This window comes from Triplophysa rosa, linkage group LG9 (genome assembly GCF_024868665.1).
Source record: "Triplophysa rosa linkage group LG9, Trosa_1v2, whole genome shotgun sequence".
Classification (NCBI taxonomy): Eukaryota; Metazoa; Chordata; class Actinopteri; order Cypriniformes; family Nemacheilidae; genus Triplophysa; species Triplophysa rosa.
In genome coordinates, this window is record NC_079898.1 from 11,380,539 (window position 1) to 11,524,717 (window position 144,179).

General features: G+C 40.0%; 7 protein-coding genes across 12 annotated transcripts in view; 2 read left to right on the top strand and 5 right to left on the bottom strand.

Moving 5' to 3' along the window:
• The window catches only part of LOC130559283 (attractin-like), a 16,480-nt gene extending 14,767 nt beyond the window's left edge, over positions 1-1,713 (bottom strand). Inside the window, exon 1 of the mRNA XM_057342255.1 lies at positions 1,240-1,713. Coding sequence (XP_057198238.1) covers positions 1,240-1,502 — 263 coding nt within the window. The 5' untranslated portion in view covers positions 1,503-1,713. The remainder of the gene's footprint in view (positions 1-1,239) is intronic.
• A 2,735-nt stretch (positions 1,714-4,448) lies between these two features.
• On the top strand, positions 4,449-7,266 carry LOC130558937 (uncharacterized). Its single transcript, XM_057341679.1, has 3 exons — positions 4,449-5,156; positions 5,333-5,499; positions 6,191-7,266. The coding sequence occupies exons 1-3, from the start codon at positions 4,449-4,451 to the stop codon at positions 7,086-7,088; spliced, it is 1,773 nt and encodes a 590-aa protein (XP_057197662.1). The 3' UTR covers positions 7,089-7,266.
• An 18,186-nt stretch (positions 7,267-25,452) lies between these two features.
• Positions 25,453-54,854, bottom strand: eif2ak3 (eukaryotic translation initiation factor 2-alpha kinase 3). 2 transcript variants are annotated; one of them, XM_057341674.1, is made up of 17 exons: positions 53,551-54,854; positions 40,037-40,166; positions 33,034-33,228; positions 32,514-32,644; positions 31,934-32,228; positions 31,674-31,839; positions 31,027-31,167; positions 30,822-30,944; positions 30,445-30,665; positions 30,173-30,285; positions 29,643-29,765; positions 29,367-29,516; positions 28,595-29,279; positions 28,333-28,506; positions 27,981-28,082; positions 27,799-27,861; positions 25,453-27,403 (listed from the first exon to the last, which is right to left on the bottom strand). In XM_057341674.1, exons 1-17 carry the CDS (start codon positions 53,844-53,846, stop codon positions 27,218-27,220), a joined length of 3,294 nt encoding a protein of 1,097 aa, XP_057197657.1. In that variant the 5' UTR covers positions 53,847-54,854; the 3' UTR covers positions 25,453-27,217. The 2 variants fall into 2 exon arrangements, with proteins under 2 accessions (XP_057197657.1, XP_057197656.1); XM_057341673.1 differs by having other exon boundaries at positions 30,439-30,665; positions 53,551-54,853.
• Positions 54,855-55,219: 365 nt separating this feature from the next.
• Positions 55,220-60,518, bottom strand: rpia (ribose 5-phosphate isomerase A (ribose 5-phosphate epimerase)). Of its 2 annotated transcripts, none has more exons than XM_057341681.1 (9): positions 60,186-60,518; positions 58,972-59,032; positions 58,819-58,874; positions 58,672-58,731; positions 58,419-58,483; positions 58,129-58,197; positions 57,834-57,975; positions 57,420-57,519; positions 55,220-56,159 (listed from the first exon to the last, which is right to left on the bottom strand). In XM_057341681.1, exons 1-9 carry the CDS (start codon positions 60,372-60,374, stop codon positions 56,065-56,067), a joined length of 837 nt encoding a protein of 278 aa, XP_057197664.1. In that variant the 5' UTR covers positions 60,375-60,518; the 3' UTR covers positions 55,220-56,064. The 2 variants fall into 2 exon arrangements, with proteins under 2 accessions (XP_057197664.1, XP_057197663.1); XM_057341680.1 differs by having other exon boundaries at positions 55,220-56,285.
• Positions 60,519-62,546: 2,028 nt separating this feature from the next.
• Positions 62,547-110,835, bottom strand: slc4a11 (solute carrier family 4 member 11). 4 transcript variants are annotated; one of them, XM_057341774.1, is made up of 22 exons: positions 110,647-110,835; positions 96,666-96,716; positions 94,058-94,180; positions 90,307-90,350; positions 88,131-88,359; positions 85,903-85,935; positions 83,400-83,481; positions 79,938-80,061; positions 77,008-77,217; positions 74,416-74,475; positions 73,988-74,072; positions 73,693-73,818; positions 73,494-73,607; positions 72,723-72,855; positions 72,546-72,619; positions 68,587-68,812; positions 68,351-68,457; positions 66,227-66,392; positions 65,149-65,322; positions 64,844-65,039; positions 64,396-64,565; positions 62,547-63,639 (listed from the first exon to the last, which is right to left on the bottom strand). In XM_057341774.1, exons 1-22 carry the CDS (start codon positions 110,684-110,686, stop codon positions 63,573-63,575), a joined length of 2,634 nt encoding a protein of 877 aa, XP_057197757.1. In that variant the 5' UTR covers positions 110,687-110,835; the 3' UTR covers positions 62,547-63,572. The 4 variants fall into 4 exon arrangements, with proteins under 4 accessions (XP_057197757.1, XP_057197758.1, XP_057197759.1 ...); XM_057341775.1 differs by lacking the exon at positions 85,903-85,935; XM_057341776.1 differs by lacking the exon at positions 74,416-74,475 and having other exon boundaries at positions 110,647-110,834.
• A 9,259-nt stretch (positions 110,836-120,094) lies between these two features.
• On the top strand, positions 120,095-126,592 carry ky (kyphoscoliosis peptidase). Its single transcript, XM_057341323.1, has 7 exons — positions 120,095-120,270; positions 120,466-121,031; positions 121,106-121,220; positions 121,436-121,553; positions 121,632-121,823; positions 122,855-123,045; positions 123,917-126,592. The coding sequence occupies exons 1-7, from the start codon at positions 120,249-120,251 to the stop codon at positions 125,245-125,247; spliced, it is 2,535 nt and encodes an 844-aa protein (XP_057197306.1). The 5' UTR covers positions 120,095-120,248; the 3' UTR covers positions 125,248-126,592.
• Positions 126,593-127,604: 1,012 nt separating this feature from the next.
• Positions 127,605-144,179, bottom strand: part of dnaaf9 (dynein axonemal assembly factor 9) — a 19,400-nt gene continuing 2,825 nt past the window's right edge. Inside the window, exons 2-37 of the mRNA XM_057341864.1 lie at positions 143,424-143,503; positions 143,168-143,293; positions 142,553-142,677; positions 142,365-142,461; positions 142,174-142,280; positions 141,979-142,056; positions 141,777-141,878; positions 141,034-141,089; positions 140,816-140,951; positions 139,397-139,478; positions 139,275-139,311; positions 139,103-139,187; positions 138,863-138,939; positions 138,748-138,792; positions 138,568-138,613; positions 138,360-138,468; positions 138,205-138,275; positions 138,000-138,050; positions 137,817-137,907; positions 137,635-137,738; positions 136,984-137,130; positions 136,794-136,879; positions 136,553-136,654; positions 135,497-135,617; positions 135,273-135,361; positions 134,883-135,020; positions 134,638-134,763; positions 134,411-134,448; positions 134,076-134,211; positions 133,914-134,000; positions 133,722-133,828; positions 133,191-133,265; positions 131,891-132,066; positions 131,723-131,788; positions 131,550-131,643; positions 127,605-130,864 (exon numbers count right to left, since the gene is read on the bottom strand). Coding sequence (XP_057197847.1) covers positions 130,758-130,864; positions 131,550-131,643; positions 131,723-131,788; positions 131,891-132,066; positions 133,191-133,265; positions 133,722-133,828; positions 133,914-134,000; positions 134,076-134,211; positions 134,411-134,448; positions 134,638-134,763; positions 134,883-135,020; positions 135,273-135,361; positions 135,497-135,617; positions 136,553-136,654; positions 136,794-136,879; positions 136,984-137,130; positions 137,635-137,738; positions 137,817-137,907; positions 138,000-138,050; positions 138,205-138,275; positions 138,360-138,468; positions 138,568-138,613; positions 138,748-138,792; positions 138,863-138,939; positions 139,103-139,187; positions 139,275-139,311; positions 139,397-139,478; positions 140,816-140,951; positions 141,034-141,089; positions 141,777-141,878; positions 141,979-142,056; positions 142,174-142,280; positions 142,365-142,461; positions 142,553-142,677; positions 143,168-143,293; positions 143,424-143,503 — 3,400 coding nt within the window. The 3' untranslated portion in view covers positions 127,605-130,757. The remainder of the gene's footprint in view (positions 130,865-131,549; positions 131,644-131,722; positions 131,789-131,890; positions 132,067-133,190; positions 133,266-133,721; positions 133,829-133,913; positions 134,001-134,075; positions 134,212-134,410; positions 134,449-134,637; positions 134,764-134,882; positions 135,021-135,272; positions 135,362-135,496; positions 135,618-136,552; positions 136,655-136,793; positions 136,880-136,983; positions 137,131-137,634; positions 137,739-137,816; positions 137,908-137,999; positions 138,051-138,204; positions 138,276-138,359; positions 138,469-138,567; positions 138,614-138,747; positions 138,793-138,862; positions 138,940-139,102; positions 139,188-139,274; positions 139,312-139,396; positions 139,479-140,815; positions 140,952-141,033; positions 141,090-141,776; positions 141,879-141,978; positions 142,057-142,173; positions 142,281-142,364; positions 142,462-142,552; positions 142,678-143,167; positions 143,294-143,423; positions 143,504-144,179) is intronic.

Below are 144,179 nucleotides of genomic sequence, written 5' to 3' on the forward strand. Positions count from 1 at the left end.
TACACGATTCTGACCGTATCACAATATTTGGAACAAAATCTTTCAAAAATTCAAAGATTTATTTCTAAAACATTAACAACTTTGATTAGCATTTGTTATTTTGCTAAAGAACTGACAACATTCAACCTTCTATATGTAAATTAATAAAACTTCAATAGATCTGACACTGAAAAATAAAACTGAAATTTAACGCACGACCAGTAAAAGAGTCAAAATTATAAATGATGTTGCAGGTCACATGTTGGCAACTCAACCAATAGAATTATACAGACGTCAAAACAATCGCCATACCACTACTATAAATACAGTATCTTAAAAAAATAAACATCTTAAAAACACAATTATGCGATACATTGATATAACTTTTACACCCCAATAATAAACACTTCTTGCTTTTAATGTTTATAGTGATAACTGGGTAAACACTGAGTGAAATAACTTGTTTCATTTTAACAATTTTAAGAACTTATATTCTAATGACATGTGCATATAAGATGTCTTCATTCAAAAAAAGAGCAAATTGCGAATTCAGACTACAATTACACCAGACTTTATAAAGGGTTATAAGGAAAAAAGGAACATTCCGGTAGTAAGATTAAATGACCTGCAAGCTCTTATATTCCACTTAATTCATGATACCAGACTGAGATGCTGGTCTGTGAATGACTACATGCATCTCATGATATGGTTGAATTAAAACTGCCTCCAGTCTGTCTGTATTAGATTCATGATTGACACCACATGACCATTTGGAGCCTGATTCACCCCAAATGAGCCAATGGCTCCAATGCAAACAGTGTCTCTGGCAGACTTTGCCCATGAGTGACTTTTCAGTACTGTTGACCCGTTTGCCAGTCATATTCCACATTTCCAATCTCAACATGTTGCTTTTATACTGTATGACAACAATAAGGTTGACTTTAAGCCACTTTATAACACTCTTTGTAATGATATGTAAAAAGCAAAGACTACCAAGGCTAACAATACAAACTGACAACAAGAGGGCTCAACAAGTCATTCTTCTAGAATATACAACGCAGCTTGCACACGTTCACGATTATTTGACAAACAACTTAAAATTCTGTTAAATTGTGGCACAGATAACCTCTCTTCAAGATGTCTGTGATAGGAGAAGACTGGGAAATGTTACACTGCCCTGAATGAACTTCCCGCATCACACACACACACTAATATCAATGTCACGACCATCAGCTGCTATAGGCGCCGTCTCTGTCTCACCTGAAGCGGCCGCCGCAGTGCTGGCACTGGTCCCCGACCCATCCCGGCTCACATACACACACGCCACTGGCTGTGTTGCACTGCCCGTTCATACACGGTTTATCGCACTCTTTCGCTTCCGTGGCCGCGGGCACACGCACCAGTCCGCTGAAAGCTACGATGAAGAGAAGAGATCGGAGCACGATCCCGTGAAGGCCTACGCGAGGCAGGCCGAGCGTCAGACACCGGCCCCGGCCGAGGGCCATCCGTACCTCCGCGGCCATCCGCGCAAAAATGGCTGACAGTCGGTGCGAAATCCGCTGCTAGTCCGGGCGACCGGAGGACGGGGAGGAAGAAGGGCAGTGTCTGCGATGCAGTCGGCAGCCCGTGGTTTCTTTGGAAACTGATTTTTTTATCTTTTCAGCCCGTTCACATCATACCGATGCTTATCGCTGCGGTACTGAGACGCATATTGACACCCGGAAGTGACGAGATTTTAGAGAGCTGCGGAAGTGCGCAGCGATTGATGAGCAGCGCGAGAATTAAATCGGTTGATTTTGACTTAAAAATCACGGCTCAAGATTAATACAAAATATATATAGGAATATATTTCTATTTACAGTATAAATGACACATACTAAACAACGTTTTCTATAGGACAGATACATGATTGATACATGACATGATTGTCATAACAATAAAATGTATTTTTCTTTAGCTTTTTAATAGCCATATTATTAAATTGTATTATTGTTTGTATCTCGTTTCACCAGCCATTCTGGTTACAGAATTTACTCCTGCAGGGAGTTCAACTGTAGCTCAACAGCGATTCCTGGTGCCATTTTATCATATTCAACCATCCAACGTGTTTTGTAAGATATGACGAATGTTACACAACTGGGTGGTTGACGTATAACTTTTCTCAATTTAACATTAAGAGCTTATTTTCGCCTATATGTATGCATTGCATACGGTCACTTTTATTTTGAATTCGAAACAAGTGAAATATTTTAAAGATGCTTTCATATTTTCAGTATTTAATACTAATATTTCAATGAAAATTATTTTATCAGTCACACACTCTCATGTCATTCCAAACCTGTATGACTTTCTATCTTCTGCAGAAGATAAAAGAAGATATTTTGAAGAAAGTTGATTGGGGACCCATTGACTTACATTGTATGAACACAAAACCAGACATTTCTCAAATTATCCACTTTTGTGTTCCATAATGAATGTGTTCAAAACATAAATAGAATATTACTTCTAACAATTTAAGAAATAACACGTAAGTCACCAACAATCAACGTGCACAATGCAATACATTATATTTGTGATGACCACAGGAACAATACTAAACTTACCTATCTCGAATGGACACACGCTATTTTTAACATATACCAGGTATGTGCTTTGTGGTCTTTTGCTCAATCTGTTCTAAACTTCGTCGTTGCTCACGTGCGTCTGTCTCGTGTACAACCACTTTCACTGCTTCCACCCATGTCCACTAGATGGTGCCATGTATCTGTCAGCATCATTCATCAGCATTGATCATCATTTGCTCACACTCGGCTCCCCAGATCAAGTTCAAGTTCAAAGCCTTTACTGTCGTATGCACAGCTGCATGCAATTAAAAGATGGTCTGGACTACAATGTTTCTGGTATTTTTATTGAATATGATTATTATGCAAAGGATCATGACATACTTTTTTATTTTTTAATATGTTCTTTGGGGTTCACTTAAAAAATTAAAATAATCATGTAATTGGAAAACATGGGCTTTCAGCATCATCACTGAACTTCTGCAGTGCAAAACAAAATGCGTCACTAAAAAACCTTTAATGAAATCACATTATTCCATATAACAGTCACAATATACAGTGTTTATAGACAGATGTCTGCAGAAGATCCTACACATATGCAGAGAACTCTGTTGACCAGTTCAAGTCTTTTTGTGTTTCAGCAGTTGTTATAGAGGATTAGTTTTACTTCTCTGTGTTTGTACTGAAAATAAAATCTAGTTCCTAAAACTGTTTCTGACCTTTCTCAGCCCACAGAAGTTTTTGAAGATAGAAGATTGTACCATATAATACATGAGACCTCCTCCTCTTTAATAGGCCTATCTTTAATCATTAGTATAAAACTCCTATATTATTTTATGTCTAATCTGCAATTATCACAACATGTGTACTTTGTGTTGTGTACTATTTCTCACCTTAGTAGTCATGGACACTCATCGAATTTGCATTCACTCTACTTAAGATCTGTTCTTCATTGTCGGGTCTTGAGTCCGTTGAATTAGTGTTTTATTGGTTATCTGAATTTCTGTTTGCCTTGTGGATTTTTAAAAGACTTTACCGTCTTCAACATTGTCGTGCATGTTTGATACTACACAATTCTGTGACAGAAATAGCAAACGATGACAAAATTTGAATAAGATGGTCAAACAAAACACAAAGTTACTTATGATATTTAGTGTTTATTCAAATAAGTATTGTTTGTAAACAACATTATAATTTATATTTTGGTGAAGTTTTGTCTCTTCAACTCTTCAACTGAGTTATAAGTTGAACTTTGATAGTTGAGTATATTTAAAAGTAAGCCATGTTATGAAGCTGCAGGCATCTGAAGACAGATTTCTTTACTAAAGTAGCAGTGCATAAAAAAATGCATATATAAATAACACTCATGATATAACAACAACAACAACAACAAAAACCTGTCAACCTGAAAAAATTTATAAACATCATATGCAAATTTTCCATGCCACGCACAGACGTGGTCTTGGTCCAAGTACTTAAACCTTCCTTATGTCTAGTCTGCTGACACTTTCAGATTTAGGATCAACTTGCCTGTAAGATTTCAGCTGCTTTTTTATATCTGATTCTAATTTGATTTTACATTTTCATCAGCTTTTTATTGTACTAAGTTTCTCAAAGTTCTTTTCTAATCTTTATTTTTAACTGTTTTCCCTTTTCAAGTTTAAATTGTTACTGATTTTGCAAACTATTTTTGTCTCAACATAGTTTTGAAAATCTTGCTTAATAAGTGCTTTTTAAATTGAACTCTTGTTTTGTTTCACTGGTTATACCAGAGGTTTTTAAACTCCCAGGGGGAGGTGCTAGGGTGTCCCTCTCAAAGGATCATCATATTTGTGGTTCCTTGGCATTATAAAATTCGAAAACCCCTGAAGATCTGTGTTTTCTCTTTTCACATTTCCAGCTGTAATCATGGAGGATGCAGATAAGTTGTGCGAGTCGCTTTTGTTGTGGTTGGAAAAGCGAAAGGAGTGTGCTGATAAGCTGTCGGCTCTGGCGCAAGAATTGGAAGATCTGCACAAGAGCAGCAACATCTCTCAAGTTGTCGGAACGGCCACATCTGTGCTCTCAATATTTGCGGCAGCGCTCGCCACTGTCTTCACAGGAGGTCTGGCTGCCCCTCTACAGGCCGCCGCTGCAGCGGGCAGTGTAGTCAGCATCACATCCACATTGGTAGAGGCGGGCGTCTCCAGCAGTACCATGAATACAGCTACTGCTTTAATCACAGAAGATCAGAAGATTGGGAAGAACATTCAGGAGCTACTGCGAGGTTTGAGGGAGAGGTGTGGAGGGAAGCAGCTTGGGGCTCACGCCTCTGGAGGTTCCACCTCTGATACTGTGGAATGTGAGGTGGCCACTCTACTTATGGGGGCTCTGGCTGGACGAAATAAGATTCCGGTTCCTCTGGACATGCTCAGAAGCTTCAACAGGGCCACGTTCTTTCATCAGGAAGGTGGATTGAATTCTGCTGATGCCCATGGCTTAATTTCCAAAGCTGTTGGCCTTGTTGTCAATCTAGGCAAGAGCGGAATGATTGAGGTTTCAAAAGTATCAGCCAAAGAAATGGTGAAGGACATGGGATCCATTGGCATGAGAACTGCTGTTAAAACAGGATCAAGGGTATTACCTTTTTTCTTTTTGAGAGAGTGGAAATTATAATTGTGACACTGAAGTTAGTGACTGTTCAAGAGAACAGCTTTAAATATGGCAACACATCACATGCATGTTAACATTTATAATGTCGATTTTGTGTCTAATGTACAATATTGTGTGTTCTGTGTTTTTTAGCTTTCTAGCTGCTGGGCATGATTGGTTTAGATGTGCCTCTGTATGACTTGATTGTGAGGTGTGAAGAAATGGTGAAGGGCAATCAGGTCACGGAAGCCAGCCAGTTCCTACGGGATTCAGCAAGGGAAATACTGGAAGCCGGGAGCAAGCTGAAGGACCAGCTGAATGCAATGCAGTATGATGTTTTATTTTGTAATTACACACCTGTCTGACCAAAGTTTAATGGCAAGTGGTCTGGGCAAATGTGATGACATTTTAACAATATGAAAATATATATGTATATTATATAGGCAACAGCTGCAGACAAACTAAGAGACCACTTCAAAGACCATTTTCAGTTTTTCTAAATGTACTATTTATAGGTATGTGTTTAGGTAAAATGATATATTTTATAATTGTTTCATTCTGTGAACATCTAACAATATTTCTACCAAATTTCAAAACAAAAATATTGTTTCTATTTGCATTTATTCACAGAAAATGAAAACTGTCAAAATAACAGAAACTGTCTTTTTTCAGACCTCAAATACTGGAAAGAAAACTAGTTCAGATTCACTTTTTAGTAATACAGCAGTAATATTTGTGGATGTATTTAGGAAAGGTTTTTTTTAATTATGTGATATCCTTGATTTTTATTACAGTTTTCATGAGTCTTTTCATGCTGTCAGTCTTTAACATTACTGTTGGATGACTTTATGTCACTCCTGATGTTTGATTTTGTTGAAATTCAACAAACACTAGATTGGAATGGCTACAATACATCTAGAAATGATGATTCAATGACAATTTTGACTGGTCTCAATTTTTCTCCGCAGCTGTATATATAGTTTGTATGTATTCTCACAATCCAAAATGTCTCATTTCAGTGAGATCATCCAAAAATTGCTGCGAGTGAAGAAGCTTGTAAAGGATTTGGGGGGATATTCCCTCACTATGACTGAGGCTGACCAAAACATCATGAATTACATCATAGCAACATGCCCTGACAGCACGGTGGTCTCTTGGCTTCTGCAGCCCAATCGTCAGACTGAATTTCTGAACCTCATTCGTTTTTTTGACGAGAAGTTGATTGGCCTTCTTGAAGATTTGCGGAAGCCTCAAGGAAGTCACGTAGACATTGTGTTTGTGGCTCATGGCGAAATCACTGACCAATTTATGCCAGCAAGTTGCCTGGTTCCCCCACCTATCATCACTGAAACCATTCTGTACTCTCCGTGGAACTGCAAAATTGACGGCTACGCTGCATATTCAATTGCTCAAGGGAACATTGGATTGAGGAATAGAGTTTTTCATAATAATAATAATATAGTTCAATTTGAGCCAAACCCTTTGCCCGATTGCTGGAATCGCATGCGAGAATCACGTCTCGGCATCCCAATGATCCTTCTGAGCCCTGTGGGTCCTGAAGACGGAGCGTGGAGAGAGTTTCAGGCGCTACAAGAAGGACACATTGAAATAGATGGCCGTGTTATTATTCCATATATTGTCCCACAAGCTTCTGTAACTGCGTATGGGAAGATTCCTTTGTATGTGTTTATATTCGCGTCATGGTTTACACTCATGGTGGCCAACGGAACAAGAGCCACTGTTCACCTGGCTGCTTGTTTGGAACGTGCGGGAAGCACGCCAAGGCCACAGGAGTGGCGGGCACAATACGCCTGGACAAATGATGGAACCTTAATGACCGTAAACGTAGATACGGTGAATGTGAACCCTGTGTTATTCAGAGCCTTTAGATCCATGTTTGACAGAAATATTAGATGAATGACTGTCATGAAGTCAACAACAGCTGGATCGTTCCTGTTATGCAACCTGTAGCAAACTAAAAATTAATTTAGCATTTTTCTTTATATGTTTAGGCTAGATGATATGCTCCTTAACTTTATTTGAACTTGGGAAGCATCTATAGTTAATCACTGAGATTTATTTTGGTTTCTTTACTTTTTTGGCACATCTTACTGTAGCCTATATCTTTTAAAATAATCACTTTTGTCAGATCAGTGCATCATTGATTTTACTAATTTACTAATTGATTACTAATAATTTAATCTAGCAGCTTTTTATTTTGCTGTACCCATTCAAAATATCTTCTTATTCATCAAAGAATCAAGTCTGAAATAAATATATCCAGAAACCTGATTCAATTTCCAATTTAAGGACTTTATGGACTGTACTGTACCTTAAAAAAAACTTTGGTCTATCATTATTCTTATTTGAGCTGGGCCATATTAAAGTGATAGTTCACCCCCCAAAAAAAATCTGTCATAATTTACTCACCTTCTTGTCATTTCAAACCTGTCCAACACAAGAGAAGATGTTTTAAAGACTGTTGGTAACATAACAACAGCGTAACCCATTCGCTTGCATTCGTTTTTTTCACAATAGAAGTGAATGGGTACCGCTGTTGTTCACTTACCAACATTCTTCTTTTGTGTTCTGAAGAAAGAAAGTCAACGATGACATGAATTTTCATTTTATTGTGAGCCCAATAAAGCTATGAAGGCCAAAAAACAAACGACACATCACACACTTGTAGGTGCTTCACAGTGCCATAGAAGAACCTTTTTTGTCTAAATGGTTCCATAAAGAACCCCCAACATCTGAAGAACCTTTCTCAGGTTTTTGATTCACAAAAGGTTCTTTGTGGCGAAAAAAGGTTCTTCAGATCATCAAAAGGCAAGAAAGGGATGGTTCTTTAAAGAAGCTTTGATTGAATGGTAGGCTACTTGTATGGCATCGCTGTGAAGAATCTTTTAAGAACCTTTATTTTTAAGAGTGTAGGAGCCTTTATGTTAACTTATAAGTTCAACTTTGAACCTTTTTGATTATTAGAAGTTCATATTTGAACTTTAAAGTTCTTTTTTAACTCTAAAGGTTCAATCTCTTCTAAGAGTAGAGAACGGGAATATTATATAATTTCCCAGAAACAACAATATATCTTCTTTGCACATCTAACATTGATGAAATGAAGCCGTAAACTGAATCGTTTTATGTATCACTATAGCAGCTCCCTTTGTCCCACAGTTAATTTAAGAGTGATAAACTTACAGCATACAATGTATAAAGTGATAAACTCACCCATGAGTCTAACATGATCAGGTATACAAGAGTGTTTCCTGAAACAGGAACACATTTTTCTACTTCTGAAGGCACATTGGCCAACACAGCAGATTTGACTTAATTTTTATTGTGGCTATTTGCCCAATAAAGTCATTAAAAAGATCATAAAAGACTCACTTTAGACACTTTAGTTCCAGTTTCAAGCTTGTGAACACCACATGTGACCTTTTGTCCAGCATTTTTCTTAGAACCCCATGATTTACTGAAATTTTCAATGTGAAACTCACATACTCAATATAAGTACATTTGAGTTTTGTTCCTTTGTTCCTGCACAAGACACGCATGCAAGATATAAATCTACTATAATTTCTGTATTTACTAAATTTGAACTACTTCAATTTTTAAACATATTATTATTATTAAAAATTCTTCATCTGAGATATTTAGCAATTAGACAGATTAGATCTATCTGACTGTAAAGTCTGTATAACCTTTTAAAAATGGTAATGGTAATTTAATTTTAGTTTAGAAAAAAGCTTTGTCAAGCAAACATCAAAGTTTGTCTTGACAAAATGTATCTAGTTTATGTACATTTTTAGTCCTTCAATCAAAACTGTAGTTTCTAAACAATTGTTTGTTTGCTGATTGTATTTGCATCTGACTAAAACTTACTGACCTTAACTGGGACACCTCAGACACCAAAAGTGTTTTGACAGATTTTTGTCATATACTGCACAGACCTAAAAGTCATTTGCAACAGTTTTGATATGCAATCATGTGCACCCCTTATGGCATCGAGTAAACCAAATAAAAGACACAGGAGTACTGCTCAGTTAATTCTCAGCTTTATTAAGAGAGCCCATCTCATATAGGGGGTCACACACAGTGCACTTTGTTAAAACTATTACACAATAGAATACAGAGTACACACACAATAAAACAATGACATACATTGAATAAAAAACTATTTTAAGATCACTTTCGACTCAAGCAGCACTGCAGGCTGCCAACATGTGACCTGCAACAACATATAAAATGTTCTAAAGTTTTGCTTTTTAATCTTGTGCTTTTACTGTTTGGTTTGACAGATTTATTCAGCTTTTATTAATTCACATACAGAAGGTTAAATTGAACCATGTATCTTGTTAGTTCTTTAACAAAACAAATGTTATCAAAAATTGTTAATGTTTTTGACTTGCTTGAATTGTAGTTTCATTTTTCACATTAGTTTTTGCTTAACCTTTTAAATCTATCCATTTAGTCTGTAAAGTTAGGACTAGGAATAAAGTCCCACAGTTAATTTAAGAGTGATAAATTTACAGTACAATGTTTAAACCCACCCATGTGTCTAACATGATCAGGTATTCAAGAGTGTTTCCTATATACCTAAAACCTCTTTTCACTTTGAGCACTTGTTTCATAATTACACCCAATTATTTTAGTTGTTCTAAAATAACTCTGGCATTCTATAATTTTCCACCTAATAAATGAATTATGTGTACAAATGAAACAGGAACACATTTTTCCACTTCACCAGAAAAAAGGCACATTGGCCAACAGCAGATTTGACTTCATTTTTATTGTGGCTAATTGCGCAATAAAGTCATTAAAAAGATGATAAAAGACTCACTAGACACTTTAGTTCCAGTTTCAAGCTTGTGAACACCACATGTGACCTTTTGTCCAGCATTTTTCTTAGAACCCCATGATTTACTGAAATTTTCAATGTGAAACGCACATACTCAATATAAGTACATTTGAGTTTTGTTCCTGCACAAGACACGCATGCAAGATATAAATCTACTATAATTTCTGTATTTACTAAATTTGAACTACTTTCGCTATGTTGTCAATTTTTCAACATATTGTTATTATTTAAATTTCATCTGAGATATTTAGCAATTAGACAGATTAGATCTATCTGACTGTAAAGTCTGTATAACCTTTTAAAAATGTCAGTTTATAACTATTTTAGTTTAGACAAGGTTTGTCAAGCAAACATCAAAGTTTGTCTTGACAAAATGTATCTAGTTTATCTACTGTACATTTTTAGTCCTTTAATCAAAACTGTCGTGATTCTGCCTCATCTTGTCATGTCTTTCTTGATCTTGTGGCAGAATCTCATGGCAGGATCCCTTGTTATGTGTGGAGAGAGTCATTTTGACCCTGTCGGCCTTTGATACTCTCTCCGGTCCTTGTCTGTGTTCCCGCCCTTTTGTATGTCTCGTTACTGGTTGTTTATTAGTTCATGCCCCACACCTGTTCCCCTTTGATTGTCCCTTTATTTAATGCCCCTGTGTTCTCTGTCTTGTGTCGGTTCATTGTGCTGTGTCGTGTTGCTTGGGGTGAGTTCATGTCTTGTCAGTGTAGTGTAGTGTAGTGTAGTCTAGTCTTTTGTAGTTATATGGTAAATGTTATTTTTTAGTCCTGTCTAGTTTAGTTAGTCCATGTTACTGTTTATATCTTGGTTATTTTACCCCATCACGGGTTTTTGTTTTGTTCATGTTTTATTATTATTAAAGTCTTGTTAACCCCTTACCTCCTGTCTGCACTTGGGTCCTCTGTTCTTGTATCTCACACCGAATCATGACAGAATGAACCGACCAGAATAGGACCCAGCAGACAGAGGGATCGCAGCAGGAGGGGTCGATACTGCCGGACTCCCCTCCAGGGAAGAAGCCGCCGGACTCCCTTCCAGGGTTGAGGCCGCCGGGCTCAAGTCCAGAGTCGGGACCGCTGGACTCCCTTCCAGGGTCGAGACTGCCGGTGTCCTGTTCCCACTACAGATCCCTGCCGGCATCCCAGCTGGTACCCAGGCCTGTTGAAGTCGACACCTTGTCTTGTTTGTTGTTTCTGTCCTCGTTTGCTGCCCAGCCGTCAGAGAGCGCTGCCCAGCCGTCAGAGAGCGCTGCCCAGCCACCAGAGAGCGCTGCCCAGCCTCCGACTGCCCCCCCCCACCTGTCATGTCGACATCCAGGCCTGCCCAGCCGGTGATAGCCGGCCTCCCAGTCGGCCATCCAGCCGGCACCATGTCCAGTCCAGCCGGCCTTCCAGCCGGCGTCTCGTACTGTCCAGCCAGCCTTCTAGCCGGCACCACGTATTGTCCAGCCGGCCTTCTAGACGGCACCAAGTACTGTCTAGCCGGCCATCCAGCCAGCGCTATGTACTGTCCAGCCGACCATCCAGCCGGCGCCATGTGTTGTCCAGCTGTCCATCCAGCCAGCGCCATGTGTCGTCCAGCCAGCCTTCCAGCCGGCATCACGTACTGTCCAGCCGGCCTTCCAGCCGGCGTCACGTACTGTCCAGCCGGCCTTCCAGCCGGCGTCTCGTACTGTCCAGCCAGCCTTCTAGCCGGCACCACGTACTGTCTAGCCGGCCATCCAGCCAGCGCTATGTACTGTCCAGCCGGCCATCCAGCCAGCGCCATGTGTTGTCCAGCCGGCATTCTAGCCGGCACCATGTACTGTCCAGCCGGCCATCCAGCCGGCACCATGTACTGTCCAGCCGGCCATCTAGCCGGCGCCATGTACTGTCCAGCCGGCCATCCAGCCGGCACCATGTACTGTCCAGCCGACCATCTAGCCGGCACCATGTACTGTCCAGCCGGCCATCCAGCCGGCGCTATGTACTGTCCAGCCGGCCATCCAGCCGGCGCCATGTGTTGTCCAGCCGGCATTCCAGCCGGCGCCATGTTAGTGTTTGGATTTTTTTCATGTATGATGTTTTTGTCATGTCTTGTATTGTTATGGTTTTTGTCATAGTCTGTCCTGTCTTGTTTGTGCCTTTTGGAGCATCAGGATATCGCTCTTTAAGGCGGGGGTTCTGTCGTGATCACGGCAGGATCCCTTGTTATGTGTGGAGAGAGTCATTTTGACCCTGTCGGCCATTTTGAACATGTGACCTGCGACAACATATAAAAATGTTTTAGGAGCGGTTTCCCGCACAGGGCTTAAGCCTAGTCCCAGAATGTTAGAGGTGTCTTGATCGACAACAATTTACACTGACATATCTTAAAATATATCAGTGTGATTGTTGTCTTAAGATGCACACCAGTGAGCTTTTTTTGTAAAGTATGATTTTAAAAACGATTTAATATCCTAATTTAACAAAGGCCTAGTCCTGGTTTAAAATAATCCCTGTCCGGAAAACCGCCCCTTAATGTTTTGTTTATTAATCTTGTGGTTTTACTGTTTGATAGATCTATTCAACTTTTATTAATTCACATACAGAAGGTTCAATTGAACCATGTATCTTGTTAGTTCTTTAACAAAACAAATGTTATTGATTTTTTTATGTTTTTGACTTGAACCTTTTAAATCTATCCATTTAGTCTGTAAAATTAGGACTAGAAAAAAGATATAATCCATCTTGATTGGTAACTTTAAGATACTGATGGTTTGATATTATGTGGATATACTATAATCATAATGGATTGCTAGGTAAAGGTAAGATGCTTCAGCACTGATCTCTCTTTTCCATGCACAGTACATGCAGCTCTTTTTTATCTTCCACACGATTGCCACCACCAGAATCAAGGACAGGATACAGACAGACAGAACAGGAATTGGAAAGGAAGAGATCAATTAGTTTTTTGGACGTTCTCAAACTAGAAAAATACTCAACAAGCCATGCCAGAGTCATATCTCCAGAACACAAGGCTGCTTATGTTTAATAGATTAGAGGTAGCTCCACATCCACGGTGTGCTAAAGATCAGGAGAACTCTACTGTATGTGATAAGTGTGTCGCCTGTCAGGTCACCTGCTCTATGTCACTGTGATAAGGTACTATGCATGAAGAAAAACCTCACTGCAGAATTGCACTGCCGACCTTTCTTTTGACATCAAACAGCTGCACTTTAATGCAGTCCTAGCAAAACATTGTAACTACAATTACAATGTTATTATTGTGTCATTACATGATAATGATTCATAATGATGATCACCTGATTATCATCTCATTAAGTCAAAGCAATCTGAAAAACAAAGAGAAACAGCTGTGTTAAAGAAGTACTTCATGTTTAATTTTTAATTGTTAGCTGGATATTTTTCAAGGGGCCTAAGGAAACCAAGATCCTTAAACCATTCATTCTGCACCCAATCATGATGTCTGCCATGTGCAAAATGCATTTACGTACAGTATGTGTACACAAACCAACACTAGACCCAACAGCCTGTTGATCCCAGACACACCTGCACTGTCACTGGCCACGTGAAGTCGTTGACATACACATGGAAAATTATGTTGGGGTTGCTGTGGAAATCAAATTTCTCTTTGGAGATACTATCCTTGAACTCATTTATGTTGCTGAGGGAGATAATAGGGGTCTCCTCACCAGCTTCAGTCCCAGCTGCCCGGAGAGAATGAAACAAGAGAAAGAGTGTGTAGAACACATGAACATTATGTTTAAAGGAAGTTCTCCCAAAAAGGGTCCCCATTGACTTTCCATAGTAGGAATAAAAAGTACTATGGTCAAGTCAATGAGGATTTTTACTGCTCACATTACCCTCAACCGTCAGGACAATGCGAGCCGGCCTCCACTGGCGGTTCAAGACTATATTCACCCCTTCCCCTACACCATGCCAAGCTCCTGGTCAGCGGCTCCGCCGTCAACATTTAATGTGAGGCTGCCTCCGTTAGCGCCACAGGCCCCGGCTTCCCTTCCCTCCCCCAAGGCTACGGCCTATCCTACCTCCCGCAAGCCTCCGCCCTGGATGCCGCCGCTAACGTGAGGCTGCCTCCGTTAGCCGCTCCAGCGGCCACCATTTCCTCCCTCCTCTCTCTGCCACAGGCCCACCCCAGTTTTTCATTGGCTTCAGCAGCTTCCATGCCGGTGACCATCAACGCCCCGGTTCTGGAACCACCCCCTGTCTCCACCAACATCAGGACGCAGATCTTGGCAGGTGCGGACATAGATTTATTTCACCTTTTATCACCCCCGTCAGCAGATCATCAGATTTCTTACGGCGATTTTTCATTGACCTTCAAGAACTCGTCCCATAGTCACTCTTGCACTTTGTCTTTCCCAGAATTCACCGTGGCATTTTCCTGTTTCACAGATGTTGTTTGCACGGTGTTCCCTCACAGGAGGCGTGAGCTTGGCGACTATCTCACCATAGTCGCGGAGCTCGCGCTTTCCTACGGGGGCACATTTTTATACTTACCACAAGCTTTTTTCACCAAATGCGCAATAAGGGTGGCTCAGTGGAACCAGTGCCCCTACTGGGGGGCACTGGACACTGAGCTTCACAAGAGGGTGTTTTTGGGCTGTCAAAATATATCTTGCGTGGTGTGCCGCTCAGTGGCACACAGCACCACAGCCTGTCCCCTTGTCACTCCCGCCATTCCCTCTTGCAAGACCTCGCCTTCCCCCGTCTCCACCACTCACGTTCCGCGCCTGCCAAATCGCCAAGTCCACTCAGCCCAGCCTGATGCCATCAACACCCCAGCACACAAAGTTTGCAGAAGCTTCAACGCAGACTGGTGCAGAAGGCCATGCTGCCGGTACCTACATGTCTGCATCTATTGCGGCAGCACCAACGCCCGCATAGTGTGCCCATTCAGCAAATCTGTCAATAAAAAATCTCACAAGTATTTCTCGACTCCTGTCAATTTTTTACATCTAGCTTCTGAATGATCTCTCCACCGTGATCATGCCTTTACAGAATACCTTTTGACCGGTTTTTCGACAGGCTTCAATCCCGGCATCGAGAGCCCACTTTCCCACAGCCTCATCTGCCCCAATCTCCAGTCTGCGCTCGCCGAGCCCGAAACCGTCGATCTTCTCATCAAAAAAGAGATCGACGATAAATTTCTGACCGGCCCCTTTTCCGCCCCACCATTTTCCACGTCAGCCCCATCGCCGTCGCCACGCCTTACTTTACAGCATGGAGGAATTTCAAAGCATTTCACCGTGTATACAACCTCCCCTTCGCGGAGTTCTCTCTCCTCTCCATCACTTCATTAATCTCTTTCCTCAACACCACCAAAAATCTCCAAGCCAGTTCAATTAAAGGATACCTGAGCGGCATCCAGAGAGCACAACCCACCCACCCAGACGCCAGACAACCCACCATAGAAGTTCTGACAAAATGCATTACCACCCTCCACCCCTCCATCATACCATGCACACTCGATGCCATGTTCATCCTGGCTTTCTTTGGATTTCTCAGAGGCTCGGAAATCACCACCACATCCAACTTCGATCCCTCAGTTCACCCTACCATTTCGGATCTATCAGTGCTCGATTCGGAAACCATCTCATTTTTTATCAAGTGAAGAAAGACTGATCAGGCCAGGAGAGGCCATTTCATCTATATCATCAATCTCCAATCCCCAATCCAGCCTTATCAAACCCTCGTAGCCTACCTCCGCTTCAGACGATCACAAGTTAAATCTCCATCCGAACCCCTCTTCGCAGATGATTTAAATCACCCCGCTACACGTTTCTGGTTCCAAAAACATCTAAAATCCATTTTGCTCCATACCGGAATCCCAGCAGATCACTTCTCCAGTCATTCTTTCCGTGGCGTGGCAACCACGGCTGCCCAAAAGGGCCTATCACAGCCCCAGATCCAAGCACTCGGCGATGGTCATCTAAGGCTTTCAAAAGTTACATCCGGCCAGACCGCGCCCTCATCAGAGAAGCACCCTCGAATCATTTAGCATCAACCATCTACCAAACTTTTCCATCAAGCCACCAGCAGTAATGCCGCACCGTTCAACCCCACAGGAGCCCGGCTCTCATCTCGTACACAGCTAACCGGACCCCACCTCTCCAGACGCCAGTTTCACCGAAGTGACCGTCCCCACAAGGGCCCGTGCTTCCAACCCATGCTCTGCCACAGCAGACACTACTTCTACAGAAGCCAGTATCACCGCAGCGACTGCCCCCGCAGGGGCCCGTGCTTCCAACTCATGCTCTGCCGCAGCAGACACCAATTCTACATAAGCCAGTATCACCGCAGCGACCGCCCCCGCAGGGGCCCATGCTTCCAACTTGTGCTCTGCCGCAGCAGACACCAATTCTACAGAAGCCAGTATCACTGCAGCGACCGCCCCCGCAGGGGCCCATGCTTCCAACTTGTGCTCTGCCACAGCAGACACCAATTCTACAGAAGCCAGTATCGCCGCAGGGGCCCGTGCTTCCAAACCGTGCACTGCCGCAGCAGACACCAATTCTATAGATGCCAGTATCGCCGTAAAAGAGAATGTTCGAAAAAATAATAGATGTTACCTTTGGCAAGGTCCATCTGGTACAATTATTTTATTTTATAAAAGGGATTTTTAGGTCATTTGACTCATCTCATACTATAACTAACACCTCTAAGCAACAGTTATGATTAGAGGATAAAGAAAAGAGGATGCTTACGGCATGTTTCCAATCATCATTTGTCATTTTAAATATTGCAATAAATATTGTACTGTGGACTTTATACCGAGGTATTATCGTACTGTGAGATTTTGCTATTGTTAAACTACTTTTTAAACATAAATATATAGCTTGCTCTGCCTCGGAGGTCCTCCAGGATGCGCGTCCACGACTTCTGTATTACGCAATCATGTTGGAAAGGTTGACGGCTTGTATGACATGTGGGTGAGTGAATTATCATGAATTTTAAATTTAAAGTGAACTAATCCTTTCAAGACAGTAAACAACTTATTAGGTTTTATAACAAAGCCATTGTTCACACAAGACGTCTTTGAATCTCAAAGATGAATCACTTGTAATTTGGATGTCAAAGGGGAATCGGTTATTGCTCTTGGTAAGCCATTACCAGGAAGGGCGATGCATTCTTGATTTCTGGCTTCCCACTGGCAGTTCTGAACCGTGGCACAACTTTTACAGCTGGTCCTCTTACTGCATACGGAAGAGGGGTTGTCCTTTGGACATGCGTCATACTCCAATATCGCCCCCTGCAGGGCAGAAGACAGATTAGACATGTCAAAGCCAAGCACCAAAATAGATCCTCTCAAAGATACAGATGTTCTTCCATACACGGCTCTCTCTATTAAACAGTCGTGATATATTTACCCTTGAACCAGTGCAGTTACTATGGATGGACACACAGAGCGCACTGCACCACTGACAGCTGTTTGTGTTCGCTGTACAACTGTAGCAGTCTGAATATTGTTCACACTTTTCACCATCTGCATCTTTAAAACACACATACGTAGATATAAGTAAATGCATCTGACAGATCTTTCATATTAACAAGTCTAAAACTCACTAAATTCAGAAAGGATAATGGAGACGTCCTTACTGTCCCCTTCACTTACACACTCTTGGAGTGCAGTTGCTCCTCAAGCTCTCCGTGTCAAAGGCCTCTTCCTCCCAGGACAGACAGATGGAGGTATCAGAGTTCCACGTGCACTTCACGCCGGGCACGGCCGTCACACAGTCCAGCTGCTCAGAGAACACAGCACAGCTCACAGGTGTGAACTTCAGCACATCACTGAGCATCAGACTGTTGAAGCCTCCATACACGTACATCACCCTGAAACAAACACACAGACGGGAAGAGAGAGAGAGATTAACCTCACTGAGGGAATGAGAAGTGGGAAAAGAGTTCAAGGTTAAAGGCACAATTTGAAACTTTTGCCACTAGATGTTGTAAAACAATACCAGTAGCTTGATGCTGTGAAAGGAGCATGGAATGATGAGAGTTGATGTCTTTACCTCCACTGCCGATGGAAATTAATTTAATGGGACTCACAAATATGTTCACTGATACACCCGTACCCGTCATCATAAACAGCTGAGTGGCCGAAACGATTGACATCATGGTGAAGATCTGGATTGGGCAGCACAGTCTATTCATCACACGCTTGAAAACACAGAGAGAAAGACACACATTGAATATTAAATTTGTAACGGCTGTCAAAGAATAATGTTGCTTTTAGAACAGTTTAAAAGTTGATGTCTGGAAAAAACAAACCTCAGTCAAAGATGCAACAAGTAGGATTTGCATGATGGAAGAAGACTGTGCCAGTAAAGCAACTGCCATTGAAATGAATAGCAATACTAATTTCTGCAGATATTGTAAACTTCTTGCTCTCCTCCAAGATAGCGTTCATCACAATACACCATAACACCTTCAAGAGGTTACTATGAGTTTGTGTAAGGGTTTTGTGTGTTTTTGTCATGTCTTTTATTTTGAAGTTGTTTTTGAAGTTCTGTTTCTTGGTCATTGTAGTCTCTTGTGTTTCCCTACCCTGATTGTTCCTTGTTTGTAATTAATCTTGTTTGTATAAGTAGCCCTCATGTTACCATTGTCCTTTGTCTAGCTTTGTTGTTTTTCATGTAACCGCTGTTTGTAAGCTTATGGTTTGTTTAGTTCATGTTTTTGATGGAGAACCATGAGGAGAAATGACTGTGTAACAAATCACTCTGCCCTCTGCTGGCAAACCTTCAGACCAGTAAACTCAGCGTCTGCCGTGGGCCAATTTAACTAAGTTAAGCTCGTGAAAACTGAGCAATTACCCTCAGGGCAGAGACAGACCTCTACTTAATAACAAATTACCACACGAGCAGCTCACCCTTACACGAAAAGAGGCACAGAAATTGTATATACACAGAGGTATAAGTGAACTCGATCACATCAGATGTGTGTGAAACTTCCTGTGTATTATCTGAAGAGACACTACAAACTCCTGAAAGATGCTCTAACTGTCCACCCACTCATGATATTCTCACTCTGTAGTGTGTGCACTGCTGTGTTGTAGTGTTTCTAGTGTATGAACTCTGTTACACCAGAATTTCCCTCATTATCTAAATGCAAAGCAAGACAACAGCATCACACAGACATGTCTCCCATCCCCGGAGACTACAAAACTAAAATGTGTCAGTCATAAAATAATGACTTCAAATCACGCATCTTTCTGCAATAGCCCCCCTGCTGAGTGGATTTCAGTCTCTAATGACTTGCTGCTACATGCACTGAAATCTAATTACGCTTTCGGTGTGACAGTCACTTCTGCTGTTTAATATATCACGTTTGCAACGGTTTTTCTGAATTGGAGAAAACTTACTTACTCCTGTAAAGCTGCTTTGGAACAATGCACATTGTGAAAAGCGCTATATAAATAAAATTGAATTGAATTGAATTAAGGTAATAATAATAATACACTTTATTTATAGCGCACTTTATATTTACAGAAACTAACGTAACCCTGGTTCTCTGATAACAAGAAGTGTGAGCTAGCGTTGAGATCGTATAACGAACGTGTCGAGGCAGCCCTCGCATTCTGAATTGTTTGAATAACCTTCGGAGGTAATCCAGACGCATTCAGATTCAGCCTCTCACGGGCCAGGCCCAGAGAGCCAGTCTCTGAGGGGAGGAGTGGAGTATCTCCCCCCGTGCTTGAGAGAGGCCAATAACGGTGCGATTAAAATCATTACGTGACTCCATTCCCGAACCCTCCGCAGTGTTGGCTCAATAAGGCTAAGCGGAGGGAACGCGTAAAGTAACACATTTGGCCACTCGTGGGCTAGAGCATCCACACCCAACGGTGCATCGCCGCCCACCAGAGAGAAGAACAGGGGATATTGCGCGTTTTCTGTCCTGATCAATACATAATGATTCCTGAGAAAATGCACAAAATGTCTTAGAGCTAGAAACACCGTCAGAAGCTCTAGAAAATTGATGTGCTTCTCTCTCAGAGCAGGAGACCAAACTCCTCTCACTGTTCTGCCTTTGAACATCGCCCCCCAGCCTGTGAGAGATGCGTCCGTCATCACTACTTTTCTCGACATGACCATACCCAGATGACATCCTATGAAAAGATGGGGCTCTCCAGTAATGAAGAGAGCGCTCATGCATTCTAGTGAGACGCGCACTCTACGGCTGGGATGGCTCCCGGGGCGAATGCCCTGTGACGCTGTTCAGTTTTGAAATTCTCTCATTCGCAACAACCCTTGGGGAAGCACTGCTACTGTTGATCCCATTAAACTTAGCATACGGAGACACATTTTGAGAGACACCGCTTTCCCTCATTGAAAGAGGGAAAGACACTTGTGAAAAGTTTTGATGCACTCCTCTGATGGAAACGCAAGAAACATCACATGCGTAGGAAAAATATCTATGTGAAAATATGCGATCCACTGAGGTGAACCTGTAGTGACAGCATTTTGAATTTGTATTTTCTGAGGTGCTTGTTGAGGACCCACAAATCTAGTATGGGGCGGAGACCTCCACTTTTGGGGATCACAAAATTACAGGAATAAAAGACGACTCTCTTCTGTTGGAATCACTTGTATCACTCCTTTTGTCATTAAGAAAGATATGTCCTCCTCTAAAACTCGAGCTGAATCTCCCTGGGCCACTGACATTACCACTCCATTGCACACAGGGGGCTTTACAGTGAATTGAAGTCTGTAACCTCAGTCTATAGTGATTAAAACCTAAGGATGAACAGCGCATGCGCGCCAGTTCTCCATCTGAGCAACGGGCGGGCCTTTCCTGACTTCGCTCACTAGCGGTGTTGGAGAACCCTCTAGTGGCGAAGGAGGGAGATGCAGCCCCACTGCAGGGGCGATCTTTATTTGTGATTCTCTTTCGTGATTTTTTTTCTTTTGTCACACTCTGCGCCCTTGGCCTGGATGTACCAGATTAAACATTATTTTTGATGTGCTGCTTGTGAAATGTTGTCTTTCCACCCTCAGAACAAACCTCGTAGGTGAAGACAACTCTCTGGGCGACATATGGAGAACTTTTATCATATTCTCGCAAACACTGAATTCTGAACTGTCCACATGAACACATTTCACACTTATGTTCCTTCTCCTTTTCCCACCGGGAGGGAGAGAGGAATCGTTTAGAATGGATGGGACAGTGCTGTCCACAAACCCTTCCTGGTGCCAAACTGATGTCTCAGGTCGACGTGGCCGCATTAGATTGTTAAGTCTTTCCAAACCGAGCTTAGGCACCGGGGGTGAGTTCCCTGGCTGCTGAGGTGGTGGGGCAGGACGGGAAGGCTGATAGTCCGCATGTCCCCCTCTCCCCGAGGGTCTGAAGTTTGGACAGCTCGATTGGTAAGTCCGAGCCATCAGCTTTCTAGGAAGGCAGGCCTCGAATGCCTCTCCCTCTATTTTCCACAGATCACATTGCTGGCAAATCGCGGCCACGGTCGCGCCGAACATCACCTTTGGATCAATGGGGGCATCCAAAAACTCCAACTTCTCCTTGTCAGAGAGTCCAGACAAACTTAGCCAGAGAAATCTCTCCCCTGCGACTGCCAAGCCCATGCTTCGTTCGCAACTTTGAACGGCTCCGCGGGACATGCGCAGGTTTAAATTGGCGATCACACATATCTCCTCCCAGAGCACCGGGTTTGGAGATCCGGAGTCCAGCTGACGACCCATCTCCTCGAGTAACTCTGCTTGGTATGCCTTGAGGAGGGACGTCGTGTTCAGAGTGTGGACGGCTAAGGCTGAAGATTTGCATATCTTTTGAAAAATAGAGGCTGTAAAGCGCTCTGTTTTCTCTGGCAGCGAGGTAACCGCTGAAGAGAAAGCTGCCTTGCGGCTCGGGTGAAAGTAGTTCGCCACCGATGTTTCCACCGGGGGAGAATCCGCCATTCCTAAATCCTCCATACCCTGAACGTCCAGCCTCGAGAAGCCCTTGACAGGAACTCGATGGGAAAAAGGTCTGTGCCAGAACCTCTTCATTTCAACCACACAAGCTGGGAAGGCTAGAATAAACTGCCTCGCTGGTGGGAGATGTGACGGAAGTCTTTTCCCGTTGTATAAATCCCTTTCAGCCCCCTTTCCAGCCGGCTGGGTTGGCCACTCAATGGACAATCTCGCCGCAGCCCTCGTACATACTTCGATAAGATCTGGGTCTAATTGAACAGGGTAGGGTGAGCTCTCATCCTGTGTGCTCTGCGGACAGGACTGAATCGGGGGAAGAATGGCGTCTTCATCATCGTCGTCCTAATCTTTGAGGACTTCATCGTCTTCCTCTCCCGCCAGTGTATCGAACAGCAGGGGAAGGACGGGTGAAACACTCTCCATCATGTCCCCCCATGAGCTAGTAGTCTGCGGACATTCCATCTGCTCTTCTCTGGGTTGAGCAGAGGCATGGGTCCTATTTCCCTGCGACCGCCACTTGCAGTCTCCTTTCTCAGGTTTTAGTCGAGAACCCAGCGCAGTGCGGACAGCCCTCGGGGTTGGATATGGCTGCCTGAGCATGGTTAGTGCCCAAACAGGAGATGCAAAGTTGTGAGAATCCAGGTGCAGGGTTGTGTAGGATGTTTATCCCAGGAGCTCTCCGGCTCTTTCGCCGAAGCCATGATGAATCTTGCACTCTCTTCGTACGATAAGCCTACACAACGTGATAACTCGACGGAGCTGTGCCAAGTAGCAAGTTTTCTCGTATTTCGGTGCGTGGTGAGCGCTCCAAAAACTTGAGAAAACGTCGGAAACTTAGAGCAGAAAACTCGCCTTAACGCGTCAGTCATCTTCTTCTAAGGAGAGAAGTCCCTCAACAAACGAAGAATTATATTGCATTCGGGACATTACCTTGCGGCTCCGTCTGTGAAAGGTTGAGCAGTAAATCGAGAAATCTGCTTAGGACAGCTTCCGAAAATCTTCCACGGGGAACAGAGCGAGAATGACGTAACGGCAGGCAGCGCCGGCTTATATGCAGGGAGGCAGGACTCCCTCATCGCTGCTGCGATTGGTCTGCCATGACTGGCAGACGTGGTGTCATTGGTGCTTCCGCAATCGGTCACGCCAGAGGTGTTCCCATAGTGAGATACCGAACGAGTGTTAGAAAGAGAACAATTTGTTACAATACACATTCATCTCAGTAGGAGTTGCTTGGTTGGTGCATGACCTTCCCCAGCAGTACTCAACCTGCTTGCTGCCATCTCTGCTCATGAGCACACATTGATTCTAAAACCTAATACAACAACTAGCTACACAAAATATGTATGAATATATGCTGCTTGGATATTTAGGTGAAAGGGATGTTGGGTATTTACCCAGGTTATATGCTATGAAGTCAGATGTGAAGCACTTGGCTCCATGGCTTATTGACGTGTCGTTGTGTGTGTTTCCACCAGCATGTTTTCTGCAGAGATCACTGCTGTGTGGAGGTACCGGAAAAACCCGCAGTCCTTCTGAATCGACCTAAACATACATCAGTGACATCATCAGCACGAGAGACATGAAATGATGCAGATATTCAACGCACCACATTCTTTTGTCCACGTCATATCGGTACAGGCCACTGGCCAGCCCATATTTATTAGCACTGAAAGATTTGTAGCCTCCGTCCTCTATTCAAGTGCACTTTTAATTTATTTTACATTTAACACACTTAGCAAGATATCACACATTTTTCTTCAATATCTGGCAGGCCTAAAGTTAAATATCCCTTATGGTTTTTTAATATCAATTTTCATCCCCTGCAGTCCTGCCCCTAAACTCACAACCTACCTTGCCATCCTGGATTGCACTGGCAGCGTTTGGTGCTGTTTTGACACTGTCCTCGCAGCGGGTAGCCACAGTTTGACGGGCAGTAGGGCACATCACACGCCTCCCCCTTCCATCCGTCCTCACACACACACTGAACCGTCTCGCTGGAGTTCCCCACACGACACTCACCACGATCAGAGCAGTTATTGGGACATGTGTTCAACCTGCACAGGACACATCTATACTGTGTATTCATCAAACACCCACTTTATCTCTTCAGTTAATATTTTAATTTCACCCTTTAATATTTGCTTCCACAATAAAAGCACTACTGTACAGTGGAGGGAGGAGTTGGCTAGACGTGAGAACGCTAGAACGCTACGGGGGGGATTGTTCCGGGTTCGGCCTAATGCCGGATCCGGAGGCCTCCTCTCGGACAGCACGCCAAATATGTATTTGTTTTCACATCTAATTAAATGTGAGTGCGAACTCGTGAAAACAATAAACATCGTATGCATTTATGTAAACAAAGTTCGTGTTTTTGTCATAGCGTTTTCTTGTCGTATTACACGAAAATTGCACATTATGTATTATAATAATGTTCCTGTTCTGTTTTAACAAGTATTCTGGTTACATCTTTGTGTCGTGGAGCCACAACTTCTGATTCTGAATTGACGGTACAGTATTTGGTTCATTTACTCTTGTATTCTAACTGTAGCTCAACAGCGAACCCCTGTGGAGGTTTGTGATATTTAACCATTAAACGTGTTTTGCAAGATTATGATAAACGTTACAACTGTTGATACATTTAAATGGGTAGTTTGTTAACATTTAATTTTAGGTTATGTTTCTTAGGAAAACATGTATGCATACATTTTTAATCACTTTTGCCTTCACTATTAAATGGATAGTTCACCCAAAAATAAAAATTCTGTCACCAATTCAGCTTCGAGTTGTTCCAAATCTGTATAAATGTCTTAGCGTTGATGAACACAGAGACATATATTTGGAAGACTACTTGTAACCAAACAGTTCTTGGACCCCATTGACTACAATACAATAATTTGTTCTGTTGAACACAAAAGAAGATATTTTAAAGAATGTAGGACAGCAAACAGTTCTGGGGCACTTTTGACTACCATTGTCATTTTTCCTACTATGGTAGTACTAGTCAATGGGGTCCAAGAACTGTTTGGTTACAAGCATTCGTCCAAAAATCTTTCTGTGTTCAACCAAAGAGTATGAATAATTCATGACAGTATTTTCATTTTTGGCTGAACTACCCCTTTAAAGACCTGCAGTGACGTATTTAAAGTAAACTATTTCATGTAGTAGCCCAAATAATGAGGCCATAAATAGACAACTGTTCAAAACTCCATTACCTAGAAAGACATTAAAGCCAAAATGGTACACTTCCATTCGTTTTGTTTGAGTTAAGAAGTACATTTATAGTGACACACTGAATAGTTTTTGCTGGTGAGTATTCAGACTCAGTATTCAGAAGTGAACAATACTTAAATTTTCCAAGAAAAATCAGTTTCCCTTTCCCATAATATTTTAACATTCACTACAATTTACAAGATTAAAATATCTAAAACCAATTTTTCAAATACAAAATCCACAAATAAAAAACACAAAACACCCTTACAAACATCATAGAATGTTTATTAAATTCTGACTTGTAAGAAGTCTCAATATTTCAACGCACTCCACTGGATGAAGTGCATTCATATACCTTATTTATAACTCAACCAATCCAATGGATTGATTTAAGCAGTGAACATAAATAAAAACAAATAAACATATTTACATAGACGGCTGGAGACATGGCTGGGCTGAAGGAACATGAAACTGGCATTTCAGCACTCACAGGGAAAACAAAAAAGACAGCAGCCAATGAACGTGTCGGAAACTGAATTGTGTCAGAACTAAACTAACTAAACACTACATTCACCGTAATGACACAAGCTGGACATGATCAAAAACAGCAGTCACTAAAATGAACCTAAACACAAGGATGCCATTTGTGACAGAACTGATGTTCATTAGACAGAAAAAAAAATGTGTTGGAAGGGCTTTGCTACAGGTTAGAGGGTTCACAAAGAGTCCCCAATGTGGATTACAGGTCACAGCATCCTCAAATTGGTTGATATCGTGTTTAAGGGTCAGAGGTCATAATCTCATGTCCGTTCTGCAGCATAATGGCCTGTCCAGAAAACACACCAGTATTCACATACATACAGAAGCTGCTCCTGAAGGTGCTCTTCAAACACGTCTATAGATCAGACAGAGTTTAGCACAGATGAGACCTTACCGATCACATCACCATAAAGATCAGTTAAGATTTAACCGTAGATTATCCATTCTCTCTCACCTTTGATCATTCTTAGGAAAAAAAGTCCATAGAAATCGAAAAAAGTCGTGTAAAAAGCAGTTAATATACATAAAATGTCATCATGTACAAAAGAAAATGACATCGGTCCTTCTAATCAAAATTGATAAGAAAAAACATTACCTGATATGTTACAATTAAGGGTGCTATGTTGAATATTTGGTCGAAGGGATTGCTCTGGCTGTATCCTTTCAAATCATGTGACTAGTCAAAGCTTTTCTTCTTCAGACTGTGAAAATTCATTTCAAAACAATCAGAGATACTGTAAACTACATTTGGGTGCTAATGAGGGAAATATTTTACAGAACGTTTTCTTGGTTTCAATTCGCTCTTCAATTCTCAACCTGACAGCGCAGAAGCTTCATACTGACCGTATTCAAAAACATGTCATTCGTGTCTCCAGCTTAAAGGCAGTTTGAACATTTCTGTCTCATTTCTCATCAATTACAGCACACCTTCACCACCAACTGTTTACCCGTAAACAGCGAGTGGCTCTAATGCCTCGTAACTTGTGCGTTCAGTCTTAAAGGAGCACCTTTAAAGCTTACAAAGTCTCTCTTGCTTGATTCGTATTTAAACCTATATACATTAGAGGAGGAAAATAACTTGTACACTTTCTGTTCAGACGGGAACGCCCGCATTGCACGACTTCCTGTTTAAGACATGCAGAGTAAACGGCATCCAAAGGCAGATCATCAACTCTCCTCTTACAGCAACGGTTAATGTGCAAGAATGATTCTTCTGGTAACAGAGCTGGGAATCATGGGATTGGTCAACAATGACTTCAAAGAAGTGCAAAAATTGAAGTAAGCTGGAAAACAGCCTCGATAGGCCAGTTGAGAATGAGACGCAGTGTAGCAGTTTTAGAAGTTAGTGGAATGATCCGTTAGTCTGGTGAGCTTCAGCTATGGAAATAACAGTTAGTAAAAAGATGTCTGAATGATGTGTGTGCTGAGAGGTGGTGACAGGTTGAGTTTGTCGTCCCGCAGGTGAGGCACAGTACGTGTCTTTAAGTGGGAGTTCTAGTTTGAGTTTGATGAGGATATCTGTCGTGTAGGTCGCCCTGCAGATGACGCGCTGTATGTTCGAGTACGTTGTCGGATTCTGCAAGGCACCTCCAGCTCCTGGAACAGAGGGGCCTCTGTGATTTCTGAGGCTTCGGGACGCTCTGCGGGTATTCGGGAGAGCATACAGCGTATCATCTGAGCCTGCGATGCAAACAAATACAATGCTATCAGTGTGTACAATGATACACAATAATACAATACTAAGTCAATAAAAGTTGAAAGATATTAAAAAGGAAGGACAAAGATTAGGCTGGAAACTGAGTGTCAACGTGAAAACCAAATTCATCCTATTTACTTTCTAAATGCATGTTCCTGAGTTGGTAAATACTGTTTTACTGAAAATACACGTTATCACGTTACATAAGTACAATTGGTTGTAAAAAGCATGGCCTTTTACCGTAAGTTTGCATTGTCATTCTAACATTGCACCTGAAGGGGGCACTAAAGTGTTTCTCTTTTTTTAGATTTCCCACTTGTACATACCCCCACTACATCCTTCATTGAAAGTACAGGCATACAAACACAAACAAACTTACTTCGTGGACATTAGCCCTACAGAAAGCAACAGGAAACTGTAGAGCTCTGACTTCTGTGAGTGTCTGAGAGAGAAAAACATTGAGATGTTATTCAATCTGTACAACATAAAAATATGCAGTACACGGCTGAATATGAATATGTTTGCATAGACATGAGTGTTTGTTTGCGTGCGTGATCTTACCCTGACTCTCTCCATCTGTGTGCGGAATGGATAGAGCAGCTCGAAGAGAATCAAGCCGAGCGAATAAATGTCCACCTTGTGAGAGTAAGAATTCCCAGACAGCTGCAGAGACAGAAAGAAAGAGGACGGAGATGTTAGGAAAGGAAGTTTCTACATTTCCTCGCCCATAAAAACACTCATCGACATCATTGAGGTTTTTGCAATGTGGTTGCTAGCATGTAGTTAGCATCACATTGGTTGCTAGGGTGTTGTGATTGGTTGCTAGGGGGATGCCATGTGTTTGCTAAGGAGTTTTGATTGGATTTAAGCAAGTTAGTTGCTACCGTTTGTGCAGCGAATGAATAAATCTGACCTGCTCAGGGCTCATGTAGAGCTTAGTGCCCACTTGGCCGGTGTGCCGGGCGTAGACTGGCATCGGTGTGAGGGTGCTCAAATCCTCATCATCTTCCTCCTGATCCATGTAAGTGACCAGCCCGAAGTCTCCCACCTTCACCACGTCATCCATGGTGAAGAAGATATTAGACGGCTGAGCGAGAAACACAAAGTAAAAACATGGTTTAAAAAACTCCTCTCACTGCAATCATTTCACGTTGGGTGTCTGTTGCATGTTCTACCTTGAGATCCCTGTGCATAAGTCCCTTGCTATGCAAGAAATCCACAGCCTCTGCAATCTGCAGGAAGATATCCAGACACTGCATGTGCTCCCTCTGCTCGGGCAGACACCTCTGTGCCATCCAGTCTTTCAGGTTCTCCTTCCTGCACAGCTGCATCTGGATGTACAGGTAGACTTTAGGTGTGAGCGGTGGTCGTACGGCAGAGCAGGGGGTGCTGGGAGCCAGGTTCAGAGAGGTGGGCCGTGGAGGCGAGGAAGAGGGTGGCCCTGTAGATGAACACTGGGGTTTGGAGCCAGATCGTGAGGGGCACGCAGGTGGCACAGGTGTACTTCCGCTGAGGTCGCTGTCATTGTCCTGGTGTTCACAGCCTGAGTCTTCAAAGACGATATCGAAGGAGGATGAAGTGCAGTCGCCGTGAGCGACCGTACGGGGAGGGCAGAGCTCGAAGGAGTGGGGGGAATTGGAGACCTCCAGGACAGCATCTGGATCGGCCTGGCTGTCTCGTTCTGACATCATACTGTCCGGCAGCAGACCGTCCACGCACACCTGATCCCCTGCGCACACGCTCGTATCCCCGCCAGCCGCACACATGCACGAGGAGTCCACCGGAGAGGGAGTGGCCACAGGAACTTTGACTGAGAATGCTTCCATGTGTTCGGGAGAGCTCAGCAGCCAGTCAGCAGTACTGAATTAAAACATAAATAAATATTTAAGAACTTGTAAGCCTTCTCAACCCAGTCCCCACGTTTACATGCAAGATCATTGTTCGCACCTGGCATCTTTAAGCCAGCGTTTATCCATGTCCTCCTGCCAGCCCTGAGGCGGACTCTCCTGCCAAGCGTTAAAGTAACGGATGATGCCTGGGTGTTCCAGCTTAGCGAGCGCCTTCACTTCTCTCATGACCTTCTCACGAGCCAACTCCCTACAATCGCAAACACAGACATACAGATACTCATGTACGAGCCCGGTGGGATTTGGCAAACGTGGCATCACTGGCATCACACCACACGATCTGGATGGAGACGTAATATTGTGATTGGACGGTTACCTGTTGGGAAGGCGGATCCTCTTGATGGCATAGTTGCAGTCGTCCACTTTGTTGCGTGCCTCAAACACAACACCAAATCCACCACGACCCAAACACTGAACGGGCTCGAAGTCTGTCAGGTATCTGATAAACACAAACAAACAAACCACAGTTGTGAGGATTCCTTTGATCTGTGTGATCTTAATGAATCTGAAAATTGTCCCGCTACTTGCAAGAGTGTGCAGATAAGCAGACGGAGTTGAATTAGATCCACTCGAAGATACATATAAATAAACTATTATCATTTTCATTTGATAACAAAAACTTAAAAGCATTTGAGTCACAATAGCTATGCATGTAACTTTTGAGTATTGAAATGTCACAAAGCAATGAATGTGATCACGATGCCATCTGTGCATTCCACATTCAGCAACTGCAAGTGTTTAATGTACCACAACTGCAAATCTATTTAAAGAAATGGGGCTGGACTTTCCAACTTAACACGACTACACTTTAAAACTTCCCGAAATCATTATTTGATGCTCAATTACCTTGAGACGTATTCACTAGGACGCGTCTCGGTGATGACAACTTCTTCAGGCTCTTTTCCGTCCAATTCAAACTTGCTGTCAGTCTGACACTGTGTCTCAGACTCCTTCCGCTGCTGCACAGAAGAAGTACAGTTTTATTTCAACCTCAATGACCTTACAGTAACGTTCATCTGATGTAATAATCAACACAAGATCATTATCAGTGTTTTAGTGTCTCTGACTGCATGTGTTTGTGTACACTTTCAAGACTTTGTTTGTTTGTTTACCCGTACGTATGCTGTGGGTGGATGGAAGAACTTGCGGACGATGTAGGTGGTGGCAGCGATGCAGAAGATGATGGTACCCAGAATCTCTTTCCACCACGGCAGGAGCAGCACAGGGTCTTTTCTTCTCATTTGAGAGTTCTCGCCATCCTTCTTTAGCAAAACACTTATTGCCGTCTCATCACGCCGACTGCGGTAACGTGGACTATATGGAAAGTAGTATCCGTTATCTACGTTGAGAAAAACAGAGGGCGATGAGTTTGCTCTCAGACCACACCGCATGTCAAAGTTTCACGCTTTATGGTTGATTAAACGCAATCCTAGCCACTGGTGTTAAATGATGCAATCACACGATCTGAATGCAAAAGAATGTTTGCCGTTCTTACCATACGGGTACTGCAGTATAGACAGTGCTCCATTGCTGTATTCCTCATGAGAGAATTTATCATTATTCAGACACTTATCAAACTCCTCAGAGCCCACCAGGACTGGAGTACGAGAGGGAGAGTCTAGGAAAAAAATGTTAAAAAAAACATCACACAGGCATGACTACACACTTTTGCGTTAATGGCAAGTAGTGAGTGTGCTTACGGATGAGGGGTTTCCATTTGACGGTAGGCGGTGGTATCATATCCGTGTTGCTCCCGCGTCCGTTAAGAGCTTTGGGTTTTGATGGAAACTTCTCGGAGTTTCTCACAGAAGACTGAAGGTATAACTGACCCTGAAACATCCCTTTTTTGATAGAGGAAGAGAGAGAGAGAGAGAGAGCGAGAGAAAATATATTTTAGAGCACGTTATCCATCCCTCCATCTTTGCCATACATGTTCATGCATGCAAAACAGGAAAGTTAATCTTTTTTAATTTGCAGAGTAATGATCCTATTCCAAAACAATTCTTGACGCAACTCATTTTTTCAGCATCAGCACAAGGGCGAAATTAATCAAATTAAGGTGGCTCGTTGCCAAATTCTGCATAAAAGCCAGCTCACAAATAAAGAAAACAACAATCTATAATCAGAAACAATTCTGTGCAGTCATGTCTAAAAGAACCACATAAAAAGGAACTTGAAGAGATTTAAATTTTTCTTTCAATCTGTCAACCAGTCTGTGCCGTTTTTGCATAAGAATGCATTTTTTATCTTTTATTACAAAATAAAGCACTCTTTGTGGATCAATCCAGATACGTAATTCCATTTTTCCACAGCCCTAATACAATACAAACTTTCAAGAGCATGTTACCCAGGTAAACGCTGGACTCCGTGGCCCCCCGAGCCTCCTCCATGATGTCATCGTCATCCTGAGTCTCAGTATCAGAGTTGGCGGTGTAGGTCGTGTCATCAAAAAGACTGATGGGCGTCACCTTGCCACCCCCCACCAGCCATGCAGAGGCAATGGGTGTGCAAAACTTCACACAAAAGAGAGAGATATAATGAGCTAATCAGTATGCATTTATTAATCCAAAGTTTGAGCTCAACTCAATTAATAACAGATTGTGTTACCTGATGTTCCCAGATCAGTTGTCCTTCTGGTTTGGTGCTGAAGGCCATGACTTTCCAATCTGGCACAGAGACTTTGATGACCAGATCTAAACCTTCTACCTGAGCGTGCGAGTTTGAATGCGTTTTAGCATGATTTTTGGTTTGTGCGTCGCTCTCCTCCTGGATCACGCGTTGTGCTTGATGTCGGACCTCGTGCCATGTCTCCCCGTTAGTCGCCTCCCCCTCCAGGAAGTTGAGGTTGGACTGAATCTCAGGGACGAATTTCAGCTCAAAGTTTCCCACACTGAAGTTCCATCTAACAGACAGAGAAAAAGAAAACACTTGGCATCTTTTCAAGGCTCTGCACTGTTAACTTAAATTCCACTTTCTGAATGTGAAATGCACTTGAATTGCTAAAAAAGCAACAGCTTCTACTCCACCATTGTTCTTAATACGGTGCAGCCATGCTGTAAAATGTTGATAAAACCCAGCATGCACTGCATCTAATCTACCTGTGTTTCAGGTTTTAAGATCAAACACAAGGTCACATGAAGAGCTCAACAGAGCATGTGTGAAGTCAGAGCCTGCAGGTATTTCTTACTTCTCAAAGCCGTTGCGGGGTCTCACTGCTCTGACAGTTTTCTGTGTTCTCTGGAGTAGCAGAACGTCCTCTGGCTCCCCTTCCTCATCCCCCCACCGACTACAGCCCACCGCCGAACAAATATACCTCAACTACAGAGAAAGCGACATAGAGAGAGAGGTTAGAACCAACAACCAACCCTATAATATGATAAAAGAGTCTGAAGATTACCACAAGAAGACATCAATCATTAATTTCTATAAAAAAAATCAAAGATACTGTAGCAGCTGTCTAACTTATAAATAAAGAATTAATTACTAAATAAAAAATCAACAACAATAGTCAATACCATTTGTGCGCTACATTCCAGGTCTCAAGTCGAATATACATATAAGAAATTGTAAAATCATTGTTTTCAATTGTGGCACATCAAAGTTTCTCATTTCTATCCCACAGAAAAAAAGTGTCAACAAGATTGGAGCATCATGACGTTGAAAAGTGAGAGATTTATAATAATTCCTTTAAGGTTTGTTCGCATTACCTTGCCACTATATGCTCCTAGGCCATATGTGGTGAGGGACTTGCCGCCCACCAGCACAGTATCCTCTCCGATGCGGTACGAAGAGTCCAACAGGGACTCGACGCTGAAGGGGACAGCCTCCATACTCTCCCGATCCCTGTTCCACTGGAACAACGCTCCATCCAAAGACGGAATGAACATCTTATTCCCAAAAATCTGTGGAGCAGAAACAAGTACGGGAATATCACGAACAGTGCCTGACGCGAACATCAATGAAACCCAAACACTTACATGATTTTGATGTGACAGTTTTTCACCTCAGAAAAGAAAAAACTCTTTGAAGAGTAAAGTCAGCTGAAGTGACATGTGCTTCGACATGAGGGAGTGCTATGCAGAAATTTCAGCATTGAAAATACTTCGCATTTCAGATCATCCGCAGCAGGGTTGCTACAGTATGATGAGCAGACAATGATGGATAGAGACAAGGGGACAGAATCATTGAGACTTTGACCAATCAGCTTTCAGCGTGCGTTAGGTCTTTATTGGTTTAGGCATTATCACACTGTGTGTCATTAACGTTTGGCAGTCGGTGTACCGTTGACTGAAGAGTTACACAATCCTGCAAGTCCTAACAGAATAAACATGCACAAATGGTCACAAGCTCTCAGAATAAACACACACGCGCTTGATTACAAAGAGAAAACAAGGCCATTACATAAACCGACCCTAATCCAAAAAATCATCTCCGCTCAAACATACACCCCTCAAAATACAGAGGGGGGGTGAGATCACTAACGTCCTGTTGTTCTTAATCTAACCTTGACACCTGGTATGGACCAATAGTGGAACGCTATGAGAAGGAAAGCACCTGGAGAATGAAAACAGCGGCTGTGATTGGCTGTGAAATGAAGAGATTAGGTCTAGTGTCAGTCATGTCTGGGTGGCTGGGGTTGGAAAAGAGCTTGTGTTCAAGCAGTGTTACTGAGGGTAAGAGGTTTATATAGACCCCGTGTGTGTGTGTGTGTGCGTGCGTGCGTGCGTGCGTGCGTGTGTGTGTGTGCTGCATTGATGACTCATCACTGTGCAACATTGAGTTAATCCATCATGTGATCTATTTGTCTGATCTCTGGCTCTCCAGGATCTCCTGCTGCTGGGTGAGACCTCAATCCTCCTCAGCCCAGTTACAACTTAAATCAATGAACAATTACAGCCAATCAATTAAAGGAGACCACATGTTCTTTCATAGCCGATATCCAGTACTTCATTAATGTCATTAGCTGTAACACAGCGCATCTGAAAATCAACACCGTCAGCTACACAAGATGCCTTTTAACGCATTATCCATTAAGAACAGCTACATCAGCAAATGATGAATTAGAGCAGTAGTTCTCAAACTGGGGGCCGTGGCCCCTGGGGGGGCCCTGAGATGGATCCAGGGGGCCACAGATTTTGTGGCATTTTATGAAATATAGAAATTGATCATAGATTTTATGCAATCAAACATCAGAAAAATAACACCACCAGACAAAAGAATTGATGTTTCAGCATTGTATAACAGAATATGTTTTTGTTTAAATAAAAATGTAAAATTTAAGATTATAAGTCTTTATTTGGGGGGCCGCAAAGCGATGCACTCTACACAAAGGGGGCCTTACAACGAAAAAGTTTGAGAACCACTGAATTAGAGGGTCTAATAAATTTAACACAATTTTATAGAACATTAGAATGCAAATATTAATACTTTTATAGTTTATTTTTAACTTCTAGTTACACCCTAATACAAAAATTCTGTTGTCACTTATTATCTCATGTAGGACACAAAAGAAGATATTTTGAGAAATGTCTCACTGGTTTTGTCAATGGGGACCAATGTTGATCGGTTACCAACATTCTTCAAAATATCTTCTTTTGCAAAAAAAGTCATACAGGTTTGAACAAAAACTATCCCTTTAATATTACACACACGTTTGTTTTAATAGTCATGTTAGTTGAAGTAAAGCATGCTTTGGCACATTTTTTATAGTAAAAGTATAAATGTTTTAAATTGGCTTTGAAAACTTTTATCATATACTTGAGGAATTTCATATAATTTGGCCCACAAGCAATCCAAACCAATACACATACACAAACAAATAATTACACAAGGCACCAAAACATATTAATACTTAAGCAATGTTTAATATTGCATGACTGATTTATTATTACATAAAATCTTCAACCATGGAGTCTCCCTTGTTTCTTGAAGAACATAACTTTCCAGGACATGGCATTTTAACAACAACGTTTTATGACTTGCTCGAAAGAAGCCCCAGTTTTTAAAACATCTTAACCGCAACTTGTAAAAGTAAAAGGTGTTTTATGAAGAGTGTCATTCCACCTCGATCTCAAGTCAGTTGGCTCTGTTAATAAAACACGTGTGAAGCCGTGTTAAAAAGCCAACGGCTTCAGACACATGGCGCAAATCTATTTTATCATGTGCTGGATGTCAGGAAAGGGAAAAGGACCTGGCAGGCCGCCCGGTATTGAAGTGCACTCTTTGACCTGGGGATATTTTGCTTGCCAAAGGTGTGTTTGCACTTCAATGGCAAATCTAGTGTTGATGGCTCCTCGAGTATTCCATTGAACATGCCCCAGAGGCTGTTGTTTTGATATATGCTTTGTGACCTGATGGGCATGACTTGTCAAATCAAAGCCCCGATTTCTGTAGTAGTAATAAAAGTCTTGAATTCATTTCTAGCAGTAAATGATGCAAATTCTTCTCTTTACTAAAAATTCTTCCCACCTCTATAGCTCTTAAATCAGATGTCAGGTTGTAATGGTAGGAGATTTTCACAGTAGGATAACCATGGAAAATCACAGATTTAAAGTATACAGTATCAAACAGTCATTAATATTCTAGGTATTCTATTGTAGAATAGTAATACATTTCTGTCATCATTTCTTCAAGTTAAATCAAGCTTTTATTTTGACAGGTTGTAGTGAGAACCTTCTAGTTTCAATGTTTTTTTGTTTCGGAATAAAAGGCTCATGACATTTTCTCTCAGAGTAGCTCTGGATATCCAGTATGTAGTAAACGAAACCCCACTGCTCATTTACTCATGTAGAGACATGCTGAACATGCAGATTATATTAATTAAATTATTTATTTAGCTATCTTTATGCACTTTAATATTCACAGAAACTAGACCAGCTCTCTTTGGATTTATTCATCAGTTCATCCATCAAATGAATAATTTTTACATGAAAATATTTTACATGACATCAACATTATACTGTAAATGTTAGGACTGGATTTTTGGATTCCCTCTGCATCACCCAAAAATGAAAATTTTGTCTTCATTTACTCACCCTCAAGTTGTATCAAATTGTTCTGATGAACATAGAAAAGGTAACTGGAAGAATGCTTGGAACCAAACAGTTCTTGACTACCATTAACTACCATAGTAAGAAACATTTCTTAGTTTTGTTGAACCCAAAAGAAGATATTTTGAAGAATGTAGGAAAGCAAACAGTACTAAGGCATTTTTGACTACCATTGTCATTTTTCCTACTATGGTAGTCAATGGTGGCCAAGAACTGTTTGGTTACAAGCATTCTTCCAAATATCTTTCTCTGAGTAAATGATGACATAATTTTATTTTTGAGTGAACTGTCCCTTTAAGTTATAAACAATAAAGCGTGGGTGGAGCAAGCTTAGAGTCGAAGGCAGTCAAGTAGAAAGAAGCTACCTATGAGGTGAGAGGCTCCATCTGGTTTTATTTTTCCCAAAAAACTAAAGACAAACAAATGTGCATAGTATAATACTCATACATACTGTATTCATACCATCAATATCAACCTTAATCACATTCACCTAGATTCAATCATGGCAGACTACGCCAGGTTTAATATCAAAGACGATCTGCAGAAGTCGCGACACACTAGAATGACAGAGAAATTCAAACTGATGCCATACTTAAATGTATATGATTGGGATTTGAGTACTATGATCCATTTTCAAATGGAAAGAACTATACATTTCAGCCTGTTCCACACACCAACATTACATCTTGTTTCTTAAATCCATCGGTTCACATTCCGTCATATTCCATCTAGTTACATTATTACCTACATTGTTTAAGATGCTCTACAGAGCACATCATGCCAAGTAAACCCAGATATACTTTGAGCAAGCACCAAGGGCATAGTTGGCATCACCAACAAACATCTGGTCACCTGCGCTGTGATGACGCTGTTAAGGACAGGAAAGGGCAAATAAACACGATGATATCAAACTGAATCCCCTCACCGATCCCCCTGACATAAATCAAGTGTTCAGTTGAGCTGAGGGCAATGACTTCTGAAATCCTGTTTGACACAATCAATTTGAGAGGTTTAGCCAAGGGCCGTCTGGCCCCTGTCTTTAGGGATGAAGGGGGGTTTTGAGAGAGTGGAGTGCTTAAGAAGAGTATTTGTGCGTTTGTGTGTGTGTAGGCAGGATATCCCTCCGTACTCAATGACCTCCCACAGATGATATCACCTCACTGAGTCTGACACATACCATTACATCACGCTAGGTGCAATCCCCTCTCTGTTCCCCATTTGTATTCCTACACACAAACACAATACATCAACATTCCATACTCCTCCTGGTACAAAAATAAATCACGTTAGCACCCTACACACAGTACAGATGACCTGCTATCAAAAACAACAACAACAACAAGCTAAAACATTTATCGTCTAACCTAATAAATAGTAGCAGTGAAACTACTGATCCGGCTTGTGTGTTATTTCTGCGATGAGCGAGTGAGATGTACTGTATCACTCTCAAGTTGACATCAATTACATAAACCTGAATGGAAAGCAAATGAGCAGCACCAAAAATAAAAACACATCTGAAAATCTAATTAAGAGTGTCAACATGTTCACAAAGCCTGTCAAAACCAGCCAGGTCTGTTTGACAACACAATGCAATGTGCCTTTAATTTGCCTTTCACTGCCTTTAAAGGAATAGTTCACCTACAAAAAGAAAATTACTCACCCTGTTGTTATTTTAAACCGGTGTGATTTTCTTTTGCAAAACACAAAAGAAGATATTTTGAAAAATGTTGGTAACTAACCAAAAACAATTGGTCCCCATTGACTTCTATTGTATGGACATAAAACCAGTGTAATTCAATGGGGACCAATGGTTTCAAAATATATTCTTTTGTGTTCTGCAGAAGAAGGACAATCATAGAGGTTTAAAATGACAAGAAGAATGTTCATTTTTTGGGGTGACCTATACCCTTTAATTGTCAATTGTCATCTGACTTTATAAACTTATGTTTAAATTGAATTGAATTGAATTGTATTGTATTGAACACCATCCCAACATTGTGTCTACTTTTATTCTGCACATCAGACAAAATTATGAACTTAATTTGGTGTTTTTTCTGCATTTAAACAAAACAAGAAGTGAAAAGCATCATGAATTAGATGGTATGCAGAAATTCAGCTGGATTAAAGCGCATTAACAATTCAAACGGATCTCTCTAAAGATTAATAGATGATGTGTGTGTGTTTGTGTGGGGGGGTCAGCATTCTTATGGATGACATCATCCCACACATAAGGCATTACCTCATTCTTCAATCCTCTCAGCATGACTCACACAAAGCTGTCAGTGGCATCCCCCCCACACTCAGCCAATCCTTCTCACTTTTCCTCTCTTCATCAGTCCTCTTATCTCTCTTTCCCTCCATCACACCTCCCCCTCGCGTGTTGTGACAGCGTGTTTCTGCAGACAATGCTGTTTACTGTTGGCCTCTCTCCTAGTGCTATGGCATGCTATAGGAGACTCCTCTCTACCGGCGCCATGGCGAGGGCCAATCAGATGGGTGTAGCTTGCTCTAATCACCGAGCAGAATGCATTGTGAGGCACAGCCTGAGCCAATCAGAATGGCTAGTTGCTAGGCATCCAGAGGTAAAAGGGGAGGGGAGATGAAGACTCTGTCCAATGGGAAGACTGCACCAACAGCAGTCAGGCATTTCATGTTACCGCCAAACCAGACAGGGGGTCAACAACATCTTACATATACATACACACAAGCTATACATACACAAGACAAATATGGAAAGTAAGAAAGGTTGTGTGTCCTACATACTACAGGGTTTGTGTACATCTTCAGTGTTGGAACCACTCTCACCATTTCACTCTCACACACAATGCTAAAGCCACACAACATAAATGATAACCAACAGATTGTAATTAGTTGTAAAAATGTCCCAATACTGCAAGCAAGGTTGAAACAAATGTATAACAATGCACATATAAAAAAACATAAAAAAAGATTGCACAATTAAATCTATTTTAACTGCAGGTAATCTTTGTGTCTCAGGGTGTTTGTGCAAGTGTGCATGCGCACATGCATATAAGTGCATCGCTGCCAAATGCTCTTCCTCCAGGCTAGTCTTCAGTCCCCAGTGAGTACAGAGTCTGTGATCTGTGTGTGTGTGTGTGCGCGCGCGTGTGTGTGTGTGCTTGTTTTACCCAATTTCCTTTGGGCCATGTCTCATTCTCTTCTGGGGTAAAGAGGTTCAAACAAACACCGCCTCTTCCCACACACACTCACTCTGGGGCAAACTCACTGAACAGTTGCACTACTTTAGCACAAAAACCTGCGTCTTATTCACTACCCAACCACAAACCAAATTAAACAGGCTCTGAATGTATACTTTGATGATCTTCTTGTCTGAATCACTTCAAACTGTGTAAAGTATACTGTGTAAAATAGGCTTATTATAGATCGCATCATCACAAATAATTTCATTTACACTATTATTGCCCATGCTAAAAGGAGTTTTATTTAAAGGAGACACTTCCATGTATTTTATATTGGTCATGGGTGAAATAATTAAACTCAACAAGCTGTTGTGAGTGAGTGCATAATGTTAAATAATGTTACATTGAACCACCATGTAAACAGCTGTTCGTTTTGGTACATTAGCTTGCTTCATTCGATGAGTATACAATGTGCTTTCAAGCATGAGTGTGTGCGGTACCTCAGGTTTGCTGAGACTAGAGGAGACTAGACATCCTGAGCCAACATCCAGGTCCCACTGCTTGCGTCCCTGGTTTAGAGGATCCAGAGCTGCGATTCTTCCATCCAAAGTGCTGATGATCACCAGAACCCTGTCAATCACACAAACGCATATACAATTCATACACAGTCACAGTTCAGCAGGGCTATATATGTCACACATGCTACGAAAAAAATCAGTCTTTGCCAAGAATAAATTGAATAGTGTAGCACGCGTGCAATACAGTTTGGCAGGTGCATTAGACAAAGCCGCTTGTTTGTGTGAAGTGCGTTTGTCGTTGTGCTTGTTCATGTGTGAGGTTAACAAATGGCACACCACTATTTATTTTCGTTTTTATTTAGTTTTTGCAATTAAAACTTGTTTTCTGTCTGCATTGAGCCCTATGATCTGCGCGATGTGGGAAAACATGGAAGGAATTGCATATGCGGAATTCAACCATTTAAATATTTAATCTGCATGTTCTGCATCTTTATGAGTGAATGAGCTGCACACTTTAACATGTTACAAGCATGACACTCGTGGATTTGTCTGTATCTTACTATACAAAGACATGAACACGTGAATTTCATCCACAGAGCTGTTCTGAGTTTATTTTAGGAGTGTTTCACTGTTTGAGTGAAGCTACCGTCAAACACATTGAAACTCAAGCGTCCTCGCGACAACCCATCAAAATAAAAGTCCGGTTAATTTCAACCAGATGAAAAAATAAATAAAAAATAAATACATTTATAAATTTATAAAATGTAGTAAACACCAGGTTCAAATATACTATAAGACGCAAGAAATTTACTGCAGTTTAATGTAGTAAATACTAGGGCTGTGCAAAAATATTGATACATGTAACTACCGCAATATTTTTTTTTCGATAGTGTATCGATAGTGATACCTCTACTATCGATAATTTTTTTAAAATCATGTCATATACATACGGCCAAAAGTAAGTGGAAGCGAGCGCATGGCGAAAAATATAAGAACGCTTGGAGCTCTCAGAGCTGATGTGTGGGTGTGCTTTGGTTTTCAAAATAAGTCATGGAGTAATGAGTTATATAAAATAATGCTATTTGTAGGCTTCGCAAGTCACGACACAAGTCACTTGGCTACTGCAGTGCATTAGACAAAAAGTAACAATGACATTTATTGTGCTTTCATGGATGTGACACCAGCGTATTTACAGCACGGATGAACCAAAGGTTTTATACTGCCCATGTTCAGTGTTTTAACTGTAATGCACCACAACAGCCAAGTGACTTGCGTGAGCCACCTTATTCCCCTGTGCTACCCACTTGAGGGGCGCAATCCACAGTTTGAGAACCCAAACCTCTGATCTAAAGGTCCATGCATCGCACATCATAGCCACTCTGCAGAGGTAAGGGATGTTTTTACACTTATCCTTACAGAAAACCCCCGGTGGTGCACAGCATGTTGTATTTCTAGCTCTACTTTTTACATTTTCTATTTAAAGTATTGCAATATATCGCAAATGTGTATCGTATTGACATACATAGCAATATATTGTATCGTGACCCATCTATCGTGACATGTATTGTATCGGGAGGCACTTGCCAATACAGAGCCCTAGTAAATACTATAGTATACTACAGTGTTTTTTTGGACAAATGTATTTTTAAAGCATTGAAAATACAGAAAAGGAAAAAATGAATTATATGGCTCTAATTTATCCATTTGGATAACGTTAATGTCCTTTTTCAGTTACCTGTCTATTTATGTGATGACCTTGCACTTGTGTTTTTTTAAAGATGATAACAGATGTATACTTGTGCTACAACTGTTTGGCCTGTGCTACAAAACTTTAAACCTTTGTAGCACCGGTGCGATGTGCAAAAAAAGTTAACGTACAGCCCTGTTCAGTGCAGTGTTCACTGTTTAATAAATCCTCATCTAATTTGCATAAACCATCTTTATGATTGTACTGTATATGAGCTGGAGATTTGTGCATAAAGATGATTGTAATATTGCATAATGTTATACATCTATATTACTGCAACACTATGCAAAATTACTAACCAATAACACACAATAAAGTTGTTAAAGGAGCAACAAAGGTGTAGTGTACATACAAACACAAATATTTAGAAAGCATAAAAGAAAAAAATATGCATACAGTATATCCAATTTAATTTTATGATGTCGACAAAATTGCTGAAATGTAAACATTGTATTTACAGTATACACTCAATTCACTAGCATTTTTTTATTATGTGTTGATAAGGCTGTTGTTTGATAAAAAAATAAAATAAACAGAGGAACAAAGACATTGATTTAACGTTAAAGCGATAGTTCACCCAAAAATAAAAATTCTGTCATTATTTACTCACCCTCATGTCATTTCAAACCTGTATGACTTTCTTTCTTCCACAGAACACAAAAGAAGATATTTCGAAGAATATTGTTAACTGGCACCAATACACTTGCATTGGTTTTGTGTCCATACAATAGTGAATGGGTGCCAGTGCTGTTTGGTTGCCAACATTCTTCAAAATATCTTCTTTTGTGTTCTGATGAAGAAAGAAAGTCAAAAAGGTTTGAAAAGACAAGAGGGTGAGTAAATGATGACAGAATTTTCATTTTTGGATGAAATATCACTTTAAGCAAAAATTGATTCATTGGTCAAATTTATCTATTACTGTATCTTTTACCATTTAATATAAACTACTAAGTTAACAAAATCTAAAAAGAACTAACTGAAGTGTCTGCACAGGACACTTCTTGTGCCAGTGAAAGTCTTTTTGAGCAGGACTGAGAGAGTGCTTTGATGTGTTAACTCATCCCCTCCAGACATAAACACTGATGATGTCCGAATTTATGGACACCGCAGTTCTGCTCATCCCAAAGCTCCGGGCCGGCGCTGCTTGTTCTCCATTCTCCAATAGGATTGAAGAGCATAAAATGCTACAGCACAGCACTCCTGATTGGCTGGAGGGCCCCTCCAAAAATATGAGGACTGATTGGTTGTTGCTAAGCAGTGGGCATTGTGAGAATGAACAGGGACACTTCCCACCCAGCCAAAAAAAAGTAATTGAGGAAAAATACTAAGAGAAAGAGACACGTTGTTGGAGAATAAAAGGAAGAATAACAAATCCCATTTTCCGGATGAGATCAAAGAGTGTATTCCACAGGCTGCTTTACCTCAGGGGAGAAAAAAGAACTAGTGACTAAAAACGGAGACAGGTGGGGAAACTGCCTGAGAAAAATTGTAAAACTATCAAATTCTGGCATACAGCAATTACAAGAGCCATCGGCTTAACTACTGCTGCATGACCATCAATAGTTTATGTCAAACAAATTCAGATTGTTTAGGCTACATTGTAACAAATTCTGTAACATGCTTTTGTATTCATTTTTCATTAAAAAAACAATCTTTGATTTTTAAAATTATACCGTACTTTATCTTTGTTAATAATACAAAACAAAAATCTTTATTTAAAAAAATGAAAATCTGTCACTCCATTTAGCGCACTTTGCACTGTCCACACAACCACATGCCTAAGTGTGTCCACACCTCAGATCTCTCACTATCTCTCTTGTCTCTCTCTCAGAGGAAGTCAAGAGGATCTCAACTCAGACTTGATGTAAACAGACTGCATGGAAGAAAAAAGCACAACTAAGGTATCTGAGGAGTCTGGTCCAATCACAGGAGTTTTTCCTCCCTCCTCAGCCAATCGAGGCTTAGATGTGTTGCTGCACTCTCAATCAGTAACCACTCCTTTAAAAAACACCAGCCAATGGACATAAAAATCCCACTGTAACCATGCTACAGATAGAAGCTCTTCTCAAGCAACTGTGAGTTTAGAAGTACCACTAACACACACACACACACACACACACACACACACACACACACACAAACACGCACGCACACACACACAATAGAAGTAAGAGGGAATAGAGAGCAAGTGGGCAAGTTGTGAAAACAGAGGCACACCCCTGCAGTGAAGCTGCGGAGTCCACGACCGGGAAACAAAGTAAAGCTTACATACTATGACTGCACTTAAAGGTCCAATGTGTGATTTTCTAGAGGATCTATTGACATAAATGCAATAATATACATAACTATGTCTTCAGAGGTGTATAAAGACCTTGCATAATGAAGTGTTATGTTTTTATTACCTTAGAACAGGGGTTGGGAACCTTTTTTAACCAAAGAGCCATTTTACCAGTTTTGGCCATTGCAAAACTACTATTTTATATATAAATAACATCTTTCAATGACTTCAATACAAATAACTTGCTTTATGTCCACAGACCATAGTCTCACTTATGGTCCCTGTGGGGATCAATTGTTCTTTTCCTTCGATAAGATAACATGTCCACAGACAACCCAAAAACAGTGAAACAAAAGAAACGGTAAATACATCTGGGGCTCCGAAAATGATTTCCATTACTTATAAACAACTTAGGCTACAGGTTTACGTTAGGCCTCCATTCAATTAAACTTCATTATATCGAACATATCACACATATCGAACGATTTAAAAAGTGCACGTTCCTATAGTACTGATACTCACAAAATACTGCATATGTGTCTTCTGACTATGCATTACGTATGTTGGACTTCTTGAAATGCTGCAGACTGATCGGCGAATGTCTGACATCAGAGTACCGCGAGAAAGTTTTGAAAGCACAGCTCTGCTCTCGCGGCACTTTGATGTCATACGCCGAACGGTCTGCGCAGCACCTCATGAAAGAGACATAACTAACGTCTTGCCAATACCTTTGTAGTTCGGTTCGTACATGGTCAAGACACTTACATAACGGCACTGAAACTCTTCTGTCAACCTTGACAGCTGTATGTATGGACTTCATATGGTTCATATGCGAGAAAGACTGCTTGCACCGATATGAGGAGCTAAACACAGTGCATCCATACTGAAGCGACGCAGATTGCTTCAATTTGCTCACAGGATCCTTTGCTGCATGGTTTGTTTTTAAAAATTTTTTTACATGCGATTACATAGCGAGGCAACGAGTTCTGTATCATATGCCACAGAGAGCCGTAACTTTCAATAAAAGCATGACGCTCGCTCTTCTAAACTCCTCGCGCTCTGGGTAGCTATATCTGGGCTGCGGGTGTGAAAGTTTACCATAGAAACATTGTTTGCGATTGATTAGTGTCGTGACGCTTGCGCATAGCACTGCATTACATTTCAATTTATGCATTTTATCAGACGCTTTTATCCAAAGTGACTTACATTGCATTATACCATACATTTGTTTCGAAGTATGTGCAACCCCTGGGATCGAACCCATGACCTTGGCGTTTTTGACGACCTTTGACGATTATTTAATAATCGTGACAGCCCTAAAAGAGCCACGTGTGGCTCGCGAGCCATAGGTTCCCGAACACTGCCTTAGAATGAGCTATTTCTATCTACATACACCGCGGGTCGGTCCCCTTACATGGAATGCGCCATGTTGTTTCTACAGTAGCCCTAAACGGACAAACTGCTCTACAGAGTGCCTTTTGTAAATACGTTATCTCCTACGAGAAAGAAGTGAAAATGTGACATATTAGTCCTGTGTCAGCCACCGTAGTGCTTCGGAAGTAAGGGGGAGGGGTGGAGTAACCCACTGGTTGCAATTCACAACATCACCACTAGATGCACTTCAATTTCATACACTGGACATTTAAGTTGCTTTGAATAAAGACATCTTAAAAAAGCATAAATGTAATGACAACCAGCTGATATTGTGATCAACAAGCACATATTTATTGATCCTTAAATACTTAAATTGAAATAGATAGCATAAAGACAATCCACTCAAAGTGAATGGAAAAGGCAAGCACACAATAAAATACGGTACTGCAATGCTGAACTCGAGAACTTAGCAATGAATTTCAAGGTAACATCTTCCCCAGGCAACATCTGCAATACACAATGTCCATGACTGTATATCACACAGACAGAAAAGAGAAAGACTCATTTCCACATTCAGCCCTACACACACACACACACACACACACCTACACACACACAGGAAAAAAGTGCAATGAGTGCATTACTTGTTGCACAGCAAGGTGGATTTAAATGTGCACAAATGATTAAATGTAATGCTAAAGTAAAGTAAAAGTGCTCTAACTTTAGATATAGAGATATACCAGTGAATTGCTAATGCAAGTCTATAAAGTTGGCATCTTTTTTAATGCTGTTACTTAGTGGTCTCCTTCATCAAGTCAAGTTTTTTTCGTCATTTATTGATTGAAGCGTTTGCTCAGTGTGCATGTGTGTGAGAATGCTTAATCTGTCCTCTGACTCCATGTCACGTTCTGACACGCCCAAACTGCTATCACCATGCAGAACTATAAGCTCTTCTCCCATTTCAATTGACCTTGCAAAATTCGGTCCAAATTCGGTCTCATCTAACACTTTCTTTCACTTTAAAGAATCATATTTAGTTTAGTCTAAGCTGTTTTCTTGCAGGTGGTGATGATAAAACTGAAACAAACTGTATGATTTTCAAACAGCTGAATCACACCACCACGCCACCAAACTCACAAGCGCACAAAATGCACTCGCATAAAAAGCATCAGTATCATTATCATGACATAATCATTTCACTTCAAACTCATGATCATCCTCCCGTTACTATCTCTCTAACATATGTGGTGCAGAGAAATCAAAAAGTCCGTCACATGGAGTTTAGCTCTTCCTATTGGATGAGCCCTGGCCTTGATCTAGGTGGCTGATTTGTTGTTGCTAAGCAGTGAGGAACCAAACTACAGGAAAGCCTGCGATCTGGCAGCTGGGTCCTAGTGCCCCATACTCCGTGTCTCGATGTCTCCCCTCCGCTTTCTCACTTTTCGTCTCCCCAAACTCTCCCTCTTTTGCTCTTCTCCGCCACACCTCTCTCATCTTCCCACCCATTGCTGCAGTGCAGTAAGGTGTGTCCTCCGCAATGAATGAAGTAACGGCTCAGAGGAATGGAAGCATAAACAGAGCAAAAATCAATTGAGTCACGTCCAGGGTGAGCTCAGATATTGGCACCTGGTTAAAAGTAACAGCATCTTTAAAACAACATGGTGTCAAAGAATAGCACAATTTTATAGTTTGAACATTTTAAAAAATTTGAGACTGAGACTTAAAAAAAGAATAAAATAGACAAACAAGTAATAAAGCTTGTCCGTGTGAAAGAACTGGAAAATGAAAATGCTGCTTATACAGAAACATGCAAAAGGGAAAGAAAACAATCGAAGTTAACGTTTGAGAGAACCATGCATGCTACCAAGGGATTGTGAAATCTTTTTTTTTATGAAAATCTTTTTTAAATTATGTCAAACAAAACTGACAGACTCTCCCTAGTTATCTAACTATCAAGACAAAAAATACAACAAGCACACAAACTCTACCCTTTCCTTCACTGCCGCTCTCTCTCTCTCTTTCCCTTTGCTCCCAACTCAAATTCTGAGCACTTTTTCCATCCACTCCTCTAATTGGCCAACAAGTTTGCCAGCTCAGCTCTTCTGATTGGCTGTTGCTAAGCAGTAGGCAGTAGGAGCTAGACGTCTGGCAGAGTTTGCACCAGGCAGTAGAGAGAGGCATCACCGTGAGTGGTGTGTGTGTGTGTGTTTTTGTGAGTGTGTAACAGTGAGGGCCCCTCGAGCGAAGTGTTACTTCCAAAAGGTCCCCCAGGAATCACCAGCAGTCCAAAAATACACACGCTGGTCTATTGCCTGTACCTGGATCATGTTGGACACAGGAACCACCTAACCAATTCTTACCCACGAACACCACACGTGTAAAAGAAATAAATAACTAATTCGGTATTTACAGTACATTTCTACAAGCGTAACTAGATGAACTCACTGGGGACTACAGTGTGACCCTGTTGCCCAGCCTTCGCTGCCTGGCGTCTGGGTACTGGTGACGCCTTGTGTTTTGTCGGTTTGCAGTCTGCATCTTCATATTGTCGTTTGCTATCTTTTAAAACGTCTTTTAATTCAATTTCTCCATCATTAAACTTAATGGAGCGAACAATAGAATGAGTTTCACAAGTGTGTCTTTATCACAATCTCTGCTTTTGTTGTGAGTACATGTCTCTTGGGTTAGACTCCCATTTGACAGTCGACCATGCTGTGCAACACATAAAACTGTCCCAGGAGAACACCATCCCCCAGTAAAGCTGTTCCATGTCACGGGGAAGGCCTGAGGGTGTTGATTAACATCACGGTTTGAGTGAGAAGTAAGCATTGAGGTTTGGTTCCTGTGTGTAGTGTATATGCGCAATACAAAGACAAAGTTTGGCTAATATTTGGGTAACAACAAAAACAACACACTAGTCATGAAAGGAAATACATATGTTGCTTAAATGCCGCACATAAATGCATGAGGTTGTTTGAACGTGCAGAGGTGAAAGCGTGTGCTTTACCTTGGCAGCAGGTGTGAAGGCAACTGCTACTCTCACCCCTGTAGAGAAACTGAACCAATGTAGTGTTAAACACACTACACGGTATTCCCTCGTGTGTTCTTGACACATATAACTACGCCACCAGAAACAAAGACCAGCCCCTCCTACCAGTGATGTATGACTACTGTCAAGACACAGTCCCAACAACTTCCCATAATAACAGCGTAGTACAGTGGCTGGTGTGGATTTCTGCCAGACTATTTTCAAATCGTATTAATATTCGGCAAGATCAAGGAGTCACTGCATTGATGATTGTAAATTTGCCGCATATGTTGGCTTTATTCACATGAACTCATTTAATGTTCTCCTGTTGGTCAGGTAAGTAGGCCTTTGTGGCAAGCATCAAGGCTGTGAACAATCTAGTTATTTCATCAACTGCAAATAAGGGAATTCTACTTATTAGGCTATAAATCTGGAATGAAGTATCTGTACTGTACAGTACATGCACCCAAGTCAATATACAAGCCGTAGGGGCGGCCGGCCTGAGCCAGTTGGGTATACAATAAACGGGTGTGATAAGGAAAAAAGTAGGCTATAATACTACGGACAACTTCTTTCAGTGGCTTGCAAAAGTATTCATCCCCCTTCATTTTATTCACATTTTGTTATGCTGCTGCCTTATCCTAAACTACTTTAAATGATTATTTTTTTTACATTAATCTACACTCCATGCACAATAATGACAAAACAAAAAACTGATTTTTGACAGCTTTGCAAATTTATTAAAAATAAAAAACAAAAATAAGTACATTGCATAAGTATTCATACCCTCAACTCAGAAAATGGTTATAGCGCCTTTACAGACTCAAATCTTTTTGGGTATGATGTGAAAAGCTTTACACATCTGCATTTGGCAATTTTCTGTCATTCTTCTCCTCAGATCCTTTCAAACTCTGTCAGGTTGGATGGAGATCATCAGTAGACAGACATTTTCAGGTTTCTACAGAGATGTTCAGTTGGGTTCAAGCACTAGCTGGGCCACTCAAGGACATAGACAGAGTTGTCCATAAGCCACTCTTGCATTGTTTTAGTTGTGTGCTTAGGATCATTGTCATGTTGGAGAATGAACCTTCTGCCCTGTCCGAGGTTCTGAATGTTCTGGGCTAGGTTTTCATGATCATTATCTCCGTATTTTGTGTACAGTCCCTGAAGCTGAAAAACACCCCCACATCATGATGCTGTTTCCACTACACTTTACTGTTAAGACGGTATTGTACAGGTGTTGAGCAGTGCTTGTTTTTCTCCAGACATGATGCATGAATCTGAGATTCATCAGACCAGAATATCTTGTTTCTGACAGTTTGAAAGATTCGTTGAAGTAGTTTTTGCATATTTCAAGTTTCCATGTGTCTTCACTGAGCAAAGGCTTGAGTCTGGCCACTAAGCCATAAAGCCCAGATTGGTGGAGTGTTGCAGTGATGTTTGTCCTTCTGTAAGTTTCTCCCATCTCCATATATGATCATGGAGCTCAACCAGAGTAATCATCAGCTTCTTGGTCACCGCTCTAACCAAGACCCTTCTCCATCGATGGCTCAGTTTGGACAGGAGGTCAGCTCAAGTAAGAGATCTGGTGGTTCCAAACCTCTTTCATTGAGGATAAATGGAGGCTACATGCTTCTGTGAACCTTCAATACAGCAGATTTTTTCAGAAGTCTTCCCCAGATCTGTGCTTGATACAATCCTGTCTCAAAGCTCTACTGGCAGTTCTTTTGACCTCATGTCTTGGTTTTTACTTTGATATGCATTTTCAGCTGTTGCACCCTTTATAGAGAGGTATGTGCCCTCCAAATCATACTTATTCAATTGAATTTGGCACAGGTTAACTCCACTCGAAGTGTATAAACATCAACAAGCAAAACTAATGCTTCTGAGCTAAATTTCAAGTGTCCCAGAAAAGGGTATGAATACTTATGCAATGTACTTATTTTTGTTTTTATTTTTAATAAATTTGCAAAGCTGTCAAAATCAGTTTTTTGTTTTGTCATTATTGTGCATGGAGTGTAGATTAAGTAAAAAAATAATAATTTAAAGTAGTTTAAGATAAGGCAGCAGCATAACAAAATGTGAATAAAATGAAGGGGGATGAATACTTTTGCAAGCCACTGTACATGATTTTGTTCTTCTTACCATGAATTTTCATGTTCTTAGTAAGTTCTTATGCTATATATAGAATCAATGGTAAACTATGATTTGGTTCATTTAATGAAATATAGTGTATGAATACTTTGAAAATATAATAGGATATTATTGTAAGATACTCTTTAATATATTTCTAAATTATGTATTATATCGATACGCAAGCCTGATTCGATACTAAGATACTGTTTATGTTGATTCAAACTATTTCAAATCAATCATTACGTGACAAACAAAACTTTTTAAAACTATGTAAGTTTGCATCATAATTTCTAAAACATAAAACCAAACAGTCAAATGATTGAGTCAAATCTAGACAGGTGAAGTTATTCGTTTGACAGAAGCGTTTTCTCATGCTTCAATTAGGGATGCACCGAATCTAACATTCTTGGCCGAAGCCGAAGCCGAACATGATGTGAAACACTTGGCCGAAGGCCGAATAATACCGAACACCGAATATGGTTTTTGCATTTCTTCTATTTATTAAGCTATTTTTTCACTATTGCACAAACTGAATAGTCAAAATTTGCTTTTAAAAATTTGTCTTGCTTTTCAATAAAATACAATACAACTTAATATAAAATTGAGCAAAACAAAATACATTAAAACAAAAAATTTAATAGCCTATATTAATTAGGCCTATAACTGACTGGTAAAAGAATGTAATGTAAGTTACTCTGTACCCCTACAACAAAACACTTCATTAAAAAGTGTCATTCCACATTAGGCCTATAAACTAAAAATACGAATAAACTAAAACTGTTGGATTATTATAGGCTACGTTGCAAAATGATTGTAAGAAAAAAAAACATCGAACGCAAGCTATTCTGACTGATGCTGACTGACAACCATATCAGTTCACGTCTCTCCTGCAAACTCCGCCCACAGAAGCTGACTGTTCTCTGGTGCACTCGTGGCCGGGATGCACAGAACATACTTTGACAAGTTGTTTAGTACAGGGAACTGTGTGCGCGCGACCACTGTATGATGTCAAAGGATGTCGCGAGCGGCGGGGCTACTGTCAGACAGCCCGCTCCCGTCTGAAATAGCCACAAGTTACCGACCGGTAAAGACGCTTTCATTCGGAAATTTACTTCCGTGCGGCAAGTCCCGTGCTTTGTCTTTCTCTGACACCTTAAAATGCTCCACACACACACTGCCAAAATGTTTGCGGCATTAATAAAGCGCACGTCTCTCTCTCTCTCTCTCTCTCTGCGCTGGTTGCTAGTTGATCGTTTCTCGAGTCATGTTCGGTAAAATTATTCGGCCATTTCACATATTCGGCCGAATACCGAACATGCGTTTTTTGCTATTTTCGGCCGAATATATTCGGTGGCCGAACATTCGGTGCATCCCTACTTCAGATGGTTTTGTCAGCATTCTGATCAGAGTGCTTGTGAACTGTCAACACCCAAACATTTCCGCTGTGTTTTTTGCTTTTTTCTTGTCACCTGACTTTTCAGAATGCAGTCTGTTCTCGACAAATCAAAACATTGTTGCTTCACTATTTACTGTATAATTTGTCTAAAACCTGTACATACTGAGATTCTGAGCATCCCAAATCCTCCATGAACTGTAACAAAAATGGGTGCGCCACTCTGTCAATGTGACATGGTGATGGAGTGCAGTGTGATTTTTACTGCAGGGGTCCAAAACATGTGTTCACTGACATCTGTAGAAACAACTTCTCCAACATCCAAATCACATTCAGGAAAAAAATGTCAATCAATAGAGTGAAAAAGAATTACCTAAGCAAAAAAGCAATGTTGTGCAAATAAGTTAAGAAACCCAAACCATTTCAAATGAGTTCTAAAAAAAATTCAGTTCATTCTCCTATAGCAATAACTCACTCACGGGACTGCTCTCTTACTCGGCATTGATTCTTAGGTGGGGCAGAGGTCTTGGAGACGGTAACATACTTACTAATATCACGATTCAAAACGACTCATTCCCGTCACGTACAAAAACAAAACATCCGGAAAGTTGGTGCGCAAGGCTGGGCGAGGGGACACGCGCTATGAGCAGCGGCTCTGCGCTAAACTCCACTGACTCTAGAGACATCGGTCTGTCTGCAGAAATACAACGCCTTTTCTTTTAGTATAAATATAAATACAGAATTGATGAACAAAAAATTCGTCTTCAAACCCTTAAAACCACCTTATAAAAGCGAGGAAATTACCAAATTTCAACATGATAATTTAACGTTAGACATCGCCATCAACTTGACTGAGAAGTGTTTACAAATAATATCGCTGTCAGTTTCAGATGCTGTCTGCACGCATATCACGCCCACACTCAAAACACTGCAGCAGTTTGCAAAAGACACAAAATAGCACAAAATAAAGTTGTAAACGCGAACAAAACTTAACGTTAGTTCTTTTAGATAATATAAGGAAGAACAACTATTTAGACCAGTCTTTCCACTGACGCACGCTCAACAGTCATTTGCTACTCTCAGCTGAGTAAATAAGGCGCTCACAAAAAGTGCGACAGGGAATATAAGTGTTCTGCATGTAATCTGTCAAACTGCTGTTTCTAAAGAGTCCGTCATTTAGGTCTCCACATTAAAAGAAAAAGATCTAACTTGTCAATTTCATACTAATATGAATGAAAGAACGGAGGTAATCAAAAAATGGACTGCAAGTAAGGGACAGCATTAGAACATCCATTTAGAAATACCCAATCGCAAACAAAAGCAAACTTCAAGACAATTTATTCGATACTAAAATGTTAAGCATGATTCTTACAATATGTCAACAGGGAAAGCTCAAATGTTTGGGATTGCGGCCAGTGCTGGAAACATCCGCCCACCGCGCAGCACGCAAACTTCACTGAAGTTGAATAATACGCAGAAAGCAGCGTGACATCCTCACAACGTGTCACACCCAAATTAAAAAGAAAGAAACTTCGCCTACCTCCTTCGTTGAGAGAAGTTTGTGTCGCTGTCTCCAGAGGGTTCCTCGCTGTCTCCGGTCGAGCCGTAGTCGTCGTCCTCTACGGTCACTTCTCCGATGCCAGGGGCTCCTCCGACGCTGTCCAGTGCCCGCTCCATAACGGCAGCATCTTCTGCCGCCTTTGTATCTGGCGTCGGGACCGCTTCGAGTTCCCTCTCCGAGAGAGACTGACTTTGCAAAGTGCCCGTTAACGTTCTCAAAACAAGCAACAGAAGCAGCGATATGCACACGTTTCCAAACTGAAACCCCCTTTCCATTGGGACAAGTGGCACATGAGTAGTTAGGCAATCACATACCAAAAGGCGGGGTGAATTTTAAAAACTAGACTATAAAAAGGCGTTGTGCAATTCGTAAGCTATCTAATATTTTCCTGTTGTCTTCTCTTAACGTAAACACGCACTCAACAGCACCATGTTATTCCCTTTATACTTGACGTTGTCCGCGCCGTGGTAACGTCAAGCCCCGCCCCATATCCAAACGCCTATTGGCTGCGTATGACCAACGCTCGTATGTAAATCCATGCAGGTTGCGCTGACAGGTGCGAGCGCCTGTCAGTCTTCACGGCTCGTCTACTAAGCAGATTTCGATTGCGTGTTCCAGCTGTCTTTCACAGCTCAGTCTGTTGACGTGGTCAGCCCACAAGGCGCTTCATATCATTGGGCGCTGCCCTTGTGACTGAGAAATGGAGGCGGGAGTAAAGGCGTCTTCGAGCAGAAGCAAAGCGGGTAGGTCCCGCCTTCTGAAGGATATTATTCAGAACTTCACCCAATAAAATTGCAGTAATGACTCCGAGTTGTTTCATTGGTATGTTTACGGAGGCCGCGAAAGAAATTTGTTCATCCTTTGGTCTGAGAGCCTGTCAATCACGATCAGTGCGCCTATGGTTTCTAATGGAGGACATAACCCACTTCGGACCGATAGGGCAAAAAGTACACGGATGGAACTAACGACGTGGCCGTTTGTTTATAGACAGCGCGAGATCACGTTGACATTTCCATTTCCGGCCGTTTAAAGCTACTAAAGAGCCCATCTTTTGTACAACATTCTACTATTTACACTAATAAACTAAAAATAACTATGCTAAACTACTGTAACATACTGTAATTGTACTGCATTCAAAATGTAAAAATCACGGGTTGAGTTATTCATTTTAAAAAGTACTACTAATCATATTTTACTACAATTTCTTTATCTATGAAGATAGATATAGCCGGTGAATATGGCGCCCCCTTATGGTCTTGTAAAATTATTTCTCAACCAACATACTTTACAAGAGTAGTTCACCCTCAAAATGAAAATTCTATCATTTTCTCGCCCTCTTGTCATTTCAAACCTGTATGACTTTCTTTCTTCCGCAAAACACAAAAGATATTTTGAAGAAAGTTGCTAACAGCTCCCCATTCACCTGCATTGGTTACAATAGAAGTGAAAGGGGGGCTGTGCTGTTCTGTTACCAACATTTTTTAAATATCTTCTTTTGTGTTCTGCAGAAGAAAGAAAGTCAGACAGGTTTGAAGAGGGTGTGCAAATGATGACAGAATTTTAATTGAAGCTGAACTATTCCTTTGACGATCATTAACCAATAGTACTTCTATAACGTTTTCGACAAAGAAAACTAAAAATGAGTTAATTCACTGTTTGGTCCTGTTTTAATATTGAATTCAGAATCCAGAGTACAACATTTTAAATTTCCATTCAGCATCACAGTAAAATTGGGAGAGTAAAACAATAAGCTGGTTTTAAAAGTATTACGACACCCACAACTCACAGTGACCTCTGTGGAGAAACTCCATTAACAAAAATGTGAAAAATAAGGCCTGCTCGAGTTCAGTTGAGCCGCAAACACACTTTTTCATCCTACAAACACTTGCTTCATGGCCACAGGCACAAATGACACAAAATCAAAACCTAAAGCTGAGAAGAGTTTCATCCCTCCAAATAGTGTAGTTTGTTCAGATGCTGAATGCTCTGAAATGTCTGACAGCTGAACAAAACTAACCAATGTATACGGGTGAAGGCTACAAGAAAGATCTGAGATCTCGTGTTTGGTCATCGGAGGAGATCTGACAATACATACCAAAACAAGCCAGACTCAATGATTACAATAACTTTGAAGAACCTCATAGAACAGACTAAGGTGATTGTGTGAGCTCTACTGTCAGACTTTAAAGGCATGAATTTTTAAGGCCAACAGCAGCTATTCTAAATATATGCTTTATGACAAAGAGGCACAGATGTAATACACATAATATTCATAGTACATCAATGCAAGACAACTTTCATGGTACAGTATGACAACATAAAGCAGTACAGAAGGCAAAAAAACACACAGAACATCACCGCAGACTCATCATAGACAGACTTAGACAGTATGAGAGAAAAATGATCCAGCTAATGTGGCACTGGTGCATAAAATGCCACATTTCATGTACACACCACGATAAGATTATGGGAAGTGTCCTGATCAGATGCCTCTTACAGGACAGTGGTGGTTTGTGTACCGTAAAACCGTAGAGAAAGAGCTGCCGGAGTCTGTGTATCTAAACGGCACGTGAGGTGTGCAGGCTGGTCTGTCATATAAGCAGAGAAAGTTTCTTCTTAGTTGACCGGAGGGTCTCTAACCTTCACACTCCCATCCTCCATTCCAAAGTAGACCCTCTCAGCCATCCCCACAAACAAGCCAGTCTCAACCACACCTTAATATCAGAGAAAGGCTTTTAATAAATGTATACAGATATATCAGAAAGAACAGAGCGGAATGCACATTACAGATTTGTACACATGCAGACTTGCCCAAAAATCAGTTAATCACCAGGGCTTGACATTAAGCATTGTCATGTGGTTGTCCGTCGGACAAGTAAATTTGTCATTCACTTGTCCGAGTACAAAAACTACTTGTCCAAAGATAAAAAAAATGATTTCATTTGAATTAGAATATAATATAATCAATATAATTGTTTCGGATTTAAATTGGTCAAGTTTGCTTTTAAGCATATTAACTAGTGTCCTCTTTGGCAGCCTGAATTTGGTTATAGGCCTACTCTCCGTGACTGCTATAAAACAAAGGCAAACAGTAATTATTATTAGTGTTAAGGCTGTAAGTTAACTTGCACATAGCACTGGTGCTAGAGAGGTTTAAAGTTTGGTAGCACAGGCAGAAAAAGTGCAGTTCAACATGATTAGGCAGATAACTGACAAAAGACATTAATGTTATATACAGATGGATAAATTAGGGCCATATCATTTTTAGATTACCTACATTTTTTAAATATTTCTAAGTTCTGTGTTTTTCCTTTTTTACTATACAATAGTGGTATATTTGTCCACATAAATTACTGTAGTATACTATAGTATTTACTATAGTAAACTGCAGTACAATTCTTACTATATTGTTTTTGAACTTTAATACAGTATACAATGTTTATCAATTTACTACGAGGGCACTTCAATTTTCAATAGCAAGTACTATAGTACACTACAGTATTTTTTGTCAGAGTGTTCAATTTAACGGGACTTTTATTTTGACGGGTCTTCGGGAAGACGCTTGTTTGCCGATAGCTTCACTCAAACAGTAAAGCGCTCGTAAAATAAACTCTCAGAGCAACTCTGGAGATGAAGTTCATGTGTTCATATTCTCATACAGTGCAGACGCAGATAAATCCTCGACCATCACTCGTGTTGCATGTTAAACTGTGCACATAATTCCCTTGTCCGGTCGGGCAAGTAAAATTCTCTCTCACTTGCCCATACAAAACATTCACTTGTCCCGGACAAGCGTGAATGTCGAGCCCTGATCACTATTCTTTGATTTTCCATTTATCTGTACTGACCTGGGATCATCTTGATGGCCTTGTTGACTTCTTTCCAGTTCTGAGGATTCTCAAACTTCCAATCCAGGATGAAGTTACTATTATCAGTAACCACAGGGCCCTAAGGTCAGATATTGTGAAATTGTTACTGACTAGACCACCTATCTTGCATCAGAGGGTCATGATGCATAAAAGGAACAGTTCACCCAAAAATATTAATTCTATCATCATTTACTGCTCTTGTTGAGTTTGCCAGTCCTCATTTATATTCATCATGTACAATAGTGATCAGAATATTGTTTATAAATTTAGTCGCACAGATTTGGAATGACACGAGTCTGTGTGCATTTTTTCATGTTGAAGTAAACCTAATGAATCATGGTGATGGTGAACATACAGAAAAAAGGACAGAGATATAAATCTAGACCTCCATACCGCTTTACTGACAGCCATCCTCAGCACAGCTTCTCCTCCGAACCTGCTGGCAATGGCTCTGGACACGGGCACATACGCCATGGGAATGACCTCCACTGGCACACCCTTCTTCCACTGCTGGCCTAAGGCCTTAGAGTCCTTTCTGCCCACACACGACATAACGGCACATCACATCACCTTACTGCATCATTACAGCAATGGGTTAATCTAAAATATAACTTAACATTACTGATATGGAGGAGAAATGTTTAATAGAAATTACAGCATGCTAAATAAACACTGATTTAGGCATCACCTATAGTCTGCTATGACAATGAAATGTTTGGCACAACCAGCCACGATCTTCTCCTGGGCCAAGCATCCCCTATTTTGAAAAACAAAAAGATGATTTACATTTGTGATCAATTGTTTTACTAATAAAAAATAGTGTATACAGCATACTATATGTATAGACTCCAGTTTGAAGACAAAAACAGTAAGACAAAAAGTAGAATATCATAATACATAACCCAAAGTTGACTTAATCTTTAGTCATTGAAGTTAATGGTCAACAAAGTGGAGAGAAATCAGAAAGCTCAGACTCACCCTCCTCCCTTTATCAGAGTCAAATCAGCATCCACTTCATCAGCTCCATCAATCGCAACATCCAGCTAGAAAACAAACAAAACACATCAGAAGGTGGCCTTTGGATAGTTTAAATGGTGAGATGCTCTTGTTAAAGCACTTGTAGTCATTCTTCACCAAATCCTAAGTATTTCTAATAAGTTGCATTGGGTAACCATGTGCCTCAACCCAACCCTAAACCCAAGTCAGTGCGTTCATTCGTTGGCCAACTCACCTCAGGATGTCTGTCTAAATCTGACAGAGTGAGACCGTGTTGCAGAATCAGCTGACGGGCCTAAATCAACAGGGTTGAAATAAGAGGGTTAGCTCAAGTTCCAAAATCCCTTATTAGTTTAAGTCCACACAGGGGGTTTATACTGACCTGGAATGATGTGGGAACACACACAATGTTCAGCTTTTCCTGTCTTAACTTTTCAGCTAGATGGATGATGTTATTTATTAGTAATTGTCATAGGTGAGACCTTTAAGGGGTTGTGCATGACTACGTAGTATTATTTTATACTGTATGTCTTACCCAGTCTGTCCACAGCATAGACAATAGTTGAGCCACTGCCCACACCAACTACCTGATTGTTCTGTGTATGAGAAGAAAACAAACAATGGTCAGATCGCAGAAAAATCCAAAGTTCAACCCACTACACTAGTCCAGCCTGTACCAGTGATTCATGTAAAATATTATTTAATCGACCCTTGTGTGATTAATCAATTACCATCCAAATAAAAATGTGTATGTGGGTTTACTTAACTATAACAGTGCACAAAGTTAAAGGAACAGTTTCCACAAAAAAATAAAATTCTGTCATCATTAACTCATCATAAGTTATATAAACAATCGTTGATCTTCTGATGAAAGCAGAGAAAGGTATTTTGGAAGAATACTTGTAACCAAACCGTTCTTGGCCATCTTTGGCTACAACCATAGGAAGAAATACAATGGTAGTTAAAAGTGCCCCAGAACGTTTTACTTTCCTACATTCTTCAAAATATCTTCTTGTTATTTTGGGGTGAACTGTCCCTTTAAGTAAGTAACCTACACCTGGTTACCAAGGAGACAACAGTCAGCGTCAAAAAATATGAATCATGTGATGTCAGAATTTTGCTGTGTATTATTAATTTATAAACAAGCTGAAATTGTGTAAAATCACACAAATAAAGGGGTGAAATGTTTGTATTAAGTAACAGTGCATACGATGCTAGCAATGATATTAGCCTTAGCAAAAAGTGACTGTCATTTTATTTTGAGAAAATACAGTGTTATTCCATCACAGAATGAACAAATGTTACTGTGACATCAATTTTCACGTGGCGCTTGTGTGTATGCACACAAACTTACTGCATTTTATTAGTGTGCAAAGTAAGTGTTAGTGATAATGTTTCACACATGGCACTTTTGTTGACCCAGGTGACCCAAAGGAAGTCCACGCATAGCCATTTGTAAACGTGCTAATGGTTTAATGTTTAATTTGAGAAACTTTAGTATACTTCTATCACCTAGCTTAACGTTACAGTATGCATGCTAACATGGGACAGGAGTCCAAGCAACTATGACATGAGCTAGACTTACACTGTATGCTAGCGAAGTTTATTAGAAACGTATCATGTAAGCTAGTAACTGTTTCCAAGACATCTAGCTAGCATCCCTAAAACTACTATAAAGCTAGCGACACGAGAGTATTTTGTAACATGTAGACGTCGTTACATAGACTAATGAAAAATGCACAATCTTACCTTTATATGGTTGTCGACAGCAGCATAGGCTGCTAGCTTTTTAGCTTCTTCTGCCATGAGTGTGCAGTGATGCCGCGCGCCGCTGTCACACACGTGTCTCCTCCACTGGAGCAAATGCGCGTGTTTTCCTGACACTGATACCGAGAGGAGAGATCTGCTGCTGACCACTGCTATCTCAACCCACCTCATCACACAACCAACAGGCTTGAGATTAGGACGAAACGCACTTTATAGACCCGGACAGTGAGACATTATGGTATGGTGGTGATAATTCAGTCAAAACAGCAGATAATCGCAGGTGTTATCAGAGCGGGCCAATAGCAGAGCAGTGTGTGGAGAAATAGAGAAATCTATGGCTGTTTGTTATCGTTATGCTTAACATGACCACTAGTGGGCAGCAGCAGTCTATACAGAAGTTATTTCCACAATCTTTGTTTAAAATATAATTTTCCATAAAACATTTGTGTGAAACATTGTTTCATAGTTAACATTTAACTTCTTTATTTGTTGTACGACCAACCATAGATCAATTTGTCAAGAGTTTCTGTAAAACAAATAGTATTGCTATCAAATATAGTAGCCTAAACAAATATAAAACATAACTGTTTTGATGAAAATGTAAGACAAGCTCTCATTGCCCTAATATTAAATAATATACATGTATTTACAATCCAATGTTACCTCAGAATTGTAAAACCACAGTACGCTTTAATTTGAATATTTTACCACTTCTAGGCAAAGCTTTGCATATTAAATTCAGAGGTTGCCTTTATGGCATTTATTTCAAGACAAAAATAATTTTAAGTGACAAAAATACTATACAAAAATGCATAAAGCGTAACTGCTTCATTCATAGGCTGTACAGACCATTTTGCAAGACATTAATAGCAATGGCCTAACAGCACTTTTTCAGTTGTTTGACACAAACGGTTCAACAAAATACAACCAACAGAACATACTAAAATGTTAAAGAAACATCTTTAAGACTTAATTGAACATATATACAAAATATAAATAATAATAAAATATAAAACGTAAAACAAACAGGAAGTGCTTCTGGACTAGTGCTGTGGTCCAGTAGCACTTCATTTTTATTATTTTATTTATGGTTTCATTTTTATTTATTTAAATTAGAAATCTTACATACATAATTAAATCGTAAATAAATAATTTAACATTTTGATTTTGTTGTAATTCTCTTATAAATGTTATGGTTGTATTTTGTGTAAAAGAGTAGCGCTAAACATCTGAAACAGAAGTTCTTTTTGGACCAGCATTGTTTACGTCTTGCGATATGGTCTATAGGGAGAGACAAAGGACAGCAGAAACCAATGGGTATCAATATATCTCTTTATTTGGCAATCAGCTTGAAATGACCTAGATTACAGTGTATAGCATACCCCTATTAAACCCACACAATCCTTCCAATAAACATGTCTCTTATTTACCTTAGTTTTTACATATTGCAGTTTACAAATTTAGCTTATCTGTTAGACAAAATCAATTTGACAATGTATTTTTATGTGCTATATAAAAATCTACACATTATACATTCAAGATTAGGAAACAAAAAAATCCAAAACAATATCCAAACAGCACAGAACAGAACTTGTCAATATATCCCACCCAGGTGTGAGAAATCACAAATTAAAGTTGAATACTTCAATATTACAGTAAATACTGAGAGATGTCCAATGACAAATAGGATTACTGAAACACTAGAGGTCAGGATTCAAGGAGAATAACTATGATACTGTTAAAGGGAGGATAGAGAGAGAAATGGGAATGCTGCTTATGCAAATGATGCGAGAGAAAATGAACTTTTATGAACAAATGAACTTTTTTTAACTTATGAACTTTTTTATCTCTCTCTCACTCTGAAGCTTAAATCTCGTGACCAATATCAGTCCGGTCTGGTTCTGAGCTTTCTCTAATCTCGTATTGCCTACGATTAAGTGCACAGGTGCTCATACGATTTGTCTTTTTGTGCGTCTACATTTATATCTTCAACGTTTACCCGTCGATCGACTCCCGTCTCTCTGGAAATGTCACTTGTTTTGGTCCAAATAGTCTATAAGCTCCAATTCTACCTCACTTTGTGGGGTTTCTCAATGCTACAGTACACGTATTGACAAGAAGGATTCATTTAGAAATTATTTGAAAACGGCTATAGTGAAGGGGTATAATATAACTGACCACTTTTTCTAGTTGCTTTAAATAACACAAACAATTTACATAATAGTACTAGAAATCAGTTTTGATGTCTAATAAAAGGCATGCCTTCTCTGTTTTGAATATATTGTAATGGACGGTCATGACGGTAAGTGCCTTTCTTTTAGGTGTTGTTTGTATTCATGCCTCTGTGTGTGTGTGTGTGTGTGTGTGTGTGTGTGTGTGTGTGTGTGTGTGTGTGTGTGTGTGTGTGTGTGTGTGCGTGTGTGTGTGACTGGGCAGGGAACACAGTTTTGGTGTCCTGTTGATGTGCAAAGCTTAAATGTCATTCAGCAGTGAATAAGGTCCACAGAAATGCTGCTTATATTTCTCCTTCTCCCTGAAACACCAGCGCTTATGATACATTCTCAACACATCAGTGGGTATCCAAACTAGAAGTCTATAACCTCAAAAGACAACTCTTTCGACAGAAAACATGAACATATCGATAGCCTCTAATAATCCGGTGTATTGCTATGAGACACAGTTTCCTAATAATAATGCGAGTGTATTCTTTTGGTCCATGCTCACTTCTTTATTACTCGTCATCGCTGATATGTACCAAACTGCACTGGAAAATCTATGAGAAACAGCTTTTTAACTTGACCGCGTGAGAGGTTGTGAACGAGAGACACGCTCTGAGCGTGTGTTCAGATTCAGCATTAAGAGGTATTGCTACAGATTTCAGTCTCTGAAGATGAGCTTCAGTCTCGTGTTGAAAAACCAGTCGTGTCAAGAACACTATGATCTGATGGAGTAAACACTAGTGTAATTTCGCTATGACACAAATTTTGAGAGTATGTGTGATGGTGTCTTACGTCTCATTCGTGTTTTATCCATATCGCTATGCGTGGATGCATCATAATAGACCAGAGAGAGGGGGGGGGGACTTTGGCGTAGAATTCAGATTATGACACAAGCAGTGACTGACCAAGGTCAACAGTCAGACAGCGGTCTGTCTTTCTACTCGGTGAACAGGCGTCTCCTTCCCCTCTTTATCTCTCTCACTCTCTCTTCTAAATATCCTTCTTTTCTAAACTCTCTCTTACTCGTTCAGTGCTTCACCAGAATGCCTGCTGTTAATCACTAGAATAAGTTGGTTTATCCTCACAGAGTTTTGCATTTCAGAAATACAATTCCCAGAGTCCTTTGCTCAGAGGCTGAGTGCGCATGCATTTACATGCGCTGTGCATCCATAATGTCCAGGTACTTAGCCTCAATGATCCTGGGCAGTAGACAGTTCCTGAGATAGAGGTACAATTACAGGTTTGTTAACATAATAAAATGCATCTGGAGAAAATGGAAAAGCTAGCGAGAGCTAGGGCATTGCTAACTGGTTGCTTTTTGACCCACTTCAACAAGGCCCATCTTCAAAACTATATGATTTTCTGATACCAATATATGTTTTGAATGTTTTATCATCCGCCACACAACAATCAAAAGTCTGAGCACTGTTACGGTTTCTCTGGTGTAAATAAATAAGCATAGGTGAAAAATATATCTTGAATTATGTTAATGTTTTTTTCTCATTCTTCAAGCAAAAACCTCGTTAAATATTGTTTTAGGTTTCACAAAATAAAAGCCAAGAAAAACTGAACCTAGGCTTCATGGCTAATATAATTATAATAAAATATAATAATATTAGTTAAACATTAAACACAGTTCAGATATTTTTACTTGACATCAAGATATAAACGAAGAGTTTGGTTCCAAAATGAGATTTAATTTTTAAGCCATAATAACTCAAAACAAATACAGCTAACTAACACAATAAAACATGATAAAATAATAGAAAACATGATTTTTGAAAGTTTTTAAAAACTTCAAAAGAATCTCATTTTGGAACCAAACTCTTCAAATACTGATTAAGAAACAAATTGTAATGGTTATAATAGTGTCTGCCCCAACACATATCAATTACAGTACACAGTACAGCGATACGCCTAACTCCAGACAGTTGAACATGTCCAGGTAGTTTTAAAAGCGTTTCAAGTCTCACCTGATGGGTATGAGGATAAACATTAGCAGAGGAAAGATCATCTTCATGTACGGTAGAGGGTACATCCCAAACGCACACAGGAAAAGCAGCTGCACCATCTGAAGGAAAGTGAAATAATGGATTTTCCTTTGCGGCACCTTGCGGATGTAGTGAGTGGGTGGGTAGGACGTCTGGGAAAATAAGAGAGAGAGATATTAAGCAACAAGAGGAACAAAAGAAATGACATATGTTTCTATTAAATTTTCCCATTGTGCAGACAAACAAAACTCACTAATTAGTTATTTTAACCAAAATGCATCACTGTGACATTTCTGTCCATGACAAGTAGAGGGCGCTGTGTTGCTTTATTTGTACAGTGCATTTGTACTGGCTTCTGTATCCTTATTCACAAAACACCAATGACTTCTATTTGCCTTTGTTTTCGTCAAACGCGCAGACACACACTCACTTGTTCTTTGAGTAGCAGAGCCATACGATCGCACATTTGATTGCCGTCGATGGAGGTGAGAGCGATGTAGAGGAAGAGGCCGTACAGAACAGGCTTAGGGATCCACTGGAGGGGGACTGGCAGCAGAAATACACTCACACCTATCAAGATGTTAGCCACGAGTGAGGTCACCCGCGTCTCCTTCACACTCACTATACTACGAACACACACATAGAGACATCATTTAAAACCAATGGTGCTGTGCCAATATCTACTGTAATGTGCTTCACGTAATGATTTTTGATGGTGTGCTGTGGTGTTCTCACGTCTCGTAAAGGTGTCCTCCTTCCACCCTCTCTTCCACGATGGCCAGCTGTCTGACGTGCAGGGTGGAGTGAGGGAATGCGGCATGCATCCACGGTAACCCCAGCACAGACATCAAAATATTAATCAAGCCAGACAGAGTCAGGTCCCAGTGATACGCTGTGCCTTTCAGTAACCTATGGCCCAGACACAGTCATGACTTACAGCGTTGACCAAGGCCATTGCACACACTCTGACCCAGTGTCCTATCCAGGCACAAAGCAATTTCTCTGAGCGAGCTGAAGGCAAAATGCTGTGCAAAGCTAACGAATCGCAGCCATTTAGAATGTATTTGATGGGTAATGAAGAAGGTGGAGTAGGACCAATGAGGTTTCACTGTGGGTGGGGCTACCAGACGTAACGTGATGGAAACCAAGTGACTGACAAAATGTCTTGTCGTGAGCACTGTTTGCATCTGCAATTGAATTGCTGAAGGTTGCTGCTCGACCGCAGTATTTAACCATATCGGTGACAGGTAGCTGTCGGCCCAGTCGGTGTGTCGTGCAGCTCATTTGCATATCTTGTTATAAACTGCTGTCAGTGTAAACACATCTTAGATACTGTATGATTTATCGTTGTTGCTGTATAGCACTGTGCCTGGTAAGAACATCAGGTGTTTGTCAGTTACAAGTCAGGTTATTATAGTTTTCGAAAACTAAAACTATTAAAAGATTTCTGTTAATTGAAATCAAATCAAATATCGGCCAAAAATGACATGAAAAACTTTAAACGAAAAGGAGAAATGTTAACTTAATAATAATATATATATATATTCTTATACAGAAATGTATAAAATAAATGACAAAAAGCAACAAATTTGCTAAAAATAAAAAACAAAAAATAAAATCTAATTCAAAATATGAATAAAACTGAAATCAAAACTATAATAGCTCCAGTAGGGAGGTTTTAAGCTTATAATTCTCTTTTTTCAGAATTTGAGGAAAATTTGATTTCTAGTTGAAACAAATAATACGTAATATTCTTAGATTAAGTAGACTGACAATATTTTGTCAGTGTGTGCTTATTTCACATGACATGAACCTGTTCTCAGGTGCGTTTGTAAGGGACACGACGATGTTCTGGTCGATGAAGATGAGGAGAAACAGGAGAAAGCCCAGACCCATTGCGCTTAGAACACTCGCTCCGGTCAGCTTATCCAGCGGGGCCACTCGAAACACTGGACCTTCATGGAAGTTAAAGACCGGCACTGGAAGAGAGATCATGAAATACTCAAGCTCAGCTCAGAGTCACAGTGTGATTCAGCACAAGTCAAAGCTACAGTGACTCAACCCACTCAACGTTGGACTTGTGAAGATCTGCATATGCAACAGGTCTCAACCGTTTCCCTGCAAAACCAGACCAATCTTTTGAGGGATTCAGATTTGATCTAATTTTAAATATGAGACTCCTTGTTGCAGTGCTGAAGAGCCGAGTGAACGTTTAAAGAGCCTGAGGTAAGAAATAAAATCAAGTTATACTCCCACACTGAACTGATGACAGAGAAGTTGGAGGCATAATATAGTGTTAGCTGGTGTGACTGGCATTGCTGTAACGTGCTGGCAGTAAAAAAGGAGAGTACAGTGTGTGTGTGTGTGTGTGTGTAAGTGTTGGTAGGGTTTTTTATTTTGGCATGCTTTCCTGGACACGCACTAGGCCAAATCTGAACAGATTCTCAGTACTGAACCTTTCAAGCTATTTACTGTACATGTCATTTAAAATTGCTCAATGTTGAATCTTGGCATATTGAAGCTATTCCCATATTTGATTAAAAATTACCATAATAAATCTATTGTATCATTATAATCGCTTTTCTCTGCTTAGATTATAGCATAAATGAGATCATGTCATGTTCCCTTGTTTTAATAAATTATCATGATCAAAACTAAGCCAAAGCAAAAAAAAAAGAAGTATTAGGAATAAAAAACTCTACTTTGGTAAAATGTATATATAGACGGTTTCAGCGGAAACAACATAAAAACTGTTAAACAACATAAAAATTAACTGCTGAGTAGTTTTTATTTAATTCAACACAATTAATATATAATAACACATTAAAATAAATTTCACCCAAAAATGACAATTCTGTCATAATTTACTCACCCTCTTGTCATTTCAAACATGTATGCTTTTCTATTATTATATTTTGAAGAAAGTTGGTAACCAAACAGCACTGGCCCCCATTCACTTCTATTGTATGAACCCAAAACCAATGCAAGTGAATGGGGTCTAGTTAACAGCATTTTTCACAATATCTGCTTTTGTGTTCTGTGGAAAAAAGAGAGTCATACAGGTTTGAAAGGACAAGAGGGTGAGTAAATGATGACAGAATTTTTATTTTTGGGTGAACTATCACTTTAATATTAATATAATTAAATATAAATTGTTATATTATAACCAAACACATACCGGAGGTGTGTGCGTCCGATGAAACCGACTATAGTGATTTGGAGAAACTGAACTAAATAAAAATATAAGAAGTGATTGCCTGACTCACAGCCATGATGCCAGTGGTTGCGCGTGGTTGCTAGGGAGTGCTATGTAGTTTCTAAGGTGTTCTGAGATTTTTGTAGGATGTTAGACTACCCTATGTTGGGATAATCAGAAATGCTTACTGGTCACTGGATATGGATATCAGGTCCGTCCTTCGACATAAGTCTATGGGATTTTAATCATTACCACATGATAAGTCCGACCACTTACAAACGCAACAGCAACAGTGAGGGATGAGTTATGTTCCAAAGGTTAATACTAACACTGTACAGATACTGGGTTGTTTCAACCCATTGGGTAAAATATGCACAAACCCAAAAGTTGTTTTAAACTACGCTGGAAATGTCCATAGTTCACCCAACCATAGTTGTTTTTTAGGGTTTATCTTAAGTTTGAACAAAAGTAACGTGATGTTTAATTTAGTAAACAGCCCTAATAAATTACAGTACCTTGATTTACAGACATCCAACATGAGAAAGACTGACATATGATATACTGTACCTGATAAAATGCTGTGGCTATAAACAACCAGGTCAACTTGAAAAAAACAGCTCAATCTAGTTAAAAGCTTGAGTTATGTGTGATGTGAAAACATACCGGGGCACTTCAATGTAATGTCTGCTAGTGTCAGTGTATGTGCAACATAAACACACACAGTGTGATCACATGACTCACAGGCAATGTCGTTGAAGATGTATGATCCCACATAAGAGAAGACAAGCACTGAGATAGGCAGAGCACAGTCGGACAGAATCTCTCTCATCTTCACATGCAGAAACGGACTGCCAGGAAAAAATGGAAAGATGGGGGTGTCAAAATTGGCTTCTGTCACTCTTTAAAACACCCATCAGTGTGTGTGTGTGACTGTGTGTGTGTGTATCTGCAGGTGTGTTATGGAGAAAGATACTCACCTCCTCCTGAACTGGTAGAGTGTGTATCCCACCCATAATGTGCCCAGCATGAGGAGGAGACAGAGAAGTGGCCGAGCTCGTGTGCACAGAATGAAGGATTCCGGGAGGGACACTGGCCCCACTTCTGTCAGGTTCAGTTCCCCTAAATGTATACTGCCGCTGATGCGATTTAACTCTGCTGCGCTCCCATTGGCTAGGGTGGGAGCATGGTAGTACTCGTGAAAAACTGTGAAAGAGATACAAGTTCAAATGATTTATATTAATTATGATTGTTTTAATCATATAACGTAGAGATGCACCAATGTATCAACCATTGACATTTATTATTTTTCATTTAAAACAATCGCATGCTGTCTATAGTATGAGAAAGGCAGTGTGTGAAGGCAATTAGTTTCTTATTAATAACAATAAAAAAACACATTTGTGCGTTCCTAATACGTCTAAATATATGTAAACAGTATGTGAGTGCAAAATCTACATTTTGTGTGTGTGTATTGTATAAAGGTCTTGGAACAGCCTGCGTGAATGGCTTCCAAAGCGTAAATGTTTTCTGCGCCACATCTTTATTGAATAATTGGTTTAAACAATCAAGATTATTGATGGAAAAAGCATGTGAACATTTATTTTAGTGGAATCTCGTTTATTGCCAGTAACATCAAGCAATGCGTTCTGCTGATAACACATGCGCATTGTTTCGGTTCATGCGCATTTTTGGGATGTCTTTCCCGAACGGCCTGTTTCACATCATGCCACAGCATTTCAAACGGAGGGGGTCAGGACATTTAATTTGGTCATTCTCAAATACAGCATCTCTTTTGTTTGAAGCACCCTGATGTTAATTTACTGCTTTGTTTTGGATCATCTTCATGTTGAATGACCCAACTTCTTTTGAGATTCAGATCACAAACAGACGTTGTGATTTTCTGCCCCTGGTATATATTGGAATTCACTGGTTCCTCTGTGACTCCAATCCGTCCAGACCCTGAGGCCGCAAAACAGCCCCATATCATTATACTCCCCCCACCATCCTTCAGTTACGATGAGGTTTGGCGATGGTACGCGGCTTTTTGTGTTTTTCATTTATTAAAATGTTCTCCTACGAGACATTTTTTGAAGATTATCTATGAATACCTTTCTTGTACAATGTTTTCCTAATGGTAGACTTACGAGCAGACAATATTAACAGTGAGAAAAACATGATTATTTGTAGTCAGCCTTGGGTTCTGTGTAACCTCTTTGAAGATTCTGTGGTGTCTCCTTGACGCTAACCTTTGTAGGATTATAACTCTTAGCGATCAAAGGTTTTTATGTGCAAGTGACATTTGTTGAAGCTGCCCTGCTACACATCAGACTGGCTTCTTCTAGAGCACAACAATGGTGCTGAACTCATGGTGCTAATCTGCCTGATCGTGGCCCAAATCTTTCAAAGCCTTGGGTAAACATTTTAGGTTTTATGAGCTCTACTTTTTCTAGGGTCTTTTGTACTTTGCCAGTCTGTACTTTGTACATTTACATTTATGCATTTTGGCAACTTACATTAATGAGCTATACTATACATTTAAGCTATAAGTTGGCCGGATGTCTGATGCATAAGGCACACTTTTCTGGAAACACTTCAGCATGTCCGAAATCGTCCTCTGATTGGTTGAATTTTACAGGATTTCCAGGAGACGTGCGTGGCGCATTCTTTAACGGTCCACCTGGAAACAATACGAAGCCATCTGAACGAAGACGTAAGCTGTTGTGTTCACATCGGTTGCAATAAGAATTCATCACGATCGACTAAATGCTTAAAGGGGTCATATGGCGCGAATACGTGTTTTCTGTGTATTTGGTGTGTTATAAGTTGCCCATGCATGTGTTAGACATAAAATTTCAAAAATTAAAAGTGTCGGGACAAAAGATGCATTCTATCTAAAAGCGAATGCTCACCCAGACCTGCCTGAAACGCCTCGTGTAACCACACCCCCACAAATCTACGTCAGTTCGTGGTATGAGTTGACTAAGACCGCCCAAATGTATACGCAAGTAAGGTGGGCGTACCTGTCAGTACAATTGCTTTGGAACCTGATGTTCCAAATATGGTAAGAGGCGTCACATTTCCGTCACGCTTGCAGTATTCGACCAATCACTATGCACTGGTTAACTGGCCAATCATAACACACCTCGCTTTTCAGAGCGATGAGCTCTGAAAATCTGTATTGAAAAATACAGCGTTTTTTAACTTTAAATCGTGTATACACATTGTATTACATCTAAAACAAACGATAATATTTGTTTTAGCCGTGTCATATGACCCCTTTAATTCATAAAAGCATGCGAAGATCACGGCATAAACTTATAATCATTGTTGTTGATGTTAACTTTTGACACGTTCGTGAATGTACACCGGTGGGGACATTTTCATGTCTCTAAACATGATGTGGCACAAAACTCAACGTGATTGCTTGCTTTACCTGTCAGTAATAAGGCCTCTTGGGCGGGTCTTGGCCAATGAAAGAGGCCAAAGTTTCCAGACCTTCAGTAATATGGAGGTCTGGCTACGCGATACTACCTGGGAATTGAACCTGAATGCTAATGTAATGCTACAGGAACGCATAGCTTGTATACAATTGCTTTGTGACCATTATAGTTTTATACATTTATTAATTTCACCATTATAAGTTTTACACATTTGTTCAATAGAGAATTGTTAAAATGTCTGTTTATGTGTTTTGAAATAACATTTATAGAGGAGAACTGGGGCTAGTACTCACTACAAGTTGAATAAATGCTTGTTTCTCCAGCGGTGGTTTCAATAGTTGCCTTTAAACATCTAGTTCAAAACTAGCCTTGGATCAGAAAAAATATTTGTGATTTCTTTTCACTGAGAATCCAGAAATAGCTATTCGGTAAACAAGAAAACCTAGTAAACATTGATTTCTACTGACAGGTTGAACTCTGTAGGACCACAATATTTTTCATAAATGTCAGGTCTGACGAGTTGTTTCGTAATTGTTTTGCTGTTTAAATATTGCTGAAAACAGATTTTTTATTACAGTATGTCATATCTTTTATTACATCATATTTTTAAGGGCCATAGCCCCTCTGCTGCTTCTGTTGGTATTCTTCTTCTTCTTCCCCTATGAATAGGAAAATGATGCAAAATATACATAGGAAAATGAAACTTGGCACACTCTTGTATGTATGACATACACTCTTGTATGTCTTACTTGTATATATGAAGTGAACGTTGTGATTTCATTCTTGGCAGTTTTTTAAACAAATCCGTTTTTCACGTGCAAATTATTTTTGTGGCTGTGCGCTGTCGTGGCTGTGCGCTGTCATAGCTTCAACTTTGGTTATTGTTACATATCGCTACTTACAACCCTATCAGCTTTGCTCAGCAGCCCAGTTGAGGGATGTCGGCTCTGTGGCGAGACTCGCTAAGTCACTAACGTGGAGTCTTTGGGGTCAGCGGTTCGAATCCGGCTGTGGGCGTGTTCCGTACTTGTACGTAAATTGTGTGCTTTGGCTTTGTTCTCAACCTGTCTGTTTTTCACGCATGTTCTCTTTCTGCTATTTTGCTCTCGTTGTTATGCGCCAGCCTGCTTGCGGCACTATCGGGGGCTTGGCCCCATATCTCTGCTTGCAGCTATATTTAATATAAAAAATGTCAAAATAAGGCCTTCCTTTAAAAACAGTGCCAATAAAGAGCAGGTTCCCATTTCAGGATCTCACAAAACGTAGAAACTTTTTTAGTCGCTAAGATCACACAACTATATGTAATTACACAGAAACTGACTTTCAAATTCAAACCTACCCTGACTAATATTCACTGAAGCAAAGAGCGCAATAACTAGCCCCGTTCTCCCCTATGCTTATAATGAAGATTATACTGTCATCTAAGAATCATCCATGCAGAAATCCACATCATTCCAAAGGGCTTAACTGTGTACATGTGTGTGTATAGCACTCACTCTTGACAGTGCCCTTAACTGCATCTGCTACAAAAGCAATGGAAATGAACAAAGCTATCACCTCCTCTATCGACCTGTGGGTCATAAACATCAAGAACAAAAAGCATATAAGTCTCAGCACTAATGACTTCAGGAGTATGTTCCCTGCATTTGCAGGTGAGCGTGTGTGTTTCTGACCTCTTGAAGAGCTTAACAAGCAGACTGAGGTTAAAGACTCCTCCCATGATGAGAAAGAGGCTGTTCCACAAGCCGATGCATGCGTAAAACGCTGGGAAATCTAGCTCGTAATCATCACAGATCCCCCTAATCACTGGATCCACACAAACATTACACAGATGCAAAAAATAAGGGTTATTGGTCCCTCGCATTAACAGAAACAAAGACATGTGAAATAAACCGTAATCAGCTTAAATCTTATATTGACGTGATTAACACATTGTAAATCTTGCGTTTTCAAACATTTTCATAAAAGGTTAAATAATTCTTTGAATCAATCAACAGAAACCTAGGATCTGTGATTGGGATGGATCTTTATTACAGATAAATCCACAATCTAATGTGGCGGTTCTGTTTTAAACAGAATGAACTACAACAAAACCATTTGTCCTCCAGAGAAAGTGTCGAATGCATCCGCAGGAATGAGCTTTAGGGAGAAATCTCATCTCAGCCAGGGCAAACATCCGCCTCTGCCCAAACAAATGGGGGCCGTGTTGGGCTCACATTCTGCCATTTGTGAGATTAAAAGTCTTGTTCCACCTCATCCTGCGGTTAGCAGTGCTTTCTAAACACTCCACATCATTACCCAATCAACAAACAGTATTCAACAAACAGCGCGTGCTGATCTAAACATATTCCAGGACCACAAATGAAGGCGCGAAGGTATGCGTGTTTGTGAACGTGCATCTATAATCTGTTGTTGCATGCTTGCGGACGCATTTCTGTACATACCGCTGATGAAAATAGCGATGGGTGCTGTGGTCAGTGGAATGACCAGGGGGGAACCAGCACATAGTGAGTAGATGATTCCTCCTATACTCTGCCCAACAATCGTCTTCTGAACGTCTAATCAAGAGACAGAGAAGAGCTCAGTCTGTGAGTGTGCGTGCGTGTGCATACATCTATAATGTGTGTTTGTGTGAGTGATCACCAATCTCCCCCCGAGTGATCTCGTCGTTGAGCGAGCCGAAAGCAATGGCAGGAAGCAGCACGGCAATGTACAGGAAAATGGACGTTGTCATGAATTTGACCAGGGCTTTATTATTACCCACCAGACCTGAAACAAACACATTCATACAAACACAAGTGCATGTGAAGAAATATTAGTGCTGTCAAAAAACTGTGACTGTGAACTGTCTTACCAAATATTTCTTTCTCTACATCACATAAGATTTATTTGTGATATATATTGTGTTTAGATATGCAAGTTTGTGCGTGACACACACCATCAGTGAAGTCAGATGGGTAGAGAGGCAGGCGACGGCAAAGATCCTCATAGATTCCTCTGCCCACTCTGAAAAAATCTCTACACTACACACACACACACACACACACACACACACACACACAGAAAGAGAGAGAGAGAGGATTACTCGCACACATGCATGCACATCTACATACAGTATATGAAAACATTTAAATACACGTATTGCAATAGCGCAGAGGGCAAGGTACAGGATTAAAACACACACAACATACAACACGTACAGCAGATCCTGCAGAATCACAGCACATACACACACGAAAGCAAACACAAACAGTGTTTTACACTGCAAGGGAAGAAATACTGTGTTAAAGCAGACGAACACGTACACACAGGCACTCAGTGACATACACAGTCATACACACAGAAGCTCATTGTAATCGCACTCACACAGGGCCCCCTGCACAGCAGAGAGAGAGACAGAAGATGAGAGAACACAGATTCTGCAGACTAGAGAGAGAGACAGCCCAGTGTTAGAACAGCATTAGTACAATGCAAAAGCATTACAGCTACATCAGCGAAGCGTTACATTACTGTAAACATGAACATAATGCTGCATCAGCGAAAAACCTGTGACATATGTGCAGTTCAGAAAACTACAACCGTTTAAGCATTTTAAAAAATAGCAAGGTTGCTGTCATTGTGTATTTGTGTGTGTGTGCCTGAGAGAGAGTATTATTGGGTTTTGCATCACTATGAATTTAGGGCACCACAAGAAAGAGTTTAGGGAGCGTTCATATTTGTAGTTCGGTTCTTTTGGTCCGGACCGAAAAAGAAAAAAATAACTTAGTCCGGGTTTGCTTAGCGTTCAGACTGGCATTTTAACAGCGAACCTAAAGATAACGAACCTAACAGCTTACGTGTAAAGTCGCAACGTGATTGGACAGCTTTTATGGTTTATATTTTGATACAGAGCTTACCGGACATTCAAAACAATGCTGTGTGCACAGTGCTGCATGGGTTATACACGCTGAGTGTATGCCTGCGCATATGAGGGTATTTTTAGCAAGCCGGTGACTCGCGAAGACCTCATGAAATGTTTAAAGCAGTCAAAACGGCGCCAGGAATTCCTCCGTTACATGCGCAAGCACAGATCTAATAAACACTTTTTTTTCGGGTCGTATATTGTTATCACTTCCTGTTTTTGGTTCGCTTCGATGCCTTTGGTCCGTGTTGCGTTCATGTTTCAATCGAACCGCGCCAGAGTTCGTTTGAAAGTGGACTGAGACCCATCTTTCCAGCAGTCTCGGTCCGCTTGTTCGGGTGGCACCGTTCACACTTACACGAATAAACCGTGAGCAATAAACAGAGCAATCACACCAATGGCATATGTGAATACGCCCTTAATGTAATGAGATTTGAAGACTTGGGTATTGTAAAGTGAAACTAAAAAATAACTAAACACATCTTTATATTATGTTGTCTTCGTTGGCAAGAAAAACAAACATGCAATGCAACCAGTATAGTCAGAATCATGAACAAATAACTGATCACCCAAAAATACAAATTTGTTTCATCATTTACTCAGCCTCGATTTGTTCCAAATCTGTATAAATCTCTTTGTTCTGAGATATTTGGACGAAGGCTTGTAACCAAACAGTTCTTGGCCACCATTGACCACCACAGTAAGAAAAATAACAATGGTAGTCAAAAGTGTCCGAGAACTGTTTGCTTTCCTACATTACTCAAAATATCTTCTTTTGTGTTCAACAGAAAAAGAAATTCATTTATCCTACTATCCTAACGCAATTTATCCTACTATGGTAGTCAATGGTGGCCAGTTCTTCTGTTTGCTTACAAGCATTCGTCCAAACATCTTTGTGTTCACCATTTGGAACAACTTAGAAGTGAGTAAATGAAAATTTAACTAAGTTTTACTGGATGTTTATATTAATATGTGCTCAAATATGTTTTGTAATAAATGGTACTTATCTCATTCACAGTGAAATGTGGTAAAAACGCAATAAGGTTAAACTAGTTTCCCTAGTTTGAAGAAATTTCTTCATTTAGATTTTTCATATTTCAGCATGTATAACAATGGTTAATATATTATGAACCAAACAAACAATTAAAAATAGTACATTTACAAATTAACATTAACCTCTATTAATAAATTCTATCAAAAAAGCGTTACTGAATTGAACCTTATTAGGTGTAACCAAAAAAATATACGTGTTTTGTTATGCTTAGTACAGACCGATGTAGGCGGAGGGGCTGCAATTCTGTAGGAAACACTAATGTGTGTGTGTGTCCAGATGGTTAACATAAAGAACTAATCTCATTTTAACAGGTTTTACAGGTCAGTATTTGGCAGCGGATCGTTTTGACCGTCTCGTATTAATGACCTACATTAGCCTCTTTTTGGCAGACAAGCTTCTTTCCTGTCTATCATAGAACCTGTCTCAAGCTATGTTTAAAAAAGCCAAACAGCTTCAAGTGTTCATTACCAAGATACACTTATTCATCATGACAGTGTGTGTGTCTGAGACGGACAGAGAGAGGGAGAGAGAGAGACCTTTCCTGGTCGCTTGCCAAAGATGAATAGCTTTTTGTGTGCACACGCACAGATGATCATGCACACACACACAAAGTAATGATCCTCGCCACCTGGTTACCATTCCTCAGATGTGTGATGGAGTGAAAAACGAAGAAAACAAAATCACAACTATTTGGGCCTCCGCTGGTGTCTTTACAAAGAAATGAGAGGGCTTGCACAGGTGGGTAACCTCAGCCGGGGTGGTCTAACACTCACATATGCCAAACCGAGTTTGTGTTCGAGTAACGAAACAAGACAAAGTCTTATTAGCAGCTACATGTTTATTAGAAGTCACTGGAGTGTGAGCTGAATATGAACAGGTGGAGATGAAATAGAGAAACGCTCGGGTAGGAGAGCTGAAGAGAGAACAAACACAGACAATAGCATTCAACTCAGGTTTGGACCTAAAAACGTTACCGCACGTGCACAAGCAGCGACACACACACCTTCAGTGGTTTTTGGCTATGTGGGTCTGTCTCTTCGCCTTCCACAGCCGTAGTTTTACGCTTTGTGGCGGTCAGGTGGTACCTCTGGATGACCAGCGCCTCCTTAAATTCCTCCTGAGTCTTACTCTCTAGCAGCTTCTGTCTGAAGGAGATATCGGAGAACATGCTGGCGAACGTCCTGCCCAGCTCCATCGCCGTCTTAGTGCTTTTCTGAGAGGGGAGGAAAGGATATGTCAAACACACAGATCACGCATGTGTACATTTGGTGATTAAGACTAAATCCGATTTGCTGACACTGTATTTTCAACTTTATGTCTATCATAATGCTCTTACTTTTATAATACAGAGCACACATGCACTCTTCCTCGGTTCTCTGCACTGCAAAAATTCTGTTTCTCTGTTTCCCATTAAAAATATCTAAACATCTGTACAACAAGATAAATTCACCCCGTTGGCAAATTGTTTTCCAAATCTAACACAATTTAGTGAGGTTTATGCTTAATAGACAAGAATTTGCCAGTGGGTCAAACAAAAAAACTCAAGATACATTCTTTTTTTATATTACACAACTTTACATCTGAATGTATCATGTTTTAAGGATGCAGAGATTAAGGAGGAAGATTGAGTCCATTTAGTATTTAAATTCTGTTATGACAACTCTCGGGGGGTTTGGCATGGTAGTGTACATGACATATAAATGTGTTTGGTCTTGGCGGAATAGATCTGCTACGCTGCTGCTGCTGCGGAGCAAGTACGGAGACTTGCTACTGCCAATACAAGCACAGCATGCTGCTGTGTGCATATAAGGAATACTGCTGCTGCACATATAACATACGAATAAACCCCCACAGCTTACGTGATCACCTTGTAGCAGATCTATACAAGTGGAGCTGGGGAAGGAGGAGGGTTTCTGAAACGCGCTGCACGCTACAACAATCACTAGCCAAGATTTAAACGTAGAGCAGCAAGCTCATTGGTTGCTGATACGGAGGGAACCAATCAGCTTCACCGTGAGGTAATTATTATGTCAGATTGGTTTAGACTTCAGGACTGCGCCATTTAGAATTTCATGCCAGAACTTACTCTGTCATTTATGTAACATTTGTGAACCCTTTGTTTTAAAACACACAAAAGAGGATGTATCTGCACGTATCTACACGTGCCAGCATGCCAATCCTGTTTTTATTGTAATGAAAATGTGTGTGTGTTTGCTCGTGATTTATGGAGAGAGAGAGAGAGATGAGCGTATGATCAGAAACAAAGAAAGAGAGAAGGAAAGTGTGGCAGAGTGATTACAACAACAGATGTAAACACATACATGTACACAAACACACAAATTTACGATGTAAACACAGACGCAAGGAATAACACAATGAGTTTTGAATGAGCCGGCGGCATCACATCCTTTGCAGATTGACTGCTGGGGGATGAACAAGACCACAAGACCAGGGGCCCGTTTCAGAAAGGAGGTTTCGTGAAAACTCTGAGTATATTAACCCTGAAATGAGGGAAACTCTGGGTTTTCCGTTTCAGAATGTGAGGTATGTCAAACCCGAGAAAGCAGGGTAACTCAAGCTTGTTTCTAAAAGAGAGGTCACTTATACTCAGAGTCAGTAACCATAGTAACTTACTCTGTAAACCTAACCTGGTCGGGAGCAGGTTTTCTTTGGTAAACCCAGAGTTTATTTCGATCTCCTACCCCTTTTAAAGCGCAAGTGGTGTAACTCATTCATTCATTAATACAGTCATTCATGGCACACATTTTGATCACACAGAGACCATCTCAGTGACTTATATGTCATATGTGCTTTTATAGAGGATTCATGAAGTGGCTGCAATAATTCATTGGACTGTACTTTGATTTCAGGAGAGCAATTTAGGACCCGAGTGGAATTTTGTCATTTCCCTGTGCATTTTTATTAAAACTGTACCATTTTTCTTTACAGTGAATTAGATATCTCAAACTATATCTCATCCATCCTTACATCAATAACATCAGCCACCGTACGTGTATTACATCAGAGCATAATTTTCTATGGACGATGAGAAATGACTTAATAAAATGTATAAATAAAGTGCATGAATAAAAAAATTAATAAATACAGACATACATGAAGAAATGAAGCGATAAAATAAACAAGTAATTTTGACGTGAAGCCATTATAACTGAAATCTGTTCTGAGCAGGGTTCGAAGCGGCGATCAGTCTAATTCTGCATGAGAGTCTGAAGCCCTACAGGTGTCCTATACACCATGACGTCTCACTCGCGTAACTAGAGCACTCATGGCTAGTGAGAACATACAATTTTTTTTATTATTTCTGTTTTATTTCTGTTGTTTCATTCATTTAATGATTAATTTGTTTGTTTATTGGTACATTTATCAATTTATATATTTAAACTTAAGTCATTTTCAGGATATTAGTAAATCCACTGTATGCAGAGTGGAAAGTGTGCCTCACTCTCAAGTGCTTTCTGCCGCCATGTTGCTTTTTTTGGTGCCGTTGCCATAGTGAATCGTAATATCGGAGCTCCATTGATGATGGCTTTTTATAGTCGTGGTGCATGTGCTTAACCCAGGGTACCCAGAGTAAATTGAACTAACTCAGATCAGCTGTTCTGAAACCAAAAACTCAAAGTTTCTAATTTCTAAGTAAACCAACTCTGAGTTCAAGGTTTAACCTAGAGTTGGTTGAACCTCCTTATTGAAACGGGCCCCAGGACTGGAAGACTTAAAGCTTGTACACAATACAGATACGTGTGAACTGAGAACAGATGAATAGCTTGTCAACTGAGTTTCATCACATCATGCATGGTTAAGACACATGCTTACAACAAAGCAACAGACAAAATGTTCAGTCGGTTGACTCAGTGGTGGCTATTCAGTTTAGCTCTGCATTTATGTGTATGTGAATGGGTGCCGTTATCTTACCATTTTAGAAGGTGCAAGAATGAGAATAACGTAACGGACTTCCGCACAGTTTTCCCCCCAGTTCTGCGGACGATCCAGGCGAGAGATACACACGTGCCGTCTCTGCAGGTTCTTCACATTACAGCTGTCATAAAGAGTTGCATTGCATTTATTTTGGCAGACGCTTTTATCCAAAGCGACTTACATCGCATTATACTATATCCCAGGGATCGAACCCAAGACCTTAGCGTTGTGAGCACCATGCTCTAACCACTGAGCTACAGGAAAGAGTTGATAAATCATCTTTATGATTTACACACCGACAGTATCAGATGAATTTAATATGTAATGGGATTACAGCATAAACGTTATAAAATTCATTGGTTGAGGTCTAACTGGATTACAGAAAGCTCTTGAACAGGGGTGTCAACATAATATTTGGTCATGGGCAGTCAAACAGGCACTTCCAGCACTCTTGGTTTATAAAGTTATAAAGGTTTCCATCTGTTTGATGCCTGCCACCACCTGTTTTGCAGTTTATATCAATGCAATCAACTCTATTAAAATATTTAGGAGAAAAATAAAAATGTCTAATCTGATAACATGTTCTCTTTTAAATGGTAGTGTACATACAGTTATATATATATATATATATATGCTGTGCTGAACACACTAAAGATTTGGAAGCCAGTGACTATGACTCAGTGATCTTAGATTACACTGCTTTCAGATATTGGTAGAATAAATCCAAACACATTCCTTCACACTGCATCATTCAGTGAGTGTTACACAGCGGTTCCATGAGGTCCACTTGGAGTGACAGTAAATGGTGAGATCAAGAGTGTGATTTCTCCCCTGAGGTCAATGAAGACTCTGAAACTTGAGCCCTAATGATTTTCCTTGTACTTGTCAATATTGTCATAATTGCCATGTGACACACAAAGACTTTAAAGATGGGAAATACCCCGGGATAGCTGTGTCTTCCAAACATTCATATGAAACACACTATTGGTGCTATTCTGTAGTATTTCCACATTTATCTTATTCTCAGGCAGTTAGCGCTTCAGGGTAAGCTCAGTTTTATGCTTTTTTCTGAGGGATCTTTACATTGCAGACAGACTTTCTAAACCTGCAGTTTGCTCAGAGTTCTAAACTCTCAAACTTTTTACTTTTGCTCTGCCTCCTCGCATCCCAAGCCCAGGATACAGCAGGTGATCTATGCAGACACCAGAACCTCAGCTTGAGCTTGCAAGATCTCCTCAGACCTGTCACGTCCTGGCCATCACCTATTCACCTTGCTTCCCTCAGGCGAACAATGGAAATCCATACACACAAGAACCTCCCACCTTCTTGACAGCGTCTTCCCCAAGGCCATCCGCCTCTTCAATGGCCTCCAGAAACCACGGCACTGGCTGGAACTGATCTAGCAGTGTTTCCTTATCACCACACATCAAAATCGGTCATAATTTTAACTTGATAAGGTTTCATTTGTTTTAACGCTTTGTTTATATTATTTTTAATGCTTTGTTTTAATTGATATTTGAAAGTCAGTTAAAATTGCTGCAATATAAACATGAAGAAAGAGGGAAAAAACAAGACCTTTTAAATAAATAGAATATAATTGGAAAATAAAGCACTTGAAACTAGGTTCGGGGTATTTTTATGTCTCTAAGTCACTCTTTCTGTGCTTCATGTTTTCCTTGTATATTTTATAAACTATTAAATTCACTATTTTTAGATCACAATTAAAGATATGAATCACCTTTCATTATATAACTGCCCTCCGTTAGTTTGAATAGATGTTGCCAATAATCCTTTTTTCTTTTCTTTTTTCTCCTTTTCTCTAATCAAATGTTTCAAACAAAACATGTTATGTCATGTTTTTACATTTCCCCCATGTCCTCAGTATTACTTTCCATCCTACATTTATTTCCATTTATGATCCATCTTTCCATTCTGTAAATACTCAAGTTATAATAAATACACTTCATGTTGCTCAGCTTGACCGGGGCATTTTTTTGAAAGTAGTATTTTGTACAAATATATTTTCTACACTTAGAGTAAAGACAAACTCTAGGTTAACAGAGTTCTTAAAGTATGCATATCCACTATGCGCCGATATCGTTTTTTAAAGACAGAGTACGAGTACAGATTTTTTTATGGTATACTCGACGATACCAATACCCATGCCTGTACCAGTATTTTTTTTTGGTGAGGTGAGGTGGCAATTTTCCAAGAACAACACACTGACACTAATAACTCTTTAACTAAACTAAGAAGTCTTTTTTCATAATGTGTTTTGAAGCAATTTTATGTGCTAGTCACAAACTTTCAAAGCACATATTTCAGTCAGTTATGTCACGTGAGGTATCGGTCTATGGTATCGGTGTATCTATACGAGTACGAGTACATGAGCTATTGGTATCGGTGCATCCCTAATATCCACAATGAACCCCTTGAACCCAGAACCTCTTAACTTAATGTCGGCAGCTACAGGTATCCAGTGAAGCGAGACATAGAGGGGTGTGACAGGGACCCTCTAAAAAATGAATGGCTCTTTTTTCAAAGACCTTGTTCTTGCCTGCCACAGAATTCCATGACAAAGTAATATTGGCAAAAGCCTCTGCCTTTAGAATGGCCATTTTGACCCGGTTCACCCTTGATCGTCTTCCTTCATTGACTCTCTTAGACTGATTGTTCTTTTTTTAAGTTAAAGATCACGGTACGTTCTTTAACTTTGCTGTGCTAGGTGTATGTCTTTTGTTTGACTCATCTGCTTCCTCTGAGCACTTCATACACAGAGGAAATACAGGAGCTGGACAAAATATGAACACCCATTGTTATAGGAGTTAATATTAATCTAATAATAATATCTGCGTAGGCTGCTGTGAAAAACAAGCCGTGGTTATCTTTTGTTGCCATATATTGTCTAGGTCACTTGCCAAAAACAAGGTTTTAAATTTGTGAAAAGGAACCTTGCCAGAAGTTGTTATTCAGCAATGCTAAGTGCAAAAAATGGTGATATGAGTGACTTGTCAGATTCCAAAGGGACAAATAGTGGGAGTCCATTTAACAAGAGCATCTGAAACCTTATCACCACGACTGTTGTGTTTCAAAAGCAAAAGTCTCCACAATTACGAGAAAAGTGAAAAATAGCTTCCCTCTCTGAAGCAACTGGGAGATTGTTTGGACACACAAGAGTATTTGGGCAATAAATAATTTTTTAATAATTAGCAAAATAAATAATGCTAGCCCTTTTGTAAGAACTAACTTCTTGTTTCTTCTTAGTGGATGCAGGTACTGTAACCAAAGTGCCTCAGAGTGCCACTTTCACTTTAAATGCCTAATATATTGGTATTTTGTGGGCTCTTTCTTCATCATGACTGTGCCTTTTCATGGGCCAGAAACATATTGTTGACACCCCTTTCCAAGAACCTCCATCGGGTCAGTCTTACAAATATAAGAGATGCGCGGGTTACTCACAGGATGCAAAGCCAAGACTGCTGGTACTGAATCCCTGTGGCTGTGGCCGTCACACACTGCAGCGTCTCTGACAACAGATGCACTGTAAAGACAGAAGACAGGGGTAAATCGTAGGCCGGTGCAAGCTAAAGACAACGAGTGACCATGCATGGAGAAACGACTGAACAATCGATTCAAGTTAACCACAATCTTGGTGCCACTTTGAGAGGACTTCAAATCAAGTGCGAATGAGAAACCCAAATAGTGAGATTGCTTACTAATCTGACGCCAAGATTAAGTCAACAGAGTTTCACTGCACAGTACATGGCGACAACACAAGAGAGGGTGATATGATGGAGGGGCTGGCAATTAAATACACTCCTCGCCTCTTCATGAAAAGGCTAATGCATATCAAGGTGGAACAGAAGCTGAAGCGCACCAGAGGACAATACACATCCCTGCAGCCAGCAGTGAGTGACAATAAAGACCTTTCCAAGAACACCACCAAATGTTTAATTCAAATTAATCAATCAGTATGTGTGTGTGCATGTGTGTCCTGCCCTCTGTCTTGTGTAGATGTGAGCCGTCCAGCATATTAACAACAAGCAGTATGGATGCACGTGTGTGTACAGGTATGTCCTCTGTCCGACAGAGGTGACATGTGATGTTAAGCATGACTAGCAAAAACAATATGTGTGTGTATGTGAAAGCATGTGTATGTGCGAGCTGTTTAGCAGGCAGGATGGATGTCTCTGGCACACAGTCACACTGTCTCATCAATAAGACATCACACACTCACACTCTGGACAGATGGGTATCACCATGACAACACACTCAGCACCATGGAGAAACAGACGGGAATGAAAGAATTAGAGAGAGAGGGAAAAAAAAGGGGAACCGTATGAATGGAGCAATATAGAGCAATGTAAAGGTTACGGTGAATTGGCAGATGGTTAAACAGCTGAGATGACTGTGTCCTTGGTGTGCTTCGAGATGCAAAAAAAACAAACAACTCGTGCCGCGATACTTCAGAAAATCAGAAGTATGCCAAGGCATGCTGTGCACAGCTGTAACTTCATGTATAATGGGTCATAAACATATATGCTGACCAATATTGTTCATTTATATACCGTTTGCATGCAATAGCATAATCTATATTGTTTTGCTATTTATTGCATGTACATTATTTCTTTTCAGTACTTGATAATGGTTACATGTTAAATATATGTGAGTGTTTAATGGATTGTTCACCTAAAAATGGAAATTCTAATAGTGTAAAACCTGAATTGCTGAAATGCAAATAGAGTTTTTCAAACATTTTGATTTCTTTAAATCAATTCTCTAATTCTATTTGTTTTAATAAATTGCTTAAAGATTGATTCAATTGCTTCATCATAAATGTTAATGGAAGTCCCTGCATTGCATTACACTTGCTTTTAATGTTTTAATCAAAATAAGCATATTGCTAAAGATATACAATAGTTTGGATTGATTCATATAAATGGAATTGATATACTTCACTTATTCTACTTTGAAACAAAGGTTGGCTGAAACGTTAATCCTCCGAAACAATCCTAAAAATCCATCCTAAACAACACCTGTTAATAGTAAACACCTAAATATCGCTGCTGTGCTTATAAAACCTGTATCCCCATATTTATATATATTTTTTATTTTAGTTTTGTGCCATGAACAATTATGATTGACCCTTTATGTTTGTTACTGGGCTTTGCAAATATTTAACAAATAAAAACTGTTAAAAAGTGCTTGTCATCAACTTCAACGTCACACTAATAATTATTTAAAAGTACAGTGTTTTTATCCATTTCCTGAAAAAAGCTAATTTTGACATCTGAGGTTTTGGAAGGACAGCGACGATATCAGGATTTATTAAATATGTATGGTCGAAAGGCAGGAAGCTACGAAGAAGACATTTTTGAGCTATATCTCACAGTTGTAATACGCACACATTTACATTTAGAAAATTAACTAGGCTCTGATAACTGCCAGAGGCCTGAATGTCAGGACGGAATGAGATGCTTTTATTCACACACACTACTGACTTTTCCACGACTTATTAAAAAGTCTGTTCACTCCTGTGAATGCGTGTGTTCTGCATAAATGCAGAAGCAGAAGAAGACATCAGAATGACAGTGGGCTTTTCAATCACAACAGTGGAATCCATGCACAGCCAATCAGCCAAACTGCAATGAGGCAAAAATGAGATTGGGGATGATACAGCCCAATCTACCGTACCACCACGAGGAAGGAAATCACTCAGTATTCAGCACGGACTTAAAGCAACACATTTCAAATGTCTGGATACTGAGTTTAAATTGGATTGTGTTATTGCATCAACTGGAAAATGCAGTAAATTGATGGATCTGAATAAATAAAAACAGATACGCGTATGTCCGTGAGGCTAATGGTACATGTCAATCACATCCAGTGGAAACATCGGCACTCGGGGAGAAACACAGATGAATTATGGGTAATATCCCCCATCTGATCATATCGTTCTTACCGTCGTCATAGAAAATGAATTTCGCCGACCTGTCTGTGCGAGAGAAAACACACGGGCGCGCACACGGACACAAACAAACACACACAAACACACATTGAGTTCAGCTTAGAAAGGAAAGAGTTAAAGTAAGGTTGAATACAAAATCACATGTCACGAACCCCGAACGAAAGACGGCCAGTGAAACATCTCTCTCAGACATAAATACAGATAACCCAACCACCCACACAGCCACACTCAACCTCCCTCTCTCACTAATTGGGGCTGGGTTGTCAGGCAGATGCTCAGGTCTCTTTACTCACATGAAATATGATTTTTCTCCCTTTTTCTGCCTGTGTCTTTGCTGAATGAGATCTTCATTGCCGTTTCATCCTAATTTGATATCCAGATTGATAGGACTTTGGGATGTAAAAATGTGTGCGTGTCTGAAGACCTCTCGTGTGCACACAACCAACGCAATCACAATTAGATCCCATTCAAGGATTCGCAACCAAATGATCATACATTATCATATTCATGACATCCACATTTTTATAACCCAATCACACATTAGTTCATTTACATGTTCCCAGGCTTTTATCATTAATGTGATTCTCTCTCACATGTCAGCTATGTATCCTAGCAACAGAGGCGAGCGAGAACGCATCATCCCCAGACTTGAAAAACCCCAAATCGATGGCCTCACTTTGTGATCAACTAGCGATAATCCGCAGCACACCGTTGACACAACTCGATGCGCTACGGGAACAAATTAGCTGCAGCGTTAAACCAGACAGGACGGAAGGTACAGTCAAATCTAGGAAGGGGTTTAATTGGTGCCTCGGATGTCAGCTAAGGATATTTTGGGTGTATTCAGTGTGAATTTGCAAACCTTGATAAGAACCACAGAGATTACCGGTGAGCCGGAAATGATCAATACAATCTAAAAAGAATGCTGCCGGCTCATGAAAATACCAAAGGGCATCGCATGTCATGTGGCCCAACAGACTGATTTATACGCTGTGAGAATAAATACATCCTGGGGTCACGAATACTTAGTACGAAGCATTTTGAAATACTACTTTGGAAAGGTCCTGTATCGGATGAATCTGTGAGTAACAAGCATACGTTGAATCATCAGGACAGAAAATAATTGGGTGTAGTGCGTGGTGAGAAATATCAGGGGTGATATTTACACATGAACAGGCTAAATTCTGATGTTCTACAATTATAGTTTGTAATTGGAAAACCTGTGTGTCTCAGCAAGAGCTTTTCAGCATCTCTCACGCTCTTTGTCAGTTTCTCTCGCTTCGCGTAAGTGTTTTTGGCAGAAAGCCCTAATGAGGTGCTTACTTCATTTCAATATTGACTGTAAATACAGCTTTTAAACGTGTAAATTTACAAATAAGGTAAATGAGAAACGTTTGATAACATACTGTATTGCCAAAACACTTATAAACACTCTTCTCACTGAATAAACACTTTAATAGCTTTTAAAAAGGTGCTTATAAACAGTGCTTCTTATCTGTATCTCTAGTGGTTTGGTATCAACTCTTAATATCAACACAAACTCTCACAAACAAGGAAGAGTGATGAAACCTACTTTTCCCAACTAATGCTTGGTATAGTTCTCTTCCTGAACTCTAAAACTTAATACTAGTTGTCAAATTAAACTGTATGAATGAATCTTTAAATAGCCGATGAATAATAAAGTTATTATTAGCAAGTTAAAATTGCCCATAGTCTCGCCCTTTTTAGAAGTTTCTCCTGTTTGAAAGCACTGTTAGTGTCTGTGAGAGGGAAGGTTAGTGCTACAGAGAGATGCTGACCTTATAGAGGAGTGTGTGTCCTCTGGGAAGTTTTGACAATTCCTGTGAGTCTAATGTGTGAACGGCTGGACAACAGAGCATTATTATCACCTAACTTCTTTTTATAAGGTCAGTCAGAGCAAGTCCTCTTTCTGACATTTCAAAGCTATAGGATCGACAGGGACGGCAAAATACTTAATTATTGTTAATTCCTTTTATTCCTTTATTCTTTTATTCTTAGACCTTTCCTTTCACACTCTTCATAATTCTTCATTTCCTTTTAAATGTAAAATTTGTATTATGATTTAAAAAGCTTTATAAATAAAATTACCATTGATTAACGCCAAATTGCTGTGCTTATATTCATGTCAGTCAAATCATCTCTCTAAGGTTTTCAGCAACCTTTTCCAATGAAAGACCACACATACGTTAATGCAAGCTCACCATTGACCTCCTGTGACCCGGCGTCTGTGAAAAGCGAGCTCATGATCTCCTCGAAGTTGCAGGCGGGTTCGGCGGTGCGAGGGTCCTGTGAGACGTGGCGGAGCATCGTCTTCAACACGTCGTCCAGAGAGGTCTCGTCCTCGTGCAGCAGAATGCAAGCCCTCTCCAGAAAGCCATCCAGATCCCTGTGAGCCCGCACCTCCTCCTCAAAGTTCATCAGCTTCACATACTGAAAAAAATATTTCACATTCACCAATTATTTCAAAGCCACGGTGAACCTTAAAGGAGCGATGAATTAAGACATCAATTTTAACCCGAGCTTTTGTTATATAAGAGGGAATCATATTCAAGCAAATCCTGTAAGTGTCAGAACTGAAAACACCCTTGTTACTGAGATTAAATCTGTTATTGACACCAGGCCCAGCGAACGCCAAGTCCTGGAAAGCACCTTATCTATGACGTCATTGATAATGACGTCTTCTCTAGCCCCGCCCACTGGTTCGAGCATGACAGTACTGAAGTAACACAAGTTGCACGGAACCAGATAGAGCTAGCAAGCTATAAACATGCCGTTAAAGATCGTGAAATATTGTGCAGTGCCTGGTTGTGGAAGAACACAGTCGCTGCATAACCTTCCTTCGGATTCCGACATTAGTAATGCGTGGTTGAAGTTTATTTTTAAAGACGTTCCAGCTCACGTGGGTAAAACATTTCCGCGGATTCCTTTGTGAACAAGGCAGAGGTTGATGCTGGATTGGCGGAGAGACTACAATTAAAAAGCAATGCTGTGCCATCAATATCGGATACGATAGGAATGGCGCAGCAATCTTATGTGAGTAAAACATATTTGTACTATGAGTCATTATTGCTTTGTTAGAGATCGCTTGATATGCCCTGAGCACTATTCGCACAGGATTAGTATTACCTGGGGACCTCTAGTCATTTGTAATAATTGCAGAGGTTGTCTGTGATCTTAATCCCGTGCGAATCGGCCATGTCTGTAATTTGTAAAGTAAAAAATCCCCCATAAATTACCTACCATATTTTGACGAACACCGAGGCCTGTGATAATATTAGTCCCGTGCGAATCGGCATCTCTGTGATTTGGCGGGCTCATATATCATTTTCAAGGTTTTATCCACCGTTTGCGAATAATGGAGGCTATTTTAAAGTGTTTTGGTATTATTTCAGGTGCTGGGTCATATCCATAAATTACCGGGAGTCTCCCGTTTGTTAATTTATCATGGAAACTCTCGTAACATTTGAGACCCACGATCGCGGTGATCTTCTGTCGGGTTCGCGATCACGGGTCTCAAATGCTGACAGGTACGGGCATATATCATAAAACACCATACAACTATAGGTTATACAAACTTGCCATCAAAGTCTTGCCATCACATCCGGGAAATAAGTCAGTAAATTTGAGTAAAATCACAGGCTTCACTTATCCCGTGCAAATGCGTCACATGAAATACAGATGTGGGGAGGTAAATCACACGAGGTCCCCAGATAATACTAATCCTGTGCGAAAAAGGCTAATGTGTAACCTAACATTACGTGTCTAACCAAATTCACAGAAGGCTCCAACTAAGTTTACTACGTAAACTGTTATCCAATCATAGCAGTGGGCGTTTACTTCCAAGTCTTCAATGCGGCACGCCCATTAAAACAGAGCGTTTGTCGAGTCGGCCTCAAAACCCGGGTAGAAAATAAGCTATTATTACTTATTGATTTTGATGATTTTGAATATAAAAAATATATAAAAACAACACGAACGTCATAAGTAGACCTCATACAACAGTATAAAACAATAAACAAGCCCAGTTCATCACACCTTTAAGTATGTGATTGTAAATAGTCCAATACGGAAAATGCTTTTTACCTTGACATTTTAGCTTTTCTAATTCAAAAACTTTTAATTACAAATTAGATTATATTAAATTACAATTACAAAATGAACATATATTTATTCATTTTTATTTATATCTGGAAACAAACAATATTTGTGAATATTAAAAACATTGATGCCTCAATATGGAATTAAACTGATGTGCAATAACAGGTTTAGTAAATTGGTCATTTTACGACTTCAAATGAGCCTTATCCAATCAGATTTTAAGGAACACTACTTTTGAAAATATTTGTTTGGCATGTGAATAAGAAGACAGATTCTCACCCTTCTCGATGTGTTGAGCAGAACACAGCCATGGACATCAGATTCTATAGGAAAAAGAGAATAAAAAGGCCTGCAGAGGTAAATACTGTGAACCGAAACAACACCCATCATAAACCAAAGAAAAGAACATACAGTAGTGTCTAAAAGAGCCCTTTGATAGCATGAAAGTGTTTCGAAAACACAGCTACAGTGAACATAAAAGCCATCAGCAGCAGAGAGCCCTACCATCACCAAAATAACTCGTTCTCTCAAATATCAGTCCCTCAATACAGAACAATACATAACACCCGATGCGCTATTTACTAGGAACCACCAAATACATCACAACATGCTCCACGCACCGCGAGCGCCGTCCAGACTCTGAGAGCCGGGTGTGCACGTGTGTGCCCATGTGCCCTTTCTTTATTTGTTTAATTCAGGTTTAGTACAATGTTTAGGATTGCACCGAGTTCAGCTTGAATCCCTCACATGATGGCCGCATGCACATCTTCCTCCATCTAGAGATTATATAAAGACAGACAGCCTTTTTTCAAAAGAGAGATCCTGCATGTGTGGCCCGCGAGAAGTCCTTCCCCTGGAAAGAGATATTCGGGTAGGATTACCACGACCTGCGTCTGATTTCTCTGCTTCAGCTCCAGGATTAAACAGCCCCTTCGACGGGTTTGGGATTAAAGAGGAAAAACTGAGTATAAAAAGCACAACTTTGAGTTTTACTAAAAGGTAAAACTGTTCAACGAACAACGTTACATAACCTCGCAAACCTTTTACCGGCTTACAGTTGCCATTTGGAACTGCTTCTATTATTCTTTCCACTTCCATGAATCTGTTTTATCTCTCATCTTTCATCATTTACATATTCAGATGTTTGCTGTTTTTTAGATCAACATGCAGTATGCATTTAACAATTATGTGAGGTCAAATAACGTTGAACTGGAATGTATCAAAGCATCTAACCACCCAATTAAAGCTCAGTGAGTTGCAGGCTATGCAATTCAAAAGCACTGTATTAACATCAGATAAAAGGCAGCATTAACTGAACTCTAACTTCATTATTCTGCAAACTCTAATCCAAAGAGAATTCAGCAATTAGCTAGTTATCAAAACTGCACACAATCAAACCAGCATCAGTGATCTGCCCGAGGCGGGAGGACAGATCTTCACCACAGTGCTGTGTTGTGGACTTATGGTATGATGATGCAAGGCCCCTTCTCTGTGTTTGCTTCTTAATCTAATCTAAATTCATGTTTCATTTGATACACATTTATTAAAGACATACTGTATTAAACATCATTTACTATACACTATAAACCACGGTTATCAATACCGTAGGATGTGCAATTAATCGTAATCGATTTTAAATTTCAATTATGGCTTCCAACAACCATGAAAATAAAATAAAGGTAAAACAATTATTGTGATATATTTAGCAAGGATTGTCTCATTTTTTCTTGTGTTATAAATTGTATATTAATTGGAGAAGCATTGCATTAACAGCACAAAAGTAAATCCACAGCACACTTCTTTTCTTTACAACAGGCACTTTCACCTCTCCCTACAGTAAATGATAAAACTTAAGTCCCACCAAAGCTGTGACATTTACATTCAATATGTTGAATGTAGCCAACGAAAATGTTGAATGTATGTTAAGGAGTTTTCAGTAGGTTGCAACGTGTACAATGTATTTGATCTAATTTTTTTCGATGTAACTGATTTTTATTTATTATTTTACATTATTTATTGAAATGTAAGCATCCATATTTTATTTGTTTTATCTATTTCAAAGTCAATGAGTAATTGTGCTAAATCCTCATCTCAATATTGGTCAAAATACCAATTGTATAACACAATACAAGTACTTCTAATATAATTTGACTATTACAATTAAAGCAACTTTCATTTTGTACCTCTAGTCAATGCTCTATAAACTGCAGGTGTAATAAAGGTCTTATGCTGGGTTCACACCAACGCGAACACTCGCGTTCCATGCTCTTTATTACTCGCGGGAAAAGTTCATTATTTTCACGTGAGTGACGCGATCTGACAAATATTTTCAACCTTCGCGGGAGACGAGATTAACGCGCGTTCGAGGCAATCGCTTCGCCCGATTCGTGTCATTCGCACCCCCTGCCGTGAGTTTGCGTCTACATGTGTCTTTGCATTGACTTTGTATGTAATTTACTCGCGCAAGACGCTTAATTCGCGTTTGGTGTGAACCAAGAGTTAGGTATGTGGGGGTGCAACCTTAATACAATCCAGCAAAGCCAGTCGCTAAAAAACGGTCTTTGTGAAGTTCATTTCCATTTGGACAATTGGTGATGTCTGAGTGGATGAGTTCTTTACGGCTAAAACAGCTAAAACAGCTGACTAAAACAGCCTATGATCAGGACCAATGTATCATGTCAATCAAAAGAGGACAGGAAAATGCAATGAATTTGTGCTCTATATAGAAAATGTTAAGAAACATCACCAGTTTGATGTTCAATTTAAATAGTCATTAATATAATTCAGAAAGTTAAGAAATATTAATTTAATCTTCAGAATCAGTATCAGCATCAGCAGATATCACTCTGAATAATCAGCTATTGGTATCTGTGGAGAAATTTAGTATCGGTGCATCTCTACTAAAGAGGCTCTGCCTCCTCTCACATGACTGTTCACCGGTATGTTGCGACTCTCTCCTCACTTTGGTTTGGAAAACGTCAGGTTTACACATTTGTTCTCTTACATAAAGTATATACCTTTAATATTTGTCCTCATCTTCAGCAATGAACCAGCAGTAAAAACTCAGCAGCCTGCTAAATAATGTGGCTGGATGTTTGGTCAGGCCAATCGCTGAAATCAGGGGAATTATCACTTAAAACGACATGCTCCGAGGCCTTGGTTTATACATATTCACCAACACACCCTCACATCCTACACAGTTCAGATTCCCAGCAGCATGTCAGATGAGTGGAATTCGGTTTTAATCTAGACAAGTGCTGACAGCTCGTGCGCTGAGGATGACAGAACATCAGACCGAATGAGACACCGTGTGAACAAACCCCACTTGTGCTAATACCGGCCCACCAAACGCACAGCGGGAGTCAGTCGTGCAGAAAAGAGAATTTTAAAACAGAACTAACCGTATTTGAGTAAACAGTAAGAGAACGTTGTCTTTTCTGCCCAGGTGGGTCAGCTATCTGCTGGTTTACTGTGTTCACTCTCAAAAGCTGCTGTGAGCTCTGAGCAGCTTCAGTAATATCAGATATATTACATCACACCCATGGGATATTATAGTTTTTAATGTGTTCCATTTTCAAAACTGAAAATGCGGCAAGAATCCTTATTTCGTATTCGTAGCATTTGGGTTTTTTCTTGAAAAATACATATGGTAAGCAGGGTTTCTTGCTCCAGAAACTCTTAAGACATTTTCCACCCTTGTGTCTTATGCTTAAACCATTTGTTCTTTAAGTAACATCTGTTTTTTTGAAGGTTTCCACCCTTCTTCCCAATTGTCTTTTTTTACAGAGACTGAATGCAGAAAAAAACAGAATAACTGCATTTCGTGTGGTCTTGAGTGACAACAGGTGACCTGTCACCGTGTGTGGGTTTGGTGCGGGGGGGGGCTACGACATAATCACAGCACACCTGAGACTGTTGCCTTGGCAACAGCTGACCTGCTAACCTGAGCATCTCCAGAGCTAATCAACAGCTCTGGGTCTAACTGCCATCCCATCCTGAACTCGCTCGCACAACACACACAATCACTGACCTGTTCCTCCTTGGTGCGTCTGGCTACCGTAGAGATGAATGTCATCTCCTGATGGGATGGGAGAGTCCTGGCCCTCCTCTCTCTCCTCGCTCCCCTCCTCCTGCTCCTCTCTCTCCCTCTGCTCTAAGACCAGACACAAACACACACAAACAGTTTCAATCTACACACACTTTCAATATATTCATATATTTGGATAGCTAACATAAGTGTCCTGGAGTGTGTCAATGTGACATCTTATGCTTCATCTAACTATTCAAATATTCTTTTCAACTATTTGAAACAATTTCCTATTATAGGGCAATTCCACCATTATGGATGTGACATTTGCAGTCAGAACTTGAAATATGAACTGTTAGAGATTGGGCAGTTTCCCGGACAGGTATTAAGCCTAGTTCCAGACTAACTAAAATGTTAGAGAGGTGTCTTGATCGAAAGCAACTTGCATTGACATTTCTTAAAATATATCAGTGCGACTGTGTTGTCTCAAGATGCACATCAGTAATGTTTTTTGTAAAGTACGCTTTTAAAAACAACTTAAATATCCTAATTTAAATAAGGCCTAGTCCTGATTTAAACTAATCCCTGTGCAGGAAACCGCCCAATTTATTACCAATATACTGAACTATATACACACATATATATATACAGTATATACTGTATATTGTTGATAATTTGAAAATAAAAGTCTATACACACATTTTCTATTTAAAATGAGGGAAATACATGCGTAATAGATGTGACAAAAGAGGAAAGACAAAGATTTGTGTGAATTAAATACCCAACAAATAGGGGAAAGGACAGATCTTCATAATAACATTCAATGTCATTATATGTAACTTTTAAACATTTTTATTATTATTATTATATGTTTTATATGTATTATATGTCAAAGTAATTTGATTTCAATTTTCATCTGCCCATTTATGAGGAACATGGACTGCCATGGATGTGATGATTCTAAAAGTCGCACCTACCTGACTGTGTAATGCTTTAAAATCTTTAAGACAGACCTCACATGGGTATTTAAACCATCAAATATTGACATCTGTGCTATCAATACGGTGAAAAACTTATTTACATGCAGTTTATATGTATGCCTAACTGCAAAAATCTAAAAGTTAATTAAATGAGTAAACCAGTTACAGCACCTAAAATCTACACTTTCATATTTAATAAGTATTATTAAATAAAAACGTTTATAAATATGTAAATTAGAAATATGTATCAATTTTAAATTGATATTTGAGTCACAAGAAATGCATGCAATTACTTACGATGACTGCACAGCAAATTATGATATACAGTATTGCAGTTTTTTACTCTGTAGTCGTTTCCCTTTCATCTCATTGGACTTGTTTTGCAATTTGCAGTTATATTCTGAGCTTGAGTTCACATTTTAAATGATAAATGTGTGCATTGACCTTATGCTACAGTATGGTTTACTATATCTTCTCACAGATATTCTCTATGTAATGATTTATATCCGTTTTCCCCAAAATATTCATGTAAAAAACATATTTTAACAAAAAATATGATGTTAAATAAAAATGTTTCTGTTGCACAGGTTAATGCAAGGATGTTATTTGTCAAATGTCCAAATAGTTATAACACCAGCCTCTTGCCTACCCACAATTACCTTTAACATTTAATATACACCAACCCATTACTTCACATGAATTGATGTCCCACTACAGTAAAGCAGAATTTCATCCATTTAAAGACATCAAGGCTTCATTATTCCAAGAATTTCTTTCCTCTCTTTTGAATGTAAAGTGTTCTTAGGGCTTAACACCCCACAGATGTGACTGTATAGCCAGAGTGTGGTTGAAGCTGTGATTTATCCACACGTGGAAGCTCGTCATTGTTCGCCGCTCTCACGCTGAATGTGGCATGTGAGTGGCTATCGGTTCCATATCGTTCTCCTCATCAATTCATTTATTCACTAATCCTTCCCTCTATTATTCTCTATGTAAAGCCAGAGAAGAGAAGGGGCTGTTAATCCAAGCGTGTGCTCATTGACTCTGCTGCCCTGGACGCACGGCGAGCGGGCGAGAGGATATTCCCCTCCCCGACGATGGCACTCCCCTTTTTTCCCATTCCTCGCTTGCTCTTTCAAGCTCAAAGCCGCGTAGGTGATCGTATTCATAAGCGTTTGATTCGCTGAGAGCTTATTCAAAATGATCAAATTAACTAATTTATTGAAAATACCCCTATACTTCGTTATAATTACAAACGCATAAACAAGAATCCCTTGAATCAAACCACCACAGTGTTGACGTAAACAGTGATTTCTGAAATGACATGAAGAGAGAGCTCTTGAAAAGTTGTCACAAAGTTTCCTGAGAAATGATCATTTCATTTACAGGCTTCATTCACGGCTGCGAGAGAGACCAATTTTCGTTTGGATTTTACTGCATTGTGCATCAATGCAGCAGAACTGGAGGCAGAAAAAAGTGTCTGTTTTTGAAACTAGCAAGAAATCCAGCAATTTAAATTTCTGAAATAAAGGATTTTCCTTTTGCTGCTCCCGGCTCGACCTGCACCTCTCTTCTGAGCCATGTGCTAAACAAACAAACACACAAACCAAGTCTGATAAACATATACTCACCCATCTCTTGATAAAAGTATCCATTCTTAGCCATCCCTGAGGAGGGAGCCTCTGTAAGAGAAATAAAACTCACAATTAACAAGATACTTCTTTTTTGAGTGTGTGAGTATAAATGTGTGTTTGTGCTTGTTAAAAATCGCAGAAAGACAGTGTTGGGCAAGTCTGCCAAGCTACAATATCATTAACTTTACATAAAACTCCTTGTGGTTCATTCAGTAATGTACAAGTCACACTCATTTATACACCCCAAAACATAAAGTTAAACAGCAGCATTTAACAGAAGATTTAAATATAAAAGGCAATGTTGTACATTTTGTGTCCTAACAAACCAATGACTCAGACATCCAAAGCACACTTTAGAGGACAATTTAGAAGAGCATTCAATTACGTCAATTGTACAGCTGAATGCATAATATAATTAATATCATCTAAACAATGTTTCAGGGATTTGTCTACCTTTGTTGTTACTGAAAAAGCCACGTTATTTAAAAAAAGCGGAGGACGTCCTAATACTGTACGTATACACTACTGAAAAATGTAGTTACATTAAAAGTGTCACTACTTTCAGTTACCAACACTGCACGAAGAGTTACTACAGTATGTACTAGTATGTGTTCCTAACTACAGCATGTGAGGTAAATGGCAAATCTGGTTTTTGTATATCATCCACATGTTAATATGATGAATATTTGCATATATAAATCCTGCCCTGTATCTTTAAAGCCTGCATTTCTTTAAAGGGGCCATGAAACGGTGTTTCATGCATTCTGACTTCTTTACAATGTTAAACGTGCCGTCTTCTCATGCTTGACATTGTCAACTTGTCAAAAAACGAGTTGGACGTATTACGTAGTATTTCTGTGCTCGATACACTCCCCCGGCATTCGTATAGGTTTCGGAAAGTTTTTTTCGAATATGAAAATCCGTTTCGTAACAACTTTTCTTAGTCCCTTATTGGGCAATTCTCCCAGAAAAGCACGCCCACAGCAAGGCGAAAGAAATAGCCCGCCCACGCATCAACCGACGATCGAGGAAGATCCGCTTACCATCAAGACTGGCTGTGCTGTGGGCCTGCAGCTGCAGCTCGTCACTCTTGCGAAAGTGAGAGAAGTCGAGGTGTTTGTTTGTTCACAGAATTTCAGTGATGGACGTTATATAAACGGTGGATACAACGCTGGATTTGGAGATCGTTTGAAAATGACAGCATGCTGAAAGTGAAACTAAGTCATATGTCTGTGTTTTGTTGACAATCAGCGCATACACATCTACACATCGTGTGTAACACTTTAGGGCAGAAGGATGATGCCACACATGGAGTAAACTGAACTGGGGATTTAATGGAGGTACACAGGAGAACAAATGGCAGGTATAAATCCACAGGTAAGTGTAAACATGTAACATCCATAGGTACATCCACAGGTGAGTAATACAAATAACATCCACAGGTAAATAATAGGGATGTGACATTTGAACCGAGGCTTCGGAGCTTGTGTCGAGCAAAACTGGGCGTGCCAGATGAAGCCTCGATTCTAAGCTTGTGTTGTTAACGGAGAAATCACGTGACCATGACAAACCAAGCTTCAATTTCTGCTCAGTCACGTGCATGTTTCGCTTTGCGTGTCAGAACGTTCGAACCCCAGATCTTTTTTATGAGTTCATTGCCTTATTCACATTTTAGTCACACATAATAATGCATAGATAGTATTGTATGTACATATACATGTGTGTGTGTGAGATTATGTGCGTGTGAGCATTATTCTGTACAACATACACTATCGAATCGTATGAATATTAACTCATACTAATTTTTATTGCACACTTGAATGAGTAAATTAATTTATTATATTGACCATTCACACACACGCTGTACTCCAAGCTTATTTGTACACATTAAAATTCATCTGAATTACATCTGCTGGTTGCTTCGTCTGACATAGCTTCTTCCAGAAGCGACTGCTATATGTTTTATTAACCAACAGATGGCGCTGTTTTCGACACTCTCGAAGCTTTGATTCTCATCTCGAAACAGTCAGGGGAACGTCTCGGTGCTTCAATTGAGGCTTCATTTCCCATCACTAGTAAATAACATCCACGGGTAAACTATAACAGGGATTAATATGAGATTGGCAGAAACTATGTGTGTTATGGCAGCTTTAAATAACGTTATATAGACACTTAAATACACACTCTTATGATTCTCTTGACCGTCTACCATTCGTTGAAGCACACGTTTACATGAAACAAGCACACATACTCACACCTGTTGCCTATATGGATGCACCGAATGTTCGGCCACCGAAAATGTTCGGCCGAAAATAGCAAAAAACGCAAGTTCGGTGTTCGGCCGAATAAATTTTACCGAACATGACTCGTGATAAGATCAAGCAGCAACCAGCGCAGAGAGAGAGAGACACGCGTGCGCTTTATTACTGCCGCAAACATTTTGGCAGTGCGTGAGTGTGTGCGTGTGTGTGTGTGTGTGCGTGCGTGCGTGCGTGTGTGTGTGGAGCATTTTAAAGTGTCAGAGAAAGACACAGCACGGGACTTGCCGCACCGAAGGTAACTTTACTTCAGACGTAAGCGGGCTGTCTGACAGTAGACCCGCCGCTCGCGACATCCTTTGACATCATACAGTGGTCGCGTGCACACAGTTCCCTGTACAAAACAACTTGTCAAAGTATGTTCTGTGCACAGTTGTGTGAGTTTGGAGGAGAGACGTGAACTGAAATGGTTGTCAGTCAGCATCAGTCAGAATTGCTTGCATTGGATGTTTTTTTTTCTCAAATCATTTTGCTATGTAGCCTATAATAATCCAACAGTTTTAGTTTATTCGTATTTTTATTTTATGGCCTAATGTGGAATGACAGTTTTTAATGAAGTGTTTTGTTGTAGGGGTACAGAGTAACTTATTACATTCTTTTAGCAGTCAGTTATAGGCCTAATTAATATAGGCTATTCATGAAGGGAGAGGGCTCAATTTTTTGTTTGAATTTACTGTTTTGCTCAATTTTATATTAAGTTGTATTGTATTTTATTGAAACGCAAGAGAAATTATAAAAAGCACATTTTGACTATTCAGTTTGTGCAATAGTGAAAAAAATAGCTTAATAAATAGAAGAAATGCAAAAAACCATGTTCGGTGTTCGGTATTATTCGGCCTTCGGCCAAGTGTTTCACATCACGTTCGGCTTCGGCCAAGAATTTTCGTTTCGGTGCATCCCTAGTTGCCTACAGTCATTGGGTGCCGTTTAAAGGGATATTCATGAGGTTAAGTCAGCCGTGACTGAGGTTTCTCTTCATCCACTTTCTGACTCCCTTAATTGTCAGGTACCTCTCTTGCCAGCTCCAGCATCCCCACATCCCCTCACCCATTATAAAGAGAGCATGCATGTACAACTACTACCATTGATACGCTTGAACACTGGCATTACGAAGCATGGAAAACTAAAAACACAATCAAATGGATATGCAGCATCATACAAAATTAAAGGTTTGAAGTTAATGAGAGCATTGCAGAAATTCACTACAGTCCATCCAAACCGGCTAATCCTCTAATTAAATTCATCCATGATTAATTACTTTCAAGCAAATGTGTGATAATAAGGGTTTCCCAAGATAAAGCATGTAATGTGCAGGTCATATGATTGCAACATGGCTCAATAATGTAAAATGACAACGTTTATTAGGCCATATAAAAATAGACCGAGATAAAAAATAAACTGTTTATCTCGTGAGTGACCATAGTTTTAAACACATTTTTCAAAACTACAATTTTTTATTAAAACATTTTAAATAAGGGAAGAGATCTCACCAACTCCTCAAATATATTTTTTTAAGATTCCAAAGAAACAATACAAATATTTGTTTTATAATTACTTAATATCTAAACATTCCTCATCAAATTTTTGCAAGAACAAGTTATACTGTAGCTCTAAACTAATTCTGTCTATCAACAATGTGTTCTTTGCATCTATATTTATCCCAAAGTATTTTAGGAAATACATCTGTGACAAAGTTGCTAATTTTAGTAAACATAACTGAGACCTCCATTACATTTTCTGAGTTATGAAACAGCAGTAAAATGTTCATCTAGGGATACAACATCAAGCAGACATACCGGCAGTGCTTTCCTCATGTTTCTCTTCAGTGACAGCACAAAAACACATGCGCCGGTGTCGTGATATTCAGCAGGATGTAAAAAGCTCAACATGTCAGTGCAGGAAACAGACTGTCTGGATATAAGCTGATACACAGCAAAATCGCCAGTGGTAAAAAAGGTCAAATTGACACTCACAGTGTTTATATAATCCAAAATGTGGATTATATAAACACTGTGAGTGTTAATTTGACCTTTTTTACCACTGGCGATTTTACTGTGTACAGTACCACACTGCAATCAAATATGACAAGCTTTCTGAAAACGTTCACTTGGGACCATCCACGATCACATCAAATAAATGCCAATTTTACCATTCTAGCACAATATTCTGTCATATTTACATATTTGTTTACCAACAAATAAAAGAACCATAAGGGAAAAGAAAGCAATATCACCTAAACAATGTGAGTACAACTGCCTTGCACTAAACTCCACTGTAATGAAAGTATCAGTATGACATTACTCACTCTGAAGGGCAGAATACTTAAAGAGAGCACTCTAAAGGAAGCATGGTGTTATACTATCACACACACATGATATGACACTTTATTCTGAATCTGATTATTTACCTTGATGCTATAAAAACTTGACCATGTTAAAAATCTTACTAGTAAGTTTATAACTGTTGAATAAAACGTTTGCATGTAATACAGGCATTTGTCTTTGTTTTTTTTAATGACCTCTATATTCAATCATTACATAGGACTATTTCTTATTGGTCCATGGACACCAGACAGCAATTAGCTAATTTTAAATCTTTTAGTTTTCAAGATGGAGTCTTGAAATAAAGTGTGCACTAACCACCCATAATCACATTATAATAGGACGCAAAATGACTACTTTGAACCGACCACGTGGTGACTAAAATTCAGTTGTTCATTTGCAACCAACCTAGAAAAAGCATCCCGCCTCCTGCAGTGCCCTTCAGGGGCACAAACATGCCATTTAAAATTCACCCTTGATCTTTACATAAAGATCACACTGAAAAGCTAAGATCACATTTTCCAATCATTCAAATTTGTTCTCTAATGTTAGTGACTGACTGATGTTCATACGCTTGTGCATCTGTGTGAGAGTAAATCTGTCTACTGAAAGGCCAGCTTTAAGTAACTAATGCAGTTTTTGCTTTGCTTGTTGTATTCAGTCTCAGAAACATTATTATAGAAAAAGATCTTAACTCAAATATTTCCTGGTAATTGTACTCCTACTGCTGCTGTCACTGATTACATAATTATAAATTGGTTGTAGGGCTGGGCGATGTGTTTAATTGGTCGTTTTTTTAGTGCAAAACACGCACAAAATAAAGTCATTCTGGGCCATGAAAATGAAAAACTAAAGAGATGAAAAAATAGTGACCATTTAATAAAAATCTTTTAAACAGTCATATTGTACTGACCTAAAAAGGTGGCATTTGATTTTCAAAACATTTTCTCTATGGAAAATTATAGAAAGACATATATTAAAATGAATAATATATGGAGTCTTGTCTGACTGAGGTTTCAAGGTCACCTATACATTGCCGCCCTCTTAAAGGGGAATGAGAATTTTCAGTCAGGGAATGAGGCAAGATTTTTATGTTACGCCTGATGTGCTACTAGCCACATAAGTCTTATCAACAACTTGCACTAGCATTTGCACTAATATCCAAAACTAGCAAATAGCTCATTCTTTACATGTCTCTCCTAACATCATTCAAAAAGAAAACGTACGCCGGTTAAGGCGATCGCAACAACAACTCTCTCTCACTTCAAGTCAGTGACACCCACAGCTGATCTGTATTCTTCGTGTACTTGTCAGGACCTTCTCCAGAGACGAAACACCTTCAGTCCAGCCATGCCTACAGGCCCTCTGGAGGGGTCGGCAGTCTCTGTGCTATTTACCCCCACTCTGACCTTTCCTGGTACTTCGTCTTTGGATCCTCCAGCAATGGGTACTGTGTTACCAACCTTTACCAAGCCCTGTCTGACAGTCTTATCTGAAGATATTTTTCTAATGCCATTTTACTGTGTGCTTATTTTCACCACAGACGACACTCGCTTTCGATGTGCACAGGAAGTGAACATTACTGATAGAGGAAGTTTCACTGTCGCAGGTTTACATTAGTCAGGGCCACGGAAGTGTGTATGGCTTCAGCCATCACACTTCCTATTCAGTGCTTACAGTACTGTAGGTGCAGTCTGCTTTAGTCACACACATCAAATCAAACAAAGGCAACATATACAAATACTCAGCCAGGCATGACCAGGCTCAAACAAAAACAGATATCATTAGGACAGATAAAGTCTGTGTAAAAAAATACATGATACAATTGAGGTTGAGGACTCTGCCTGTGAAACTCAGCTCAAGTCATTTTTTGTCATTTACTGTTTTCGACACAAAGTTATCCTACATCATGTAAAGAACATTCTGTGAAAATTCAACCTTGATATCTTTAACCCTGTCTGAGTAAGACCACGTCAAAGGTTAAAATCATAGTGAAATTAATGGCTGAAATCAAACTTTGATGCTCATTATCTCAGAATTAGATAATGATACTTATCCTTGTTTTCACAGGCAGGGTCACATATAATCACAATGGCTTTGCTGGTGATAAAAAATTAGGCAATGTCCTCAATATCCTTATGAGTTTTATCACTTTTTATATGGTCATTAGGATATTCTAAATACTTCTTTTAAATGTTTTTCAGGTTTCCAATTCAGTCTGGAAACTTCCATTTATCATGTACAAAACATTTTTAGTAAAATATATCTAGGCATTAAGTAAATATTGCTGTTAGTTTGTTATGTCATTGCATATATATATATATATATATATAAACACTATATATTCCTGTGTTTACTCATGTGGAAAACATGATGTTTGTTTTTAACTGGATTTTACACGTAACGTTTTGAATCTGCTTGTCTTACTGAAATTTTGGTTCCTTAGTCACCCTTTACAAATTATTGCAGACAAAATAAAAAATATTGGCAAATATGAAAATGTACATTGTCAAAAGGATCATATATATTTATATAATTTTAAGATATATATTTTCTTCGTCCAGTTAAGATGTTTACTTTTACTATTTAATCATTACATGTTTCAGAACACAGTCAGACATGAACTGAAGTTTCAGTTTGAGTCCTCTTTCTTTTTCTCATTCTAGAACTCTCCATCCCATACCGAGTCCTGTGCCGTCTCTTTTTTAATCACATGTTCTGAACGGCAAAAAACAATGCTTTCTTACTTAGAGACATGATCACAGCCAGATTGGAGAAAGAAGGGGAGATAAGAGAGGGGACAAGAGACTAAACAAGAGCATTTGTCCCAGGTGGTGAATAAATGTTGATAAACATTAGTCCTTTCCTGGTTATCACATAAATGAAAGGGAACATTGACAACACAGTTGTGATAACCCAAATCTGAAGCATGCAGAAAATTCAGGCTGGTGCCAGTCACACTACTTGCTAATATGTGATCATTATTACTAACACAGGAAGTGCTGCCTTGGCAAACAGGAAGCAAGAACTGGCAAAACAGGTCTTTATCGTGTGTGTGTGTGTGTGTGTGTGTGTGTGTGCGTGCGTGCGTGCGTGCGTGCGTGCGTGTGTGTGTGTGTGCAGGTTTGACTATACTTAAAAGGAACTCTTTTAAAACAAACAAATCATGCACATCTGAGATGGACTCAGTAACATAAAGGAAAACATGCCTGTCCACTAAATGTCAAATTGTAATTTTACGCTCTACACACAGTTCTCCACTAATGAAAACATATATGCATTTAATATCATGACTAGATTGAGCTCAGCTACAGAGATAAACTGATGTGTGAGTCACAGACAGTGGCTTAGTAACCAGCGAGTCCTTTCCTTTCACACACACAGGCAATTTCAAGCTCTCTGCGCGAGTGAGCAGTAAGAGTGCAAATCTTCAGAGCCCGGTGGTCTGGTCGTCAAGAAATACTCATGAACGTATGCGGTTAGTGTGCAAAAAAACCCCACAAACAACCTCATCATACTCATCACAAAGAGGGAACATCAAATATGCTCTCGCCGTTCTTTCTTCATTTACCCCTGCCTGTTTTTCTCACACTGTTCTTCACAGACAAGAGTGAACATGCTAGAGAAATACAGTCGGGATGGACGGACGCTCTCTGGTGAATCATGCAAATTTCCAGATAAAAGAGTGAGGAGATGAAACGCACGAGAAGGAGTGAGCGTGTGGTTGTGTGCAGTTGAGGTAGCTTGTGTAATTTCCTTAGTGTGAAAGCGGGAGAGTGTAGCGAAGCTCCCTCGCTTGCTCGCTCTCTCGCGCAGTTAAATGAGCTCATCACAGAGGTGTTAGGTCACAAAAGACAGGCGCTCGATCTCTTTGCTTCCATTAATATACCGATCTTAACAGACCACATGATATCACAAACAAGTTCTGCAACTTCGGTGCCCTCAGATCTGTAGCGCTGATTACAACGTTCTTTGCGAAACATCTGAAAATATAAAACAGATCAGTACTGCTGCATGTTATACCCTTTAGTAGCGATTATGGTTTAAAACAATCATACCACTGCAATATAGCTCAGCCCAAGAAACGTTTATCTTAATTCTCGTTTACATCACACAAAAAAAAATTAACAGGTTTGCGTAACATCACAAAATAAATCTAGTAAATTGAATTTAAGGGGCTGTCAGATTGAGCCATATGGCACCACGCTCTGGCAGACCCAAAACATTAATCCCTGCCCTGACAAATGGACAATGCGCATTAAAATACCGGTGGTAAGAAACAGAGCACATGGCCTGCAATATTACAGCCCATCAAACATGTGAATGCACCTTTTACATAAGATATTCATAGGGGATGAATTTATACAGGAAGCATGAGGTCGGGTTAGGAGAATTTAGTCACTGTTCTTTTGATTTTTTTAATCCTGCTGTACCTGCATGAGTAGCACCAGGCTTTGACACCGAGATGATTATGCTATGTGAGAGATAGGGTACGAGAGAGAGAGTGAGCTGTCTCACAGGCTGTGATGATGTTTCGTGTCTAGCGGTGTGTTGTGATGGTCCTTTAGCACACGGGGACACCTACACTACAGTGAGACGTATGAGGTTCCAGATTCTCTCTGCTGCGTTTTAATGTCACTTAGAGCTCAGATCTATGGGTGAGCGAGAGAGAGAGACCTAATATGCCTGCAGGCTTTTTGGCACACGAGTCCCTGACTGCTTAGAGAGGGAATTCCTTCTGACTACCACTAATGACACACACACACACACACGTGCGCACAGGTTCTTGTGGGAATAGGTGTGTGATGAGGGTCGGAAGGAGTGAAACAGAGTCGTGCTTGTGTGCATATGGGGTTGCTAAAGAGAAAATAATTGAAGAGTAAAGCCCGGTAAGCCATGTAATCATGTAAAGTGCCAAAGAAAAATGAATATGCATATTGTTAAGGAAGTAACAGAGAATAATAAATTATAATACAATCATTGAATGAGCAAAACTGTTACTGTGTACTGCATGTACGGCATGCAAATGAGTATGTTGTGAATCTACTGCACACAAATTCATAACAGGGATTTATAATAGGCCAAGCTGAATGAGTTTCTGCCCAGCAGGTGTGACAGTGGCACACATCAATTATGCTGTAGTGGAATACCCCTCTGATTGTAGCCTTGGCTAGCCAGATGTTTGAGACTGAATAAAGACTGGTATATTTTCAGCTTTAGGAACTAACATTAAAGATCAATACAATGTGTCATGGTGTGGAGAGTTAACTTGTCTGATCAAGAAAAAATGTTGTCAATTTTTAATCAGAATTGATGTTATATTATCTGTTCAAAAATAACATACACTCAACCCATCGTTGGGTCAAATATGGACAAACCCAACATTTTGGTTAAATTCACCCCGAATATGGTTATATTTGACCCAACAATGGGTTAAAACAACCCAAAATATTTGGTTGAAACAACCCAGCATAGGTTAATTTATAACCCAGCCAGCGGTATTTTTCCATTTTTGACCCTACGTTGGGTTGAAATAACCCAGCATTTTTTTAGAGTATAGAGATTATTTTACTGACATACTTAAAAAAACAATATGCAATTCTGCTTGTAGTAATCTAGTTTATGACTAAAAATAAAATCAGAATATTCTTATTTATATTTCTAAATATTGATGGCACTACCCTAGAAGACAAATCCAGTGATTAGTTCTCATTATCAATGAGAGCTCATTCTATCAACCTGGAACCTACTTCGTAAATATGGAATGGTGCACCTGTCAGCTCTCTAAACCTGCCAGCCAATGAGATTAAAACTGGTCATTTCAAACAGCTCTTACCCTTTCTGCATGCAGTATGCATCAAGCACTCAGTAAACTGACTGTGGGCGGTCTGTTGGTCTTCCCCTGTGGCTGAGGCTACTCTGATTGTAACAGAGGTAAAGAATCCAGACGGTACCTGTTGGAACGTTCTGGTTTTATATATATCTGATTGTATTTTATTAAATGCCTTTTAGACTCGGAGCAACGTGAGATGCAGTGTAACACGTTATTTATATGTTTAGCTTAAACAACCTTTCAATGGAAATCTTAAAGCTGCAGCCATTTCGGCCCGTAGATGAATGGCATAGAGCGCAGATGTTTCGGCAGCGCGCCGATCGGCTGATGCATCATTCTCACCTCATTCTCTCAGTGTGATCACCAGGTGACCCTGATAGCGATCTACACATACTCTACACATCACACAATGTTATATAGACGTATGTGAGCTGGAGTCTCCCTCTCTTTCTTAAAGCCGTCAGAGAAAATGTGCAGAGCAGCGTCTGTATTATTAGAAAGCATGCAACACCGACAGAAACAGGAAAACCAGCATCTAGATGATTGTGATGACCGCTTCAGATCTAGCTCTCTTCAGACCATTTATTCAATTTCGGCTATAAAGTGTTCTCTTGAGTATGGGAGAGAGTAAAATAGAAAGAGAGAGGTGGACCGAGTCAGAGAGAGAAAGATGGACGTCAGAATCCAGTGACTGCGGAGCTAACATGTTTCAACATGACAGCCGTCTTTAATCACATCGTGCCAAAGAAGCTCTGAGCTTAAATGTGTTTGCATGGACACTATTGTCCTGTACATCGAGGGAATACAGAATTCCCTGTCCTCATCTCTTCTCTATCTCTCCTCGTGTTGGCTGCTCTGGTTTTGTGAGCGCTCTGCTGGGGGATTCCTGCTAATTGCTTGCACATTCTCTTCTTCCTCTATTAAAGCCAGGCCACCATTCCCTTTACAATCTACAGTACTGCCACAGGACAAGAGAGAACCAGAGACAAAACACAAGATAGAGAAAGAACCAAAACCATGTCATAAGCGTCCATACATTGAATGTGGATTGTTGAGTAAAACAAGAAGGCTGTTTGATATTAAAAACACAATTTGATGTGTTTGCTGGAGAGACGTGGAGAGGTGTGATCAGGGTTCTCACACAGCATGGCACAAAGTACGTGTATCCGTGTGTGTTTTTCGTTCTGTCCTACAAACACCTGTGTGTGTGTGTTTTGGATATGCATGGTGTAGTGTATCGTAAAGGTGGCGTATTTGTGTGATGTGAGGTTATGGGCAGCCTCGCAATCAAAGGTCGGAATTCATCAACACTGGCATCCTCCGACATCTTGAAGCAATCTGGGTACACTCCCGGGGTGGGCGGGGGGTGTGTCTGTTTGTGAGCGTGTGTGTTTGTGTGTATGCATGTGAGAGGGGGGTTCCTGACATTCAGTAACAAAGTGAGGACAGAACGTTTGTAACTTTCAGATGCCTGGTTTTCCTGTGAGCTATATTTAATCCATCACAGAGAAGCAGAGGCATGTCTATCCGCAATCTGATTTTTTGCCGAATACATTCCAGTCCCCCCCCAATTAATTGAGCTCTCACAACAACATTCAGCACTTTATTAATGCCATTATCCAACATCGCCCCCATATCAAGCCATAAACCTTTTTTTAACTAAAAATATGCCCTCCACACACACACGTCATGACCATGTCTGTAAATCAGAAGAGGGCCAGAGAGATCAAGCTCTCCATCATCTGAATGTCTGCGCCGACTGTTCTCTCTGTGCTCGAAGACGCATCTCTTTGTATGAGAGAGGATGCCCATATGGCCGATTTACAGCGTACCATAAACAGAGGAGATAAACAGTGGAATGTGTGATTCTAATTTCCCCTGCAGGATGTAATTTACAGTGGATGGATGGAATAGAAAAGTCAAAGACTGCCAAAAGGCATTATCAGCCTATATCTAGGACCTAAAGGATGACAGCACAAACACACAAGTACAAACACAGACAAATAAGAGGACACGTAGTCGCACAAAGTAAGTCGGCCCTTTACAAAATGACAACTATTCACACCCTACCACCTGCGAGCGCAAATGGGATGTTCTCTACGTGCAGGGGGAAACCATAAATAAAGGAATCGGGGACAAAATGTCCACCTTGTGTGTAATGCATGTGTGCGTAATGAGACGCAGGCAATACTCGTCCCAATGGTCGTTTGAGGGAAAGACGGTCGTACAATGACAATGGACATTGCTTTTTCTTTTTGTCTTATAATTAATGTTACTTTGCGTCTCTCTAAAAAAGGTGTCCGTCCATGTATCTACTGACAACTTTCTGCTGCAGTGATCACTCATCTGCATATTTGTGTGTGCATTCAGCATGTATACATACATTGCATAAGACAGAGTTCTCAGGAAACGTTGCAGCCACAGTGTGCTGTTTTTCAAGAGCAACGTTAGATGGCCCGTGACCTGCTCCAATGACATTGAGGAGTTATCCATGGACAAAATGGAGTTATCCATGAATTATCACAACCACAGAAGTCATATGTCCGCTTGTATCAATCGCAACACCATGATCAAATCACGCTTAATGCTGCGTGTCACATACACATACAGAAAAACATGCATGTAAATGCTGTGAGAAGGTACGAAAACAGAGAATTTGAAGTTCAGCCCTCGGGCGAATTGATGCAAATAGCAATAAAGTATGCATGTGTGTTTTGGTGAGAACATGAGCAAAAGAATGAGTGTCTTCACACTTCTGTTACCTAGTGTGTGTGTATGTAAAGGGTTTGAGCGAAGGAAAAGGAGGGAAAGAGACTGATGTCTGTGCACTCGTGCTGTACGACAGCGCATGTGTGTTGCATGCGGTATTAGACTGACTTCTCAAAATGGAACAAATTGAACAGCAACATTGCATACAAATAAGACCTACTCTCCCGGAAGACAACCAACTACACACATACTCTCTTTCTCACACATACACACACACTTGAGTATTGCTTAATCAGGTATATGGGGTTTTCTTACGAGTGCTGCCCTACAGGTACTTGATTTTCATCTGTGTTTTTTATATCTGTGTTTTCCTGTTCCTCATTTGTATTTTTGTGTGCGAGGGCATGCGATTGTGTGTGCATGCACTTCAAAGTGTGTGATATTTTTTTCCTTTTTTCCTGTTAGTTTGACATAGATCAACAATGCAAAAGCGTTTACGACGCATTCCAGAAAACCAGCCCCAAACCCTGCCTGCATTCCTGCATAACGCTCCCCAAAAAACAGCAGCACGGGCAGCTTGTGAGAAAAACAACCCACAGACCTGCAGGATTCAACAGAGACGAAACTTACAACGACACATATACATCCTCCTGAAGCACATGTCAAGCACACACAATCTCAAATTTCAGGGAACCCTCAGATGCTTAGTCGTGACAGTGCACGAGCATGTGCATGCATATGTGTGCATGTGTGTGTGAGTAAGTGTACATTTCTCTGAGAGTACATGTGGTTCTTACCGGATGGCACGAAATGAAGAACTTTGTTGCCTTCCATCATTCCCTTCTCAACCCATAATCATCCTGTAGTTCTGACACTAATGAGGGCAAGATCACCTCTGCTCCGGTCTCTTCTCTCCCCTCCTCTCTCCACTTCTACCTCTCTCTCTCTCTCTCTCTGTGTGTGTGTATCTTTCTTTCTCTCTCTCTCATTCCTCAGACATATTTAGTGAGTCAGCCTTGCCCTGCCTCCACTGAGCTGTGACTCTGGGTCCTAAAGCCTGCGTTTCCAGCGTTTCTTCGCATCGGTTTGTATATTTGATGCTCGCAGTCATAAATTGTCACGATGAACATCAAACACCGTCTGGTTTCTCTTATCACTTCTGTGTGCTAGAGCGCAGGAGAAGTGTGTTTGTGCTCATGATGCGGTCAATAAAATGTGGATTCTGATAGATGTGTTACAATGTGCGACATGTGGTGTGCTTCAAAAGCTGTAAGTTTATATACCGATGTCACTGTGATGTCCTTGAGCGTTTCATTCCATTCAAGATCAGAAATGATGTCATGCTAGCATTAGTTTCATGGCATGATTTTGAAATCACAATGTGGAGCTTCTGGATAGTTTGATTTTACTATTTTTGATTAAGACATGTTTGTGCTAGTCCCAAAACGACCTATTGCATAGCTGGCAGTTAAATTTTTGCTGATTGGCTGACTACAGGGTAAACTAGATTTCTTAAAGAAAATACCAATGCTTGCAACGCAGAAAAATTCCAGTGGTAAAAGTGTAGGTAAGCTTAGGGCTCAGTTCTTCTGTGTAGATTAAATGGAACATTGGAGGTGCTTTGTTGTTTAAGAATAAGTGCACGGCCTGACACTGTCTTTACAGCGTAAATGCAGTTAAACAGTTAACGGTAAGCCAGAAAAGATTCATAAGTATGCAAAAATGTAAGTGAGAAATTTGGCATGCAAATATTAAAATTGCATCACCATTGTCAGTTTTTAATAGATTTTATTCAATCTTTAATTGTTAACAAAACATATAGTTTGTGAAAACCAAAAAAGGACGTCTAAAATGATCTACTAATGGAGTCTGCACATAAAGTAATTAAAATCATTAATTTCTGATGCAGAAATTAGTGCAGCAGACAAACAGAATGAGGAATCTCAATCTCGCCTTGCAAGCACTGTAATGACTCATCATTCCAGGGCTGTTTGTTTTATTTCTCTGTAGAGTGGAGTGGGGGATCTGTTTTTTATTTCAGCCCTCACAAATGTGTAGAACCCCTCTCTACTCCCTCCATTTTGTTGCCATCAAAGGCTCTTTCCAAAAAACACACCTGCTGGCAGCATGTAAAAGAGTTTTTAGAGGAATGTTTATGTGTAATACGTATGTGTGTGTTTTTGGCCGAGATATTTACAGGGGGATCAGAAAAACAGCTCTTGTGTAAGCCTTAAACTGTATTACGATGCACTGCTCTTTAAAGTTTTCTATTATGGCTTTGGCAAGACTGAGTTGGAAATGTAGTAGTACCTCCCACAGTATGGCATGCAAAACGCTTGATTCGGCCACCTACACATTCAAAGTACCTAATCTACATTCTAAAACATTAACCCTATACAAATGCTTCTGTCGCTCCCTGTCCACATATGATCAATTCACGTTCTGTGTAAAATATGTGGCGAATGTGGGATTCAAAGGGTTAAATCCTGATGTGTGCACAGGATGCTGTGGGTACACAGAGGGAGGTCAATCTCTGACCTTGCCATTGTCCTTGAGTTCAGCAGAGTTGTCCGGAGGTGCCAGACATGCTGCACAACGAAATATTTGGGCTAGATTAGGGACGCGATGTGCATTGGCCAACAGAGAGAGATTCCCTGCAGCTAAGCAAAGAGTGTTCTGGGTGATGCACTGCCCCCTAGTGCCTTGTATACTTTTCAAAGGTCTGTAATTATACATTTCTGCCTTACACAATAACTCTTTAGAGCGGTCTCATAAACACACACACACACACATACACACACACGCACACACACACACACATACACACACACACACACACTTTAATGAATGCATTGTGCTGTCACTTGTGTGCCCTGGACCTCACTTCCTGTATGTGTTAGACAGTGATAGTTAGATCATAAGCTTCACAGGAAATGTTGTGTTATCTTCCTGCACAAACAATGGATATTGGAAATTTATGGGTAATAATTGCTGACATCACCACTTTACAGTAGGTCATGAAGATGTGATCTGTCCACAAAAGGCCAAAATCACAATTGACAACTTTGTTTCGTTCAGAAGCTATTGTGTCACGATGTGGTGCGTGGAAGAACCCAAATGCAGGCAGGCAGTGAAGGGGTTAACAAAAACGGTGTTTATTAACAAGATATTTATTTAAACTAAACACAACAAAACAAAAACCCACAAGGGGGTAAAACAACAAAACAGAGGGGATCAAATAAAAGACTAGACGGGAACACTGAACTAAATAAACTAGATTTAAGACAACACTTGACAAAGACTAACACTGACACTGACTAGACTTATTGTGATGAAGATTTCAGGACGAAACACTGGCATACACAGACAAGACACATGCAGAGAACACAGTACAATCCACGAGCACAAGACAAAGAAACAAGAGGGTATTTAAAGGGAACACAAACAAGGGATAACAAAAAAAAGAAGAAGAAAATAAAAAAAAAAAAAAAAAAAAAAAAAAAAAAAAAAAGAGAGAGGACAAAAAAAAAAAAAAAAAAAAAAAATGAGAGGAAAAAACAAACAACTCATGGTTTTCTCACATAAAACCTAAGGACTCTGCCCCGATCCAGCCACACGACTAGAATTTCATAAACAAGACGGTGGGACCGTGACACTATTGTTTCACATTACAAACACCACAGCACAGGCTTTTCCAGGTAAAAAGTAAAAATACTTGTTTACACGACACATTATAAAGCTTAAGAGACTAGTACCAAAACAGTGAATTGATAAAGCTTCAAAACATTTAAACTATTTGCAAAATATGGGCCTTATCATGAAACCAGTATATTATTGTTTTTATCAGATTTAACATTAGATTAAATTTAGTATATACCAAAGAAAATTTTGTTTCTCAAGCATTAAGGTCTGCTAACACTTTTTGGGTCTGCTTTAGTTTACACCCATAAACATAGTTGTATTGTATCTCCAGGAAGAGCCTATAGTCAAACTGAATAAACAACAATGGGTGGAGCTTCCTTCCCCTGGACCCTCACCTAGAAGAATCAGTAAGTGTATGTGTGTCTGTGCGAGTACTTGTGAGAGAGCGTGCTCATGCATATTCACAGTGAGACCTGGGATGAGGAAAACAGTGATTTTTCAGAGCCAGTATTTTAATAGCTTGACCTGCTCTAGAACCTGATGATCCTGTAAATGCACAATCAACTATTTTCTGGCGATTTATTAATTTCACAACCGAGAAATTCCAAAATTAAAAACCAAAATAAACTTCAAGGCCAGATGATTATGTGTGAAAGAACATTCTTAACTGTTATGTCTACATGTGTACAAAGGATACTTTCTAACTCTTGTCAGATGAACTAAAAGTCTCCAATAAATGTCATATCAATGGTGGATGCTGATCTTTATGAGAGGGCAATATAATGCTTTAAAGGTCCAGTGCATGAAATTTAGGGGCATCTAGCAGTAAGGTTACGAACTGCAACCAAAGGCTCACTCCACCCCTCCCTTTCGAAGCACTACGGTGGCTGACAAAGAACCAAGATGTCGTCACGTTTTTGCTTCTTTGCTGAAGGAGATAACGTATTTACGAAACGAACTCTGTAGAGCAGTTTGTCTGTTTAGGACTACAGTAGAAACAACATGGAGTATGCCATGCAAGGGGACCCGTGGTGTATGTAGATAGGTATAGCTCATTCTAAGTTAATAAAAACATTACGCTTCATTATGTAACATCCTTATACACCTCTGAAGACATAGGTATCTATATTGTATTGAATTTCTGTCAATAGATCCTCCAAAAAATTACACACGGGACCTTCAAAAGGAGGTTATATACGCTTTATAAACATGTGGTGTGGAGGATTGCACAGGGTGTACTTTTTCATCAGACAGCCTCATAGTTTTGATATCATATAAGACTAACAACTGATAGACAGCAGAATAAAAGTGAGTCTTTATCCAGCAGTCCTTCCTTCCTTCATTACCATAAGAGCATGAGCCCAGGCAGCTTATGTTCAGCTCTATTGTATGGTGAGCTATTGGACGCTCATCCTTTTTTGTTGTGTCAGTCTCGATAGGGAACAGAAAATGTAGCTTAATCATGAGGAAACACCAGTGAAGGTAATTAGGCTGAAACAAAGTTATTGTTCATATGACATAACTTTCATTCAAATTTGTTAATATATAAAGAAGTGATTGTGACTGAACTAGAAATCCAATTTAGCAAAGCAGATGAGAAGTTGTTTATAGGGATGCACGATAAATTATTGGCCATATCTGTAACACCCGATAAATGGTCATTTTTAATGTTATCGATATCGGCCGATAATAACATTTAGGCCGATATATTATGGCCGATAAATCATAAATAATTTCTTCTGGTTAAACTTCTTCAGCTGCACACTGCTCACAGTCAAAACACAGTACAGTACTGTCGTTCTGTCATGTACAGGTTCTGTATAAAGGGCGAGCCCATACCAACGGTCACAGAAAAGCCCATCAAAAGCCTTGAACGGTGGTACATAGCAGACCTTAAAGACAAACAACTCAGGCAAGAGACAGCCAGTGGACTCAAGAAAATCAATAATACAGCTCTTCCTGGGAAGCTGAAACTCTGGTGCTTCCAATTTGGATTGTTGCCACACCTGATGTGGCCAGTTTCAATGTATGAGCTCACGTGTGTCTGAAACCCAACAACAGCGGTATAGATGCAAAGGCAGCCCTCAGACATAAGGACATCGTGGGACAAGTTCAACATGGCAGAGGGGGACTTAGTTTGGCATCAACCACACCCACATGGCAAAAAGCGACACCAACGGAACAGCGTCCCCTGGTAGTGGAGGAAGTTCGGCGTCAAGAGGAAGCAAGTAGATGCGCCAGAACGGTCTCTCTAAAAGTAGATGCGCCAGAGCGGCTAACTCGCTAAAAAGACAACCCTTTATTTGGGGGGCAGAAAAAACGTGCCACGCCCTTATCCCCAGATTCAGGTCTGCTGAGTATAGCCAGGGATTGGGAAATGCGAGTTGATTTAAACCACAGACTTACTTTCCCCTTGGAAATCGCTGCGACCAACAGGCCAGACATGGTTCTGTAGTCCAGCTCCAGTAGGACAGTCCTCATAGTTGAGTTGACTGTACCTTGGTAAGAGGTGATTAACAAAGCATTTGAAAGGAAGAATCTCTGGTATGCCAACTTGGCAGAGGAGGCTGAAGATCGGGGATGGACAGCGAAAGTGTTCCAAGTGGAAGTGGGCTGCAGGGGCTTTGTTTCCAATTCCACAACAAGGCTGCTTAAGGAAGTGCCGGGTTACTGTAAAGAAACTCCACCAGCAGTACATCCAAGTGCGGGATGTACAAGTTCCCCAGGTACGATGACCTCGATAATATACTTGGGACAAAACCGGACGTTGACCCGGTAGATGTTGTTGAGATCGCCATCGCCGCTAACAACGATGCGACTGATGCTAGCACAGCTGACCAGGCTAACGTTACCACATCTGACACGCGATGTTGACGGTGAGTTTATTCTGTGTAAAAAAGCAGCTTAGGAAATACGTTCTCTCGCCAACGAGTGATGTGGATGTTGTCCACTATTCTTCTCACAGCATGCACGCCCATTTTAGTTGCATTTTTCAAAACAACAGTGAGGTAGACTGTAGCTGAAAAGGGACCATATATTATTTAACTATGATGATTATAACAGCAGTAGCATGCTAACCAGCAATTACTGTACATTAGCTGTTAAAGTATGTTGTTAAATTTTACATGAGACATTCAAAGATGACATTAACTAAATGTAACAAAGTTTTACTCCTAAAAGTCTTACAACTGTTTTTTAGGCATATTTCCACAAACGTTGTTTCATAATTAGGGTTGGGTACTGTTCACTTTTTAGCCTGTACCGATACGGTACCTGGAATTCGGTGCCGGTACCAATCAGTACCTTTTTCCGGTACTTTACTCTCTGTGTAATAAAAACATTTATTTCAGTGAAAAAAATAAGTCCACTCCAAACCTCTCAATTTCAACATTTTGTTGAAATTTTACACAAAAGAAATAAAGACTATAGAAATAACTACAGCATTATTATTACTACCAGCTTATTTATGCAGTGTGTGATAATTTACCTACACCACGAGGCCTCCACCATTAGCAGACCATTAGATAATATACATAAAACAAAACTTGAAAAGTCTACAAAAATATGTTTAACAGCATCATTACTGAAAATTAAAGTTTGATTTGTTATATACATTTTTAACAGAGATACGGAAAGAATTACATATCTATATATAATGTTGATCATACAATAATACATAATGTAAATGTGCATCAGTCTCATGCTGCGATGTTCACAGCTTCAAACAGCACCTCGACGACACTCACCTCTTCCCATCGACTGTTCTAATGCATCTGTCACTAATAACTTTGTTTCAGGACTTCATGAGATGATTTTATTCATTGGTGGACAGAAAACACAAAGCGCCTTAACAAACTTAATGTTCAGCGCAGTTAAGTGTGTGCGTGCCGGCTGAGCCTGAGCGCCCATTTCCTTAACGCAAGTGTATGTTTAATTTTCTTAACAAGAACAAGTGAAATAAATAATATAAATATGATAACCATATGTAGAGTCGAGTGTTTCTTTACATTTTGTACGTTGACTAGGACAGCCTGCTTTATTATTTTATTCACGCTTTGCGTTAAGTAAGCTCTCGCTCTCTCTCTCTCTCTCTCTCTCGCTCTCTCTAACGTACCTGCTCTCGCGCAGCACCCGAAATTTGGCACCGATTGATTTAATGTGAATCGATACTCGGTAGTACCGACGTAATTCGGTCGGTGCCCTTAAAAGTAACGTTACCGAGTCCGGTAAGTTACCCAACCCTATTCATAATAACTTATGAAATTAACTCCCAAGTTTACCTCAAATAGCAATGGTCTTACCTTCAGCAAATCGGTTAACGGTTACTCCGCTTATGGTATCTCCGTCTTCATCCGTTTTCATGACGATGTCTTGCAGTTTGCACCCTAAAATCACATGCTGTTGTAGGTTTTATGTGGGTTACTCAGATTTATATCCAAACTATCTGGTCAAGTTGTCTTCTCTTCTGAGTGTAAAACGCGGGCAGAATATCAGCGGCGCGCGCGAGTGTTCCGCAGGTGTGCATGACAGGGCGAGTTAACAGAAGCTCAAGCATCTCGACCAATCAAGAGCCAGCAAGACACAGCCACAGGACCACACCGATAATAATCTTGTGAGACGTTTAAAGAACTAAGCTGTACGTTGCTTTTCGTTTAAACGAACGTCTCACACATGATATCAAATAATTGTTTAAAACGCAAAAAAAAGAGGTTTATTGCCACACAAGGAATGTTTATTGATGAGTGAAGCAGTAGCGCCCACATCTACATACGACAGCGTTATAATAAGATTACAATAAACATATTGAATAAAAAGTCAAATAACTGACGTACTCTTTTTAGAGGTTAAAATAACATTTAACTCAGGTAGGCTACGAAAACGACCGTCTCACAAGAATCCTTTAACCATGATAGTTTAAGTGAAACTATACACATGGCAATAAAGCCACCAACATTTATTTAATTAAATAAAAGCATGGTTATTTTACATAAGGGACGTTTGCGGGGATGCTTCCCCACTAGAGAGCGTGCAGGGATCGTACAAGTCTTGCAACAGTATTGTGATGTGCTAATGTTTGCAGAAAGTTACACAAGATACTTTATTTTTTCCTATGCAAGTTATAGGCCATTATAGACCATTGATAACGCAACCTCTTTGTTCATTTATGTGAGATTTGCTCATTTTAAAACTGTAGAGATATAAGTCATGACATTTACAGTGTATTACATCACCTGACATTCAGGATGTCTCTCACATCTGTTACAGTTGAGTTAAATCGAGCACTGTACTAATGAGCTGATGAGTGTGTAAAATAAGGGAAACATCTGAAACGTGCAGTCACATTGCTGGTTCTGCTACTCCAGAACCAGGATTAAAGGGATACGTCACCCAAAAATGAAAATTCTGTCATCATTTACTTACCTTCGAGTTGTTCCAAATCTGTATAAATTTCTTTGTTCTGATGAACACAGAGAAAGATATTTGGAAGAATGCTTATAACCAGACAGATTTCGCCCCACCATTGACTCATAGCAGGAAAACAAACAATGGTAGTCAAAAGTGCCCCAGAACTGTTTGTTGTCCTACATTCTTCAAAATGTCTTCTTTTGTGTTCAACAAATAAATAAAAATTGATAAAGATCAAATAAACATATGTTTGGTTATAAGCACTCTTCCAAATATCTTTCTCTGTATTCATCAGAACAAAGAACTCGAAGGTGAGTAAATGATGACAGAATTTTCATTTTTGCGTGAAATATCCCTTTAAGTATCAATTCAATTCTGTCTATATTAAATTTAAGTCAGAAATAGAATAAACTATGACCAATCTACAAATCTTTGTATTTTTCTGTGCAAGTCTGGCTATAATTTTAGGCGTTTGAGTTTTGTAGAAACTTTTTACAAAACAGTATTTAATTTTTTTTAGCACCCCCTCATAACTGGGGTTATCCACGTACTCTATATAAAATGCCATTAGTGTTAACAAGCCAATAATATGCAATGAACTTAGAAGTTGTATTCCAAAACCAGGAAGGAAGAACTTGATAAATAAATACACAAGTGTAGCAATTGCAACATTGGCAGGCTGCCGACCGGTAATTGGTCAGGGGTAATTTGCCATGCCAGAGGGGGTATGTAAGGGGACCCTGAGGGCCCTCGATAGGCTGTCTGACATAGAGCGTGGGCCAATGAGGATGTTTTGGGAGGATAGGTCTCTATGTAAGGCAATACGAACAGTTTTTTTTCCTGCACATAGTGACTGTTTCCAAATAGATCAGCAACAATTTCAATATCAGTGATTACAAAAGGACAGTAGACTGAAGAACAGGGTTAATCGGTTCAACACTGGCACTAAAGGAGGTACATTATTATTATGATTTCACATATGTATGTGTGTACATAACCTAAAGAGTTTAGCCTCATTCATTAGCTACTTTACAGGTTATCATATACTCAATTATACTTAAATAAACTTATCAAGATTAAGATAAACACTGTTTACACATTTTTACTGCTTTTATTAGGTAATACACCCTTCATGCCAACATCAGATGCCCTTCCTTCTCCCTCTCTCTCTCACAGCTTTGAGCTCATTGGTTGTCATGATAAGTCCAAGTGTATTTTTAGCCCTCTATGCTTTCATATGGCTGGACACGGGAGTAAGAAAATAGATATATACAGACCCTCGCAACAGCAGACAAAACTTTAATCAATTTCCAACTGAAACAGTTCTGACAGTGACAGATAGAACGGAGATATGAGTTTCACAATTGCAAAAGGTAAGAAATTCTGTATAATTGCGTTTTAAATACGTGTTGGTGTTTTAGTTTGTAAGAGATTGTTAGAGATATCTTAAAGGCATTGATCAGTATGGATATCAGATGTTAGCTTTAGAATTTAAAGAAGCAGGATGACGGATTATTCTTTTCCTCTCATCTGCTCTTCCATCCAACCTCAAACTAACCAACAACCAGTCACAACAGATAAAAGTCACCAACCAGACGAAACTCTAATTCTCAAAGTGACCACAGACTCAAACAATGACACGCAAAAACAAAACTTTGACTTGAAACTGGAAAACAATGTGGTGAAATGCAAGATTCAAAATGAACCGGGGAGTCAAGAGATTCAGAACAAAGGTAGAGAAGAAAAAGCCACAGAAGCCTGCCTGAATAAAAACAGTGACCCAGGAGGTGCACAGTCAGTTGAGCAAAATCATTCCTTCACCACTATACCATTACAAGTGCTTCCGCGTAAGGAAACCTTGCAGAATTTCGAAGGGAAGTTAAGTGAAGATCAACGACCAAGCACCAAGCGTCAGCTGTCTGCTGAGAGCGCAGCAAAGTCTGTAAGTGTAAGGAAGAGAAGCACTGTGAAGAAATGCCAGGAGGAGACTGTGAAACCCCCCATCATCCCCGGCACACAGACCGCCAGACACTACCTACCTGACGTCTCTCAGAGGAAACCCAGAAAACTGCTGTTCTCCACTACAGAAATTTTCAACAAAATAGACACATTCGCTATTGAGAAAGGAAAAGAGGTAACAGATGATACAGTTAACAGATAATACGTTATTATAAACAACACATTTAGTTATGGATGTGTGCATTTCAGCTGAGGGAGCTGGAAGTATTCAATGCTCAGAGTATTGTTCGTGCGGTCACTGAAGGGACCAGAAATGATCTGGAAAAACTCAGGGCCATATGGATCTGGCTGTGCCATAATATTGGTAATTGCACACGTGCACGCATATACGCACATGCACCTTTAATTCAAAATTGCGAAAGACTTTAAACACTTAACATTAAATACATTCAAATGTATACGAATGTCTTCGCATTAACAAAACGTTTACAAAACAAAATTGGGATTAAGTATTTAAATATTTTATCTAATAATGCACCATTGGAAACCATGAGATTTTGTGTTTGTGTGTGTTAAAAGAGTATGATTTAGAGGGATACCTTGGTCTTTCTCAGAAGATCTGCTCACCTGATGAGGTAATAAGGACGGGAAAAGGTGTATGTAGTGGATATTCTAACCTCTGTGTTGAAATGTGCAGGTAACAGGTTGCGACACTTGTGTATGTACAAACTGGAAACGAACAGCTGGCACGTCTAAATGGTGTTTTTCTCTATAGAGAGGTGGGCATTGACTGCGTGGAGGTGAGTGGGTACAGCAAAGGCATGGGATACCAGACCGGGCACAGTTTAGCTGAGAAGCACTCCGATCATGAATGGAATGCTGTCTTCGTGGGGGGGCAGTGGTGTTTGCTCGATGCTTGCTGGGGTGCTGGAACTGTCAACATGAAAACTCAAACATTTGTGAAAAGGTCAGGTTATACATACACATCATAAACACATGTATACATAGGGAGTGCTGTATTATTTATATGCATGGTAGTTTGTGGATGTTCTTTATGTCCTGAAGTGACTGATAATGCACTACACATGAGCTTTTCTCACTTGAAATTGTTATGTTGACTTCTAACAAACCCAATATTCTGTATTAATCATTTATGTACCCACATGTCATTCCAAAATGGTATGACTTACTCTGTGAAGCAGATAAAAAATGTCCAAGCAACTGTTTTTAATACAATGAAATTAAATTGCGACAAGAAAGGGTTTACTTAAATTCTATAAAAAATAGCATATCGTCGCTGTGCTTCTGAAACCTCACATGTCCAAATTCACTGTTTTTCAGCAAATTGAAAAAAACACTGTACTTTTCAATGATTAAATACTGTGTTGTCAAAGTTGACAAGCACTTTTTAACACTTTTTATTCGTTAGATATTTGCAAAACTCAGTGACAAACATAAAGGGTGACTAATAATAATGATTAATGGCAAAAAAAAAAAAATCACGAAAGATGGAGATAGCGATATTTGTAAATAGCCTGTTAACAGCGGCAAAAATGACTTAATATTGTAGTTTATCAGACCCTTAAAAGCATATTTCGCACAAAAATAGAAGTTCTGTCATCCTTTACTCACCCTCATGGTAGTCAATAGTGCAAAATTTATACAAACAAAATTTATAGATCAATTCGAAAGAGTAAACAAAGCTGGTCCAATTCTGGACCTGTTTAAATTTTTTAACACTACACAAACAATTGAACAAACATACGACCAACAGAACATTTAGAACCTAATAAAATGTTGATATGGAAGATTTATATACTGTATGTATATATATAAAGCCTGAACCTGGAAGTACTTCTGGCCCGGTGTTTACATCTTGTGAAGCGGTCTATACAGGTTTGAAACTTGAGGGTGAGTAAATGATGACAGAATTGTAATTATTGGGTGAACTTTTCTTTTAAGACAAAAATAAAAATTATGATCATCTGTCTGTTTCAGGTATGACGACTATTATTTTCTGACTGAACCCAGTGAGTTCATAAACTCACATTTCCCTGACGACCAGACCTGGCAACAACTTAACATGCCAATCTCCATGGAAGAGTTTGAAGAGAGACCCCTGAAGACCTCAGCATTTTATCAATTTGGATTGACCCTCTCACAACCCACACAGTACAAAACAACCACAGGTGTACACACACACACACACACACGCACACACACACACACACGCACACACACATGCACGCACGCACACACGCACGCACGCACACACACACACACACGCACGCACACGCACACACACACACACACAGCATCAACGCAACTACACATACCGTAAACGGCAGAATAAATTCACAAACACAAAATGGAGGCTTAGCGAAATGCACAGAATGTCTGTCACACTGTAATGAGATATTAGCCGGCTGCTGGCATCAGCCCGTGTTGAGAAGCTCTGAGAAAACAGATTAGCCTGTTTACTGCAGAGATTAGACCGTCTCATAGGACGAAAGTTATTGTTACTAAAAGTTCCTGAATACCCTCTATAGCCTGAACAGCAGCAAATACAGTCAAGCATATTAAGTGAAAAATATAGAAAATGTCTTGACATGCCATCTAGTGATACTCTTTGGGTCTGAATGGTCACGTACACACTTTAGCCAAATAACGGCTGTCTCCCTTTTCTTGGGAGCTTAATCCCATTCTGTCCAAACAGTTTGGTTATTTATGTAGTTTGCACAGAGCCGAACAGTTAATACAACGACGTTCCTATCTTTTGGACACTGGCAGCTTAACAAGTTCATGTTCAACACAATATTAAACAGCACAATACTAATGTTTTACATGTATTTTAGGATCAGTTCAAAAATGAATATATGATAAATTCTTTGAATTTTCTTTAAAATTCAACACACTGAACTGGAATTGGTGCAATACATGCAGAAATGCTGATTAAAGGCAAAACTGTAGTGGTCTCTTAATTTTTCCACGGCTGTGGAGTGTGAGATAGACAACATATCTGTAACATGTTGTAAATGTGTCAAAATTTGTTTTCCACAGACGACGGGGAAGCGATAGTGTCCATGAGCTTCTCTAATCCACTGACCTTTACCTATGCGATGAGGCAGCATGACCCCTTGACAGGAGCTCCAAAGCACGAGGAGGTTGAAAGCTCCTGTGGTCTTCTGTCAGTGACTCGCCAAGGGATGAAGCTGCGTTTGTTGCCCCCAGAACCCGGAGTCTACGTGGTGCAGCTATTCGCCCGGCGAGAGGGTGAACCTGGGACTCTGCGCTGGGTTTGCTCTCTTGAGCTAGAGTGTCCCAGTATCCACCAGAGGCAGACGCTACCCGATAACCCCTATCTGAACTGGGGCTTAGCAGCCGGGGCCTTGGGCCTAGGGGTCAAGGGCTGCAGCGTCAAAGGAGGAGAAGCTCTAGAGGTGGGTGAGGGTGGGGAGTGCAAGGTGATCCTAGCAACATCACGACCGCTGATGGTGGTGTGTGAGCTCACGCACCACGAGCTCGACGGTGCTGCGGCCAAGCGCTGCCTTGCATTGCAAATAGCATCAGACCAGCTGGTGTGCAATGTCATCTGCCCGTACAAAGGGTTTTACCGTCTGTCTGCATTCGTACGGGATTACGAAGATGCAAGTGGGACTTTTCAAAACGTCGGGAACTACCTGCTGCACTGTCGTGGTCAAGGGTTGAATCCGAACGTGCTGTATCCCGACGAGCTGGGCTTGTGGTGTGGACCTGGGACGCGTACCCAAGAAGCCGGACTTTCCCATTTTAGCCACACAGGGGCGATAGTCAATGCACCGCAGGGCCGTTGCAACATCACCTTCCATCGTGCCTCTCCAGACTTTCAAATACAAGCAGCGTTCTGCGGCGAGCAGCACAAGGAGGCACGGTTCCCTCTGTCCCGGTATGTACTCCTGACATTTACAGACACTAAGGTAACCGTGAGCGTGTGTACGCCTGGAGCTGGGGTCTATCGTCTGGGGCTTTACGGACGGAAAGCGACTAAACAAGACCACATGTTGCTGTGTGACTATATTATTAAAAGTATGTGTGAGAGACAAGGAGAGCCATTCCCTTGTGTGTATTTGGCTTGGGGGAAAGGATGCGTGTTGCTGGAGCCACGTGCAGGTGTGCTGGCTCCTCAAAGTTTGGTGAGTTTTCGTGTGCGGGTTCCAGGTGCACATCGAGTGTGTGTTATGGGGGAGAAACGTACGGATTTGAAAATGAATAAGAGCAGAGTTTGGGAAGGTGAGGCTCTCACTGGAAACGCCACACAACTCAAGCTCGCTGCTGTCACCAAGGACACCGATATGGATGATATGGATGTTCTTATGACCTTTGATGTTCTTAACCTGGAGAATGAAATGTGAACAGATCTTAAGAGGATGAAGGCTGTGTTCACACTGCAGGAACATGTGCTTTAAATCTTTTTAGATTCACAGTAAAATATTCTCTTTTTTTAAACAAAACTCAGTTCCAGTAGTTGCTTGTCATGATAGTAATAACAGAAATGTTGGAGACGTTTGCTACAAAACGCACACAATACTATGCAAAAGTCATGGTGCATTCACTCTAAAAACTGCTGGGTTATTTTTAAACCAATGTTGGGTCAAAAAAGAAACAAACCCAGCCACTGGATTAAATTAACCCAGCAAATGGTTTAAATTTTATCCAACAATGGGTAAAAGCAACCCAGCATTTTGAGTTGAAACAAGCCAGGTTCATTTATAACCCAAAGGTTGGGTTTGTCTCTTTTTGACCCAATGCTGGGTTCAATTTTTTCAGTGTATAGTTTCACAAAAACGTTTGTCAATATTATTGTTTTATATCCTCTACTTCAGTGTGTCGGTATGAAAAACATTTTTAGATTTCTTAGTCATAAAGGAGAACCCTATAAAGCCCTGATTTTAACATCATCAAATTAGTAAGGGATTACACGAGGAGAACTCATAGAGGAAATATGACAAGTTCTGACAACAATTTACTGCCAACTACATTAAAAAAACCTGTGCACAAGTTTTTATAAACTATTTGTTCCATTCTTTTTGAAAAACCATTCATTGCATCATGCATTTTGTGCCTACAACTTTTGCACAGTATTGTAAGTATTTTAAGTGGCAAATTAAAATAATATTTTAAGTATTGTACAATTTTACAATTAAAAATATGATTTTAAAGTTTGTATGAAATTTAAAAAGTAGATTTTCAAAACTGAATTAGGCACTGTAGCTTGTCGTGTGAACGAAATGTGAAGAAATGGTTGGTTTAGTTACAGCATAAACATTGTCTTAGAAAACAATACTGTATGTGATCTACAGTTTCTATTAATGTTTCTAAAATACGTTTCTTACGACATTTATGTCGGTATCTGTGAAGTGTATACTTGAAATGTAGCAACAGAGAGAGCCTGTCTCCTCACTGCTCTTGGACATTGAAAGCGTTGAGGACAAAATTAAAGTCACCTGATGAAAAAGCTCCTGGACTTCAGTTTGTGCAACAACAGGGACAATTATTCTTTTCTTTACAGCATCCCCCTGGAGTGATCAAAACAGCAGAAAACATCTGCCACAATCAGTTACAAAATCCTCTGCATCTGCATTACATATTAACAAATGTGGAAATGCTTTGATGTCACAGAGGATAAAAATATATATACCCTAGAGAGAGATGGTTTGAAAGACATACCACTCCAGTTCTCCATGTAGTCAGTGTTGCAATCTCATTTATCTGCACTATATGGAGCCACAGAGGAAAAGCAGTCCTGAGTTGTGTTTGCATGATGCTGTTATACAACAGAGCATTAGAAAATAGGAACCTCGGCTCCTTAGCTATTGAGAAACAATGGCTGCTATGTGTCCAAAGGGTGGGTACCATCTCCAGGGAGAAATGAAGTGAGTCTGATGTAAGCTGAAAGAAATGTGGGTATTGTATCTGCAAGAGGGTGAATGTATTGTGTTTTGGACCCACGGTGAGGATGTGTTTGGCATGTGTGTGGATAGTCACAATAGCGACCACATGAGAATTTAGTGATTTTGAGGTACCACATGGAGGCTGGGTAAGGATCCACAGTGAATGAAAAGGATGTGTATGGTGGACCCCACTTTGACACACGGAACAGTGCCTGACTACATATTACAGATACACATACTAAGTTATAAATAGGTTGTTTTTGCAGGCCCTTGAGATTAGTGTTTCAGCTGGGCTTGGCATCCTAAAATATGTTTTCACCATGTGACAAATTCACTGCTGAGGTGCACAAAATTACACATACACAGACTTCTTTGCATTCAGTTTTGGCTTTAAAGGTGCTGTGTGTAATATTTAGGAGGATCTATTTACAGAAATGCAATATAATATACATAAGTATGTGTTCAGAGGTGTATAAAGACCTTACATAATGAAGCGTTGTTTTCATTACCTTACAATGAGCTATTTCCATCTACATACACACCGTGGGTCCCCTTGCATGGAATTGGTCATGTTGTTTCTACAGTAGCCCTAAATGGACAAACTGCTCTACAGAGCGCGTTTCTTAAATATGTTATCTCGTTCGGCAGAGAAGCGAAAACCTGACGACATCTTAGTTCTGTGTCAGCCACCGTAGTGCTTCGAAAGGGAGGGGTGAGCGGTGGAGTGAACCATTGGTTGCAATTCACAACCTGACCGCTAGATGCCGCTAAAATCTCCACAAGAAGAATGAATAATAAGGAATAAAAAAACAACGAAAGTAGCTTATAAATATTTTAATGTGTTATTTAGTCGTAAATACAACATAGAATGTAGATTAGAAAAAGCATCAGTCACAGGAGAAAACAGGAGTTACAGTAGTTTTGTGCAAGCAACACTCAGTTTTTTGTTTATCCCCTTAAAAAAAAACAAGAACTAAAAGTCATTTAAGAACTTTTGGCACTTTTCAAGTAGAATCATCAGAAATCTTTTTCAGTTATGAAGATATCTAAGATATCATGAATTCTGAGAACTGGATATTCTGACACCGAGTAAGGACTGGGGAATCAATTACGTGAATTTCCCTCTGATTCAAAAAGATTCAATGTTTCCTCATACCACCAATACTCAATTATACATGTTTTACTTTGTGCAAATAATTTCTAGCTAATAACAGCTATTTTTTCTATTTCATTGTTTCAGTCTTCACAAGGAATTCTCAGGCTTGTCCTCAGCCACGCAGCAGCAATAAACTCATTTAGCCCTTTAGCTTGTCGTAATTTTACCGTTGTCCCCTGAAGCACAGCACATCATCAACAACATCAACAAATCTAGGCCAGTTGTGATGGATGCTTGAAATGAACATTTTTATGCTGGTGTTGCCAACAATACCTGAGAACACAAGACGTGCTGTCTGAAGGTTGTCAAACATTGATTAAAATCAGCTGGCTTTGGGGGCCGGACAAGGTAAAATGCTTTGGTCAGGAACAAGCCTTCACCACAGAAAGTCTGAATATCTTATAATAAGATTCAGAATTCTGATTTCAGACTCAGAAAAAGTGCTTATCTTTGAAAGTTTGACCTTTTAGAAACCCAGGTTTTTGTTCAATAAAACCAAAAGCAAAGAGACATAAAACCATCCCTCCTATATAAACAGTATTGCAGTTAATTTAAGATTCCTGACATAGAAATGTCAAATTCTTCACCAAACTCTGTTTTGTTCCTCTAACTTCAGCTCCACAGGTACAGTTGTGCGGGCCAAAGGGGATCAAAGCATGTAATACCAGCAACTGCCTCTGGAGGGCCTCACTAGACTCTTCTGTAAAGAGGAGGAAAAGCCAGATTACGGCGTTCCTAATTTCCAACGTCAAAGAACGCCAAACTGTCTGTCTCTGTCTTGAGTTTTGCCGTGGCCCTCCAGTGCCGTTCTGTTACCCAGCAGACCCCGCTGTCCCATTAAATTCACATAGACAAACAATTCTTCATATCCTTTCACCAACACTGGCGTTTGGCTGTGCCAGGGGATGCCCCCGCTCGGAGCCAAGGCTCTGCAGCAGCAGCCAAAATCCCTCTCACAGGGAGAGCATCTGCTTCGCCCAAGGAATACTATCATCCTGCTCCAATTGAATTGATTCCACAGCATTAGAAAAATAGAATTCAGTTTGTCTCTCAACATAAATCTTTGTTTTTCCAATATGAAAAATAGATCGAACGATTTCTCTCTTTGTCGCTCCAGTTTGGTGAAAGGCATTTCAGTTAGTATAAATAGAACTTTGATAAGACATCTTAACACATGCAGATAGTATGTGCTAAAAATGGCTGCTACTTTGAACTACACATTATATAAGTGTTATGTAGCCCCGTGCCCTTTAAGGACAGCTGCCGTGTAGATTTCCACTCGGATAGCAACACCGCTTTATCCAAATCAGAGCGTGTGTGGTCACATCGGGATTGTGTGTCAGAGCTCTTGTAAACTAACCGCTTCCTCTAAAGCTCTGTCGCTTATTAGCAAGTAGCATGTTTTGCTTTCCTTGGCGATTTAAAGTGAATCTACACCCTCGGCAACGTCCTTTCAGAGTTCATCTATAACAGGGCAGCCTTGAGTAAAACCGCTCTTGCATACTGACAAGGTACCAAGAGACGTACAGTCTCAGGAGACAAAAGGCGGCTTTTTACCATTTTTGTAAATCTCCATAGCAACAATGGAAAAAAGTTGCCCCTGGCAACAGTAACACTACGTTGCTCTACAGTAACTGACAAACTCTTCGAGTGAATATGGCTTGGTGAGCTGCTAACCCATGTAGTGTTTTAACTAGTATAGTAATTCACTTGTATATTGCAGCACAGAGGAGACCAGCAGTGTCTGACTTTAGTTGCGTTGGTTGAGTCTTATAAGGCATGTCTTCAAGACAAAAGTTCAAATGTGTTTGTATGCATGTATAAAGACACTGCTGCCCCCCTTCTGTGTGTGATTTATTAAGAGTAAACATGCATAGAAACACACACCCCAAAACAAGAGCTTAAATATGACCGTAATACTGAACGGCAACAGACCAGTATAGATCAGCATCTACGGGGTGAGATAAACACGCTAAGGCTTCAGCCAATACCAAGACTCAGCAAGCACAAGCGTAACACCAAACCAATCCTTGTGCTACACATCAATCCAACATCAAATACAATACAAGCTCCATACCGCAAACCTAACCCCCCCAACCATCCCGAGTCATAGTTGATCATTACAGAATGGGTCAAATGAGAGATGTAGCAAATGAGAGATCCTCTGCCTGATCTTCACATCGGTGGTCGATAGATTGACAGATGCTGACTGAGGGCAGGTGCAGTGCAGGTGCCTTTCCAGATGCGCGTGGCTGGAAATGAGCCTTCCCCTGTTTGATCACGTTCGGTCGCGCTGACAAACTTCATTACCATTCAGCTCATATGTCTGCTAGGCACTGGAATTACAGCGGGACAACCAATGCAAATTTCTGAGTGATACTGAGTCTTGCGAGCAAAATTAATTTCAGGGGAGTTTTACCGCTATGCACACGGCAAAAAGAGAAACGATCCGGGCTTTCCATGTTTCCATTAGAGCCACACCATCATACAGATGCATTCGACCCATCTGTGGGTGCTCGATTGTGTTTTGTGTCTTTACACAGATCTCAGCATTACAGTTTCACTTTTCCTTCACGTTTCTCAGGGCACTGCTACTATTTACAGTCATTGTATGTTGGACAAAGGATCTCTCATTATGCCGTGATTTTTTTCCCCCCTGCCTGTGAGCTTAATCCTTCCCATCCCTCAATGGTAAATCCCTCATTCTGACATGTGAAATGGACGGTTTTGAGCAGGTAATTGGATAGTGGACTTTAGAGATTGTAGAGTGACCTCCCCTCCCCACCCCTTGAAGTGAATTTGTCAGATGAGGGGATTAGGGGTCAAAGAGATCAGCATGTGGCAGAAGATCCACCTCCTTGTTGAAGCGGTCAATCTCCTTATTGGCCTCCTGCACATACTCCTCTATGAACTGGTCCATCACTGAACACACGTTTAAGAAAACAACACAGCTGGTGGACAACAACTAAATCACACACACAAGAAATGTATATTTGATATGAGTGCCATAATGTAGCTGTAAATCACTATGACTATCTTTCCTAAACATGCTAATGGTATAATCTTTCTTCCCTTGCTACTGTAGTATTTCTTCATGATGGTGAGAAACATCTGTAATGAATTTCTGAATCCATCATTCTTGCTTCAAATTTCATTGAAATGCATCAAATGCACTTTAAACCCTTAACAAACAAACATTAAAGGTGAATTGTGTAGTTTCTTTTCCAAATAGGGTATATGCCTACGTCATACACCGACAACCAAAAAGGAAAAGGGTTTTCTGTCTAAACTTTTGCACTTACGCTAAAATCTGAAAATTTTCTTACTAAACACATTGTTATCACTTTTAAAATATCACCTCAGCACTATGAGAGCAAAAGTGGCTTAGCTGGCTGAGATTTTAGCGGAAGAACGTCATCGCCCTGTGTACATACACCCCGTTCAAATGCAAAAAATCTGCTCACAATCTCATGCTATTGGTTGACCCATCTTTGCTATGCCCAGCGCATTCTGTTTAATGCCACTATTGGTGCAGAGACTACACACTTACTGTACGTAAACCAATCTCACAGTAACTGTGTTACCATTGGCAAATTTGAAAAGATACGAGGATGGAAATTCTGCTTTTCCCCAAAGAAACTGACAAAGTGATAACCATTGTAGAAGTAACCGGGAGGAAGAGGATCCAGGTGCCTTTTCACCTGTAAACACACCAGATGAAAAGTATTGAAACCATAATTTATCAGACTGCATTAGCATGTGTTTATTTACTGTACTCACATGAATGTATTTGAATTCCTGCGGGGTGAGAGTCTTTTTATTCTTCTCAATCTTCTTCTGCATTTTCTGTCAATAATAAAAAGTGTCTGGTTTAGGCTAATTTGATTATTTCATATACCAACATGTAATGAGTTTACTATGCAAAATGTAGGCCTATGTTGCATTTACCTGTTTAGCACAATGGCGGAGCCAGTCCTTCAGTCCCTCCTGGTTGAGCCCCACTCCATGAAATATCAGGTAAGAGTTGTTTGTTGTCCGTGGGCTATGGTGAGTCCCCTGATCAGGAGCAACGCTCAGATCTCCACTGACAGAGTTAAAGTTTACCACCATCGGTCTGTTATTGTCTAAAGTGAAAACAGACACCGCATGCAGTCAGATCCACACATACACTTCACTGATTCCAACATGCTGCCCGCTAATGTATCAAACATGTCATCAGACAGGGTGCTATGTCTAGCACAGTGTGCCAACAGCCATCCATCCCAATCAATCACTCCGCTGCAGTGTGGATTACGAGTTGTTAGCACTGTACACACAAGCAAGGGTTCCACCTTAAAATAACACAATGCACTAAATGTTACGAAAAGGTTACAGAAATACAGAAGTTAAATCAAACCACACAATAGGGATGGGCATTTCAGTTATTCTGGATACTCGAGTACTGCATCGCAGTTTTTCAGCAATTCGCTTGATGGCATACTAAAATATTGCGCTTTGGAGACAACTTGTCAAATCTTGTGACACCTGTGTTCTGTTCCATTCAGCTGTGTTTCTTCAGGCTGTTTGAAAGAAAGTGCTGATGCACTGTTGTCTGGTGAATTGGTGTGCCAAAAAGAACACCTTAATGAAACCTTTGTGAATTTACTGTGTGTAAATTGCGAAGTACTCGTGCCCACCCCTATCACACACCAAATCAAAAGACCTTGATAACAAAAACACAGAGATGGGTCATGGTGATAACTAGGCATCACAGATGGCGTTTGGACCGTAAGGGTCCCGAATGAACTACCCTACCTAGCGTGCTGTAACTCAGGCACTATTAAATCACTCAGAGCTCTCCATTCTGTCAGTCTGCCCACTCTCTCCATGCAACTACACCACAGATTTTAAGGAAAGAAGACGAGAAAAACCCTCCAAAAAATGTGACCACAGGAGCAAACGACTGAGAAAAAATGAGTGAGAGGAACAGATGTGTGCAGGCCACATCACTGAGGATTCAGAGGTGAGAGTCCTACCGTGTGGCGTTACCCCATAGGTCCCCTGCCTACTACTTCTCATAGGAAAATCATACATTTACTACACAGATAAAACCAGAGCAAGAGACATCCTGGAATCAAACAGTACACATCATAGACAATCTATTCATAATCATAAAAGATTCTTGACTGTCACCTTATTTCGCTTTAAAAACGAAAGTATTAAATATTAAAGAAGATAAAGCAGAGATTATGGAGACGGATCACCCTACCAGAGAACAGCACTTTCCCACTGATGTGATAGATGTTTCCCGTGAAAGGGGTGGCTTTCAGAGAGGATTTCAGAGCTGAGGAAATACACAGCAACAAGGGTCAGTTATGCTTTGATCACTCTGCTAATTCCATTTTTAGCACATGGCTGTACAGAATCCTTCTACACACTGCCAGCGCTCTTTTTCTAATTAAAGAGCCACTTCTTACACTTAAGCCCATTGCACATTGAGTCCGAAATTTGCGTCCGAAATTTCCGCACGTTAAAAAATAAATACGACCTCACGTTGTGTCAATCACATTTACACACTGCCTCCGATATTTTCGTCCGTCATAAAAAAATTCGGACCGGGTTAGATTTTCTGCGTTTTCGCATCCGTATCAAGCATTTTGAGTGGCCTTTTAAAACAATTCAGAGACACCGTACAAACGAGAGACAAATACGAAAAAACGCATACGAAAATTTCGGACTGTATGTGCAAAGACCTTTACTCTCGAAAATGTATTTAATAATGATTAACGCACACATTTACCTTTACATTGCTGCAGAAATAATGCTCTCTCCACTGGACGACTGAACTCGATGCAGTGCTGAGACACAGATAAAGAGCCACTTCCAGACACAAACCTGCCCTCCCACCTGAAACATTTCACAGTACAATGTGAAATACACCCGTGCGCACATATAAACAATAACAGCGTAGAAGTGAGAGAGAGATTATTACCAGCCGGGATACAGCAGGTACCGTGCTCTGATCATATGAGACTGTGAGAAACCGCTGTTATTCAGGATAAGGCTCATATCTTCAGTCCTATAATACAAAGATATGATTAACATTACAAAGAGGTATGTGAGAGTTTGTGTAAGTAATTATTCATGTACTGACCTTCTGACGGCTCCTTTTTCTGCTAAAATGAATGCAGTGCTGGGATTGGCTGCACGGATTATCTGCTGCATGTGTTTCAGAAGCGGGTGCTTCTGCTCGGCAGTCAAACCCGTGAACACGACATTGCTGACGATGCCTGAAAGAGGAATAATTAAAATTGTTGCTATCAATAAAGCTTGATATTTGATAATAACTTTTATAACATTTTTGTTTACTTTGTACAGTAAACAATTTTGGTACTGAGTGGGTCACCATGTGATTCGCCTTGGACCATTAACCACTACATCACCATCTAATGTCTAGCACACACAAACAACATGCTAGCAGCGACTCACCCTGACTGCACTGCTCCAAGAGTTTCGGGAAGAAAAGCCTACGAAAGGCAATTTCAGATATGACTTCATCACAGAGGAAAATTACAGTTTGTTAACAAGCCCTTTAGTGACTATGTGGTTACATTATAATTATATAATTACATATAATTCCTAATTACAGCACTTATGATCTGAAGTGTTCCTCCAGGAAAGTAGGTGTGATGAATGTCATGTGGAAAAACTCTTGCCTGTGTTTGATAAAGGACGTGAGAGGGTTGATGCAGGCTGAGACGGCCCCCACTGACACAACGCTGTGAACTTGGGGGTCTGGATGAGCAGTTACAGCCTGGATTACATCCAGCGCATCCGTGTACCTACAACACACACACACACACAAACGTATTGCATGTGACAGTAAACAATGAGCACATTGCTAAAACATAAGTTCAGATGAATTTATAAGTTGATCGATAGGCATTAGGTTCTGTTTTACCCGGGTATAAGCAGCAGAACTCTGAAGGAAATCAGATCCGTCTCTCTCTGTTTGGCTAAAATGCTGCTCAGGAATTGCTGAAGATGTAGTGCGCTGAACTCATCTGAGCCCTCCTTTGTAGGACAAAACACCTCCCACCTGCCAATCAAACTGTACTCAGTGTGTGTTTGCATAAGTGCAGTGATTACTTCAGCATCATCCATGCTGTTTCATTCAACTCAAAGTCAGAATTTCCAACCTTGTACTAGGAAAAGCACCACAGAAATTGAAAACATGGACGCAAGTCTTTAATCTGACTTAAACAAGCTACAAATATATATATTGTATTATTCCTAAAGGAACACAATAGTAGAGATGTGGAAGGTCATTAAGTCTTCATTGCACTCTCACCTGCTACTATTCTGATTCACTTCCACCAAGAAATCACACAGATTCTCCTCATGACTGCCCGGTAAACCAGTGATAATGGTAAGGAACACCTACACACACACACGCACACACACACACACACACACACGCACACACACACTTATGATTACTCTATGATTATTCATATGCAATGTTTGCCTCCAGCAACCTGCAGGCTAGATATTGTAGTGTGATATTGTTTTCACCTTTTTCTTAGGCTCGGGTACGGTATTTTCAGGGGCTTCATCTGAAAATACAGTGGACAGGTGCTCACTACAGACAGACTCTTCACCCAAACTACTGCAGATGGCAAAATGTTGAAGGAATCTGAAAATAAGAATTTAAAGAAATCAGCATACCTCACATATCCAAATAAAAGAACCTGGCATCATACTGTAACTGTTAACCACATAACATGTCCTAACATAACATTGTGTCCTAAGCATGAAGTGCAAGTTTCCAGTGTTAAGATTTTCTTTTCTCGAGTTTCAACAAACAATCAGAATCTATTTAATGACTGCTACAGTTATGAAAATGGACTGAGACCAACCAGACTATGTGAAATTCAAAATGTAGTTTGAATCTGAAAATAAATGATTGGATTGGGAAACTTAGAATGTAAACTAACACCATGTCTACACCGGAAACGGTGTGTGGACAAAACTTTAAATTACAATGGGTTCTACTACGTTTTATTGTCTCTTGTCGCATCGCATTGCACCTCGTCCTGTGTAGACACGGTGTAAGAAATATTTAAGATTCTGCACTTTCTAGTAAGCACATTCGTGACATTGACTATTAATTTGGAATAAAAGGTCAGATTTCACCAGATTCTCTTTGGAACATTATCGAATCATGCTGGGATACCATGAATCATCAGGTTTTGTCTTAAAGAGTTCCTGCCAGCTTAAGTGCATGCTGTCAAGCAAAAGGAGGCTATACCAAATAATAATAAATTCTTGTTTATTTTTAAATGAACTCCTCACCCATAGTATAAATAAAATGGGGAAAAAATCCAGTTAGTGGTTTTAGATCTCCCTGTAAATGAAATAGGATTTTTGTCCCCTTTCTGCTGGGTACAGCCAAAGATAGAAATCAAGCAATTGACAAAATGTCTTGCTGTGTGTCACCTGTCATGTCAACGGCTGGTTAGGTCACAAAACTCCTACTGACATGAAATAAATCAGATACCACTTGATATTTTTCTGTGTCCTGCTCGGTTAGGATAGTGTGTACTGTATGTGTGTTTACATGTCTGTTACCTGTCCTGCTCTGGTAGCCGTGGATAAGCAGTCTTCAAATGAGCTCTATAGGTATTTCCTGCAGTAGCATGTGTTTCCCGAAGCTTCGACAGTCTGACGTACCTGAGAGGAAACGCATCATCAGATATCACTGTGCATTCCATAATGACGTTTAGGCAATACCTCCGGGCTCATGCACAGAATAAGACCACAACAAATCAGGATGTTGTCTGATCTGATGCGGAATGATGTGTTAACTCACATGCTCTTCTGCTCAGGGCTCAGCTGATCGTGGAGGACGTGTTGAACTCTCAGCCCAGAATCTGACTTACGCCAAGCTGGCAGCACCTGCGAATCATATCACAATGAATTTACAAGCAAAAATGAATTCACCAACTCTTCAGGATGACAAATAACTAGAAGATCCACCTCTGTGTTTGTGTTTTAGGCACCTGAGAATAGAAGCTTTTGTAGCTCTTGGTTCTGGGCAGCAGAGCGATAGCCAGAGAGTGTTCAGCACAGTGTAAAGGGAATGGAAGGTGTGGAAGCAGAGACGTCTGATACTCTATAAACAGCATTGAAATATCCGACAACGAGCTCTGTGAAAACATTACATTCATTAAGCATGTATTTGTTTCATAAACATAACATACAGTAAGACGTTATTAACTGTTACCATTAATAGCCTTTATAAATTATATTTATGTCTAGTTTTTGTATAAATATATTAATTGGATATTGCTTCCATATTGTTTTGTGGTTGAGGGCTGGGGACAGAAAAGATTCTATTCATGTATCTTAATACTTTTGAGAAAACATTGCTCAGATGTTACTTTAGCTTCCGACTGATTTACTGAATGAGTAATCTATAAACAACGTGACTGCTGACTGATCAATAGAGTTTTTCACAGTATGAAGTACTCCATCTTATTGGCATTAAATATAAACGACAAACCCAGAACCATGGAGGTATAGATTGCGGTAGTAGTGCATGAAACATTGAGTTTTGACGCTAAACCAAACATCATAAAAATTATATTTTTTCTAAACCCATTGCAATAAAAAAGAGTCTGGATTCCAACTCTATTGAGGGCATTGCTCACCCCATCAAAGAGTTTAATGGTGTTGATATGACTCATAGAGAGTGTGACCGAGCCGTGATGCGGATGGACAAACAGGATACCCTCTGAGAAAAACACCAGCTTCCCTACAAGACAATAAAGACATCAATACCTTTACACAATGACTACATGATCATGACCTTCCTGTCGAGCTGAAATCTGACCTTCCTCAGGTGTAGACAGCAGGCTGTTAGAGAACATGTATGCAGAGTCTTTCACTGTTAGAGGAACGCCCAAACACGTACCATCCTCCTTCTGTTTGCACAACACAGTAATAACACTTTAGGCAACACAAAGAAGGAAGCTTTCAAAGTTTCAAATCAAATTACAGTGTACAACAAATTAACCTTCAGCAAATGTTGAGCCTGTTCAGACAATCGCACGTCAGCTTCATCTACCTATAATACAAAAAATCAGAAAACTCAAATCAAATCAAAACTATTGCTTTCAAAAATGTTAAATTCCATTTGAGTCTAATTTTACATGTTGCTGACAAGAAATGTATAAACGTAAATAAATGTAAGCATGTGAGAGAAAGTGGGCTTAATATACCAGCCAGCAGACCTGACGAGGAACTGATTTGGTGAGAACAGTAAAACCATTGTCTGAGGAAAGAGCGCCATCTGCAGGATAAGAGATGCCCTTTAATGTCACGTGCACTGTTTTTCAGCGTCAAAAACAGAACACTATCACTATCAAATTCTTGCCTCTCTGCTGAATGCAAATGCTGGACTCTAGAAAGGACTCTGAGAAAACTACTGATCCCAGGTTTAATCCACTCTTGAGATCTGGGATATCATACACCACCATAGATGCCTGTGGAGGATACATTTAATACATGTTTCAATCAATATATGATATCCAACAGGATGAACAACTACAAAAAAGGGTTGAAAACAAACAACTTCTACTCACAGTCTTCACCAGAAACCGACTGTCCTCGTCACTGAGTGGAATAATTCTGTTTGAAAGAAAATCATTTATATCATTTCTGCAATACAAAAATCATGAATGATTGAAGGAGAAAGTAGCAATGTATAAAACAGTAATCTGTGTAAATAATAACTGTACGCGTTTGTAGATAAAGCAACTCACGTTCCGTCATTGTTGACAGCCTGTATGCTAAACACAGCTTTGGACCTGAAAAAACAGACCATGTTTTAATTTACAAAACAAACTAAAACGTTAAACTTAACAGAGTATTGCATACCTAAGAGCTCCCCTGTACTGGATCAACCCATATTTGTCTAAGGCCAGTTGAAACGTTTGCTCTGCTACATCCTTTGCCTTGAAAAAAAAAAACAGTGTGAGCATTGTTTCCCAACAGATAACAGTGCCATGTACAGATCATGTACTGTATATTATCCACAAATTTTTCAATTTTTAATGTAAATCTTACATTAATGCTGGTCACAAGTTTGCTTAAAAAACACCTATAATATAAAATTACCTTACTAGCACTGGAGTTGATAGAAAAACACTTAATTCCTGCTAATACAGACTGAACCGCAGCGGAATAGATTTGTGAAAGCAGCCTGTAACACACCAAATCTAACTTTAGTACCAAGTCAATCAATAAAGAATCATCATAGCACATAACCATTCACAACAGGACTACTTACTGGAGATCAGTGCTCTTTTGCTGGGTGTTGTCATTTCCTGTCAGATTAGAGAAACCAGTAAACTAAGAACAAAGCCAAGAGGATTTCTGAAAGATTTAAAGACATTTTAGAGTCATACTTACCCAGGTAAGGGACATGGGTGCTCCCAAAGAAATAGGTTCGAGCACAGGCCAGCGGCCCTTTAGGAGCCACACACTGCAGCAGCTGTAATAAAGACACACACGAATCTCAAATTGTTATGCAGGGCTTGACATTAAGCATTGTCATGTGGTTGTCCTTAGGACAAGTAAATTTGTAATTCACTTGTCCGAGTACAAAAATTACTTGTCCAAAGATAAAAAAATATATATTTCATTTGAATTATAATACAATATAATCAATATAATTGTTTCGGATTTAAATTGGTCAAGTTTCCTTCTAAGCATTTTTAAATAGTGTCCGCTTTGGCTGCCTGAATTTGGTTATAGGCCTACTCTCCGTGACTGCTATAAAACAAAGGCAAATAGTAATTATTATTAGTGTTTAGGCTGTAAGGTAATATTTTTGCACATAACACTGGTGCTAGAGAGGTTTAAAGTTTGGTAGTAGTACTGTAGTAGCACAAGTATAAAACGTCTGTTGTCATCATTGAAAAAAGAAATATGAAGTGCAGTTGATCATGAATAGACAGGTAACTGACAAAAGACATTAATGTTACATACAGATGGATAAATTAGGGCCATATAATTTTTAGTTTACCTAACTTTTTTTAACTTTTCTAAGTTCTGTGTTTTACCTTTTTTACTATACAATGGTGGTATATTTGTCCACATAAATAACTGTAGTATACTATAGTATTTACTATAGTAAACTGCAGTATAATTATGAGATACTATAGTGTTTTTGAACTTTACTATAGTATACAGTGTTTATCGATTTACCACAAGGGCACTGCAATTTTCAATAGTAAATACTATAGTACACTACAGTATTTTTTGTCTGAGTGTTCAATTTAACAGGACTTTTATTTAGAGTTTTTGCCGATAGCTTCACTCAAACAGTAAAACGCTCGTAAAATAAACTCTCGGAGCAACTCTGGAGATGAAGTTCATGTGTTCATATCCTCATACAGTGCAGACACAGATAAACACTCGACCATCACTCGTGTTGTATGTTAAACTGTGCACATAATTCACTCAGACACGCAGAACAGCCAGATGACATTTAAATAACAGGATTCCGTGTCCGCATCTAGTTACACGGACTCAGTGCGGTGCGCCATTGATTATTGTCACACACACACAAACAAGCACAACCACGACAAACGCACTTCACACAAACACGCAGCTCTGTCTAATGCACATATTATAATCTATATTATCTATAATATATAATTTTTTTTTCATGTCCGGTTGGACAAGTAAAATTCTCTCTCATTTGCCCATACAAAACATTCACTTGTCCTGGACAAGCGTTAATGTCGAGCCCTGTTATAGATATATATAAATAAAATAATGAAAAAAAAGTTTTTGTCCACATGCCACTGTGTGGCACTCACTAACCATGTGCTTGGCAACACTCCCACCGGGCCCACTGTTGCGGACCTGGTGACCTTCAGAAGGGAAGGTGAAACAATAATTCTCCAGATCCTCCTTAGCTGAGTTACTCCCAAACAGGACAAACGGCTGCCTGCTTTTACTGAAATTCAAAACATATCTAAAAATCGTATTTGCCTTAAAAAAAAAGAAATTACCTACGGCGTGGAAAGGAAGTACAGTACCTCTTGTCTGTGATATTACTGGAAATGAGACCATGTGAATAATATGTCCTGAAAGGCTGAAAGACACCAAAAATGTGATTAAAACATCCAGCAATGACTCATTGCCAACATAACATCATATAATTGCATTCGCAACCCATTTTATTTCTACAATGAAACCTATTTTGGGTAAAAGAATATTAAACAAAATAAAAAATATGTAGGGCAGGACTTATATTAATAGGGAATTATTTCATAAAAAGTGTTCATTACAAAAATGAGCTTGGGTATAATTCATTTTGTCATTAAATTGGTCATAAATGACAGGCAGGGATTAAAGTCCTAGTGAAATTGAAAAATTACATTTCCTATTTTTTATAAAATAATGCAGCGTTTATTGTAAATAGCTTATCATTGTGGGTTATTCTCTCCCTTATTCATGTGCCCTCATAATCTTCAGTTAAAATCTGAAAATGCACTTGCCCTGTAGTAACTATCCATCTCAAATGACATAGCTAAAACAGCTTGGGCTGAGCATCTGTTAACTCCTCCCCTTAATTTGTAAATCTGCTGCCAGTTTAATTTCAAAATGCAACGGCTGTTTTTATACAGCCAATCAAATCGCAGTGAAAAAAACAAGCCACACCCACTGTTTTTCTCATTCGAAATTACGTTTAATTCTGAAATGTGTCAGAATATTGAAGTAAAAACAACCGCAACTTCCGGTTCACGGGGACTTTAAATTACAATCAACAGATGTGTACCTCAGCAACTTGTGCCTCTGACAGCTCCTGCATGGACAGTGCACTCTCTATGTCCATACTGGAGAAAAGAGAACTCCATTGTCTTTCAAAAAACTGCAAATCCTGTAGAAAAATCGACATTCACTCTAGTATACTGACTCAGAAATATGTGCAGGAGCAAGTGAAAGGTAAATTTATGACTATGCTTCAGGGTGTCTTTTACCTCATTAAGAAGGCTGTCTAGAGACACTGGGTCCAATCTACTATAGACTTGCCAGAGTTTCTGACTCACATCTGTTAGCTATGAAAGAAAAAGCAAACTATTTTAGTGGTGGATACTATACTAAATGTGTATAGAAATCTATTCATCTACTTCTTCTAAAATGAAGTAGAGATACATAGAGTATGAACAGAAAACCTTATATTTCATGGTGAAAAACACTCCAGCCCCTATTCCTTCCAATGCAAATGCCTGAATGATTGGCCATTTCTCCAACATGAACATGTCAAACTTCTGAACATGGCCTACAAATAATATAAATACACTATAAACAAACATATTGCAACTGATGTTTTGTCACTCCAAATGGTAATGTATCAGACGCTTACCACAGGAACTGTAGGGGATCCCGATACACCTGCAGTCTTGAACCATGGAGACAAAACTAGATATCTTAAATTCCTCCGCCACCTCTTCATCCTCATACTAAATAATAGAGAAAATAGCAAAACATAAACAATCGGGTGATGTGATATATTTGAGATACATGGATGGCGCATGTATGGCAGATCAATACCTCTGTCTCGGTCAAACAGTGGAGGTGCAGGTTCCTCCAGTGAGAAACATAGGGAAGAAGGTAGCCATAATTCACTGGGTTACAGTACAGATGTACACACTCGGCCTTAATAAGGATGATCACATCTAGAAATAATCAAACATAAAAGTAGAGTATAGAAAGAAACAGGCAAAAATGTGACCCTGGACAGCAAAACCAGTCGGTCAGTTTTTTGAAATTGAGATTTTTACATAATCTGAAAGCTGAATAATTGAGTTGTTAGAATAGGACAATATCTGGCGGATATACAATCGTTTAAAACTCTGGAATCTGTGGGTGCAATAAAAATCTAAATATTGAGAAAATTGCCTTTGAAGTTGTTAATCAGAGGCACTGTAGCAGGCCATCCACTCACAAAAGTAACGTTTTTATATATTTAGGGTAGGAAATTTACAAACATTTTACTTAATATCCTAATGATGTTTTGCATAAAAGAAAAATCAATCATTTTAACCCATACAATATTTTTGGCTTTTACTAAAAATGTTCCCGTGCTACCTAAGTTTTGTGAGCCAGGGTCACAAATGTGTTTTTCCTGCAAAGCTGACTGATAACAATGAAACTGGAAGGTCATACCATCTAGCACTTCTTCTGGGAAGTCCTCTGGGATCTGCTCTATGTCAAAACGGTTGTGTTTATACCGGCCACAGAAAAGATAGTTGGCCAGCTCACTGCATCCTACATTATAGCGGCTGTCAATACCTGAAAGATCAGACACAAAACAACCTGTTACATACAGTTGGCTCATTGGTGCAGGCCATCTCCAGCTGTCTCTTTGGAGTAAAGACCATATGAGTGAAAGAGCGCAGGTGATCTTCATTAATGAACTCACCCAGGGAACACAGAATGCCATCTGGAGCTGTATTAACATCATCCTTCAGCAGAGCCTGGACCTGCCGCAGTCTGGAGCAGCTGCAAACACAGCACTGTATTAGAGCAATTCCATGCAAAGTTCAACCTTACCATGAAAAAAAAGGGTTTTCATCAGATATCAATATTTGGTGGTTTAAATACCCATGTGAAGTGAGGTCTCTCTTAAAGGAGGGGTAAAATGCTATTTTATGCATTCTGACTTATTTACACTGTTAAACACTTGTCAAAAAATGAGTTGGACGTGTGAAGTAGTATTTCTGTGCTTGAAACACTCCCCCAAGGTTCGTAGAGGTTTTGGAAACATGAATTTCCGCTAAGTAACAAGGGGTTCTTAGTCCTTTATTAGACAATTCTCCTGGAAAAGCACGCCCACACGTCAACCAGTGAGAGGGCGAGAAAGAGCACGCCCATCAATGTGCTTCATTAAGGTTATGGTATTTCAGCTGTCTTTGTTTGTTCACGGCATTTGGGTGAGGAATGTAAAATAAACGGTAGATATAGTGCTGGATTTGGAGATCATTTGAAACTGATAGATGGAGCGGTCCCACAGGGTTTTTCCTGGCTCAAAATGAGGCGGAGGTGGTGCAACGCGCGTGTAAGCCTACCGTCCCTTTTAAGTGTCTTAACAAAACACTTACATTAAGGTTCCAAAATTTTTTTGATGAAATTGACAACAAATAAGTTATATAAATCATTACATTTATTCAATCAAACA

Coding starts and splice junctions, on each gene's coding strand:
- eif2ak3 (XM_057341673.1), bottom strand. CDS start 53,846: ATGGAAAGGGGGTTTCAGTTTGGAAACGTGTGCATATCGCTGCTTCTG. Junction 27,862..27,980: donor CACAGATGGAGAGAGTCAGG/GTAAGATCACGC, acceptor TTTCTCTCTCAG/ACACTCACAGAAGTCAGAGC. Junction 27,404..27,798: donor GTAGGGCTAATGTCCACGAA/GTAAGTTTGTTT, acceptor TTTGCATCGCAG/GCTCAGATGATACGCTGTAT.
- rpia (XM_057341680.1), bottom strand. CDS start 60,374: ATGAGGTGGGTTGAGATAGCAGTGGTCAGCAGCAGATCTCTCCTCTCG. Junction 59,033..60,185: donor CTGTCGACAACCATATAAAG/GTAAGATTGTGC, acceptor TCTCATACACAG/AACAATCAGGTAGTTGGTGT. Junction 56,286..57,419: donor GGCCATCAAGATGATCCCAG/GTCAGTACAGAT, acceptor TCTGATATTAAG/GTGTGGTTGAGACTGGCTTG.
- slc4a11 (XM_057341774.1), bottom strand. CDS start 110,686: ATGATGGAAGGCAACAAAGTTCTTCATTTCGTGCCATCCG. Junction 96,717..110,646: donor TCTTCATTTCGTGCCATCCG/GTAAGAACCACA, acceptor TTTCTCTTACAG/AGGCTCCCTCCTCAGGGATG. Junction 77,218..79,937: donor TTCTTGCACCTTCTAAAATG/GTAAGATAACGG, acceptor CTCCCCTCTCAG/AAAAGCACTAAGACGGCGAT.
- LOC130558937 (XM_057341679.1), top strand. CDS start 4,449: ATGGAGGATGCAGATAAGTTGTGCGAGTCGCTTTTGTTGTGGTTGGAA. Junction 5,157..5,332: donor CTGTTAAAACAGGATCAAGG/GTATTACCTTTT, acceptor TTAGCTTTCTAG/CTGCTGGGCATGATTGGTTT. Junction 5,500..6,190: donor GACCAGCTGAATGCAATGCA/GTATGATGTTTT, acceptor GTCTCATTTCAG/TGAGATCATCCAAAAATTGC.
- ky (XM_057341323.1), top strand. CDS start 120,249: ATGAGTTTCACAATTGCAAAAG. Junction 120,271..120,465: donor GAGTTTCACAATTGCAAAAG/GTAAGAAATTCT, acceptor ACCAACAACCAG/TCACAACAGATAAAAGTCAC. Junction 121,554..121,631: donor CTCTGTGTTGAAATGTGCAG/GTAACAGGTTGC, acceptor TTTTCTCTATAG/AGAGGTGGGCATTGACTGCG.